This window comes from Dendrobates tinctorius, unplaced genomic scaffold (genome assembly GCF_039654945.1).
Source record: "Dendrobates tinctorius isolate UK_male_01 unplaced genomic scaffold, ASM3965494v1 ptg000084l, whole genome shotgun sequence".
Lineage (NCBI taxonomy): Eukaryota > Metazoa > Chordata > Amphibia > Anura > Dendrobatidae > Dendrobates > Dendrobates tinctorius.
The window spans coordinates 29663081-29807259 of NW_027361752.1; positions in this window are offsets into that span (position 1 = coordinate 29663081).

The following is a 144179-nucleotide window of genomic DNA, read 5'->3' on the forward strand; positions in this document are numbered from 1 at the left end:
TTTCAGTGCGTAACTTGTATTATGAAGTTAATTAAGGTTGACCAGCTTAAGTAAGAAGAATTGATGCTTTTGGCATTCAAATGAGCACTGTAGGTGTGTTTCCAGTCCTCCTCTCAGTGAAGACTTTTATTCCCCATTGACTTACATTGGGTTTCGTGTTTCGGGACGACCCCGACTTTTCCCTATAATCAGCCGATCTTGCTCGACCCGACTTTTGGAAAAGTCGGGTTTCACGAAACGAAACTCGACCATAAAAAACCAAAAGTCGCTCAACTCTAATGGTGACACATTTTTAATTTGATATTTAAGCATTTTTTCCTTATTGTACTTACTAATTTGCTCCTGCTCCTCCCGAGATCTGTCCGAATAACCTGGGAACATCTGTGAACAGATTCTTCTCCATGCCGCCTCCTTGTGTGCCCGGTCCGCATAGTGGAGATCTCTCTGGTCCCATAGCTCTGGCCTCTCTTGGACCAGAACTATGAGCATTTCGACATTTATATGCGTTGACAAGCTGGAGGAATCCACGGAGGCGTTCTTCCTTGTTTTTTTGTACTGGGTGCCAGTGTAATTTACATGCTTCCTGACAATGCCTGGTGCAATTTCCTGTCAACTGGAGAAGTCTTGCGATTTTATTGCAAGTCACACTTGTGTTCTGATTTTTTATCGCACCCATAGACTTGCCTTGGTGAGTCCGATCCGATAATCGGTGACAATTGCAGCATGCTGCGATTGTCTCGGCCCGAGGAAAATGGCCGAGGAAAAATCGGATGATGGGAGCTGCCCCATAGCTTTTTTTATCCCATTGCACTCGTCCGTTTTTTGTTGCTAGTGTGACTCCGGCCTTATATTCATTCTCAGGTCATTTTCTAGAGGACCTGATATCAATAATGCTAAAGCTGGAGAAGGACATGACAACTCATATTAAATTTTGGCCTATCTCTTTAATACTGATATGGCCTCACACAAATCCCCCTCTTCTTGATTCATGAAAGTGAATTGGTTTTGCAAATGGAACTTGATGTTAGAGTTACACTGTAATGCTGTTGTCCTGTGCAAAATCTAGATCAATCCAAGTCTGCTGTTTTCAGCCAACATCGCTAGTGAACCTAAGCTACTGCTTCACTTACTAATTTTAAAAAGTAGAGGATTCAGCATAAGTTTGAGGTATACACAGATTATTACCGTTTCTGCATACAGATCTTCAGCCTTTTGTAATTCACAACCTTACCTTTTTTGCCTGTCTCAAATTTTGTCTGCTATTCCAAGAAAGTCCTGGGAGCCAATTGAACAAAACATTTTTAAGATTGCACAATTGTTGCAAAATGGGAAGTTGTGCAAAAATTTTGCAACTTTTGGATTTTTCATGCCAGTTTCAAGCCGCTTTGATGAAATGAGTTAAGCTGGGAAGAAACAGGGAAAGACAGGGAGTGGCAATGCCAGCTAATCCAATTAATTAGAAATAATGGTATTTTGTATGCCAGAAATGTTACTCCGAACCCTGACTGAAATAGCATTTCTGGTAATGCGCACTGAGAAGCATGTCACATAGAAGATGCCTTGAATTCATTAAGTGGCCTGCGCCTCTTATTGAATTTGATTACGAAGGATAATTATTTGCGCTATGGTTCAATATGCAATGATAATGAATCAAAGAGGGGAAGGGAAGGGGAGGATTGTTTAGCTTGATCAAAAATTCAAGCAATACTCAGTTTAAAAACAGTGTAATCAAGGTAGAGACATGCAATGCTGTGATAGTCAGACCAGCAGATAAGTAGTCTTTAATATTAGAAACTCATAACGTGATTGGTTAATCTCATTAATATAACATAAACGACTGTAAGATGAGCACATTAACCCACATATATTCACATAAATTCCTGTTCAGTGAGTCTGCTAAGAAGATATACAATCACCAATAAAATGTGCATGGAAAGTCTCCAGGATAAAGTTCCTAGTAAGAGGTTATCGTGTCTTAATGCTGGAGTGGCGGTACCATATCCTTAGATTCTTGGAAAACGTGGTTTGGTATCACAGATGGCTCTTTGGGAGAAGAGATGAAATGCAGCAAAAAAGTTGGAGCACTGTCTCAGCCAGTGACATAAGCTCAGTGCCGTTCTTCTGGCAGTCTGTAGAGTAAAGCTTCAGTTCTAACAGGACTTGCGTGACATGCGCGGTCATGTGATGGTGACGTGGTGAAGGCTACCATGATGCACAAAGAAGACTTAGAATCCAATGCATTTTGGAAATCAATTTCTTTTCCTTCTTCAGGGATGGTCCTTTATTTGCAAGTGATGTGTTAAATCAGTGTCCCCCAACTCTGGTCCTCAAGAGCCACCAGCAGGTCATGTTTTCAGGATTTCCTTAGTATTGCACAGGTGTTGAATTTACTGAACAGGAATTTATGTATATACATGTGGGTTTATGTGCTCATTTTATAGCCTTTTATGCATTATTAATGGGATTAAGAGGTATATGATATCCAAACCACGTTGCAAGTTTTTACTACTAACGACAACTTAGCTGCAGGTCTAATTATCACAACCCTGCAAGTCTCTACTTTGGTTATACTGTTTTTACGCTGAGCATTGCTGGCATTTTTGATCACACTAAGCAATCCTCCCTCCCCTTCCCCTCCTTGAATCATTATAATTGTATATTGAACCATAGCGCAAATAATTTTCCTTCTTAATGAAACTTTTCCCTGACTTCTGTGGGTGTTGGTCCTATTTTGCAGCTGGATCATAATGCATATATAAAACGCCACTAATATGTATTATATATATACATAAATATATATATATATATATATATACAGTGGGGAAAAAAAGTATTTAGTCAGTCAGCAATAGTGCAAGTTCCACCACTTAAAAAGATGAGAGGCGTCTCTAATTTACATCATAGGTAGACCTCAACTATGGGAGACAAACTGAGAAAAAAAATCCAGAAAATCACATTGTCTGTTTTTTTTTCATTTGATTTGCATATTATGGTGGAAAATAAGTATTTGGTCAGAAACAAGCAAACAAGATTTCTGGCTCTCACAGACCTATAACTTCTTCTTTAAGAGTCTCCTCTTTCCTCCACTCATTACCTGTAGTAATGGCACCTGTTTAAACTTGTTATCAGTATAAAAAGACACCTGTGCACACCCTCAAACAGTCTGACTCCAAACTCCACTATGGTGAAGACCAAAGAGCTGTCAAAGGACACCAGAAACAAAATTGTAGCCCTGCACCAGGCTGGGAAGACTGAATCTACAATAGCCAACCAGCTTGGAGTGAAGAAATCAACTGTGGGAGCAATAATTAGAAAATGGAAGACATACAAGACCACTGATAATCTCCCTCGATCTGGTGCTCCACGCAAAATCCCACCCCGTGGGGTCAGAATGATCACAAGAACGGTGAGCAAAAATCCCAGAACCACGTGGGGGGACCTAGTGAATGAACTGCAGAGAGCTGGGACCAATGTAACAAGGCCTACCATAAGTAACACACTACGCCACCGTGGACTCAGATCCTGCAGTGCCAGACGTGTCCCACTGCTTAAGCCTGTACATATCCGGGCCCGTCTGAAGTTTGATAGAGAGCATTTGGATGATCCAGAGGAGTTTTGGGAGAATGTCCTATGGTCTGATGAAACCAAACTGGAACTGTTTGGTAGAAACACAACTTGTCGTGTTTGGAGGAAAAAGAATACTGAGTTGCATCCATCAAACACCATACCTACTGTAAAGCATGGTGGTGGAAACATCATGCTTTGGGGCTGTTTCTCTGCAAAGGGGCCAGGACGACTGATCCAGGTACATGAAAGAATGAATGGGGCCATGTATCGTGAGATTTTGAGTGCAAACCTCCTTCCATCAGCAAGGGCATTGCAGATGAAACGTGGCTGGGTCTTTCAACATGACAATGATCCAAAGCACACCGCCAGGGCAACGAAGGAGTGGCTTCGTAAGAAGCATTTCAAGGTCCTGGAGTGGCCTAGCCAGTCTCCAGATCTCAACCCTATAGAAAACCTTTGGAGGGAGTTGAAAGTCCGTGTTGCCAAGCGAAAAGCCAAAAACATCACTGCTCTAGAGGAGATCTGCATGGAGGAATGGGCCAACATACCAACAACAGTGTGTGGCAACCTTGTGAAGACTTACAGAAAACATTTGACCTCTGTCATTGCCAACAAAGGATATATCACAAAGTATTGAGATGAAATTTTGTTTCTGACCAAATACTTATTTTCCACCATAATATGCAAATCAAATGAAAAAAAACAGACAATGTGATTTTCTGGATTTTTTTTTCTCAGTTTGTCTCCCATAGTTGAGGTCTACCTATGATGTAAATTACAGACGCCTCTCATCTTTTTAAGTGGTGGAACTTGCACTATTGCTGACTGACTAAATACTTTTTTGCCCCACTGTATATACAGTATATATATATATATATATATATATATACACACAATCATATTGAATTTGGAACATTCTACTCCAATGAGCCCTTCATTAGGCCAATCTTAAAGAAGCACTCCCGTCAGAGTTTATATCCTCTTAATATATTGCAGTCATCATATTATATAGCAATTTGTAAATACAATAGCTCATCTTACCCTTTTTTTCAGTTATTTCTTCTATTTTCTATTAAGAAAAGATTACAATTTAACTAGCTGAATACTTCTAAGCTCTATGAAGCAACAGGAAGTCAATTTTCCTTGCATGACTCATAATTCACTACAAAAGTCCCTGCCTGGGAGGGAGAAGAAGGAGCAGCTGGGTCAAAAGTTGAAGAAAGAAATAATTTTTGTAGGGAAGAGATACTTCCTGCATCTATATAGAGCAGATAAACTAGAAAAATCTACTGGGTAGAAAGGCAAAATTAGCAATTGTAAGTACACAGTGCTGTATAATATGATGACTGCAATATATTAAGTGAATAAGAACTTTGATGGAAGTGCTTCTTTACTGAATTCGTCCTTCAATTTCTTTACTAACAGAAATCCTGTGCTTGAACTTAAAAGACCATTAAAGTTATAGTCCAGAATTTAAAAGCTCCAATTACTTCATTTTTTTATAAAGTGGTTAAAGGTGCTGGAGATGTCCCGGATAAGACTGTTATGACCCTGGTAATCCAATCCTAGAGCCTCATCACTCTTGGACATTTTTGTTATATTTAAGGAACTTTTCAGTACAGTACGCATATAACAATCTAAATATATAATTTTGCTATGGCTTGAAAGGGTTAAAGTACAATCAGTGCTAAAAATCCTTCTATACAATAATGACATAAAAAAATCAATTCTGTGTCAATTTTTTTTTGTGATAGCAAAGTATCCTTTTACTCTCATAAGAGATAACTCTTCTTTATTGTGTGATAAATTGTGCTATTTTTTGGTTTATTCAGTTTGATATGCTTTCAAGGCCTCATTATGCTTAAAGATGACATAGCCTCTGCTAACAGCAGCTGCAGTACATTAGTCTAATGGATTGAAATTATGGCTTGCCTTAGAAATAGTCTATTACATGTCAAAACCCAATGTAAACCCTACTGTGAGATGTCTTGACACTATTAAAAGTGATAAAATGCAATGTGTTGGAGATGACTTGAAGTCCAGCTCAATGCTTTACTGTTGCACTCATTTAAGGTGTCTTGATTGACTCAATATTAGAAAATTAAGGAGAAGTTAAACATGGCACCTCTAATTACCTTTGCTTAAAGCATCATTTAGACACTATCCTCTTATGTGAGATAACATTAAACTTTAATTATTTTGCAAAATAGAGTATTATCGCTAGACTTCAAATTAGGCTTCCTAATCCTTGTTATAATTTGTTGAAATTCTAACGTTCTTAGGTTTTTTTGTCCATTGTTGAAGGGTCTGAACTTACAATTAAATGTAAACACATTTATGAACCATCAATCAGAAATGCAAAAGGCCACATCAATGCATCAAGGTCTATTCTTCACTCTTGTCTTGAATAGAGGACAACATATTAGCAAAATAATGACCATGTCACTTGACATTGACAAATCAGAGGTGAATACAGGTCTAGAGAATAACACATTAGGGGCATTGGAGGGGGGGAAAGAGGGTCTAATTGATGAACCACTCACACATGTAATTAATATGTCAGAAAATGCATTTTCAGGACACCTCTTTATTTGAGGTGAGCTAGCTTATGTAGCCAATTGATATACAGCATATAAATGCAAGAAATTAAAAACTATCATTGAAATATGTGTGTGTTTTTTAAGACATTGGAACACCAAAAATTATTTTTCTAAATACATATCACTAAAATTAAAAAAACAAACATTTATATAAGTTGTATGTGCATTTTACAAAAGACCTGACTCTCCGCAGGTGTCAGTTCTGAGTTTTCTCATTAAGGAGTCAGGACTAGAGATGAGCAAACCTTTGAAGTTTCAGTACGGCAAACTTTCCGATGTTCTCCGAACTTATCCAAACCCCATTGAATTCAAGGTGTGGCAAAACCAAAGCCATAAACAACACTTTGGGGGGGGGGGCAAAGCTGAAAAAAGTTCAAATTAGGGACCGACAACAAGAAAAATAGCATAAATTGGCTCAGAGTACTAATAGTTGTAGCAGCGCCGGTCATAACCGCCGCCGTCCCCCTAGCTCCGGGCCCCTCCGCGGCTAGTTCTTACCTGCTCCGTCGCGCGCTGCCGCTTCCTCCCTCCTCCGGTCCACGCACGCCTCCTTCCTCCTCCTGCTCTCGCACGCCCAGCCTTCCTGGTCTCCCAACGGCGACGACCCCGCACATGCGCACTAGGGCGCGGCCGTCGGGTAGTTTAACCCTGCGGTGGGCGGCGGCCGATTAGTGGCCAGCCTATCGCCCACCGGCAAGGGATATATCAGGCGTCTCCCACAAGGGGAGGACGCCTGATTATTGTGTGTCCATTCCTGCTGTAATTTGGCCGCCTATAGGTTCCTATAGGTTTCTTGTCTTCCTTTACGTTTTCCAGCCTTGCTGTCTCTTCCCCTGGTGTTTGCCCTGTCTTCCTGCCCGTCATCTGTCTGCCTACTCCTAGTGCCACCACCCTTGTCTCCCCGGTTCCCTGTCTCTGTTCCGTCCTGCAGTGTCCATTCTGTTCTTGCCCAGCATTCTGCCCGCAGTCCTCCATCCTCCTGCACAGAGTTCCGGTCCTTGGTAAGCCTCGCCAGCCGCTTGCCTTCTCCAGTCCCTCGAGCCGCCACTCTCGGTTCCAGCAGTCGCGGTTCTGTTCTCTGCGGTCCTGCCCCTAACGATCCCTGTACAAGGGTCGGTCATCACCTGGTGCGCTCGACCCAGGGGCTCCGGATCCACGATCCAGAGGGTCCACTCTCGGACGTTATCTCTCCCTGAACGTCACAATAGTATAATTGCACAGCATGGATGCATTAGACAGGGCCAGGGACAGGGCTTGGACCAGCATTTCTAACTTAAACTTTGATCAGTAACAGGTGGATGAGTGTCAGGTGTAGGCCTGGTGCTATGAGAGCCCTGCAAAATTCAGGCAACACACGTGAAGAAGACCCAACTTGGAGACCAAACATTTACAAAAATTAGGGTAAGACACCAGAACAAGTGGTGTCAATTAAAACACAGTAGAAATTTTATAATGGTGTAGCAGTCAGGCATAGGCCATGCAAGAAACAGAGTCTGGTCCAGCATTTACAGCTTTGAAATTAATTTGAAATTAAGTGAATTAGGGACCAGTGTAGGCCTGCTGTGCTTGGAGCGCTGCCAAATTCAGGCAACACATATGAAGGAGAACCAACTTTGAGTAAAAAAATGTATTGGCACACAGAACTAAAGTGGTATCAATTTTTCCAGAATAGAAATAGTATATTGGTGCATTGAGACCTCTTCCACTACAGGCAGCCCACCAGATAGAGGCCTAGTTTGGAGTTGTGCTGGTGACAAAGATAGGGAGATCAGTAGCCTGTCCAGTAACAGAAATTGTAAGTTTTCTTTGAATAGGATGAGCCGGTGTTTGTTCAGTAGAGCTTTCAGTAACATTACTACCTACCCCACGTACACCGCAAACACCGCACCTTTTCTTCCTTCCACCTAACCTCACTTTTTACCACTCATATTGGATGTACCCTTCCACATTTTTTAACTAGCTGTTTCACAACCCTACACTCTGACCTGTCAGTCACCTGTCACTAAATTAACAATCAGCATTTATTTGTTGAGAAAGTGTGGTTGGACCACAGAATTAGCGCAAAAAATGTATATGCTGAAATGTGTACTAGTGGTTGGACCACACAATTAGCACAAAAGATTGATATGCTGAAATGTGGACTGCTGAAGGGACCACACAAGTAGCACAAAGGAATTGCATGCTGAAAATGTGGACTGGTGGCTGGACCACACAATTAGCACAAAGGATTTATATGCTAAAATATGGACTGATGGCTTGACCACGCAATTAGCAAAAAGGATTGATATGCTGAAATGGTGACTGGTCGCTGTTCTAAAGAATCAGCAGCACTATTGATTTATATGTAGAAGTGGCAACTTGTGGCTGCACCACAGAATCAGCAGCACTGTGATTTTATATGCTGAAATGGCAACTTGTGGCTGCACCATATGAGGGGCTGCTGATAAGTATTTAGCATACAGGATAAGTTAACTTTTAGCACCAGCACTAGCACAGGAGCGACCTCTCTGCACTGTGACACTAAAAAAAGGAGCCAGCAAAACAAGATGTCCACTTTTTATATGACCAGGGACATATGACATTGGCAACCAATCACAGAAGACCTTGTGTCATGACATTGTGGATGGTTTCTGTGCCCTGTTTGGTTGCAAGAATCAACACATAAAGTTAAGAGAAGAAAAAAAAACAACAAAAAAAGCGCAACCTCCTCACATGCTCCTTTAACCTAGACACACCTCCTCCCCTCATCAAACATGCCCCCCCACCCTCCTTTCATCATGCATCATTAAAGCAAGGGCGACCGGGGTGGTAGTCCTGACCGAGTTCACCCACAAAACACAGTTCACAGAAACCCTGGCCCCTTGCACATAAAACACAGGATGGACACAGCTTCGCTCACAGGTTACCTCTTCTTCCCAGCTACTGCAGTCTAGGCAATCAGAGTCCAGGGTAGCAAGAGTAATCTAACAGGGATAACTTTTATTTTTGTACAATAAACGAGGTAGAGGAAAAGTAATTGAAGAAAATATGATAGAATTTTCCTGCTGTTTCCCTACTCTTAGCCATCACAGTATCAGTCACAATAGCAGCCACAGTCCACAATCAGAGGTAGTGACGACTCACTCGCCGGAATCTGTATGCTTATAATCCCTTCGATGGGGCATTCGCACAGTCCTGTGCCCACCTCACTGTCCGTGGGTCCCAAGACAGCAGAATCTGTCCCCTCCTGGGGTTCTGGCAATGTCCCGGTCGTAGTTGAATATCTCCTCTGGGCAGAGATGCCTGAGGAACTGCTGCAGTAGCAGCTTTCTGCCGCCTTTTTCCTGGCTGCTGGTCCCGCCCACATTTTAACTCTTTGATATCCCTAACTCTAACACACATAGGAACATTATAATGGCACAACAATAGGGCATGGCAAACAAAGCACATACAATGGGGGAATACAGGACACTGACAATAAAGCGTATCAACAGCACGTGCATTACAGTATATTACAAGTTAACACAGATACACAAGGCAATAAAAATACAGACATTGCTACTAAACGGGTACACCATCCGGGTACCGCACTTAGTGCATGGGACCACCACGAAGGAGAGAGAGAGAGCAATGGTGTTCTCCACCACCTCCTTGCACCCCTTTCTCCTAAAACATGGCCTTCTCTGGCCATGACAACTTCTGTGTAATTAGCAGCAACACATAAAAATTTTTTGGTGACTTTGGTGACATAGAAACTTCAGTGCGAACATTAGCGGGAGAGTCCCAGTTTCTCTCTTTGTATGGGCCCACGTGGCCCTGGCCCCATTGTTCCTGAGACCATCAGGACAACAACAGAAAACAACGCTTAATACTGGCAGTCAATAAAAGAGTCCTTCATAGTGGCCCGATGGCCATTTAAAGCGAATGGGTCCTGTTCAGGCCTGGCAGCTTCCCCCTCCCTCCATTCAGTTGACCCTGGGCCTTTAAACAATGGTGGGTTGCAAATAAACGGGGCCAATCCAGTGGTAAAATAGGGCACAGCTCAAGGACACACAGTTCCATAGCAGCTGCACCCAAAGATCACCACAATAAACCCCCGTAGGATTTTGGTCCCATGATCCAGCAGGGGAAGCACCAATGGGTGCAAACAAAGCTGGGAGGAGGGGAAAAGAACTAGGCATGGCAGTCAGCTGGCGGCCACATCAGATGCCATTGTCCTTCGGCACCATCCTGGGCTCCTTCCCCCTTCAGAGCCACAGAACAGTCCCTGTTATAAATATGTCTTTTCTGCAACCAGCACCAAAACCATTCCTTAAAGGGGTTGCTCAGTCCGCACACAGCCACTGACTTGAGTAATGGGCCGCATTCGAACCCTGCACATAAACATGAGATGAGGACCACTGGAGGTGGAGTCCCCACTGTTCCTCTGGCTCTTCACTCACTCCAGTGATTGTCCCACAGCTCCTGGAGCATCATGCAATGGGCTTGCACCCCAATCAGAGGTCATCCACACAGCCACTGCATATGGCCCTTGGGGCCACTGTTCCTCAACAAAGGCAACGCTGTCCCCCTCCTGCAGAGGACAGCAGGAAATCAGGGATCCAGCATTTACATATACCTTTGCGCCAGATTCAGCCTCCAGGATAAAGCTGTATCCTCTGACACGGTCAAGATGCCAGACCACACCGCTGGTCATCTGGCCAGCTGCAGCTCCCCTGCCAGGGTGCTGTAATTCTCTGATAATGCAGCACTTTCACCGCTTCTTTTCCCATATGACCTCATGAATCCATTGGACCTCTACAGATGCAGGTGCACGAGGTTACTCCACTCCCATACCACGGGTGTCAGCCGGAATGGATATGTCCTGTGGAGTGGAAGCACAGGGGCCATCTCTGCTGAGGACAAAGGTGGAAGTGGCTGACGGGTTGGCTCAGGGGAAGATGACGAGGCCATGGGAAGCAGGTGGGCAGACAGTGAGGTGGTGAGACTGCCGGGGTGGGGGGGTCTTTACTCACTACCATGTCCGACGACAGTCCTCCAACACGACCGCCCGGGTTGGTTAGCACGACCGCCATGATTCTTTGCAGGGCCACCTCAAAAGTCCTCCGCACTCTTTTGGGCTCCCATCGGGACATTGCCAGCTCTTCATCCTCCTCGACCCACACCAGTGGCTGACGCTTCTGCCAGAACAACAGCCGCTCCTCCAGTTCCTCCAATCACCAGGCCTTGAAGCACAGGCCAGACTCTGCCCGGGCCTTGTACCACCTCCAATCCTGATGGCCGATGCCACCACAGTATGACAGGCTGCGCCTTTCCATGTTAACAGGTAATGGAATCTTGTTGACAAGCATGCTGTCTGAATTTTCGGGTTCCACTTATTCTTGGCTGGACCACACTTCTATGTTCCACCCATTCCCTTGGGCTCTGCTGCATGGGCAGGGACTCTTTCTTTGCCCGCACCCATTTAGAGCGGACATTCTTCTTAAAGGGACGTGGCTTTCTTCCTTTTAGCACCAAAATGCTTCTTTGACGCCCATGACAGGCAGCCTTATCCTTACTTTTCATGCCAACAGCTACCATCTTTTCGGCAGCGGTCAGTGCCATCTTGCAATCCCTGTCAGCAGCTGTCTGCCATTCTGTCATGACGGGCAACAAGACGTAAGTCACAGGTTCACAATAACAAGTCCCAGGCACTTCTTCTTCACAAGTCCCAAGTTCAAAATCGCAAGTCTCAGGCATTTCTTCCATTACACCCAGTGTTGCATGGTTGTGGGGTCCATCCTGCCGACTATGCCAAATGTAACAAAGGCGACTGGGGTGGTAGTCCTGACCGAGTTCACCCACAAAACACAGATCACAGACACCCCGGCCCCTTGCACATGAAACACAGAATGGACGCAGCTTCCCTCATGGGTTACCTCTTCTTCCCAGCTACTGCGGACAGGCAATCACAGTCCTGGGTCGCAGGAGTAATCCAACAGGGATAACTTTTATTTTTGTTCAATAAATGAGGTAGAGGAAAGGAAATTGAAAAAATATGATAGAAATGTCTTGCTCTTTCCCTACTCTTAGGTGCGGCCATCTCAGTATCAGCCACAATAACAGCCACAGTCCACAATCAGAGGTAGTGACGACTCACTCGCCAGAATTTGGATGCTAATAATCCCTTTGGGGGGCACTTGCACAGTCCTGTGCCCACCTCACTGTCCATGGGTCCCGACACAGCAGAATCTGTCCTTTCCTGGAGTTCTGTCAATGTCCCGGTCGTGATTGCGTGTCTCCTGTGGGCAGAGGTGCCAGAGGAACTGCAGCAGCAGCTTCCTGCCACCTTTTTCCTGGCTGCTAGTCTAGCCCACATTTTACCTCTTTGATATCCCTAACTCTAACACATATAGGAACATTATAATGGCACAACATTAGGGTATGGCAAACACAGCACAAACAATGGGGGAATAGAGGATACTGACAATAAAGCATAACAACAGCACATGCATTACAGTATATTACAAGTTAACACAGATACACGACACAATAAAAATACAGACATTACTACTAAACTGGTACACCTTTCGGGTACCACACCAAGTGCACAGGATCACCACGAAGGAGAGAGGGAGAGCAATGGGGTTCTCCGCCACCTCCTTTCAACACCACTATCATAGTCAAAGTAATATCAAAAGCTTAGTGGAAACGCAGTGATTTACGGAACTGTGACCGACTTTTTCCGACTTTGAGTAAAAATGCTCATGAAGGCAAACACGAACCTGAATGTGCTACGTTCATGCCGAATTTGAGATTGGCACATATTTTTAGAACAGATTCATTCATTTCTAATCTTAAGATTTGCTGTGCTGGAGCGTCATTGCTTGGGTACCACAAAGCACATTGATAACATCATGTCACTTTGGCAAATCAATCAAGGATCTCAGAATGTCAGAAAATTTTTACCACCCGTGAACACGGCCAGAGTGCACTTAACTGAACCATGAATCAGGGTTGCATGAAATGGCTTGCTCATGTCTAGTTATAATCTATGCAATATCACTATATATCATAAAATACACAGTATTATAGTATAAGGAACAGAAATGTGCCATAAACTTTATTGAGTCTCTGAACCTTAGCAAGAATGTGGTAAATTATAGAAAAATAATATATTGAACATGTAAAAAGTGCTACCTATCTGAAAATAAAATAGTTTGAGAGCTTGTTCTCATGTAACATAGATGTCCCTGACATTTTTGAATTAATGTTTTGGTTTGATAAGGGTATAACTTTTGGCATCTGTGCAAATTTTTAAATGGGACAAAGGGTCTCCTTATGTAAATTTCAGACTAGAGATTGAAAGACCAGAGATCCTTTGGACCCACTACATCAAGCAGGCTGTGGATATCCTTCACCTAGCTGTGCTGGTAGGCAAAGTTATACAAATAGGTAAGCCTGTTGGATGGATATCCTGCATCAAAATCATATTTTACCTTATATGTTGAGAATGAATGAATTTGCCTAATTTGCCTTAATTGAAATGTATTAGATGCACACAAATTCTGTCAGGTAAACTATTCCAAAATGAATCTGTCCAGAAAAAGTAAAAAAATGCTTATAAGCACCTTTCCGTACCTCTCTGATTGTTTTTTTCTTTCCTCTCAATTTCTCTTTCCAAGCCTCTTGTTCTACCGGTCTGCCTACTCTATCATGTGACTTCGCTGTCCCCCATGTGAAAGACAAACAAAAAGAGAGAGGTTGGAGAAGTAGTGGGAGTGCCGTCTATTTTCTGATAGTCACAAGAATTGACTTATGAGAAATTCAAAAATGACTTTGGTTTGTTGCATACTGATTGCTTATTCTACATGTATGTTCATGAAATCTGAAATACGGATTATTTCTAATGGGTCTCAGCCTCTGTTGACTTATATAAGCAAGGAATATGGCTCCATTAAATCACTTTGCTTGTTGGCTATATGCTAGAAATAAATATTTCATGTATTTGTTCAACTTAGTCTTGAACTACCAGATACCTAATTAAAATCACTGGACTGTTCTAGTCATTAGCCTGAAGTTTTTTCATATTGTTCATCTAAACGTGAATCTTCCTAATTAACAAAGAAAAAAAAAATTAACCGGTGAAGATTTCGCTCCTAGACATTATTTACAAAGAATCAATTCATGTCCCATCTGATGCTATCATGACAAAAAAAACATAATAATAACACAGCGTATGCTGAGAACTTGCCGTACAGCAATTTATCATCTTTATTTTGGTTTTCTCCTGAAATGACACAATTGCCATACTTAGTCACAAAATAATGCTGAAAGAAAGATACAAAATTCTGATTAAATGTCAAAAAGCTAAGAGGTCTGCAGCAGACAGGCTAGTAAACCGCGGGCACCAGAGAGCTGCTGAGGGCAGGATGGAGGAATATATTGTGCGATGATATGAACTGCACTTAATGAGCCATTCATACAACAACTTATAAAAGTCTGTGCTGCCAGACAGTTCATATAGCAATTCTGCCCTTGTGGATGAACTGAATAAATCTTCAAAGATTGTGTAATCACTATCAACAGATTTCTTTTCTTAGATTATTTCCCCATTCACCTATAACACAATAGTTATTTATTTTATTATTCACAAGTTTTATGCCAGCTTTTTAGAACATATACTTTTCATAACTGTGAGAAAATTATTTTGGTATTATTGTCAGCCAGCATTTCCTTATTCTCTGCAAAAAAATATGTTAAAAAAGGGATATTAATTAATATGATGACCAAATATATCATCAGATTTTTTTTATTTTACATGAGTAGACGACAGCCATCCCACACGAGCTACTGTAACAGCAGAATAATTAGGAAACTAAGCAGAGACAAGTGAAGCTGCTGAAATTGGAGTTAAAGAGAACCTGACCCCCTATACATGTGCAGTCTTTATTCTTGGGCAGCATGACTCAGGTACTAGCTGCATGAAAACAGCCAGGTATGTCTGAATCCAAAAAGCTGCGATGTTTCAGAGAAAAACATACTTTTAAGGCTGCTGCGGACCAGGACTCCGATATAGACTAGTCATGCAGGCCGGTCACTGTCTGCTTCTCCCCACCTGCTACCTGGGATTGGCAGGTCTCTGCCTTTGTGTGCATATATGTGGAGACCTGTTTCTCAAGGGAAGTAAGCGGTGTGAAGCCATAATGGACACAACTACCCCATTAGTCTATAGCAGTGTCTTGATCCCCGGTGGCTCTTAAAGTATGTTTTTCTCTGAAGCGCCGCAGTGTTTCAGAGTCCAACATACAGTGGCATGTAAAAGTATGTGCACCCCTGGTCAAACTTACTGTTATTGTGAACAGTTAAGCAAGTTGAAGATGAAATAATCTCTTAAAGGCCTAAAGTTAATGACACAAAGCTAGGAGGGATAGCTAATACTAGAGAAGAGAGAGAGAGGATTCAAAAAGATATAAATAAACTGGAGCAGTGGGCAGCAACTAACAGAATGGTTTTTAACAGGGAAAAATGCAAAGTACTATATCTGGGCAATAAAAATGAAAAAAGCATATACAGAATGGGAGGAATAGGGCTAAGCAACAGCACATGTGAAAAAGACTTGGGTAAACTAATAGATCACAGACTGAATATGAGTCAAAAGTGTGATGCAGCAACAAAAAAGGCAAATGCAATTCTAGGATGTATTAACAGAAGCATACAGTCTAGATCACGTGAAGTCATTATTTCCCTCTACTCCTCTTTGGTCAGACCTCATCTGGAATATTGTGTCCAGTTTTTGGCACCACATTTTAAAAAAGACATCAACAAACTGGAGCAAGTTCAGAAAAGAGCGACCAGAATGGTGACGGGTCTGGAAACCCTGTCTGCTATGAATGAGTCACCGTAGGAGGCAAAAACAGAAATACTAAGTCCAGAAAACCAGATAAGTTGGCAGCTATTGGATTGCAGACCCCTGAACCTAACAACAACAACTAGCAGTAGCCGTGGGGGGTTCCTACGGTGCCCTAGACCCCTCGATCACAGCTGGAGAACTACATAGCCTAAAGACAGAAAGGGAAATCTAAACTGCCCCAGAGCAGACCCCAAAGCAATAGGCAGCCCCCAACATATAATGACGGTGAAGCAAGATGAAAAAACACTCACACAGATAGAAAGATAGGCTGAGCAAATGATGGGGCCCAAGCTAACTAAGTAGGACAGAATAGAAAAGCTGCTGTCTGCAATCCGCCAAAACCCTCTCAAAAACAAGAGCCAACAGACTGATAGGGAAAAAAGCCCTGAAGATGCTAGGCTTCAAAAAGACTATATCAGTACTCAGGTATTATCTGAAGACAGAGCAAAAAGGAATTCAGCTCACCCAGCAGGGAAAGGCAGAAATCCAGAAAAACAAGGCAAAACAAAACCAAAACACAAATGCAAAAAGTAGAGCAGAAAACTTAGCTTTTGAGGAGCAGGAATCAGACAGGTCTCCAAGAATCCCTCAGACTAATCACCCGCAAGGCAGAAGGGCGTCGGCTGCCTTATATCCAGTCAGCAATCCCAGTCACCCAGTCATCATCATTCTGCTCAGGTGCTTTGTAATCAGCCTCACTACCTTCCTTCACCAGAAGAGGGAGTTCATCAGACCTCAATGGGGAAGGGGAAAATGAACTCACAACACCTGTCTTATGAGGAAAGGTTGCAGGATTTGGGAATGTTTAGTTTGCAAAAGAGAAGACTGAGGGGAGACTTAATAGCTGTCTACAAATATCTAAAGGGCTGTCACATTGTAGAAGGATCATCTTTATTCTCATTTTCACAAGGAAAGACTAGAAGCAATGGGATGAAACTGAATGGGAGGAGACACGGATTAGATATTAGAAAAAACTTTTTGACAGAGTGATCAATGAGTGGAACAGGCTGCCACGAGAAGTGGTGAATTCTCCTTCAATGGAAGTCTTCAAACAGAGGCTGGACAGACATCTGACTGGGATGATTTAGCAAATCCTGCTTTGAGCAGGGGGTTGGACCAGATGGCCCAGGAGGTCCCTTCCAACTCTACGATTCTATGATTCTAAAGATGACACATTCCCTTTGCATTTTAGGTAAAAATTAAAAAATATATTGTCTTTTTTTCATTTTAAAAATGGCAAAAAGGAAAATGGGCCGATGCAAAAGTTTGGGCACACTTGTAGATTTGAGTGCTCGGTGAACTTTGACCAAGGTTTCAGACCTTAATTAGCTTGTTTATTGTTATGGCTTGGTCACTATCATAATAATATAATAATAATCTTTATTTTTATATAGCACTAATATATTCCGCAGCGCTTTACAGTTTGCATACATTATCATCACTGTCCCAGATGGGGCTCACAATCTAAATTCACAGTCAGTAGGTCTTTAGAAAGTGGGAGGAAACCCACGCAAACATGAGGAGATACATACAAACTCCTTGCAGATGTTGTCCTTGATCGAACCCAGGACTCCAGCGCTGCAAGGCTCCAGTGCTAACCACTGAGCCACCATGCTGCCCATAATTAGGAAAGGCCAGTTGACGCTAAGTTCTTTATAATAATCCAGCCTCCTCTAACCTTGTGTCAAAAACAGCAGTCATGGGTTCCTCTAAGCAGCTGCCTAGCACTAAGAAATGGAAGTTAACAGGAACAGTGGAGGTCAAGATAAGGTCTGGAGGGCTAAGCAAAATTCCCGAGAGAGCTGCTTGTAGGATTGCTAGAGAGGCAAAGCAGAACACCCACTTGACTGATAAAGAAACATTTAGCAAACTCTGGAGTTGTGTTACATTGTACTGTTCTTAGACACCTGCACAAATATGGCCTTCATGGAAGAAAGCCTCTGCTGCATCCTTACCATAAAGTTCAGTATCAGAAATATGCAAAAGAACATCCAAATAAGCCTAACCCATTTTGGAAACAAGTCCTGTGAACTAATTATGTTAAGAAAGAACTCTTGAGCCACAATTATCAAATGTCTGTATGAAGAAAAAAGGGCACAGCATTTCAGTAAAAGAATATCTCACCAACCATTAAGCATGGGGATGGATCAATCAGGGTTTGGGGTTGTGTTGCAGCCAATGGCACAGTGAACATTTCACAGGTAGAGGTAAGTATGGATTCAATAACATTTCAACAAATTATTGATGCAAACATAACACCATCTGTAAAAAAAAAAAAAGTTGTAAAAAAGAATGGCTTCTGCAAATGGATAATGATCCTAAACACCCATCAAAATCAAAAATAGACTATTGCAAAATGTGCAAGCTGAATGTTTTACAATAGCCGTCACAGTCCGAAGATCCAATCATCATAGAAAATTTGTGGCTAGACTTCAAAATAGCAGTGCGTGTAAGACAACCCAAGAAATCTCACAGAACTGGAAGAATTTTCCAAGGAAGAATGTATGAAAATCAATCAAACAAGAATTGAAAGACCCTTGTCTGGCTGCAAAAAACGTGTACAAGCTGTGATACTTGAAAAAGAGGATGCAACTAGGTACTAACCAAGCAGGGTGTCCAAACGTTTGCTTTGGCCCAGTTTACTTTTTATAATTTTTAAAATGTAAAAGAAGAAAACATTTTTATTTGTTTTGCTCAAAGTACACAGGAAATGTGTCATCTGTAACTTTAGGCCTTTTAGAAATCCGTTTATCTTCAACTTGCTTAACTGTTCGCAATAAAAGTAATTTTAACCAGGGATGACCAAACTTTTACATGCTATTTTCATACAGCCAGTGTCTGAGATATGCTGCCCACAGTTTGGGCAGCATGCATCAAATGTCAGGTTATCTTTAAAGCAAAGTTATTTATTGCAAAATTAATGTTGCCTATTATGCACTGAGTTCACTCTGGAATGCAGAGCATAATAGTAGAATAAAAATAATATATACTGCTGCTTATCTGTTGTTACCACAGTCCCCTGTGTAGTCCCTCATGCAGCTCTCTGTCCTCTTCTTTCTTTGTGGATCAAGATGCCTTCTTCAGTTCATTAGACATCTTCACTCTGCAGAGGGGCCTCCGGCACTGAGTAGACCTCTGATGCTGAGTCAGCAAAAGAAGATGCAAACTTAGTGCAGGGAGGGCCAGATGGGAGTCTATGGAAGCAAGACACGCAGTGAGTATTTTTTTATCACACCTTTACTTGCCCACTTCAAATCATCAAAATGGTATATGGTCATCATTTTTCTGAATTCTCATTTAGCAACTCCGCAAAAAAATTGTATTCAAGATAAACTGATTTTTTTTGCAAAATTTGAGGCAAATTGAATTCAAACCAATGTGATATGTTACTTGTAATATTCAGTGTGCAGAGAGATGGAGTTAAGAGGAGATGAGGTGACCTGTCATCACAATTTATTGGCAAGGTAATTATGTTTTATTTATCTATACATTAAATTCAGCACAAGCTGAAAGGGATCTTGGTAACCAGAACGTGTTAATTCTAGTCAATTTATAGCCAATTGTAGGGGATCAGTGAAAGAACTGTTTTCGCTATATAGAGTAACATCGAAAATATAAATATGCAATTCAAACAATAGCCAATCTACCCAGGTGAAAATGATAGAACAGAAAAATTTAATTTACACACTGTGTAGTAAGTCAATTTTATAATTTAAGTTCATGTGGATGATTTGGAATGCTGAAAAAACCCTCTGAATTTTATGGAGATAAAACCATACGGGATGAGCAAGTATACTCATTAGGATTCGGTACTCAGCGAGTAATGCGGTACTCGCATCCTGGCGAGTATTTCACTACTCGCCTCGTAATATTCGGCACAGCCCGCACAGTCCCCGCACAGCCTAGCACAGTCCCGGAACTCCCCGCACAGCCCAGCACAGTCCCCACACAGTCCCCACACAGCCCAGCACAGTCCCGCACAGGCCAGCACAGTCCCACACAGCCCTGCATAGTCCCCACACAGTACCTGCAAAGCCCAGCACAGTCCCACACAGTACCTGCACAGCCCAGCACAGTCCCGCACAGTACCTGCACAGTCCCACAGAGTCCCACGCAGCCCAGCACAGTCCCACACAGTACCTGCAAAGCCCAACACAGTCCCGCACAGTGCATGCACAGTCCTGCACAGTCTCGCACAGGCCAGCACAGTCCTGCACAGCCCGGCACAGTCTTCGCACAGTCTTCGCACAGGCCAGCACAGCCCGGCACAGTCTTCGTACAGGCCAGCAAAATCCCACACAGCCCGACACAGTCTTCCCACAGGCCAGCACAGTCCCGAAAAGCCCAGCACGGTTTTTGCACAGTCCCCACCCAGCCCAGCACACACACACACAGACCATTAATCACATTTCCCATAGACTTACATTGGACTCGCTACTCGTTACGAGTACCCGAGTATTAGGAGGTACTCATAACGAGTACAGAGAGTCCGAATACTTCACTACTCGCTCAACCCTAAAAGCCATTATTAATTACAGAATGTTGCATTAGTTTAAATATTCAGGCCCTGATTCATGAAGATTGACAATTTTCATGCAGGGGCATGTTGTAGTCAGCCATGCCCGATTCATGTGCCGAGTGAATCAGACACATCTGATAAGTGGAATGTTCCTCCTTGTGCCATGCATCAAATTTTATTCTAGCCAGAGATTGCATTAAGGTTTCCATCATAAGGAAATCAACAACTTATTATGATTGTGACAAGCAGTGGCATCACACCCCATCCCATATGACATCTGCCCATATTGACACAGCTGGGTGAAACTGATATAAAAAAACAGAAGTTGCAAAATTTCTTGCACAACTCCCCATTGCACAAAACATTCTTCCGACTTAAAAACAATTTATGCCAAAAAAATGTGGTAATCACTTTGACGAAAAAAGGCCTCAGTTTTATTGAATTCTTATGATAAAATAAAACCACATAGATAACGATATCTTAATATGTTTAGAATAGCCATAAAATGGACAATTAGGTCAAGCAATATAAAAATAGAGACACAGCAGGAAATACATTTCTGAGTAGAGCATTAGAAACACATTTCTAAAGATTAGCCAAAATAATAAGAGGGCAGAAGAAAAATAAAGCGAAAGAAAATATAAAACAAGCCCAAATGAGATAGTGTCAAATAAATAACTAGTCTTTATACCCATAATAAAATGGAGTGGAAATTTACTTCTAAAAGTAAAATATCACTTATAATTTTTCTAAGTAATAAAAACAAATAATAATACATGCCCTTTAATATTTTTTATTTTCTAATTGCAAACCTTTTCATTCAAATGACTGGACATGAATTCTGCGGCTGCCAAATAACCTTAGCTGTTATAAGAATTTAGAGGTTTTATTAATCCCCCTCACCCACCAAATCTGTTTCCCCTTCATGACAAAGACAAAGTTTACTATTCTGCTCAGTGTCACTTTATGTGGTAATAACTCTTGAATATTTCAAAATACTTCAAAGGATCCCAATGATTCTGAGACTATTTTTTGTGACGTACTGTGCTTCATGATAGTAGTAAAATTTGTTTTATATGACTTGCTTTTATTGTGAACAAAATCAGAAATTTTGTGAAAATTTTTTAAAAATTAGCAATGTTCAAATTTTAATATGTATGCCCTTAAACCTGAGTTTTGTCACACAAAACAGTTAAATAATATCTTACGTCAGCACTTTTTTTGAAATGTGATTTTTTATTTTTACTAGGAAGATAGAAGGGTCAAAATTGAACTGCAATTTCTAATTTTTCCAAGAAAATTTACAAAACCATTTTTTAGTGACCACATCACATTTGAAGTGTTTTGAGAGGCCTATATGACTGAATTTACCCCAGTTTGACACCATTTTAAAACTGCACCTCTCAAGATGCTCAAAACAATATTCAAGAAATGTATTAATCCCTTAACGACTAATGACGGATCTATCCATCATTGGACGCCTCCCCCTGTTTGGTGCAGGCCCCGGCAATGAGCCCACACCTTTTCCGGCAGAGGACAGCTGATCTGATCAGCTGACATGTGCCGCTAACAGCTGCGGGAGTAAATGCGATCTTTTCGCAGCTGTTAACATGCATTTCTGGCAATCGTGCCGGAAATCCACCTATTGGTGACCCCCGTCACTGATGGGTTCGCATGACTCGGTGGTTGGGTGTTTGGCGCTCTTACAAGTGAGATATTCTGCTACATACAAAAGTTCAAATCATCCCCCTTTCACCCCATTCAAAATAAAACAATAACAAAAAATCAAACATAGACATATTTGGTATCACCGCACTCAGAATCGCCCAATCTATAAATAAAAAAGGATTAACCTGATTGCTAAATGGCATAATGAGAAAAAAGTAAAAATGCCAGAATTGTGATTTTTTTTGGTCTCTGTGACATTCCATTAAAATTACGATAAGGGGTGATCAAAAGATCATATTTGCACCAAAACGGTATCATTAAAAATGTCAGCTCGGCATGCAAAAAATAAGCCCTTACCCAACACCCAAATTCATGAAAAATCGAGATACTACAGGTCTCAGAAAATTCAGACACAAACCAGACAGGCCTAAATGCATCTGCACTAATACAGGGTGCAGCGGACCCAGCTTCGGTATTAAGGTCTTAATATCAACCAATACCTTACATATATTGATATGTTTTTTGTGCACTTTTTATATTTCTTTCAGGGTGCAGTTGGGCCCAAATGGTTCTGCAAACTTGTGGCCTCTGTTCACACGGGATGCATTCCTAGTTGGCACTGGGCAGCCCCCCTATATGGTGTTACTAAGAGGTTGTGAGCCAGAAGCCCTGCATTCCCTGTGTGAACACTGCCACATGCAGATTATTTCTTCTGCACTGGTGTTCCATACGGCCAATCCCTGATTGTGGGCTGGCTGTTTCATTTGGTAGTTATGCACCTGTGCAGCTGCCATTTTACTTGGGTTCGCTGCACCCTGTATTAGTGCAGATGCATTTAGGCCTGTCTGGTTTGTGTCTGATTTTTTTGGAGGATTTTTTCCTCTTTTTGAGGGTCTCAGAAAATGGTGCAATTTTTTTATTTTTTTAACAAAGTTTGGAATTTTTTTCACCACTTAGATAACAAACAACCTAGACATGTTTGATGTCTGTGAACTCGGAATGACCTGGAGAATCATGATGGCAGGTCAATTTTAGCTATTTAGTTAAAGTAATAAAAAAGCAAAACAAAAAACAACTGTCGGATTGCACCTTTTTTTTAATTTCACTGCACTTTGAATTTTTTTCCTGGTTTTCCAGTACACGATATGTTAAAACCAATGGTGTTGTTCAAAAGTATAACTCATCCAGCAAAAATCAAGCCTTCACATGGCCACATTGACAGAAAAATAAAAAAGTTATGGCTCTGGGAAGAAGGGTGGCAAAAAACAAAACGCAAAGCCAAAAATACTTCCAGTCATGAAGGGGTTAAACCTTTAGATATTTCACAGGAACTAAAGCAATGTGGAAGGAAATATAAACAGTTAACTTTTTTTCACAAAAAGTTTACTTTAGATCCACTTTTTTATTTACACGAAGATAACAAGAGAAAATGGACCCAAAAATATGTTGTGCAATTTCTGCTTAGCACGCTAATGCCTAATTTGTGGAGGAAAACTACTCTTTGGGTGCATGGCAGGCTCGGAAGGGAAGGTGCACCTTTTGACTTTTTTAACGAAAAATTGTATGGAATCGAGAGTGGGACACCATGTTGCACTTGAAAAGCCTCTGATGTGCCTAAACAGTGAAAAGTCCCCTCAAGGAAATTATCTAGATATGTGTTGAGTTCATTTGAACCCCAGGTGCTTTCCAAAAATGTATAATGTTGAGCCATGAAAATAAAAAATCTAATTTTTTCCACAAAAATTTTCTTTTAGGCAAACACTTTTTATTTTCACAAGGTTAACAGGAGAAAGAAGCACCCAAGATTTGTTGTGAAATTTCACCTGACTACTCTGATACCCCATATGTGGGGAAATGCTACTGTTTGGGCGTATGGCAACACTCAGAATAAAAGGAGCCCTGTTTGACTCTTTGAATGCTAAACTGGTTGGAATCATTAGCGAATGCCATGTCATGTCTGGAGAGCCCTTGTTGTGCCTAAACAGTGTTCCCCAAAAGAGTGATGTCATTTTGGAAACTAGACCCCTCAAGGAATGTAACTAGATGTGTAGTGAGCACCTTGAAACCTGGGTGCTTCACAAAAGTTTATAATGTAGAGCCATAAAAATAAAAAAATTCCTGAAATCATTAGTGGATGTCTTGTCACATTTGGAGAGTCCCTGATGTGCCTAAACAGTGAACCCTGTTGTGAGTTCATTTTCCCCTTCACCGTTGAGGTCTGATGAACTCCCTCTTCTGGTGAAGGAGGGTAGTGAGGCTGATTGCCAGGCACCTGGGCAGGATGATGATGACTGGGTGACGGGAGTAACTGACTGGATATTTGAGTATGTTTTATTTCCGCTGATCAGGATGATTGGGTTTCATTTTTGCCCTTGGCCGAATTTGCTTTAAATAATAGAGCTAGTTCTGCCACTTTGATGTCACCTATTTTTTGTAACTTTGGGTTTCATCCTCGATTTTCTTCAGCGCAGGTGGAGCCTTCTGCCTGCCCAGGTGTTGACACTGTGGTGGAGAGAATGCACCAGATCTGGGACCAAGTGGTGGATAAAGTTATCTCTCTCCCAGGAAAAGGCCCAGTGGTTTTCCAACCGACATAGGACCGTTGGTCCCCAGTTTAAGGTTGGTGATATGGTTTGGTTATCATCAAAAAATATCGCTAAGAAGGTGGCTTCTCCTAAGTTTAAGCCTAGATTTATTGGACCTTACAAGATTTTGGAGATTATTAATCCGGTCTCTTTTCGTTTGGCTCTTCCTGTTACATTTAAAATCCATAATGTGTTTCATAAGTCCTTGTTGAAGAGGTTTGTTGAACCAGTAGTTCCTGGGGTGGCACCTCTGGACCCTGTATTGGTTGAAGGTAACATGGAATATGAGGTAGAGAAGATACTGGATTCCCGTCTGGCTAGACGGAGACTCCAGTATTTGGTTAAGTGGAAGGGTTATGGTCAGGAGGATAATTCCTGGGTCTCTGCCTCTCATATTCATGCCAAAAGATTGGTGAGTGCCTTTCATCGGGCTCACCTTGATCGCCCTGGTGGCGTGGATGAGGGTTCGGTGACCCCTCCTCAAGGGGGAGGTACTGTTGTGAGTTCATTTTCCCCTTCACCGTTGAGGTCTGATGAACTCCCTCTTCATTTTGGAAACTAGACCCCTCAAGGTATGTAACTAGATGTGTAGTGAGCACCTTGAACCCTGGGTGCTTCACAAAAGTTTATAATGTAGAGACATAAAAATAAAAATAAAAAAATTCCTGAAATCATTAGCGGATGTCTTGTCACATTTGGAGAGTCCCTGATGTGCCTAAACAGTGAACCCTGTTGTGAGTTCATTTTCCCCTTCACCGTTGAGGTCTGATGAACTCCCTCTTCTGGTGAAGGAGGGTAGTGAGGCTGATTGCCAGGCACCTGGGCAGGATGATGATGACTGGGTGACGGGAGTTACTGACTGGATATAAGGCAACAGACACCCTTCTGCCTTGCTGGTGATCTCTCTGAGGGATTCTAGGAGACCAGTCTGATTCCTGCTCCTCAAAAGCTAAGTTTTCTGCTCTACTTTTTGCATTTGTGTTTGGTTTTGTTTTGCATTGTTTTCCTTGATTTCTGCCATTCCCTGCTGGGGTGAGCTGAATTCCTTTTTGCTCTTTCTTCAGAAAATACCTGAGTGCTGATCTAGTCTTTTTGAGGCCTAGCGTCTTCAGGGCTTTCTTCCCTATCAGCTGTTGGCTCTTGTTTTGATAGGGTTTTGGCGGATTACAGACAGCAGCTTTTCTATTCTGTCCTATCTAGTTAGCTTGGGCCCCATCATTTGCTCAGCCTATCTTTCTATCTGTGTGAGTGTTTTTTCATCTTGCTTCACCGTCATTATATGTTGGGGGCTGCCTATTGCTTTGGGATCTGCTCTGGGGCAGTTTAGATTTCCCTTTCTGTCTTTAGGCTATGTAATTCTCCGGCTGTGATCGAGGGGTCTAGGGCACCGTAGGAACCCCCCACGTTGTTGATAGGTTCAGGGTCTGCAATCCGATAGCTGCCAACTTTTCTGGTTTTCTGGACTTAGCTAGTATTTCTGTTTTTGCCCTGTTTTTGCCTCCTACGGTGACTCATTCATAACAGAACCCCCCACAAGTGATCATATTTTGGAAACTAGACCTCTCATGGAATGTATCTAAATGTGTGGTGAGCAGCTTGAACACCAGGTGCTTCACAGAAGTTTATAATATTGAGTTATGAAAAAATAAAATCACATTTTTCCCCACAAAAATGTTTTTTACACAATTTTTTTGCACAAAGATAATAGGAGGAATTGCACCATAAAATGTATTTTTCAATTTCTCCTGACTGCACCGATATCCAATATGTGGGGGAAAATAAAATTTGGAGCGCACGGCAGGGCTCAGAGGGGAAAGAGAACCATTTGACTTTTTGAATGCAAAATTGACTGGAGTCATTAGCAAATGCCATGGCGAGTTTGGAGAGTCCCTGATGTGCCTAAACACTGAAAACATCCCACAAGTGATGCCATTATGGAAATTAGACCCCTCATGAAAGGTGCTTCATAGAAGATTATAACTGAGTTGTGAAAATAAAAAATCAAATTTTTCCCAGAAAAATGTTCTTTTACCCCCAATTTTTTCATTTTTACAAGGGTACCAGGATAAATTACCCTTACAATTTTTTTTCAGTTTACTCTGAGTATATTGACAGCTTATTTGTGGTCAAAAACTACTTTTGAGGCACAGTTCAAAGCTCAGAAGAAAAAAGTGCCATATTGGAGTTCAGATTTTCCTGGAATAGTTTGAAGGTGCCATGTCACATTGGCAGAGCCCCTGAGCCGCCAGAATAGTGGAAACCTCCCATAAGTTACATCATTTTACAAAGTATACCACTCAATGAATTCATCTAGCGGTGCAATGAGCATGTTGACAACACATGTGCTTCACGGAAATGTATACCATTGAGCGGTGAAGAAAGAATAATTACATTTTTATAGCTAAAATGTTGTTCAAGCCCCAATTTTTAATTGTTATTATGGTTAATAGGAAAAAAGTGACCTCTGTTGTTGTGCAATTTCTCCTGAGTACAGCAATACCCTAAATGTAATTGAGAACTGTTTTTAAAGGCACAATACAAAATTCAGAATGGAAGGAGGACCATAATTTAGTGCAGGGGTTACTGTTATGGATTGAGGGTGCCATAAAACACTGGGAGAGCCTCTGAGGTGTCATAACAGCAGAACTTCCCATAAGTGAGCCAATTTAACAAAGTACTCCTCTCAATGAATTCATTTAAAAGTACAGTAGTCATATTTACACCAGGGGTGCATCACTGAATTTTATACCATTGGGCAGTGAAGAAGAGTTAATTACATTCATACCACAAAAATTCTGTTTTAGCCCAAGATTTTACATTTTCAAAATTAGGTAAATTTGGCCCAAAATTATTCACACATATTCTACTGAATGTGGAAATACCCCATATGTGGCTGTATAGTACTGCTTAGCCACACGGCAAGACTCAGGAGGGATGGACTTCTGGAGCACAGAGTTTCTTAGAATAGTTTGCGTACTCTATATACAGAGCCCCAAAGAGCTAGAGAAGCAGAATACTCCCTCAAATGACTATATCGGAAATTATACCTTTTTGGGAATTCTTCTACAAGGGTTGTGATGATTTTGACTCCATTTGTGTTTTCCAGAAACAAGAAGTAGTGGATGTTGCCAAGTGAAAATTGCAAGTCTGCTATTGTAGTGATCATACATTGTAGTGCCCAGTATATTGTAGTGCCCAGTACTTTATACCCAGCTCATGCTTCTGGAAACATGCACACATAAATTACACATGACCTCACCACTACAGAAATGCCAAACATGTGGAGGCTAAATGTGGTTCAGGTACACTGTGGGGTTCAGAAAGGAGGGGCAGTTGGATTTGGCAGTGCAGAATTTGCTGGATTTCTTTTGAGGGTGAGGTGCCATAGTGCGTTTCCAGAGCCTTTGTACTACCCATAACATAGAAGCCTCCAATATTTCCATTAGCAGATGATGGACCTGAGTGGGGACTTGCTTTTTGGTGGATTCAGTTGAAGATTTTATTGGGAACATTTTACACCTAGTTTGGGATCACATTTATCCTGCGCTCTACACTGAGCACTTATATTAGTATTTCCTTCTAAACACACTGGGGATACATACATACTGAGGCAGCAGAGTAATTTTGGACACTGTCTGGTCTCTGTTCAGGGGTGTCCTTCTTTCTAGAGGTGCACAAACCTGTGGCCGACGGCACTTTTATGAACGCCTAAAAAGACGGACACTGCCAGAGTACAGGCCAGACTGCATCCACAGAGTCTCTATCTGCCTCATTATAGGGAATCTTCCACTGGGAGTATCGTCTGAATCACGTATTTCAGAGATTTACACGGAAACCCCGGTGTAAGCACTCAGCCTAGAGTGCAGGATACATGTATGCCGAGTCTTACTGCATTCTTTGGGAGGCAGAATAAACAAATCAACAGCAGGTTAAGAATGGTTTTTATTTATTTTTTAATGCCGTTCTTCGGGTTTGTACGTTTACTGGAATTATCTGTTTTTTTGTGTGACTACAAACACTAAAAGACATTTTTTATATAAAAAACTAGCTTTTGCATCTTCATACTTTGAAAGCTATGATCTTTCCATATTTTTGCCTACAGTGTCACATGAGGGCTTGTTTTGTGTGGATCGAGTTTCCATTTTCATTAGTACAATGCGTACTGTTTGCCACATGGGGTTTTTTTGCCTTCCTCTGGATCAACATGTTAGGGCAAGTTAGGATAGGATATGGGTTGAACTAGATGGACTTAAAGTCTTCCTTCAACCTTAATAACTATGTTACTAAGTTACAATGTAATTTTAGGCACATAACATTTTTTGATCGCTTTCTTTTCCAATTTTTGGGAGGCAGAATCAACAAAAACCAGCAATTCAGGAAACGTTTTTTGTGTTTCTTTTTTCATGCCATTTCACATGTGGTAAAATTGATAAGGCAGCTTTATTCTTTGGGTTAGTTCCATTACAGCAATACCCCATTGATATAGATTTTTATGTTTTGCCGCTTTTACAAAATAAAAAATAATTATTTTTGCATCGCTTTATACTGAGATCTATAACTTTTGTTTTTTTCCGCTGATGGAGCTGTATGGACTTTTTTTGCTGGACAAGATGATGTTTTTCAGTGATACAATATTTATTTTTTTAACATTTGTCTTTTTGATTGTGTTTTAATTCCACTTTTTGTTTGACGGTATGATGAAAAAGCATAGGTTTTGCCTAGTTTTTTATTGATTTTTTTAGTGTTCACTGAAGGGGTTAACTTGTGGGACAGATTTATAAGTCGGGTCGTTATGGACTTGGTTATACTAAATTTGTGTACTTTTTTGCTTATTTTTTATTAATATATTTATTTATGGGTACAATATATTTTTGTTTTTTTTTTAGAATGTTTTTAACTATTTTTTTCACTTATGGGACTTTCCCTTTCACAGCTCTGATCGCAGTTAGGGCTCTTTCACACAACCTAATATTTCCAGTATTGGAAAAACAAGTACCATATCTGTTGTGAATTCTCTTTCTGGGCTCCCTCTGGTGGTTACTGAAGGTAGTGGAGCTGGTAAGATTGACAGAGGTGTTGTAAGTTCTCTTTCCGGGCTCACTCTGGTGGTTACTGGAGGTACTGAAGCTGGTCAGATTGACAGAGGCTTGCCACCTGATAATGATGATGACGATTGGAGATCTGGGATTTCTGACTAGTGTATTTAAGACAGCTGACTTCCTTCAATCCCTGGTGATTTTCTTCCTGTGCCTTCTGAGGTCTGATGTCTCTTGCTCTGTTCCTGCATGGTTCAGCTAAGTGGTTCATTTGCTAATCTTTTTGCATTTGATCTGGTTTTGTCTATCTCTGCTTTGTGCTGGTCAGCTTGCTCCTGTTGGGGCTGTGCTGAATCACCGCCCATATGTTACTGCTTGTGTCAGTTTGCTCTGTCCCCTGTTACTTTGGTCTCTTTTTGCTTTGCTTTCAGTATATACCAGAGTGCTGATATAGTGGGGGGCAAAGTCGTGTGACTTCAGTGTTTTTGTGCATCAGACGTGTTGGATTTTTCAGGGTTTTTGCGTAATTGCAGACAGTGTCTTTCCTGTCCTGTCTAGTCAGTTTGGGCCCCATCATTTGCTCAGTCTATTTTCCTGCCTGCGTTTGTGTTTTCATCTTGTCTCACCAACAATATATGTTTGGAGGCTGTCTATTCCTTTGGGGTCTGCTCTGGGGCAGTTTAGATTTCACCTTTCTCGCTTTAGGCTGAGTTAGTTCTCCAGCTGTGCCGAGGCGTCTAGGGCTTTGTAGGTACACTCCATGGCTACTGCTAGTTGTGTGGATAGGATCAGGGGTCTGCAATCCACTTAGATACCAACCTCTCTGGTTTTCTGGTGGCTAAGCCTGGCCCTGTTATCCTCCACGGTGACCCATTCATAACACAGATCTAACCGTGCCTGTGTGTTTGTGCGCTACATACATGTGGTATCCATGTACCATCCGTGTTCCACATCAGCGTGACTCATACTGGCACCTGAAAAGAGTGGAACAGTTTGTGTTGTTCCCAGGTGCCAGATGCTGAAGACAACTGGGCTCAGCATGACCAGGCTATAATGATGGGAGTTGTATTAAGCACCTTATGTCTACATCTTGTGTAAAATAAATAATTAAACAAAAAATGGTGTGGGCTCCTACATAATTTTCAGAACCAGCGAAAGGGAAATCTCAAGGCTGGGGGCTGAAATTAATAATCTGGGAAAGGGGACAATATCCCCAAAAGTTCCCAGGTTATTAATAACAGCTTCCATCTGTTTGCTTAGCCTTTACTGACTAGATTAAGACTGACTCCAGAAAAAAATTGGGGCCTATAAATTCTAAACAGCAATGACTGAACAGACAGCTGTGGGCTGATATTTTCAACCTGTGAAAGGCCCAGGGATATTGGCCCCCTCCCAGACAAGCAACATCAACCCTCAGCTGCCCCAGAATTGGCATATCCATACGATGTGCCAAATATTACCCTTAGTCTCATTCTTCCCACTTGCCCTGGTGCAGTGGCTAATGGGGTAATAAGAATGAGGTTCATGTCAGCTGTTTTATGGCTGCTTATATCAACCCATGGTGTTGTGAGTTCATTTTCCCCTCCGTCACTGAGGCCTGGTGAACTCCCTGTTCTAGTGAAGGAAGGTAGTGAGCCTGATTATCAGGCACCTGGGACTAATGAAGACGATTGGCTGAGTGGAGTCACTGACTGGATTTAAGGCAGCCTACGCCCTTTCTGCCCTGCGGGTGACTTCTCTGTGGACTCTTGGACACCAGTCTGATTCCTGCTCTCCTAAAGTTAAGTTTTCTGTTTTGCCTTTTTGCATTTAAGATTTGTTTTTGTTTTTCTTGCTTTTTGGATTCTGCCACTCCCTGCTGGAGTGTGCAGTGTTCCGTTAGCTCTGTCTTCTGAAAGTACCTGACTGCTGATTTAGTTTTTGAAGCTTAGTTGCTTCAGGGCCATTTTTATATCAGCTTGTTGGCTTTTGTCTCTGATAGGGTTTTGGCAGATTGCAGACAGCAGCCTTCCTATCCGTTCCTATCTAGGTAGTTTTTGGGCCCCGTCTTTGCTCAGCCTGTCTTTCTGTCTTTGTAAGTGTTTTCATCTTGCTTCACCGTCATTATATGTGGGGGGCTGCCTATTGCTTTGGGGTCTGCTCTGGGGCAGTTAGATTTCCCCCTTTCCTTCTTTAGGCCTATGTATCTCTCCGGCTGTGATCGAGGGGTCTAGGTCATCGTAGGAACCTTCCACGGCTACTGCTAGTTGTGTTGATAGGTTCAGGGGTCTGCAATCTGATAGTTGCCAACTTCTCTGGTTTTCTGGACTTAGCTAGCATTTCTGTTTTTGCCTCCTACGGTGACTCAATCATAACACCATGGGTTAGTAAATAGAGACATCTATAAGATGCCCCACTATTAACGCCATAGTCATATTGTAAAAAAATGCACAGAAAGAATAAAGTCCTTTAATTAAAAAATTACACAGACTCCTTTACTTGAAATGAACACACTCTGCCCTCTTTTTCCCATTTATTAGTGTAAAATTGCAGTAATAAAAAAACATATTCCATACCCGTCCGATGAAAATCTAATTGTCCCACAAAGAACTCCAGCTCTGCTACATTTGAATTATAAGGCTTATCAGTGGCATGGTGCAACTGCTCAGCCATGAATCCAGGACACACTGAACTGAACTTGGGATGCAGTGTCAGTGACGAGCAGACTAGTTACCACTTTGTGATCAATAAGTTAATAATTAATTGCATCACCTTATAGGATGCCCTAAACAGCAAATTCACTGCTCAAATGGGACAGCAGCCACCCAGCACATTTGAGAATCGCCAGAAAGTATCCATACGTCCAAGATCGAGAACTATTTCCCAACCTGAAATTATGGATCTGTCTAAGGTTATGGAGGGGTTAAAGCAAGCACAAGGAGAATATAGGAAGCAATTGTCTAAATAGGTTTTTTGATTTATGTGGTAGCGTAATTGTTATGCTTTCTGATCTGTGGAAAGGTCATTGTGCAAGGAGGGAGAGGTGGTAATCTGAAATCATCACCTATTGTGATCATGTGTTAAGCATGCATAGATGTTACCACTAATTGTAATTTCACTTGTTCAGAAATGATCTGTACATAACATTAAGTTTTAGGACGAGTTTCCAATGACTGATTATTCTAGTAACACTCATTTCCCAATAAGTGAGCAGGGTAAACCGGCTGCCGATGACCCTACAAACAAGCAAAAACCTTGTTTGTTGCTTGAAATCATCTTTTAGCTTGTTTAAAAGATCTGTGTTCTCATCAGCACATCATGTGGTGTAAATAGGACCAGTGCTGCCGAGAATAATGGAATCCTCTGGGCACAGAACAGTCTTTTACAGGCTACAAAGAATCAACAATCAACAAACACATATGTCAGCAATAGTTGAATATTGTTAGTAAACTTGTAAAAGTCTAGCCTTAGTCTGTAGCAAAGCTCAGTGAATTGAATGAAAAGTTTGTCATTTAATTTTTACAAGTGAAAATAAAACTTAAAAAAACATAAAATTCTTTAAAAAAATTGATTCAAGCCTTAAGTCATTCTCAAATGACACATTCCCTTTAATACCTTTTTTCATCAGATGTAAGAGCATGTACTGAATGATTCACACAGTAAAAAAATAACATTCACAGCATATATAAAATAATTTAGCGGAAGAGCCTTAATAGTTTGTACTTTTTTCCCCAAGGACTAACTCATTTCACATGTCTGAGTTTACTTTTTCTTTTCCTCAAATTATTGTTCCTGGTTTTTTTTTCTTTTTTCTTTTTTTTCATTTATTCCAATAGCATATTATTTATTAAATAAAAATAAGAGAAAATTACATAAATGAATATGTATTAAATTGAAAACCTTTAATTTGAAGAATAATATCTAACAGTAATTAACAAATGATATGAGTCTTTTCCTGCTGACCTTGTAGTGATTTCTGCCAATTACTAACATATTCAAATGGTTGATTCACCTTTAATTCCTATGTTCAGCTCTTTTGTGATGCAAGGGCCATTAAATGACAAAACCAATGAATTTATGGTTATTAGTACTCTTGACCCGTTATTATATGTTTGATAATGTACTCTTTTATTAATTTATTCCCAACTCTGCACATACACTGTTTCCAATGAATAGCGGATACAACTGATCATTAATCAGGAAGAAATTGTGAAGAAATTGTGAAGAAATGTGAAAAATGTTATTAATCTTGGTGATTTTGAAACATTTATAAACATTTTACTGAGATTATAATAAATGTCTAAAATAAAAAAGGACAACCACAACAAACTCAGGCTGTATGATAGCACTGAGCTGACGATAGTCCCATTTAGACCTCTTTCACACATCAGTTTTTTTCCAATCAGTCGCAATCCGTCAAAGTGTGAAAAAACGGACCCTGTGCAGACTGGGAAAAAATTGATGCGACGGAGAGAGAGAGAATTATTTATATGTGCCAGAATGGAAAATTAAGCTGTAGGGGTTAAATTAAAGGAATAGAAATTATTCCGGGCATGCTCAGTTTTAACAATGGAATCTGTCACTGGATTCCGCCTTTTTACGGACAGCGACGAATCCTGCGCCCATAGGCTTCCATTATAGCCAAAGACGGAAGGCGCTGTATCCATCACATTTCGACTTTTCGACATAAACAAAAAATGTTCCTATGTCCATTGTCTCTGTCCGATGGACATAGAATTTCCGACGGATGAAACATGTGGCCATCCGTCACAATCCATCACTAATACAAGTCTATGAGAAAAAAACGGATCCAGCATGAACAAACGCTATTTCCATTTTTTTCAAAAAATGACAGATTGTGACTGATGGCAAAAAACTGATGTGTGAAAGAGGCCTTATATCACAATTACAGTCAAAAGATAGTCATGCTTTAAAACGTGTGAAACCTTCAAAATGTTCCATATTTCTAAATAAATTTGCTCTTAAACTACATTTATTTTTTTTAAAAAGTGCTAAAAATAAAGAGAACCAAATAAAACAAATCAGTTACAAATATTAAACTTCAAATGTTTCATTATTAGATTTGTATGTGTGGTAAAAGTATGAGAACCTTTACTTTTAGCTTCTGACGTTACCCACTTTGAACTGCAAAAAAAAACATCTAAAAGTTTTTGGTAAAGCTTAATTAGTAAAATAAAATAAAAACACCAACGCTTTTTTACCAATTAAAAAAGTTCTAATTGTTAAAATAAAGCTGGACCAGCTAAAGGCACAATTTGCCACTGTGCTTGTGATACTATAAGAATGCAAAAAACTTGTAAAGCCTTGCGCTACGGTACCGATATGAATCTATTCATCAAAATTGCAAAACTGACCTCGAGATATGTGGCAAAAATGATCTTGCTCCACTTTGAAGTTGAGATGTATTTCTACGTAGTAAAGTTCTTGAATTCAATCAATGGTGGTAGGTGGTGATCACTAGTTCATAATAGATGTCCAGGAGCACATGGTTCTTCATATAATGCCCCCCAGCAAGTGAGGTTTATTGAGTTACATAGGTTGAAAAAAGAGCCAAGTTCTTCAAGTTTAACCTTTCTCCAACAATTGTGCATTTTGTCACTAAACTAACTATAATCCGCAATTTTATGTGTTAACCCGATATGTTGTTGTAGTTCTTATTCCATTAAGTCAAAGATGCAAATTAAGAAAATTCTGTTTCAGTCTATATATTGAGCAAACCTATGCGAGAGAGAAATTAGAATTATAACCGTAGTTTACATCACACTATCTGTATTAGTATACAAGCTCCAAAATTGTGGAGCCAGAGTAATTTAGTGTACCGGCCAGTCAGACTGATCCACTAAGAAAACACTGCCCTGGATGTCTACAATCCTGCGCGTTTGAAATGATATCCTTTGAAACACATAGGATTGCAGACACATAGTGTTTTATTTTATGTTTTTTTGGAAAGCACACAGCTGGGGATGTCACTACAACATAGGGCAGTGTCTTCTTAGTATATAGCCTGGATCAGCCTGACTGCCGGTGGGCTGAATTACTCTGGCACCACGATCTTGGAGCGTTTTTACTAATACAGATAGTGTGGTGTAAATTACAGCTAGAAATCTAATTTCTAATTTTTTATCAAAGTTCTAGCTGAGAAGTGTAAGAAACTTGCTAATGGCTATAGTAAGTGATTAATTGCATAATTTTTTCCAATCAAATATTAAGTTGAAGTTGCCAACAATTTTGTCTATCCCATTTTGGGGGTTTTGTGTGAATTATGTGTAATTTGCCATTTTTTAAATCTGCTGTTTTGTGTCATTCCAATAAAGACAAAGAAAATAAACATGTGTATAACAAAACATGTGTAATTGCAAAAATTGTATGGGTTCGTTCAATCTGTGATTTGATTTGTAAAGATCGTCAAATATAAAAAATGCCCAGAGCCATTTCAGAGATACTGAAGACTCTGTGACAAAGGTAGGCACGCAAGAGAAAAAAGCAGAGGACATTCTGACTATTATAGACTAAGAACTAGTGCTCTTTATCAGAGCATATGAAAGGACATGACCTGTTCATTGGTCTAGGTCAGGAGGGCCAGCAATAAGAGCAAGCTTCAAGTTGTGCTCCTGAATCACCCTTTGGTAGTAGCTTTTTTTTTTGTGCCACTAACACCATCATCAATGTCCTCCTCCTCTGCTGCATGTCATACTCCAATCATACCTCCTTTTTCACCATCAAAATATCAGATATTAATCACAGATTATGTGTTTAGAGGAAGCAGCACTAATTTCCAATTTATCAATTGGTTTGCCAAACTCACAACTTGTCAAGCTGCTTGTCAAGAGTAATTTTCCAGGGAACATTTTCCTCATGGCCTTTACATAAAGAGATAAAATATGATTTCTCAACATCTAGGCATCTGGTATGACTTTTTTCAGCAGTCTATAACCTGTATGGCCTGTAAGCCCACAATAAGATTTAGATAGGTCAAGCGATGGCTCTTTTGCCAGTTTCCAAAAAGGAGTCCAAATTTGCTTGCTTCCAGGACAAGCTCTGTTACCTACCTTGTGAAGCTTTCACCAAGCAAATGTATATACTACTTTCCACCACCTAATTTTTTCCAATTCTAATTGAGAGGCCATTACTTCTTCAAATTCAAAACAGTAGAATACACCTGTTTTGTCTCCCAATTTAAAGAGATAATTTTTATACTACTTATGAAAACCTATCACTTCTCCATTTAACAGAGTGCAAAGGTCTCTATAGTCCTCAAGCAGGTATAATTGTTTCACCCAACCATGTTACAGTGCTTCAGCTTCTTCCGTTTTCAAAGTCTGTTCACAAGCAAAATCAATGCATCCATCTTCCACTCCCAAAAAAGACAATTATTAGTTGTCTAAAAACTATATTCCTGCAGTTTGTTGCTTCATGTACCCAACAGATTGTCAAATAGTCATTGGCTGTGTTTGCATTACTGACCATAAAACATGTTCAATTGAAGGAAACTCATAATGTACTTCACATATTTGCAGGTAATTACAGGCTTTTTACTTATGTGATCTATGCAAATTTATTTTCCACAAATCGAATTTTTGGAAAAAGTATGGTGAAGCCAACAATTTTGAATTTCAGAAGAACCCCTGATCTCTAGCTGTTATTAATATTTTCCAAAATATAGTGACATTATTGATACATTATCACGGTGTATTTAACATGATTCTCCCCCACCATCAGCCAAAAAAATAAACTTAACAAGGATTTGTAAAAAACATTGTAATGCTATTCAAACCCATATTTTATAATTATTTCTATCTGTATGCCCTTTTAATTCCTTTGTTAGGCAAAACTTGATAACTCACCTCCGTACAATAACATTTATTATTTACTCTGTAAAGAGGTAGACTTTTGATGATATTTTTAAATGGAAATTTTGACATTTTCAGGGCCATAATCTTAAATTGTCCTTTACTAGAACCAGGTGGCAGCTGATTACATTGCCAACAGATGGAAATCCCTCTACAGAATTATATGCTTTTAGTTAAATGATTTTAAATCATTTCTGTGTATTTTGTTAAATGTGTCCTTTCTGTAGTTAAAAAAAACCCTAAACTTTTCTTCTTACTCACATATAGCCATTTATGTTTCACTCCTTGAGATAAAATGAATATTTGTTCTTGTTAATATCAATTTTTAAAAGTAGTTTTAAGTACAAGTTACTGTCCTATGTTATAGCTATTATGTTATAGATATAAAAATATTGATCTGGATAGTTAACCATTTCTTTATAATTATAAATTAAAAAAGATAAGGCTAGGCTCATGTCATATACAGTTGAAACCAAAAGTTTACATACCCTATATAAAAAGACACATCTGCAGGTTTTTCTCAATATCTGACATGAAATCAGAATAAACCTTTCCTGTTTTAGGTCAATTAGGATTACATAATTATTAATATTTGCCAAATGCCAGAATAATGAGAGAATTTTTAGAATTTTTTTTTACTTACTGCAAAGTCAAAAGTTTATATACTTTTAAATAGAATTTGGTAGCATTGCCCTTAAACTGAATGACTTGGGTCAAGCGTTTGGGATATATCCTTCCACAAGCTTTTCACAACAGTTGGTCAGAATTTGGACCCATTCCTCCAAACAAATCTGTTGTAACTAATTCAAGTTTGTAGGTTGCCTTGTTTGCACCTGCATTTTCAATGAGATTGAGATCAGGGCTTTGTGACGGCCAATGCAAAACAGTGACTTTTTTATCCTTAACACTAGAAGTCCCAGAAATTTTGAGCTCCCCCTGAAGTCCCGAAAGAGGGTCAAATGACCCTTAGTCCAAACTGATGACTCTGATGGCTCTAATTAGCATCCTTTCATTTGTAAATGTGGCCATTGTCTGAGGAATCTGCAGGGGTGAGTAGAGCTGAATTCATCCTCAAAACACTGTGTGAAACACAGGTCAAGAAACTTTGCATTTTGAGGGAACTGACAATTTGTATAAACCACACATTTTGTTTTGAAGCACACATGAAGTGTTTTGGGAGAGATGTGACCTTTTGCTGCTGATCCGTGATGTTGTGCTGCATTATCCAGGTCATTTTGCCAAATGTACATATAGTTTGCAAAACATACAATCTGTTTCAATTTTTCAAGTTTTTCTAAAAGAATTTAGTTATGCTTTTCTTTTAAAAAAAGATGTGAAAGAAGTGGATTAAAAATGACAGACAAAAAACAAAACAAATTAATTGTGTTGATCCACCTCAACAAAGGTCTTGTAAAAGAGCAAAAGAATGTAAGCTGCTCCTGAGTGTGTCTGCCCATCCCCAGCTGCATTGTATTGTGGGGGATATGCATAAGGTTGCTAACACCTTAGCAAATTTGCATTTAGCCTTTTGTGCTGTGGGGGATAAATAGGTGACTGTTTCACCTATTTTGTTCACAAGGAAGAAAATGCATAGAAGGCTCACCACTCAACTGGCATTAGAACTGATCCTGAGCAACACCAACACCTTGTGACTCAGATGGAGTCACACAAGAAAGACATGCCACTCACACACACACACATGCAGCCCCCACTGCAGCCTATTGTAAATATGTGTGGAATTGTTTTATTCCTTGTATTTTTTATTATTTTTATATCAAAAATAAAAAGCATGGAGACAAATAACAGTTGTTCTTTTGTATATTTTTCACACTGACATTTCAGTCCTCTTGACTTAGACACAAATGCTTCTGGTCATTACTCACAGCTGTACCTTGCTCTAAAATTTCTAATTCTCTATTTAAAATATATAAAAAATGATTCATTGTTTCAGTGCTTTTTTGCTCAAATAAAACTAAACTAAATACAATATGTATAGTCTTTATATTATCAAATACAATAAACTGAATAGAACTAACTAGAAACTAAAAGGCTAAACTCAATGGAAAACAACAACCTCCTGTGGTGCGACAGTAGTGGCCTTAATTACAGAACAAAAGACGGTGATTATAGGATGTTAGATAAAATCCTTCAGGTCATTCGACCCGTCTCTGGGTTCCAAAGGTAGAAATGTTAAATGACCCCTCTCTGGGACTTCTAGTGTTAAGCTCCTCATTTACCATTTTGACAGTATGCTTTAAGTCATTGTTTATTTTGAAGACCCATTTCCGCCCAAGCTATAACTTCCTGGCTGATGTTTTGAGATGTTGCTTCAGTATTTCCACATAGTCTTCTTTTCTCATGAGGCCATCTATTTTGTAAAGTGCACCAGTCACTCCTGCAGCAAAACAACCCACAACATGATGCTGCCACCCCCATATTTCAGAGATAGGATGGTGTTCTTAGACTTCCAAGCTTCTCCCTTTTGCCTCCAAACATACCTATGGTCATAATGCACAAAATTTAAATTTTAGTTTCAGCAGACCACAGAACATGTCTCCAAAAATTAAGGTCTATGTTCCTGTGTTCAATTTCAAATATTAATCTGGCTTTTTTTATGTTTCTTTTGGAGAAATGGCTTATTCCTGGCAGAGAGGCCTATCAGCCAATACTGATACAGTACTCGTTTAACTATGGATATTGAAACAATCTTACCAGCTTTCGCCATCATCTTCACAAGGTCTTTTGCTTTTGTGTTGATATGCACATGTTGGACCAAAGCACGTTCATCTCTGGGACAGAGAACCTGCCTCCTTCCTGAGCAGTATGATGGCTGAACATTCCCATTTTGTTTGTACTTGTGTATAATTGTATGTACAGATGAAGAAGAGACCTTTCAGGTGTCTTGAAATTGTACCCAAGGATGAGCCAGACTTGTACAAGTCCACAATTCTCTTCTTGATATCTTGGCTGATTCTTGAGTCTTTCCCATAATGCTACACAAAGAAGCAGTGTATTTCAGGTGTGCATTAGAATAAATCCAGAGGTGTGTCTCTAACTAACTAAAATGTGGCCAAAAAGCTTCCAAACACATGATATCTTCATATGAGCAGTCCACAATTGTTTAAAGACATAATAATCTTAGTGTATGTAAACTTTTGACTTTTCAGTAAGTAATAAAAATGCCTTTAAACATCCTCTCTCTCACACATTATTCTGGCATTTGGCAAAAATAATAATTATGGTAATCCTAACTGGCCTAAAATGTGAAAAGTTTATTCTGATTTCATGTCAGATATTGAGAAAAACCTGCATACATGTCTTTTTATATAGTTTATGTAAACTTCTGGTTTCAACTGTATGGGAGTCATAGTCTATGGAAACATTTGAAATGGTCCGCCAAACATTTTTCCCCATATCCTATGTGTACAGTACATAGCTGTATGCCCAAACCCATTATATAATTTTTTTGGCATACAATAGCACTTTTCAATATAGCTGAGTCAACGATACACCATCATATGCCTTCCAAAAATTGCATGTATGGATCTCCTCTGCAGAAGGCAGTACTGTATATCCTCACGTTGGAACCATTCCAAGGAATCTTCCACGTCAACCACACTGGCAGCAAACCACCATCAGGGATGCATATTGGTGACATATTCCTTTCAGAGTTGTGCCTTCTTGCTCAACTCCTTGAGGTGCATTTAATCGCTCATAACCCACTTTGATGCTACACTTTTAATAACACAATTAGATAGCGCACCTGTTTTTCCCCTCTTTCTTCCCAAGACTTTTTACTCTCATTTTCATTGCATTTTTGAGTGCATTTTTTACATGCATTTTTATCGCTTTTCACCTGCAGACTTTCCGCATCTAATACAAGTCTTTTAGGAAAAAACACACTTAAAATTCAGCAACAGTAATTAACATGTTGTGGTTTAAAAACATTCACATTGGTCAGTTTATGCTGAGTAAAAAAGCACAGTGTGCGTGTGATGTTGTAACTCCAATCCATTTTGCAGGACCTGTAAATACGCAGCATCAAAAACTCAACAAAAACCTTATCATGGGCACACAGCCTTAAGTTTTTCTTTTCAAAGATAGAATTGTATTAAAAGCAGTGAAAAGTTTTTGTAAATGTATGTCACTAAGCATGTACAGTATATATAGCAACTATGTAAGACATTTTATATTCTCCTATTTCTCCTAAAAGAAATGCTTCCAGGAAAGCTCACATGCATTACACCTCATGCATTACAGCATGCTCTAATTTGTTCCTCATTATAATTATATCAGATGAAATTAGAGATTTTTCCATTTTCATTAGCAACTCAACTCAAGTTTCATATTGAGCTTATTGACTTTTCTGACATTTTCTCTTTTACTTGACCTCAAACTTTTTCTTAGTTTGATATTTCAATGGGCATTAAGCAAAGCAGTTTATCATTAACCCCTTCACCCACTGGGACCATTTTCCTATTTTTTGTTTCCGTTTTTCCATACCCTTCTTCCCAGAGCCATAATTTTATTATTTTTCCATCAATAAGTGAGGGCTTGTTTTTGCAGAAGGAGTAGTACTTTTGAACAACACTATTTATTTTACCATATAATATACAGTGGGTGCAGAAAATATTTAGACCACTTTAAATTTTTCATTCTTTGATTCATTGCAGCCATTTTTAAATTCAAAAAAGTTCATTTTTTTCTCATTAATGTACACTCTGCTCTTGATCTTGACTGAAAAAAAACAGAAATGTAGAAATTTTTGCAAATTTATTAAAAAAGAAAAACTGAAATATGACATGGTCATAAGTATTCAGACCCTTTGCTCAGTATTGAGTAGAAGCACCCTTTTGAGCTAGTACAGCCATGCATCTTTTTGAGAATGATGCAACAAGTTTTTCACACCTGGATTTGTAGATCCTCTGCCATTCTTCCTTGCAGATCCTCTCCAATTCCATCAGGTTGGATGTGAACATTGGTGGACAGCCATTTCAGGTCTCTCTAAAGATGCTCAATAGGGTTTAGGTCAGGGCTCTGACTTTGCCAGTCGAGAATGAACACAGATTTGTTCTGAAGCCATTCCTTTGTTATTTTAGCAGTGTGCTTAGGGTCATTGTCTTGTTGGAAGCTGAACCTTTGGCCAAGTCTGAGGTCCAGAGCACTCTGGAAGAGGTTTTCATCCAGGATATCTATGTACTTGGCCACATTTATGTTTCCTTTAATTGAAACCAGTCATCCTGTCTTTACAGATGAAAAACATCCCTATAGCATGATGCTACCACCATCATGTTTCACTGTTGGGATTGTATTGGGCAGGTGATGAACAGTGCCTGGTTTTCCTCACACAAACCGCTTAGAATTATTACCAAAAAGTTTTATCTTCATCTCATCAGATCAGAGAATCTTATTTCTCATAGTTTGGGAGTCCTTCATGTGTTTTTTAGCAAACTCTGTGGGCTTTCATATGTCTGGTCTCCACTGAAGGTGTAGAACCATCTCAAGGAGGATCACAAGGAAATGGACCACATGTGACTTAAATATGAGTGTCTGAGCAAAGGGTCTGAATACTTATGGCCATGTGATATTTCAGATTTTCTCTTTTAATACATTTGCAAAAAATTCTACATTTCTGTTTTTCTTCAGTCAAGATGGGGTGCAGAGTGTACATTAACCCCTTGACCCCCAAGGGTGGTTTGCACATTCATGACCGGGCCAATTTTTACAATTCTGACCACTGTCCCTTTATGAGGTAATAACTCAGGAACGCTTCCATGGATCCTGGTGATTCTGACATTGTTTTCTCATAACATATTGTACTTCATGCTAGTGGTAAAATTTCATTCATATAACTTGTGGTTATTTGTGAAAAAAGCAGAAATTTGGGGAAAATTTTGTAATTTTCCAACTTTGAATTTTTATGCCCTTAAATCACAGAGATACGGCGCAAAAAAACTTAATAAGTAACATTTCCCACATGTTTACTTTACATCAGCACAATTATGGAACCCCAATTTTTTTTTCTTAGGAAGTTATAAGGGTTAAAAGTTGACCAGCGATTTCTCATTTTTGCAATACCATTTTATTTTTACGGACCACATCACATTTGAAGCCACTTTGAGGGGTCTATATGATAGAAAATACCCAAAAGTGACACCATTCTAAAAACTGCACCCCTTAAGGTGCTCAAAACCACATTTAAGAAGATTGTTAACCCTTCAGGTGCTTCACAGGAATTTTTTGAATATTTAAAAAAAAATGAACATTTAACTTTTTTTCACAAAAAAAATACTTCAGGTTCAATTTTTTTTATTTTACCAAGGGTAACAGGAGAAGTTGGACTGCAAAAGTTATTGTGCAGTTTGTCCAGAGTACGCTGATACCTGATATGTGGGGGGAACCACTGTTTCGACGCATGGCAGAGCTCAGAAGGGAAGGAGCGCCGTTTGACTTTTTCAATGCAAAATTGGCTAGAATTCAGATCGGATGCCATGACACGTTTGGAGAGCCCCTGATGTACCTAAGCAGTGGAAACCCCCACAAATGACCCCATTTTGGAAACTAGACCCCCAAGGAACTTATCTAGATATGTGGTGAGAACTTTGAACCAACAAGGGCTTCACAGAAGTTTATAACGTACTGCGGTACAATTAAAAAATCATATTTTTTCCACAAAAGTGATCTTTTCACACCCAATTTTTATTTTCCCAAGGGTAACAGAACCTTGAAAGTTATTGTGCAATTTGTCCTGAGTACGCTGATACCCCATATGTGGGTGTAAACGACTATTTGGGCGTATGGCAGAGCTCGGAAGGGAAGCAGCGCCATTTGACTTTTTTGGCTAGAATTGAGATCGGACACCATGTCGCGATTGGAAAACCCCTGATGCACCAAAACAGTGGAAACTCACCACAAATGACACCATTTTGGAAACTAGACCCCCCAAGGAACTTATCTAGATGTGTGGTGAGAACTTTGAACCCCCAAGGGCTTCACAGAAGTTTATAACGTACAGCGGTACAATTAAAAAAATCATATTTTTTCCACAAAAATGATCTTTTCACCCTCAATTCTTATTTTTCCAAGGGTAACAAGACCCTAAAAGTTATTGTGCAATTTGTCCTGAGTACGCTGATACCCCACATGTGGGGTTAAACCACTATTTGGGCTCATTGCAGAGCTCGGAAGGGAAGCAGCGCCATTTGACGTTTTTGGCTGGAATTGAGATCGGACACCACGTCGCGTTTGGAAAGCCCCTGATGTACCAAAACAGTGGAAACCCCCCACAAATGACACCATTTTGGAAACTAGACCCCCAAAGGAGCATATCTAGATGTGTGGTGAGCACTTTGAACCCCCCAGTGCTTTACAGAAGTTTATAATGCCCGGGCGTGAAAATAAAAAAATCGTATTTTTTCCACAAACATGAACTTTTAGTCACCAATTTTTTTATTTTCCCAAGCTTACCAAGAGAAATTAGACCCAAAAAGTTGTTGTCCAATTTGTCCTGAGTATGCTGATACCCCATATGTGGGAGAAAACTACTGTATGGGCACACGTCGGGGCTCAGAAGGGAAGTAGAGACGTTTTGGAAAGCAGACTTTGATGGAATGGTCTGCGGGTGTCATGTTGCTTTTGGAGAGCCTCTGATGTACCTAAACAGTGGAAACTCCCCCACAATTGGCCCCATTTTGGAAACTAGGCGCCCTAAGGAACTTATCTAGATGTGTGGTGAGCACTTTGAACCCCCCAGTGCTTCACAGAAGTTTATAATGACCCGGCATGAAAATAAAAAAAATCGTATTTTTTTCAACAAACATGATCTTTTAGTCCCCATTTTTTTTATTTTCCCAAGGGTATCAGGAGAAATTGGACCCCAAAAGTTGTTGTCCAATTTGTCCTGAGTACGCTGATACCCCAAATGTGGGAGAAAACTACTGTATGGGCACACGTCGGGGCTTGGAAGGGAAGTAGTGACGTTTTGGAATGCAGACTTTGATGGAATGCTCTGCGGGTGTCATGATGCCTTTGGAGAGCCTCGAATGTACCTAAACAGTGAAAACCCCCCATAAGTGACACATTTTGGAAACTAGACACCCTATGGAACTTATCTAGATGTGTGGTGAGCACTTTGAACCCCCCAGTGCTCCACAGAAGTTAATAACGCCGAGCGTGAAAATGAAAAAATTGTATTTTTTCCACAAACATGATCACTCAGTCCCCAATTTTTTTATTTTCCCAAGGGTAACAGGAGAAATTTGACCCCAAGAGTTGTTGTCCAATTTGTCCTGAGTATGCTGATACCTCATATGTGGGAGAAAACTACTGTATGGGCACACGTCGGGCTCGGAATGGAAGTAGTGACGTTTTGGAATGCAGACTTTGATGGAATGTTCTGCGGGTGTCATGTGCGTTTGGAAAGCCTCTGATGTACCTAATCTATTGAAACTCCCCACAAGTGACCCCATTTTGGAAACTAGACCCCCCACGGAACTTATCTAGATGTGTGGTGAGCACTTTGAACCCCCAAGTGCTTCACAGAAGTTTATAGCGCCCGGGCGTGAAAATAAAAAAAATATTTTTTTTCCACAAAAATGATATTTTTGCCCCCAATTTTTTATTTTCCTAAGGGTAACAGGAGAAATTGGACCCCAAAAGTTGTTTTGCAATTTGTCCTGAGTAAGCTGATACCCTATATGTGGGGATAAAACACTGTTTGGGGGCATGGCAGAGCTTGGAAGGGAAGGAGCACCATTTGACTTTTTCAACGCAGAATTGGCTGGAATTGAGATCAGACACCATGTTGAGTTTGGAGAGCACCTGATGTGCCCAAACAGTGGAAACCCCCCAATTCTAACTCCAACCCTAACCCCAACACACCCCTAACCCTAATCTCAGCCCTAACCCTAGCCCTAACCCTAGCCCTAACCCTAGCCCTAGCTATAACCCTAATAGGAAAATGGAAATTAATACTTTTTTTATGTTATTATTTTTCCCTAACTAAGGGGGTGATAATGGTGGGTTTGCTTTACTCTTTATGGCAATTTTTATATTTGGCAGCTGTCGCATGCTAAAAGACGCTTTTTATTGTAAAAATAGTTTTTGCATCACCACATATTGAGAGCTATAATTTTTCCATATTTTGACCCACTGAGTCATGTGAGGTCTTATTTTTTGCGGGACGACTTGACACTTTTATTGGTATCATGTTCGGGCACGTGACATCTTTTGATCGCTTTTTATTCCGATTTTTGGGCCGCAGAATGAACAAAAACCAGCGTTTCATGAATTTCTTTTGGGGGGTGCGCTTACACCGTTCTGCCTGCGGTAAAAATGATAAAGCGGTTTTATTCTTCTGGTCAGTACGGTTACAGCGATACCTCATTTAGGTCTTTTTTTATGTTTTGGCGCTTTTATGCAATGAAAACAATTTTATATAAAAAAATAATTATTTTTGCATCGCTTTATTCTGAGAGCTACAACTTTTTTATTTTTTCACTGATGATGCTGTATGGCAGCTCGTTTTTTGCAGGACAAGATGACATTTTCAGCGGTACCATGGCTATTTATATGCATCTTTTTGATCGCGCGTTATTGCACTTTTTGTTCGGCGGTATGATAATAAATCATTATTTTTTGCTTTGTTTTTTATTTTTATTTTTTAAGGGGTTCGCTAAAGGGGTAACTAATGGGACAGTTTTATAGGGCGGGTCGTTACGGACGCGGCGATACCAAATATGTGTACTTTTATTGTTTTTTTTTTATTTCCAAAAAATGAATTTATTAGGGAATATTTTTTTTTAAATTTATTTAGCGATTTTTTTTAAATTTTTTTTAAACTTTATTACATTGTCCCAGGTGGGCCATCACTGTCCTGTCACATCACAGATCACTGTGACAGATAAGCAATCTGTCACAGACAGTGTGCAGGTTTCCTCCTTGCCTGCGCTTTGCAGGCACTGAGGAAGTCAGCTCCCTGCAGGCCCCCGAAGGTCCCCTTCGCCATCTTGGATCCGGGGACCTGCAGGGAAAGAGCCCCCCGCAGCAGCGCTACACATTGCGCTGCTGTGGGGGCTTAGGGAAGCACAAAGGGAGCCCCCTCCCTGCCGATGCTTCCCTTTAACCCCCGGTACACCGCGATCGTGTTTTATCGCGGTGTGCAAGGGGTTAACGTGTCTGGGTGGTCCGTGACCGCCCTTGACAAATTGTGCCGGGTGTCAGCTGTGATAATCAGCTGACACCCGGCCGCGATCAACGGCGCTCACCACCTGGGCGCCGCTGATCGCTGTGACGTACTATCCCGTCCCTGGGAATTAAGTCCCAGGGCACATGGACAGGAAAGTACGTCACATGACAGAAAGGGGTTAATGAGAAAAAAAATGAACTTTTTTGAATTTACCACATGACTGCAAAGAAACAAAGAGTGAATAATTTAATGGTGTCTGAACACTTTCTTTACCCACTGTACTGAAAAAACAGAAAAAATGGAGTGAAATTGCAAAAAAAGTGCCATTCCACAATTTTGTTTTTACTAAATGCTAAAACTGGCATGCCATTATGATTATCCAGGTCATTACAAGTTTGTAGACACCAAACATGTTTTTGTCACAACTCCTTCGCTCAGTGAATGATTGCTATACTGTTCTATGGAAACTGTCTTGCTGAGCTGTCTGTGTCTTGATTGACAGTTTGGTTGTCCAATACTGAGAGAGGCTTGCTGGGCTTTTGGTGCTTTGATTGACAGCTCTGCTGTCCAATCTGTGACTGGGGCGTGCCAGACTTTCTGCACGTCTTCAGTGTTCTGGTAATCGCATACCCACACACATGGTCAAAATTGTTGGTACCCCTCGTTTAATGACAGAAAAACCCACAATGGTCACAAAAATAACTTGAATCTGACATAAGTAAGAATAACTAAAATAATCTATGATAATGAACAAATGAAAGTAAGGCTGATTTCACACTTGCGTTTTTTTGAGCTGTTTTTTAGCGCAAAAAAAGCACGCGTTTTTTCCCCATATCTTTTACATGGGTGCGCATAGGTGCGCATACACATGCGTTTGTAGGCGTTTGTATGCGCATGCGTTTTTTTGTAGCGTGCGTTCGGGAGCACAAAATGCATCCTGTTGCATTTTTGGTGCGTCCGACTTGCCCCAAAAAACGCATGCACACGCAATGCGTTTTTTTACAGCAAAACACCCATTAAAGTCAATGGGAGCGAATGCGCACGTATGCGCAAAAAAGTTTTTTTTTTAAAACGCACCAAACCCCGCAAAAAACGCACACAAATGCATGATGCATTTTTTCATGCGTTTGTGTGCGCAAAAAATGCACAACAAAAAAACGCAAGTGTGAAAGTAGCCTGAGACATTGGTTTTTAACCATGCTTCCACAAAAGCTTTAAAAAATAAAACTCATGAAATAGGCCTGGACAGAAATGATGATACCCCTGAAAATAATGTGACAAAAGGGACATGTTAAATCAAGGTGTGTCCACTAATTAGCATCACAAGTGTCTACAATCTTGGAATCAGTGAGTGGCCTGTATAGAGGGCTACGGATACTCACTGTGCTGTTTGGGGACATGGTGTGTATCCCACTCAACATGGACCAGAGGAAGCGAAGGAAAGAGTTGTTTCACGGGATTAGAAAGAATTTTATAGACAAACATGTTAAAGGTAAAAATTATAAGAATATCTCCAAGCAGCTTGATGTTCCTGTGACTACAGTTGCACATATTATTCAGAAATTTAAGCTCCATGGGACTATAGCCAACTTCCCTGGACATGGGTGTAGGACGAAACTTGATGACAAATCAAAGAGATGAATAATACGAATGGTAACAAAAGAGCCCAGAAAAGCTTCTAAACAGATTAAAGGTGAACTTCAAGCTCAAGGAACATCAGCGTCAGATTGCACCATCCTTCATTGTATGAGCCAAAGTGGACTTCATGGGAGACGACCGAGGAGGACAACATTGTTGAAAAAAAATCATCTAAAAAGCTAGACTGGAATTTGCAAGACTACATGTTGACAAGCCACAAAGCTTCTGGGAGAATGTCCTATGGACAGATGAGACAAAAATGGAGCTTTTTGGCAAGGCACATCAGCTCTCTGCTCACAGACAGAAAAATGAAGCATATCAAGAAAATAACACTATCATAGAATCATAGAATTGTAGAGTTGGAAGGGACCTCCTGGGCCATCTGGTCCAACACCCTGCTCAAAGCAGGATTCGCTAAATCATCCCAGTCAGATGTCTGTCCAGCCTCTGTCTGAAGACTTCCATTGAAGGAGAACTCACCACTTCTCGTGGCAGCTTGTTCCACTCATTGATCACTCTAACTGTCAAAAAGTTTTTTCTAATATCTAATCTGTGTCTCCTCCCATTCAATTTCATCCCATTGCTTCTAGTCTTTCCTTGTGCAAATGAGAATAAAGTTGATCCTTCTACAATGTGACAGCCCTTGAGATATTTGTAGACAGCTATTAAGTCTCCTCTCTGTCTTCTCTTTTGCAAACTAAACATTCCCAAATCCTGCAACCTTTCCTCATAAGACAGGGTTTGCAGACCGGTCACCATTCTGGTTGCTCTTTTCTGAACTTGCTCCAGTTTGTTGATGTCTTTTTTAAAATGTGGTGACCAAAACTGGACACAATATTCCAGATGAGGTCTGACCTACCTGAAATATGGAGGAGGCTCTGTTATATTCTGGGGCTGCTTTGCTGCATATGGCACAGGGTGTCTAGAATTTGTGCAGACTACAATGAAATCTCAAGACTATCAAGGGATTCTAGAGAGAAATACACTGCCCAGTGTCAGAAAGCTTGGTATGAGTCACAGGTCATGGGTCTTGCAACAGGATAATGACCCAAAACACTCCCAAGAAATGGCTAAGAGGAAAACATTGGACTATTCTGAAGTGGCCTTTTATGAGCCTTGACTTAATCCTATTGAGCATCTTTGGAAAGAGCTGAAACATGCCGTCTGGAAAAGGCAACCTTCAAACACGAGACAACTGGAGCAGTTTGCTACTGAGGAGTAGGCCGAAATACCTGTCGAGAGGTGCAGAAGTCTCATTGACAGTTACAGGAATCATTTGATTGCAGTTATTGCCTCAAAAGGTTATGTGACAAAATATTGAGTTAAGGGTACCATAATTTCTGTCAAGGCCTATTTCATGAGTTTTATTTTTAAAAAAATTCTATGGAAGCAATGTCTGACATTCATTTGTTCATTATCATAGAATTTTTAGTTATTATTTTTGTCAGGTTCAAGTTATTTCTGTGACCATTGTTGGTTTTTCTGTAATTAAATGATGGGTACCAACAATTTTGACCACGTGTGTTTAACTGAGCTGTCTGCCCCTGATCCCTGCAAGATGTAGTTTGTGCTTACTGGTGAGTGCTAGCCTGATTCTGTTGCTCTGAGTTCTGATCTTTCGCTGTCTGATCCTTTGGACCATGTTCTGACTACCCCTTTGTCTTGCCCTTCGGCTTTTGCTCTGCTATCTTTTGGTATTGACCATGCAACGTCTGACTCTTCAACCTCACGGCCTGTCCGTGAATAGTGACTAGCGTCATATTACGTCTGGCCATACACTTTTATTTTCCTGAACAATGGACCTAGTTCGTGCACTCTGTGATCAGGTGATGAATCTGGGCCAGATGGTTCAGGATCTTGCTCGGAATCACCAGAGGCAAGAATCAGCCCTGTCTCAGCTACAGGGTCAGTTTAGTACTCTGGGTGGATCCCAAAGCGCTGCGCTATCATCAGTAGTTATGTCTCCTGGACTCTCTGATGTACAGTTGACCTTTCCTGAACAATTTGTATCACTTCCCAACAGGTTTTCAGGGGGGAAGGATCAATTTAGGGTATTTAAGGAGAGCTGTAAATTATTCTTTACGCTACAGCCCCACTCTTGTTGGGATGAATCCCAGCGGATGGGTATAGTTATGTCCCTATTGCAGGGAAGTCCTCAGACTTGGGCATTCTCTTTGTCCCCACTAGCCCCAGAACACTCTTTTGTTGATGCCTTTTTTGACGCTTTAGGGATGATTTATGATGAACCTGATAGGGTCCAGGTCGCAGAATCTAAGATCATGAACCTGACACTGAACATTATAGTTCATAGTTCCGGCTATTGTCATCTGAGGTTCTATGGAACGATGCTGCTCTCAAGTGTCAGTTTCACCGTGGCCTTATGTATACCCTTAAGGACCCTCTGGCTTTGCATTCTCTACCCTGTACTTTGGGGGAGGCCATGACTCAGGCCATTTGCATGGATCTCAGAATTCGGGAGAGAAGTGATGATCGACAAGGGGTTTCGGTCATCCATCAGTTTCCTTACCTGAGACGGTGCCTATGGAGATTGGAACCGCCAGCGCTCGGGTCATGGAGAGGAGACGTCGGCGTGATCTGGGACTCTGCTTCTACTGTGGTCACGCTGGACATTTTCTCAAGGATTGCTCGGTTCACCCTCAAGCAAATAAGCCATCGGGAAAACATCTAAATCTGTGTGATATTCGAGTAGGTCATCTATAATTCCAAGTACCCTTTTACTCCTCAGATAAAGTGCTGTTGAATGTGGAACTAAGTTTTCAAAACCTGTGGTTATCTGCACTTGCTTTGACTGACTGTGGGTCTGCAGTAAACTTTATTGATTCTGGACTGGTTCTAAAATTAAGATTAGTGACATTTAGATTGGAAAGACCTTTTCAGATTGTTGCTATTGACAAAACACCATTACTCTAGAATGTTGTCCAGCTGGTAATGGTGGAATTCACTCTAAAAGTGGCAACACTGCACTATGAATCCATCTCCTGTTTTGTCTCGGACATTGTTGAGCATTCCGATACGGCAAATATCGGGTATCGGCCAATATTCGTGGTATTGAAATTCTGATACTGAGTTCCGATACTTTTTGCATATCGAATACCGGAATCGGAAGTTCCCATAATGCTATGAGCCAGTTTGATTTGATTCAGCCAATGAGGAATCCTCAGAAGTGTGGACACATCCTGTTAGGCATGTAGGCATGTTAACTAATGGCATGGCTGTGATTTGCTGCTGAAATGATGTCATGATGCACTATAAAAGCCGCTGCCGCCATTAAGGGTTCACTCTGCTGTGAATTCAGTTAGGGACAGGCTGCTGTTCAAGACTCTGAGGGACAGTTAGAGACAGCGATTTGCTAAATAATATTGTGCTTTACCCAGTCTACTTTATCAATCACTGTAGCTTTCTTTTGCCTTGCAATGCTGTTCACAGCTGTCTGTCAGGTCTGTGTGAGTGCAGCTCACGCTGTAGTGTGTCCTGCAGCCACCTCTGGTTGTAGGCCGCTCAGCGTGCGTCACTGCCTCATACATATTTTTGCTTTATTGCTGCTCATTTTTCATTAATTCTCCTATTAGTGTGCATCCATCCGTATCCATATACATTGGTTGCAAACACTATAGGAGTAGACAGCGGAGCCTTTTTGCAGCCTTTCAGTGCTAGTGCCCAGTTCTCTGCACTGTTCACGGCTGTCTGTGAGGTCTCTGTGTGTGAGTGCAGCTCACATTGTAGTGTGTTCTGCAGCCACCTCTGGTTCTAGTCCGCTCAGCGTGCGTCACTGCCTCATACAGTGGGGCAAAAAAGTATTTAGTCAGTCAGCAATAGTGCAAGTTCCACCACTTAAAAAGATGAGAGGCGTCTGTAATTTACATCATAGGTAGACCTCAACTATGGGAGACAAACTGAGAAAAAAAAATCCAGAAAATCACATTGTCTGTTTTTTTTCATTTTATTTGCATATTATGGTGGAAAATAAGTATTTGGTCAGAAACAAGCAATCAAGATTTCTGGCTCTCACAGACCTGTAACTTCTTCTTTAAGAGTCTCCTCTTTCCTCCACTCATTACCTGTAGTAATGGCACCTGTTTAAACTTGTTATCAGTATAAAAAGACACCTGTGCACACCCTCAAACAGTCTGACTCCAAACTCCACTATGGTGAAGACCAAAGAGCTGTCAAAGGACACCAGAAACAAAATTGTAGCCCTGCACCAGGCTGGGAAGACTGAATCTGCAATAGCCAACCAGCTTGGAGTGAAGAAATCAACTGTGGGAGCAATAATTAGAAAATGGAAGACATACAAGACCACTGATAATCTCCCTCGATCTGGTGCTCCACGCAAAATCCCACCCCGTGGGGTCAGAATGATCACAAGAACGGTAAGCAAAAATCCCAGAACCACGTGGGGGGACCTAGTGAATGAACTGCAGAGAGCTGGGACCAATGTAACAAGGCCTACCATAAGTAACACACTACACCACCATGGACTCAGATCCTGCAGTGCCAGACGTGTCCCACTGCTTAAGCCTGTACATGTCCGGGCCCATCTGAAGTTTGCTAGAGAGCATTTGGATGATCCAGAGGAGTTTTGGGAGAATGTCCTATGGTCTGATGAAACCAAACTGGAACTGTTTGGTAGGAACACAACTTGTCGTGTTTGGAGGAAAAAGAATACTGAGTTGCATCCATCAAACACCATACCTACTGTAAAGCATGGTGGTGGAAACATCATGCTTTGGGGCTGTTTCTCTGCAAAGGGGCCAGGACGACTGATCCGGGTACATGAAAGAATGAATGGGGCCATGTATCGTGAGATTTTGAGTGCAAACCTCCTTCCATCAGCAAGGGCATTGAAGATGAAACGTGGCTGGGTCTTTCAACATGACAATGATCCAAAGCACACCACCAGGGCAACGAAGGAGTGGCTTCGTAAGAAGCATTTCAAGGTCCTGGAGTGGCCTAGCCAGTCTCCAGATCTCAACCCTATAGAAAACCTTTGGAGGGAGTTGAAAGTCCGTGTTGCCAAGCGAAAAGCCAAAAACATCACTGCTCTAGAGGAGATCTGCATGGAGGAATGGGCCAACATACCAACAACAGTGTGTGGCAACCTTGTGAAGACTTACAGAAAACGTTTGACCTCTGTCATTGCCAACAAAGGATATATCACAAAGTATTGAGATGAAATTTTGTTTCTGACCAAATACTTATTTTCCACCATAATATGCAAATAAAATGAAAAAAAAACAGACAATGTGATTTTCTGGATTTTTCTTTTTCTCAGTTTGTCTCCCATAGTTGAGGTCTACCTATGATGTAAATTACAGACGCCTCTCATCTTTTTAAGTGGTGGAACTTGCACTATTGCTGACTGACTAAATACTTTTTTGCCCCACTGTACATAGTCCTTTTTTGGTTTTATTGCAGCTCATTTTTCCTGATTTTTTTCTCCTATTAGTGTGCTTCCATCCGTATCCATCTACATTGGTTGGTTGCAAACACTATATAGGAGTAGATAGAGGAGCCTTTTTGCTGGCTTGTGCCCTGCAGCCAGATTAGTATTAGCCTATTTTTTGGAGCCTCATCTATTGCATTGTAGGTTACCTTCCTGCATTCTAATAGCTCCAAAAAGTTTGTGATACTATCGCTTTCACATCTTTGGTCACATCCTTTTATCCTTTTTGTTTTTTTGAAAAAAACATGTAAATAAAGTTCACCAAACACTCCACTTGACAGTTGTGCAGGCCACATTAGCTCATATTAAAGTGTAGTCCACACACTTTATAAAATTAGTGTTTCTTATACCTGTTAGCAGCTGTTCAGGAATAAGAACACTAAGCCCCCCTTTGTACTTTTCTGCCTATCTTTATCAGTCTACCAAGATGAAGAAGGCAGGGAGTAAGGCACATGGTCATGGGCGTGGAGTTTCAGCAGGGAGAGGACGTGGGGATTCTGTGCCTGCTGCGGGCACCAGTGACTCAGCATCCCCCAGTTTTACCAGGCAACAGTCCTTTATGCGCAGCTTTGTAGGACCTCGCCATACCCCACTGCTGCGGGAGGAACAAATTGAAGCCGTTGTCGGATGGATGGCAGCTAATACATCGACTTCAATGACTTCCACATCCTCTCAGGGCCAGAGCACTGAAGACAAACGATTTGTCTCTCCACCACCTGCCAAATTGCCCAGGCAGTCAGAGAGCCCTGGACAGGAGCCATCTCTATGTCTGTTCTCTGAATCTCTTGGTTTGGAAACAGGGGGCCAGCCAAGCAGCATTCTAGAATGTGAAGAACAGGGAGTATGCAGTGATGCGCAACTGCTTTGTCCCTCTGAATCTGAAGAGGCGGGTGGGCCAGTGCCTATGGTAAGCTCACCTCTGTACGCATCAGATGATGAGACTCAGGTGCCACTTTCTGGTGCGTACTGTGCTGGCGAGACTTCCTAGGAGAAGCAGGTTTTTGAAGAGGGGAGTGTAGATGATGAGGTCCTTGACCCATCATGGCGTGAGGAACAGGAAGGTGGTGGGAGCAGCTCTGAGGAAGAGATTCTCTGAATGGCCAAAACCGGTAGGAGAGGGAGGGGGCAGACTTGGTTGCCTGTAGCCTCCACTTCGGCACCTGTTAGGAGCATTCCTCTTCCAAAACCCAAAACGGGTGCTCCCAGGACTTGCAGTGCGTGGTCTTTTTTGACACAGCTGCAGATGACATTTGCTTTGTCAAATGCAAGCTGTGTAATCATAAAGTCAAAAGAGGGAAAAGTGTCAGCAACCTGAATACCACAAATATGTGGAAACATGTGCGGACCAAGCACGTGGTGGAGTTACAAAGACACACTGAAGACATAGGCCAACCTACAGCACCACCTACCACCTCTTCAGCTTGTGTTGTAGCCTCTTCCTCCAGCTCACACACAGCTGGTTCGGCTTCCTCACAGGATAGCCATGGAAGAACTTCTGGCACTGTTGTCCAGAGTCCCAGTGACATTCCACCCACAGCACCACGTTCCCGTTCATCCTCACACTCCCAGGCGACTCTACAGCCATCGGTAGCACAGGCGTGGGAGAAAAGGTGGCCATACTCGGCAAACCATCCCCGAGAACAGGATCTGAATGCTGGCATTGCCAAACTACTGGCCCTTGAAATGCTCTCATTCAGACTAGTGGAGACTGACACCTTTCGTAACTTCATAGTATTGGCAGTCCCACAATACAACGTGCCCAGCCGTTTTAATTTCAGCAGGCAAGCCGTCCCTGACATGCAAAAGCATGTGGAGGGAAAAATTAAACATGCGCTACTAAACGCCGTCAGTAGCAAGGTCCACCTGACCACCGATGCGTGGACCAGTAACCATGGACAGGGACAATACCTTTCCCTCACTGCCCATTGGGTCAATGTTGTGGAGCTGGGTACAGATCTTGAGAGTGGCGCTGTACGTGTTCTGCCAACTCCAAGGATTGCGGGAATCCAGTCTGTACACATTGACTCCTCCTCATACTCCAGTTCCTCAGAATCAGCGCTGCAGGAGCCTGTTACAACCAATATGAGCACAGCCGTGGCCAAACATCAACAGGCCATACTGAAATTAATTTCTTTGGGGAATCGAAGCCACACAGCGCAGGAGCTCTGGAATGCCATCAAGCAGGAGAGCTACATGTGGTTTCTGCCAGCGAATCTCCAGCCAGGCTTGGTAGTGTGTGACAATGGCCGAAATCTGGTGGCAGCTCTGGGCCTAGGCAACCTCACTCACCTCCCATATCTGGCACATGTGCTCAACTTGGTCAAGCAGAGCTTTCTGAGGGACTATCCGGATCTTGATGCACTGCTGCACAAGGTCTGCATAGAGTGCGCTCACTTGTAGCGTTCCAGCATGGCAAGATCGCACATTGCAGCTCTGCAGCGCCGATTCCGCCTTCCGGAACATCGCATCATATGTGACCTACCCACCAGGTGGAATTCAATGTTACATATGTTGGAGCGGTTGTGTGAGCAGCAGGCAGCAGTAATGGAGTACCAGCTGCATCAGGCGCAAACAAGTCGCACTGTGCGCCGGTCACACTTCAGCACCACTGAGTGGGCCTCTATGAAGGATATCTGCCACGCTTTGCGTGCCATCAATGATTCCACGCGGATGGCGAGTGCAGATGATGCACTAGTCAGCATGACTGTCCCCCTTATCTGCCTGCTTCAAAAAACACTGCAAGCACTAAGGGAGGAGGTTTTGGAAGAGGTGGAGGATGAGGAGTCAAAAATGCCATCTGCTTCTGGACAGTCTGCGCAACGTGGTTCCTCACAAAGGCCTAGGCAGGGGACACTTTGTGAGGAGGATGAAGAGGAGTCAATGGAGGAGAAAAACATCTCTCCAGAGGAGGGAGGTACACAATGCTCTAGTAGTGTTAAGCGGAGCTTAGGTCAAAAGAGGCTGAAATACCCGGGGCCCCTGCGGAGTACCCCGTCTTCTACGAGGGACCCCAGGGCCTTCAAGACTCACAGGACCCAGCTTGTCCGGATGACGGCAGTGAAATGAACTGACCAGCCGATCCGCATGTATGTCCGAGGCTGGTACCCAAGACCTCTCCTCCGGACCATACCGCCGCCAGTGTACCAAATACTGAAGAGAACGGCGCAGTACTCGAGAGTCCACCACCTTGGAGATTTCAAACTCTAAATCGCCATCCACCATGACTGGAGGTGGCATCGGCGTCGTGTTCACAGAGCCTACCACCTTTTTCAATAAAGCCCTGTGGAACACGTTGTGTATCTTGTATACCGCAGGAAGTTCCAACCGATAAGCAACCGGGTTAATGATGGCAGCAATCTTAAAAGGGCCAATAAACCTTGGACCCAATTTCAATGATGGAATTTTGAGTTTTATGTTTTTAGTAGCTAACCACACCCAATCACCCGCACACAGGTCCAGACCTGGCACGCATCTAGCGTCAGCCACACATTTGTACCTTGCACTCATGCTCAGCAATCGCTGTTTCACACTCCTCCAGACCGATGATAGTTGAACTCCTAACCGGTCCTCCTCTGGGACGCCCCCAGAGCCACCCTGACGCAAGGTACAAAATTGAGGATGGTGCCCATAAACACAAAAGAATGGAGACTCTCCCGATGATTCTTGGCGGTGATTATTTAACGCGAACTCGGCCAAGGGAAGGAATGTCGACCACTCCTCTTGGTTGTCAGACACAAAACATCGCAAATACTGCTCCAGATTTTGGTTCATGCGCCCAGTTTGACCATTTGACTGCGGATGAAACGCCGACGAATGGGACAACTTGATCCCCAATCGTGAGCAAAAAGCTTTCCAAAACTTTGCTACAAACTGGGTCCCCCTATCAGACACTATGTCCGACGGAACTCCGTGTAGTCTGACCACCTCCTGCACAAAAACCTAAGCCAACGTCTTCACGTTGGGCAAGGAAGGCAACGACTCAAAATGCGCCATCTTCTAAAATCGATCAACCACCACCAGGATGACCGTGTTCCCCGCCGAAGCAGGCAAGTCCGTGATAAAGTCCATGGAGATTTCTGTCCATGGCCTATTAGGTACCCCCAGAGGCTGTAGAGTGCCAGCAGAACGGGATCTGGGCGACTTGGCCCTGGCGCACGTGATGCAAGCTGCCACGTACGAGACCACGTCCTGCCGGATTTTTGGCCACCAGAAGCGGCGCGATACCAGTTCCAAGGTGCCCCTAACCCCTGGATGACCGGCCAGGACAGAGTCGTGGTGTTCCCCCAACACCTTAAGACGAAGATGAAGGGGTACGAATGACTTATTAGCGGGAAGTCCTGGCGGTACCTCCTCCTGGGCCTCGGCAATCTCCGCCTCTACCTCAGTCGTGAGAGCCGAAACCACTACACCTTCCTGGAGGATGGGTACCGGATCTTCCCGAGGTTCTCCCCCCAGAAAACACCTGGACAAGGCATCCGCCTTGGTGTTTTTAGCCCCAGGAAGGTAAGTCACCAGAAAGTTAAAACATGTAAAAAACAATGCCCAGCGAGCCTGCCTGGGAGGCAGACGCTTGGCCGACTCCAGATAGAGCAGGTTTTTATGGTCGGTGATGACTGTGACCTGGTGGGCCGCCCCCTCCAAGAAGTGTCGCCATTCCTCAAAAGCCAGTTTGATGGCCAACAACTCCCTGTTGCCGATGTCGTAATTCCGTTCGGCAGGCGACAGCTTCATGGAGAAGTAGGCGCATGGACGCATATTGCTCAAGGACGAGCCCTGTGACAGTACTGCCCCCACTCCCACCTCAGACGCATCGACCTCCACCGTAAAAGGTTTAGATACGTCCGGTTGCACCAGAATGGGGGCTGAAGCAAAATGGTTTTTCAGAAGCTCAAATGCACGCACTGCATCCTCAGACCAGATAGCGAGATTGGTACCTTTTTTTGTCATGTCCGTGAGCGGTTTGGCTATAGTAGAAAAATTCTTTATAAACTTCCTATAATAGTTGGCAAACCCAAGGAACCGCTGGAACGCTTTTAGATTATCAGGCCGTTCCCATCGCAGCACCGCTTGCACCTTCGCGGCGTCCATTTTAAACCCTGCGGCGGACACAATATATTCCAAAAAAGGCAACTCCTGAACAAAAAATATGCATTTTTCAAGCTTAGCATAGAGCTTATTCTCACGGAGCAACTGTAACACCTGCCTGACATGCTCTAAATGAGTATCCCGGTCGCTCGAATAAATGAGGATATCATCCAGGTACACAATCACAAATTTCCCCAGCACATGAGCGAATACATCATTTATGAAATGTTGGAAAACAGCAGGCGCGGTTGTCAACCCAAATGGCATAACTAGGCTTTCAGAGGCATCGGGTAGGGATCACGGACCGTAATCTGGTTTAACTCCCGGAAATCCAGACACGGGCGTAACCCCCCATCTTTTTTCTTAATGAAGAAAAACCCCGCTGCTACAGGTGAGGATGAAGGCCAGATGTGCCCTTTACTTAGACTCTCCGCGATGTAGTCTTTAAGAGCTTGTCTCTCCGGACCAGAAATACTAAACATCCTCACCTTTGGCAATTTGGCCCCGGGTTTTAACCTAATCACACAGTCATAGGTTCGATGTGGAGGTAGTTCTGAGCAACCCCTCTCAGAGAATATGTCCGCAAAATCCAGCAATGCCTCCGGAAGGCTGGACTTCACGGCGGACACACATGTGGCCAAGCAATTTTCCTGGCAGAAACCACTCCACTGGACTATGTCCTGGGTTCTCCAGTCAATCACCGGGTTGTGCTTGGACAACCATGGGAAACCCAGGACCATTTGTGCTGGGAGATTATTGAGTACCCTACATGTAACCCACTCAGAATGTAGGACCCCAATGTGGAGTTTAACCTCAGCTACAAACTCAGTAATCTCTCCCTGTGGGAGGGGAGCGGCATTAATTGTAACCACGCGAATAGGATGAGGGAGTTTTTCGATCTTAAAACCTGCCGTGCGTGCAAACTCCTCATCCATGAGATTGGTGGTGGAACCGCTATCCACAAACACTGATATTGGTAGCTCTCTGCACGAATAATAACCCTGGCAGGGAGCATACATTGAGATACCATCATGGAGGATATGCATACGCTCAGTTGGGCCTCCTCCATACCCTCTGAGCTTACCAGTTTTCCGCCGGTGCGACTTTCTTTGGTAGCACAGGACAAGCATTTACATAATGATCTCTTTTACCACAGTAAAAACATGCTCCATGCTTCCTGACCCCAGGAACGCGACGCTTAACATGTGATACCCCAGCGATTTGTATAGGTTCCGTGGGCTCACCTGCAGCAACCACACTTGCACCCCTGCTTTCCCCCAGGGGCAGCGTCTCCTGCGCCCCTTGACGCAAACGGTGATCAATACGAATAACCAAACTCATGGCAGACTCTAACGATGTAGGAGTCTCATACATCAGGAGAGCCTGTTTAACTCTTTCTGAAACCCCATGAATAAACTGACTCCGCAGCGCTGGGTCGTTCCACTGTGTGTCTACTGCCCAACGGCGAAATTCTGAACAATAGTCTTCCGCCATACATTCCCCCTGACGGATGGCGCGGATTTTAGATTCAGCCAGAGCCAATCTGTCGGGATCATCATAAATGAGCCCGAGTGCTGAAAAAACATTCTCAACCGAATGAAATGTAGCAGAGTCGGCTGGTAAGGAAAACGCCCATGCTTGAGGGTCCCCACTCAGTAATGATAACACCAGACCCACCCGCTGAGCCTCATTACCTGAGGAGACAGGGTGCATGCGAAAGTATAACTTGCAGGCCTCCCGAAAGATGACAAATTTGCTGCGTTCCCCAGAGAATCGTTCAGGCAGCGGAATCTTTGGCTCTGCACCTGCACCTGCAGAAGCCGCTTGCACATTAGCTACAACCCGGCCCTGCTGCTGAACTGCCCCCTACAACTCAGTGACCTGTAAGGACAGCGCCGCCAACTGGCGGTTTATGGAAGTCATGGAATCCATGGGCTACCAAAATGTTGTGGCCGATTATAATGTTATGCGGGGCTTAGGTCAAAAGAGGCTGAAATACCCGGGGCCCCTGCGGAGTCCCTCCAGCTAGGGAAAACCCTGTCTGACCCTCAACCCAGAGTTTTTGCTAATGGTGCAAATGCCTGAGCCTCCAACCTTTCCTTATCTCCTGCTCAGCCCTAAGCTGAACCCTCCACCCTCTACCCAGTGAGTCGTCAAACCACCAAAGCCCCCACAGTAATGACAAACAGGGAGAACTTAAACCGCATCGCGCCACATACACACAGGACAATACCGTAATGTGAACAGGGCAAAACAAAACACAAATATAGGAAGGCGAAAAGGTAACAACGGATCATACGCCACCAGATACGAATTTCTCTCTCCAACACCTCCTCTCCAGACCGGAACCACTTGGCATAAAACACAAGCTATAATCGGCGACGCCCATAGGCCAGCACAACTATTTAAAGACCGTGGGTGTGACCAAACATCCCACCTTGTTTCCAGCTAGATTAACCCCCGATAACCTGAGTAAAATCAAGCCGACACCACTGAGGCTATAGTGGACAGAGATGGAAATACCGCTGCCTGCCGGACGCTGTGGTGTGAATAGCGTCCGACATGACAAGTAGTTAGTATGTAGAACGAGGGTGGGGTGATGCAGAACAGGCAGAGATGACGCCTCAAGCAGGGGACAGCGTTTCTTGGGCAGTTGGGAGTCTGCAGCACATGGTTGATTTCATGCTGCAGTGCCTGAGAAACGACCGCCGCATCGTCCACATTCTCAACACGGCTGATTATTGGGTGTACACCCTCCTAGATCCTCGCTACCGGGACAGCTTACAAAGCCTCATAACACCGTTGAACCGAGAGCGTAAAATGCGGGAGTTCCAAGACACACTGGTGCATTCCTTCATGTTCTCCATTCCACTCGAGAGCAGTGCTGCTAGTGCTTTACAAAGCAGCTCTGTGCATCGAGGCAGTGAATGAAGCTCTGCACAAAGAGGGAGCAGAGGCAGCACCTCAGCACAAGGCAAGACCAGTATGGCCCAAATGTGGCAAAGTTTTGTGTGCCCGCCACAAATGTCTACACCATCACAGACAGCTCCAGTCAGCAGGAGGCAACGTTTCCGTCAGATGGTGACAGACTACGTGTCTTGCTCTGTCAGTGTACTCCCAAACGGCTCTTCCCCCTTCAAGTTTTGGGTCTCTAAGCTGGATACATCGCCAGAGCTTAGCCAGTATGCATTGGAGGTGCTGGCTTGCCCTGCTGCTAGTGTATTATCGGAATGCGTCTTTAGTGCCGCAGGTGGTGCACTAACAGACCGTCGCACGCGACTATCCTCCGATAACGTTGACCGACTTACTTTTCTGAAAATGAACAAGGCCTGGATCTTGCCGGAATTTGCCAGTCCTCTTCCAGAATAAATAATTGGTTGGCAACAGTATCCAGGTCAAATGTTGTGTTCATGTTTCCACCACCTGAACTGTAATCCCTGGGCTCCAACACCACCAGTTGTTGCTCAGAAGTGCCGTCTGCACAGAGAAAAACACTAGCTCCCGTGTTAGAGGGGTTCAGTAATGCCAGCTGCTCCCCTGCTGTGTGTCCGGCAAAGTCTCCTGCTGCCTCCACATTCAAACTACATCAGATATAAAACTTGCTCCAAGTAGGCCTCAGCCTACTCCATGATTGACCCTGGGCTCCAACACTGCCAGTTGCTGCTCAGAAGTGACGTCTGCATAGAGAAAAACACATGCTCCAGTGTTAGTGGGGTTCAGTAACGCCAGCTGCTCCCCTGCTGTGTGTCCGGCAATATCTCCTGCTCCCTTCACATTCAAACTACATCAGATTTTACACTTGCTCCAAGTAGGCCTCAGCCTACTCCATGATTGACCCTGGGCTCCAACATCGCCAGTTGTTGCTCAGAAGTGCCGTCTGCACAGAGAAAAACACTAGCTCCTGTGTTAGTGGGGTTCAGTAACGCCAGCTGCTCCCCTGCTGTGTGTCCGGCAATGTCTACTGCTGCCTCCACATTCGCACTACTACTGATTTCAAACTTGCTCCAATTAGGCCTCTGGCTCCACTCTGTCTCTAGTATTTACCCTGGCCTCCAACACCGCCAGTCCCACAACTAGTAGTGGGAATGTGGACAGAGCAGGAGACATTGCCGGACACACATCAGGGGATCAGCTGACTTTACTGAACCCCTGTAACACAGGAACAAGTGTTGATTGTGCAGACGGCACTTCTGAGCAGCAACTGGCGGTGTTGGAGGCCAGGGTAAATACTAGAGACTGAGTGGAGCCAGAGGCCTAATTGGAGCACGTTTAAAATCAGTAGTAGTCTACAACAGATATTAAACTTGATGAAATTAGGCCTCAGCCTACACCCTGATTGACCCTGGGCTCCAACATCGCCAGTTGCTGCTCAGAAGTGCCATCTGCACAGTCAACATATGCTCCAGTGTTATTGGGGTTCAGAAATGTCATCTGATCCCCAGCTGTGTGTCCGGCAGTTTCTCCTGCTCTGTCCACACTCACACAACTACAGATTTTAAACTTGCTCCAATTAGGCCTCTGTCTCCACTCTGTTTGTAGTATTTTCCCTGGGTTCCAGCACCGCCAGCTGTTTCCCGGCATTGTCTTTGGCACAGGTACTCCCTCCTGCCCAGCCTGGCTCCAGCATGCCTGCTGTTTCCAGGTAGTGTCAATGTCACTTTGCCACCAATACGTTGTCCTGTCGTGTTGTGGTCGTGTTAGCCGAGTCTATGGTGCCTGCAGTTTATGGGCTTCCTATGTGGGCTGCGGGATCTGGCAACAAAGGCTGGTTCCGTAGTGCCAATAGGACAAGCACCCCCTGTAGGACTGTGGGTTTTGATAACTGCAGCCGGCTCGTGGCCTTGCAACTTTGTTTTTCATGGGTACCTTCTGCTACCCATCCGGGTTCCAGCACCATCAGCAGGTTCTCAGCAGTGCCTTTGGTTGAGGTGCCTCCTTCTCGGTATCTGAGTTCCAGCAATGTCTGCTCGTCCTTGATAGTGCTTTCTAGCACAGGTACCTCCTGCTTAGTAACCGGGTTCCAGCACCGTCAGCTGGTCCTCAGTAGTGCCATTGGCTCTTGTTCCTTCTGCTGCCTCTCCGGGTTCCAGCACCATCAGCTGGTTCTCCGCAGTGTCTTTGGCACGGGTACTCCCTCCTGCCCAGCCTGGTTCCAGCACGCCTGCTGTTTCCGGGTAGTGTCAACGTCACTTTGCCACCAATACGTTGTCCTGTCGTGTTGCGGTCGGGTTAGGCGAGTCTATAGTGCCTGCAGTTTATGGACTTCCTATGTGGGCTGCGGGATCTGGCAACAAAGGCTGGTTCCGCAGTGCCAATAGGACCAGCTCTCCCTGTAGGACTGTGGGTTTTGGTAACTGTGGCCGGCTCGTGGCCTTGCAACTTTGTTTTTCATGGGTACCTTCTGCTACCCATCCAGGTTCCAGCACCGTCAGCTGGTTCTCGGCAGTGCCTTTGGCTTAGGTGCCTCCTTCTCGGTATCCGAGTTCCAGCAACGTCTGCTGGTCCTTGATAGTGCTTTCTAGCACAGGTACCTCCTGCTTAGTAACCAGGTTCCAGCACCGTCAGCTGGTCCTCAGTAGTGCCATTGGCTCTTGTTCCTTCTGCTGCCCCTCCGGGTTCCAGCACAGTCAGCTGGTCCTCGCTAGTTCCATAGGCTCTTGCAGCTTCTGCTACCCATCCGGGTTCCAGTACCGTCAGCTGGTTCTCGGCAGTTCCTCAGCCTTCTTGTACCTTCTGCTACATTTCCAAGTTCAAGCTTTTGGAAATGGTTTTTGGCTATCTCTCTGGATCTCCCTGACGACGACCCTGAAGACGACGACCCTGAAGACCACCCCAAAGAAGACGACGACCACGAAAATGAAGACCCTGAAGACGACGACCTGGAAGACCACCCCGAAGAAGACAAAAAAGATGACCCTGAAGAAGATGACCAAGAGGACAAAGAACATGAAGACAACCACCAAGAAGACTAAGCAGTGTATGGGGGTGAGTCCGTTCCTCCTCGTGGTGCCCCTGGAAAATGCCTGCTGCTGCAGGCCAAACTGAATGCGGACAAATCCTGTTGTAAATCTTTTGTGACAGGCAGAACGGAAGGTGTAATCTTCAAACTTTTATAGACAACAACTACAGGAATGACTCTCACAAATAAGAATATGATGAAGAAGAAGAATAGGAAGAAGATGAAGAAGTAGAATAAGAAGAAGAATAATAGTTGAATAAGAAGAATATGAAGAATGTACAAAAAAAGAAGAATAGGAAGAAGGTGAAGAAGAAGATGAATAAGGTGAAGAAGTTGATGAAAAAGATGCTGCTGCTGCTGAGGATCATGAAGGAGAAAGTGTGGGAGAAGTAAAAAAGAAGGTGAAGAGCATGGAAGTAGTGAAACATACATATCTGACAAAATATAAAAAAGCTTAACATAGTCAATATCTTTGTAACTCCGAACGTCTTAAAAAAAAATTAATTCCTGCTTTTCCATTTGATTGGGCTAAACCTCTATGCCTTTAAGGTCTCCTCCACCTCCCCCAATACATTCTACATTATACTTAGTTGTTTTTCTTCATGTAGAATTAACCTGCAAGGAAAGAAAGGTTTTTTTTTAATTCCGATATTTCTGTCCCATAGACTTGCATTGGTTTCCGGTATCGGAATCGGCGATATCTGATACTTTTTGGGTATCGGTCTGATCCAATCCGATCCGATAATTTACCTGATGGGTTGGTATTGGGGGTTTCCTTGGCTGCATATTCATAATCCTGTAATTGATTGGTGGCAAAAGGATATTGTTAAATGGGGCCCCAACTGTCATAAAAAGTGTTTTTTATTCTGTGCAAATTTGCTCCGCTAGTCTTCCGGCATACCTGAAGGAATTTGGAGATGTGTTCTCAGAAAAAGAGGCGGAGATACTCCTTCTCCATCGTCCTTATGATTGCATTATTGATCTTATTCCTAATTTCAAATTGCCTAGCGCTCACCTGTACAACATGTCAGGACTGGAACAGTCCACTATGAAAGAATAGGTCAAGGAAAGTTTATGGAAGGGTCATATCCATCCCTCCTCCTCACCTGTAGTGGCTAGATTCTTCTTTGTGAAAAAGAAAGATGGGGGCTCTGCCCTTGCCTCGATTTCTGTGAACTAAGCAAAATTACGGTTAGAAATACTTACCCATTTCCACTCATCTCCGACCTATATAATCATCTTACTGGGGCTAAATGGTTTTCTTAGCTTGACCTTAGAAGGGCATATAATCTGATAAGGATCCAGGAGGGTGATGAGTGGAAGACAGCGTTTCTTAACATCTGAGGGTTTATTTGAGAACCTTTTCATGCCTTTTGGTTTAACCAATACACCTGCTGTCTTTCAGAACTTTATGAATGACATTTTTTCTGATATCATTGGAAGGTTTATTGTGGTATACCTTGATGACATGCTAATCTTTTCATCTGATCTGTATTCGCACTATGAGCATGTTCGCTATGTTTTACAGAGACTCAGGGAAAATTCTTTGTCAAATTAGAAAAATGTACTTTCTCTGTTCAGGAAATATCATTCTTGGGGTTCATCATATCTGCTGAAGGGTTTAAGATGGATCCTGGGAAGGTGCAAGCTATAATTGATTGGGTTCAACCTCGCGACCTTGAAGCACTACAGCGGTTTTTAGGATTTTCCAATTATAATGGAAAATTTATTAGGGGCTTTTCACAGATTACTAAACCTCTTACTGATCTCACATGTAAGGGGGCGGATCTAAAAGTTTGGCCGTCAGATGCCATTGAAGCCTTTAATAGACTAAAGAGTGCTTCATGACCGCTCCAGTTTTGATTCAGTCTGATCTTCAGAAACCGTTTATCATACAGGTGGATGCCTCAGAGGTTGGGGTGGGGGCTGTTTGTCTCAAGGTCCAAAAAACCCTGACGAACTTAAGGCCAAGTGCATTTTTTCTAGGAAGTTTTCAGCTGCTGATTATGATGTTGGAAATTGTGAACTGCTTAATGTCAAGTTAGCATTTGAAGTATGGAGTCATTTTTAGAGGGAGCTACTCATCAGGTCGCGGTTGTGACTGATCACAAAAATTTAACCTATATTGAATCTGCTAAACATTTTACCCCTAGACAGACCAGGTGGCCCTTATTTTATTCTAGATTTAATTTTTCCTTCATGTTCAGGCCGGGGTCTAAGAATGTGAGGGCTGATGCCTTGTCACCCAGCCTTGATTCTGTTTCTCCTCCAGAGAAGCCCTCCTCCATTCTTCCTCAGGGTATAGTAATTTATATGATATCCTCAGAATTGGAAGCTGAGATTCACCAAGTCCAGTCTTTGGCTCATTCTGCTACTCCTGGATCTAAATTATTTGTGCCCGTACATCTCAGATTATGTCTGTTGCAAGAGTTTCATGACTCTATCTTGTGTGGTCACCCCCGGAGTCACTGCTACACAGAAAGCTGTTGTGAACTCTCTTAATCCGACTTTTGAGGCAAGGCTCCCTCTGGTGGATACTGCTGTGGTGGAGCTGGTCAACATGATGTTAACCCAACAGCTGCAGAAGACAATTGGAGGAGTGGGGGTAGTGACTGGGACTACATAGGTGAGCAGACTTCTCTCGGTGGCTGCCGGTGATACTCCTTTCTTTGTTTATTGAGGATTTCTGTCTCCTGCCTGATCCTGCATTTTTCAGCTAAGTGTCACTTGCTAAACTCTTTACATCTGATTTTGCCTTGTTGTCAGGGGTCAGCTTGCTCCCCCAGGGGCTGCTGGCTCCTGCCCTGTTTTTTTGTATCTTGTGTTTGTTTGCTCAGTCCCCTGCTGTATTAGCCTGTTGCTAGCTGCCAGTTCACCTGAGTGCTGATATAGTGGGGGCAAGGTTTGTGCAAGCCTCAGTATTTTTGTACATCAGTCGTGTTGGAATTGTTAGGGTTTTTGCGTGATTGCAGACATTCCCTTTTCTGTCCTGTCCTATCTAGTCAGTGTGGGCCCCATCATTTGCTCAGTCTAGTTTCTGTCTGTGTTTGTGCTTTATCTTGTCTCACCGACAATATATGTTTGGGGACTGTCTATTCCTTTGGGGATCTCCTCCAGGGCAGTTTAGATTTCACCTTTCTGTCTTTAGGCTTAGTCCTCCGGCTGTGACGGATTTGACCAAAAAAGGCGCTGATGTGGTGAATCGGCCTCCAGAGGCAGTATTGGCGTTTCAGGAGCTTAAGCAGAGATTCACTTTTGCTCCGGTTCTGCGGCAACCTGATGTTTCACTCCCATTTCAGGTGGAGGTAGATGCTTCTGAGATTGGTGCACAAGCTGTTTTGTCTCAAAGGGATCCGGTAACCTCTAAGATGAATCCCTGTTGTTTGCCATGAAGTGGGCATTTCAAGAGTGGAGACATTGGTTGGAGGGAGCTAGACATCAAGTTGTGGTCCTTACCGACCACAAGAATTTGATTTATCTTGAATCAGCCAAGCGCTTGAATCCTAGACAAGCTAGGTGGGCCTTGTTTTTCACATATTTTAATTTTGTGGTCACCTTTCTTCCTGGCACTAAGAATGTTAAGGCGGATGCCCTTTCTAGCAGTTTCTTTGCGGATTCTCTTGATGTGACTGAGCCTACTACCATTGTAGGTGAGGGTGTGGTTCTTTCCACCATTTCACCTGATTTGAGACTTGCCCTGGAGGAATTTCAGGAGGACAAACCTGAATGATGCCCTGTGGGGAAATTGTATGTCCCTGACCAGTGGAGGAAAAGAGTGATGGCTGAAATTCATTGCTCCGTGCTGGCTGGTCATCCAGGTATTTTTGGTACCAGAGAATTGGCGAGTCAGTCTTTTTGGTGGCCTGCCTTATCTCGTGATGTCAGGAATTTTGTGCAGTCCTGTGGGACTTGTTCCAAGTCCAAGTCCTGTTCTCATATCTCAATGGATTTTATTTCTGATCTCCCTGTCTCTCAGAGAATGACAGTTATCTGGGTGATTTGTGATAGATTTTCCAAGATGGTCCATCTTGTACCACTCTCGAAGTTGCCATCTTCTTCTGAGTTGGTGCCGCTGTTTTTACAACAGGTGGTTTGTTTGCACGGGATTCCTGAGAACATTGTGTCAGACAGAGGAGTCCAGTTTGTTTCCAGATTTTGGAGGGCCTTTTGTTCTAAACTGGGAATTCAGTTATCTTTCTCCTCTGCATTTCATCCTCAGACCAATGGACAAACTGAGAGAACAAACCAGACTTTGGAATCCTATTTGAGATGTTTCATATCTGCTGATCAGGATGACTGGGTCTCATTTCTGCCATTGGCCGAATTCGCTCTAAACAATAGAGCTAGTTCCGCCACTTTGATATCTCCGTTTTTCTGTATTTTTGGTTTTCATCCTCGATTTTCTTCGGGGCAGGTGGAGGCTTCTTCTTGCCCAAGTGTGGATTCTGTAGTGGACAGAATACAGCAGATTTGGGACCAAGTAGTGGACAAGTTGTTCCACTCTCAGGAAAAGGCCCAACGGTTTTCCAACCAGCATAGGACCTTTGGTCCCCGGTTCAAAGTGGGTGATATGGTTTGGTTGTCCTCAAAAAATATTCCGATGAAGGTTGCATCTCCAAAATTCAAGCCAAGGTTCATTGGACCTTTTAAGATTTTGGAAATCCTTAACCCCATTTCTTTCCGTTTGGCTCTTCCAGGTACATTCAAGATTCATAATGTTTTTCACAAATCATTGTTGAAAAGGTTTGTGGAGCCAGTAGTTCTTGTGGCGGTGCCCCCTCATCCTGTATTGGTTGAGGGTAATTTGGAGTATGAGGTAGAGAAAATATTGGACTCTCGTCTGGCTAGACGGAGACTCCGGTACTTGGTCAAGTGGAAAGGTTATGGCCAAGAGGATAATTCTTGGGTCTCTGCTTCCGATATTCATGCCGAGAGATTGGTTCGTGCTTTTCACCGGGCCCATCCTAATTGGCCTGGTGGTGTGGATGAGGGTTCGGTGACCCCTCCTCAAGGGGGTTTACTGTTGTGAACTCTCTTAATCCGACTTTTGAGGCAAGGCTCCCTCTGGTGGATACTGCTGTTGGTGGAGCTGGTTAACATGATGTTAACCCAACAGCTGCAGAATATAATTGGAGGAGTGAGGGTAGTGACAGGAACTACATAGGCGAGCGGACTTCTCTCGTGGCTGCCGGTGATACTCCTTTCTTTGTTTATTGAGGATTTCTGTCTCCTGCCTGATCCTGCATTTTTCAGCTAATTGTCATTTGCTAAACCCTTTGCATCTGATTTTGCCTTGTTGTCAGGGGTCAGCTTGCTCCCCCAGGAGCTGCTGGCTCCTGCCCTGTATTTTTGTAACTTGTGTTTGTTTGCTCAGTCCCCTGCTGTATTAGCCTGTTGTTAGCCGCCAGTTCACCTGAGTGCTGATATAGTGGGGGCGAGGTTTGTGCAAACCTCAGTATTTTTGTACATCAGTCGTGTTGGAATTGTTAGGGTTTTTGCGTCATTGCAGACAGTGCCTTTTCTGTCCTGTCCTATCTAGTCAGTGTGGGCCCCATCATTTGCGCACTCTATTTTCTGTCTGTGTTTGTGCTTCATCTTGTCTCATCGACAATATATGTTTGGGGGCTGTCTATTCCTTTGGGTCTCTGCTCCGGGGCAGTTTAGATTTCACCTTTCTGTCTTTAGGCTTAGTTAGTCCTCTGGCTGTGACGAAGCATCAAGGGCAACGTAGGAGTATGCCACGGGTACTGCAATCCGCTGAGCGACCAACCTCTCTGGTGATCTGGTGGCATAGCCTATTGCGCTCTCCTCCTCAGTGACCCATTCATAACAGAAAGCTATATGTAGACTTTTTTGTGGCCATCCATGTCTATCGACATTAAAAGTTTTGTATCCACTTGTGAGGTTTGCTCACGCGCTAAATTTTGTCATAACCGGCCGGGAATTGGCTCCATTGCCTATTCCAGAAAGACCATGGACTCATTTGCGCATGGATTTCATCACTAAATTTGCCTTTCCCTAGTGGGAAAACCGTTATTTGGGCGGTGGTGCTATACAAAAACTGGGGGATGTCTGGAGAGAGGTTCACAGGAATATTGAGGCAGCCCAGTGTCACTGGAAACGTTCAGGACGTCCCATATTCAGGGTTGGGGATAAAGTCTCTCTCTCTTCAAAAAATGTTAAATTTAAAGTGCCATCAGCCAAGTTGAGTCCTAAGTTTATTGGTCCATATGAGATTTTGGAAATAGTTAATCTTGCGGCTTTCAGATTAAGACTCCCTCCATCTTTTTGCATTACTAATGTATTTCATAAATCGCTGCTAAAAGAGTTTGTCCCTTTTGTTTTGGCGCCTTCATCTCCACCTCCATCGGTTTCTGTCAATGATAGTTTTGAGTTTGAAGTTCAAAAGATTGTTGATTCCCGGAAAGTCCATAATTCCCTCCAGTACCTCATTCATTGGAGAGGTTAAAGACCGGAAGAGACATCCCTGCTCGACCTGTCAATGCCGATCATCTGGTCAGGGCCTCCCATCATAGGTTTCCTGGGAGTCCGGTGGCCCCCCTAGAGGAGGGGGTACTGTCACGACTCCTCCACTCAGTGAATGATTACTATGCTGTTCTATGGAAACTCTCTTGCTGAGCTGTCTGTGTCTTGATTGACAGTTTGGTTGTCCAATACTGAAAGGGACTTGCTGGGCTTTTGTTGCTTTTGACAGCTCTGCTGTCCAATCTGTGACTGGGGTGTGCAGGATTTTCTGCAGGTGTTCAGTGTTCTGATAATCGCATACCTATTTAACTGAGCTGTCTGCCCCTGATCCCTGTCAGACATAGTTTGTGCTTATTGGAGAGTGTTAGTCTGATTCTGTTGCTCTGAGCTCTTATCTTTTTCTGCCTGACCCCTTGGACCATGTTCTCCTTACCCCATTGTCTTGTCCTTCGGCTTTTGCTCTGCTATCTCTTGTTGTTGACCCTGGACTGTTACCTGACTTACGCCTTTGTCTTTTCCCTTGGTTATCTACATTCTCTCTCGGTATTGTCCCCAGAATGTCTGACTCTTCTGCCTCATGGCCTGTCCATGAGTAGTGACTAGTGTCACAGTTTTATTTATATGGTGAAAAAGAAATCCAAAGTTTGTTTAAAAAAATGGCGCCATTATCTGAGATCCGTAGCATCTCCATTTATCTGGATCTTGAGCTGGGTGAGGGCTTACTTTTTGCACACTGAGCTGTCATTTTTTTTCATACCATTTTGGGATAGATAAGATGTTTTGATCGCCTGTTATTGCATTTTATTGCAATGTTGCACAGCCAAAAATCATAATTCTGTCGTTACCAATCGTATTATTTCTTTATAGATATTGATAGATGAAGAATTTCTGAATGCGGCGATACCAAATATGTGCATTTTTTAGTTTTATGTATTGTGTTTTGAATGGACCAAAAGGGGGGAAATATGAACATATACTGTATATTATTTAAATTTTTTTAAAAACATTTTTTTCTACTTCATACTACATTTGATCGCTTGTTTTACACATAGCAGAGCTCTAGAATATTGTGCCATAGAGAAAAACCACATAGCCAGCTAATGAATGCCTTCACGACTTCTGTATAATATTTATAATTTTTAAAGGTATTAAAGTAGCTTTACTGGCCTTCTGATCATTGTTCTTGGACTGCTCCACCGCTGGATTCTTTTACTCTATACAGTGAAGTAAAGGGAGCAGGAAGCATCCTAATGCAAGCCACCCAAAGGATAAGCGTGCTACAAATTATACATGCTTCTGGGTTTTAAAAACCATGAAGCAGTTAAAAGATGGGACATAAGATGGAACATGTGCACAGAAGTGTTGTTTTAACATTACTGTGCATGATGTCCCTTTTTAGGCTGAGTGCAGACGTACTTTTTGGCCCTGCGGAATTTTCCCGCGCAGAATGGAAGAAATCCGCAGGTCAAATGACCTGCATTTTTCCTGCGGATTTCTTCCATTTTTCATGTGGTTTTCTTGCGGTTTTTGTGCGGTTTTCCACTGCGGTTTTCCCCCTGCGGATTTGGTGACAGGGGAGATGGAAAACCGCACAAAAGAAGCAACTTGCTGCGGATTTTGTACCGCAGGAAAACCGCGCGGAAAAATCTGCAGCGTCTGCACAGCGGTTTTTTCATTGATTTTAAAGCTACTGTACATCACAATGCGGATATGCAACGTTTCTGCGCGGTAAAATCTGCTGCGGATCCGCTGCAAATCTGCATCGTGTGCACACAGCCTTAGGGTTTCTTTAACAGCACTGTTTCATGTGTATTTCATTCAGAACCTTACTGAAAATGATGTTGCATGCACATATTGAAATTTGTTAGTGAATGTGTAGAGAGTTAATTGAATAGCTCCATAAATACAGCATTTACTGGAACGTTTTTGTACAACTGCACTCAGAATCCCTGTAGTTGCAAAGATTAAAGGAGCACAGAACTCCAAAAAGCATACATGAAACCTTAGGAAGATCATATCCTATTGATAGAAAATTCTGACTCTGGACTCATAATAAGCAAATCTATTCAAAGCAAATCAAATTCACCTTGATTTTACCAAAAATTTTTGTTCAAATCCAGCAAAATAACAGCTTTCATTTTGCTGGATTTTTTTAAGCCAGAAAGGGGCAAGAAAAACATATTGTACACATATCAACATGGCTCTTACTCGGCCCTATGTGTATCTCCCCACTTAGACCTCTACACAGTTAGTTCCCACAAGTCAAATTTTTCATCTTCACTTTGCTCATTGGCTGTTCGGTGTTTACCCCGACTCATATTATGTTATGATAGGGCAACGTGCGTTATGATCCAATTGTGAGACCTCAGCGGTGGATGTTCCAATGAGCGCTGAAGATGGAAAAATGCATGAGAGAACACAAGTTGCACTGAAGATCAGCTGGGGAGCTGCGTGGAGGTTCAGTTGAGTATTTTATTATTAAACTTTAGTTTTTATTTGCTCGATGTCTGGAAAAAGTGCAGATAACAATGAGCCATATTTCAATAAATTCCATGTGAATCGTAATTCCAGCTCGATTTGAGAAATTTTGCCGAAATTAAATTCCAGCAGATTCAAGCACCTGTGCTCTGGCCCAATAAACAGTACAGCCTGCTTCAGTGCAACATAATGAACAGGAGCATTTACAGACAGTACTTCTTTATTAATGTCACATTGAGTCCGCAGTACATTAATATCTTTGTGTTCCGTAATTAGATTTCTTTATACCGCATACAGTATGTTTGACCTTGTAATGTAAATGGATTTACAAGGTACATAATGAGGAAGAACACATGCACTTACTTTATTTCTGTCCTAAGGATCTATAGTGCTTAATCTCACAGACAGGACGTAACGAATTATCTATGGATTATTGCTGAAATCCACCATCCAATGCCAGGAGCACCTGGCACAATGTAATCACAGACTGAAGACTATCACAATCTCTGTAATCCTTCTCTTACAGATGTGGGATTGTAAAGTAATAGCCGCAAGATTAAAATAAACAAGATTAAACGCGACGCCATGAATGGACAGCTCTAACACAATACGCTCTGTCTTTTCCAATATCAAGTACAATGCTTACATACCATTTTAACAACAGGTGTCAGCTGCCCATTGCAAACTAATGTATATTCTCTTTTATTTAGACAGAATTGGATTAAGATGCAAGTGAGTCTTTGCGACGCTCAGGCACAGGCATTGCATCTTTGTAATATCCCTCAGAAGATCAGATCAAGGGCTCATTCATGTATCGTCCATTGAGGAAAAGAGGCAAGGTGTAATTCATCATTTGTCCTATTGTGGCGCTGCAGGGATACTGAATATCCTATTTTGCACAAAGTTGTAAGGTGATCGCTGAGGGTCACAGCAGTTAGACACCTTATGATCAGCTTACTAATAACTGCTTCGTGACCGGAAGCTTTTTTTCCTTTCCTGACCAGCTACATTTTCCAACTTTAACCATGTTCCAGTTTAATAGCAAATTATTTTAATTTTCCTCTGCTAGTCTACATGCATTTTGTCTTGCGTTTCTTTTTGTCAGAACAGGATGAGCTTTCCAACTTTACTTAAAAAGAATAATAACAGAAGCAAAATTGGAGGAAAAAATGCACTTCCTTCCATTTACTATCCTTTTTTTAGAAACTACAAAGGCACGTGAAATGAAACATACTTTATCGTGTTCTCTTATTTCTACCGCTACTTTAAACAACAGCCACATCTTAGTCTTGTTTTTCATTAAGTGGGGTGCATAATAGGGCTTGGAATGATTGGAGTGCAGCAAATAAACATAAAACATCCCAGCGAAACTTATTTTCATTGATCCAATTTTTTTTTTCAGATAACAGTCAAAAAGGAGAAAAATATACATAAAACGTGTCTGTGACTAAGGAGCTGAGCAATGCCCCTTTACCTCACTGCCCCATGTGCAGCTGTAGAAGAATTAGTTGTACCAGGGTCCTCTCAACCCCTCTCTATTTCCTCCGCGTCACTTGCTGTAAGAGAACTTGCTGCAGTATGATTCTCCCTCTTCCTCCTCCTCCTTCTCACTGTTTTATGAATGGCTATCAGACATCTGGCACTAGCTGATGTAGAAGCCTCCCACCTGTACCCTGTAAATCTGTTCCATCAAGAGTTTTAGTGTGTACTAGGCAAATATGTAACTGATCAGCAGGAGATTTAGCACTTTGTTCCCTGTATGATTTTTACGACATTGATGTTCAGGAATATGCAGAAAATACTGAAAAATAAAAATCCTCGGGGGCAATTATATTTCTAGTTTCATTTAAAAAAAAAATTTCTAAGCTTAGTTTTTCAAGTGTTGGTCAATTTATTGACTTTAATGGCATTTCTCTAGAATGTTCTATCTTCTATAAAGGTTTGAACTAATGAAAATCTACCTTATTTCTAATGTTCCATTTCTTGCTTTGCCTACAACTTTAATTGTAATTGATTTCTACAATGAAAGGGAATCTGTCACCCCATTTTTGGCCTATAAGCTGCGGCCACAGCCATCAGGGGCTTATCTACAGCATTCTGTAATGCTGTAGATAAGCCCTCAATGTAACCTGAAAGATAAGAAAAATGAGTTATATACTCACCCGGGGTCCGGTCCGATGGGTGTCGCGGTCCGGTCCGGCGCCTCCCATCTTCCAGCGATGACGTCCTCCTTCTCACTTTTGCCTCGGCTCCTGTGCAGACATACTTTATCTGCCCTGTTGAGGGCAGAGTAAAGAACTGCAGTGCGCAGGCGCTGGACCTCTCTGACCTTTCCCGGTGCCTGCACACTGCAGTACTTGGCTCTGCCCTCAACAGGGCAGATAAAGTACGCCTGCACAAGAGCCGCGGCAGAATTAAGGAGGAGGACATCATCGCTAGAAGATGAGAGGCGCCGAACCGGACCGCGACAATCACCGCACCTGAACCCGCCCCCGGTGAGTATAATCTAACTTGTTTTTCTTATCTTTCAGGTTACATCGAGGGCTTATCTACAGCATTACAGAATGCTGTAGATAAGCCTCTGATGGCTGTGGCCGCAGCTTATAGGCCAAAATGCAGTGACAGATTCCCTTTAAAAAGGATTTCACTATAATTTGTAAATCAAGGGGCAAAAAATTGATGACAATACCCAAGAAAAAAAAAACAAATTGAGCATATACCCTATAGTAAGTAATTAAGTAAACAGTAATATAATTTGCAAATAGCATAGGGTAATTAGCTAATGCTTTTTAATCACAAAAGCATGAAAGCCATCCTACCATGACTAAGTGTACCCAGTCAGAACAGTCTCACCATAATGTTTCATTTCTTGCTTTCCCTTCAACTTTTAATTGTTATTGAATTCTCAAGTTATTTGGGAACAATACATTATAAGTCAAGGGGCAACAAATTGGAGACAAAACACGAATAACTGTTACAATGTTTGACATTCTTATCTTTCTGATTGTTTTGGGTCATGTTTTACTTTGAGTTGTAACCGTCTATACACTTTGACAATTTTGTCCATTTTTGCCTTCTTTTAATGCGCTTGAGGTCACACAATGGAATGTGCATTTCAGATTGTCCCCAAAAGATAAATTAAATCTCCATTTGCAGCATAAAATACAAGAACAAGCCGTGAAAAATTATCTTAAAAGCATAATGACATAATTCATATGACTTTTTCCATAAGTCATACATTAACAGGGTCCAATGCTTTCTTTCTGTATTAAAAAATCTGGAACATTAAAAAGTGACTCACCTTTGCTTAGAAATGCTGCAGGTAAATGCGTACAAAATACCATTAGCATGGCTTAGTAAATGGAATTATAAAATCCAAAAGACCAATAAAATTGCAGTGACAAAATAATGAAATAGCAAGCATCTTATATTTATATACATACAACTAGAACAGAAGTTCTGGCTTTTCTTTTAACCTATGGCTGAATGCACTTTAATAACTGAAAGCAACAGTATTAAATTGGTAGTTTCTTCACATAGAAGCACATTAGACAGACTATGCAGTGTATTTATAGGCAGAATTGCTTGCTAAACATGGCTTAGGTTCATATATTGTTTATTATAATATTGGAACAGCAGTGATCATATTAATAAATGGCAATTTTGAAATAGGGTGGGAAAAGATTAGAATAGTCTTTAGAAGTCGTAATGTTTCACCATACTTCTGCTAGATTTTGTTGGCAGAATGTTGCGGTCTTTCTTTCAGGGATATTCCTCTCAATTTTTTCTAATAAATTTAAGTAATTTTCTATGTAGATCACCATAGAGGTGCACATTTGGACTACTCGGAAAATTAGTTGAATGCTGGCTTAAGATGTGAACCTAAAATTGCACTATCAAATATGTGCCATTACATTTTCTCACTCATGAGTTATGAATTGACAGGTCTATATGCTGATGTATTTTTCAGGCTCCAGTGCATGCAGACTGTGCAATATCTTATTTCCTACACATACGACGTAGGCCTTGCACATGCATTTTGTGATCCATCTGATCTGGTACTGTATATACAGTACCTATGTACTATGTGTCATAGAAAAAAAATTAAAGTCCCTTAAGACCTCTCCAGGAAGGGGGCATTCACCCCCTCCTCTCTCACACATAATTGCTGTAGGACAAATAAATTACAAACCGCTTTGGGTAACAGAACCACCTGTTTAATGTATGGGAAGATAATAAATTAAGCATACAGTAGTTAGGAGGTGAGGAAACTAATTAAAACTCCATTTGAAGCAGAGGACCCCTGTAGGACCAAGCAGATGTCGCGTAGACTCATCCTGTGTGACCCGCAGGTCGGTAACTAAAATGACAAGACAAACAAGGGAACAACGGGGACACAGTTACAGCAGTAGGCCCTGCAATTGGGAATGGGGACGTGGAGACCTCCTGCACTCCCCTGAGGCAGTGCCCCTGAACACTCCTAACGTTCCCTAAACAGGCTTTTCACCTGTCGCCGACCAGGACATCTGAATCCCTCACTAGCCCTGCACCTATCCCTTATTAGGGACTGGTTAGTGTGGACACTGGTCCCACCGCTGTACTAATATAACATAGGAAAAACATCAAACAGGGAAAACACACAACTTAGCTATGCTCTGCTGCAATTGCTCCAAGCAACAGAGTACAGCACCAGGATACAGCTTCCACCTGAACAGCTGATACACCAAAGCTCTAGATGATCTGCAAAGCACTGCTCCCAATAGCTCCTCTCTCCTCCAAGGTTGGTTGAGGAATGAACAATATCACCAACAGTGATTCAGAGCACCTGACACCTTTTTATAGGAAGGAGGGGTAACACCTATTGGCTCATTTACACATGTAGTAACCGCAGCGGCCACCGGAGGCAACCCATTAGCAGCAACCAAGGTTGTAATAACCCCAGCGGCCACCAGGGGCAAAACTAACATTAAGCCAGAGGTTTGAATAAAAAAAATTATATGTGCGACAGATCTGCCACAATCCAAACTTGGATTGTGACAGTACCCCCTTCAATGAGGGGCCTCTGGACCCTCAAAACCGCACCTCACTGGAAAACCACCTACAGTGAGGACGCCCAGATCCAGAGTTCACCTCAGCGTTAAGGGGAAACATCAATTATCAAAATAATTTTCACATTGACAAATTAAAAAAAAATACATGTAACTCAAAAATTAGATGTAACCAATAGGTCATTATCTGATGATTGCTTCCCTTTAATAAACTACACAGTAGAAAGTTAATAAAAGTTAATAATAACATTTCCAACGTAATTTTGTTTTGGAGAATATAGTGTTTATTAGGCAATAATCCTATGCTAATAAAATAAAAAATGCCCAACAGTATATAACAAAAACACTATAAAATATGTAAATGTAAAAGTGCAATTTTTCTTTTATTATTTTCTGAATATAAAATATCATAAAGGAACAAATTACATTGCAGCAAATCTGCAAATAATGAAAACATAATACCCATCCTGGCAGAATAAGTCCACTTTAATTAAAGAAAAAAAATATTTTCATTTTACTCACATAAACTGCTTGCAGCTATTTGTCAAACACTTATATAATCACGTTGCCATGTGGTGTGCTAATAAAAAGCTACAACATGATTTTCTCAAGTTTATATTATCTCTAGTTTTTAGATATTCAGTAGTTCAAATCAAGGATATTGTTATGGTCCAATCTGGCTGGCAACTATCATGGGGGCAAGGTGTGGCTGTACAGAGGCCTCACAACCAAAAACCATGCAAAACTATGCGTCCGTTACAAATCAAATCAATTAACATTGAATTTTAAATAGTTAATTGGCAATAGTCAGATGTACACTTGCTTGCTTGGTTTCACTGCAAACCCTTCACAGCTGCGTTGTGTCATGTGCAGGAAGTTATTTAGGATTTTACCCCAAATCAGCTATCGGTATGGAATATCATTTTAAAATATGATGTCAGCTGGTATATTCCATGTTGTGAATCTCAAAAACGTATTTAGTATGTGTAATATGTGGTAGATAGTTTCTCAAAGTACAAGCTTAATCATGGCAATGATGGCACTGTCTTCAACAGATAGTCTATATATTCAAGGGTACAATGTAAACAGTACTTAGCTAAAAATACAATGGTAAATGCAAGTATATTTCAAAATAGAGAATGGATAGGACTTTTAATTCTCTAAACAGAGATACAGTTAGGTCCATATATATTTGGATAGAGACAGCATTTTTCTAATTTTGGTCCTTAATTTGGTTTTATCTGCTTAATTGAGAATGACATAACGAAGGGATTGCCCACACCTGTCCATGAAATAGCCTTGGAGTCAATTGTCCAATTACTTTTGGTCCCTTTAAAAACTGGGTGGCACATGTTAAGGAGCGGAAACTCCTAAACCCTTCATCCAATTTTAATGTGGATACCCTCAAACGAAAGCTGAAAGTCTGAACTTCAACTGCTTCTGAATTGTTTTGTTTAAAATTCATTGGGGTAACGTCTAGAACCAAAATTAGAAAAATGCTGTCTCTGTCAAAATATATATGAACAGGTTGGTCAAATTCATAACTCGCCGACTTTCGCTGAAGTCGGGTTTCATGAAACGAAACCCGGCCATAGCGTGAGGTCGGCCACAAGATCGGTGACCAGAGCACCAAATTCGCATTTCAAATGATGCTTCCAGCGCCCTTTTTCAGCCAGTGAAGGAGGACGCACACTGTGGGCAACGCGATGACATGGGCATCGGTCACCACCTTCTTTGAGAAGGGCATGCAAGTGATTGGCTTGCTTTGTGTGGCATCACAGGGGCTATAAAAGGGCGTGCATGCCGACCGCCATCTTACGTCTGCCGATATTAGCATTAGGGAGAGGTTGCAGCTGCTGATTCTGAATAAGGGAGAGCGTTAGGTAGGGAAGAAGAACAAAAAAAACTGCTTCTGCTGTTAGCGATTTCCACTGTACAACACAACAGTTTGTGTGCAGTGACAGGGGAGGCTCTATTTTTTGTGCATCAGCTCTGTTGGTTTTTAGGCTGCCTTATAATGCTCCCTGATAGCTGCATTGCTGTTTGCACACTGCTGTGCAAACTGCTTTTTTAAAAGCAAAAATACTTTTCTTCCTTTTTTCTGCACAGTTACCAAATGTTCATTTTTCCACACTTTTGTGTGCAGCAGTCCTGCTTATTAGGCTGCCTGATGACATACTTGGACTGAGAGCATCATTGTCAGCCTCCTAAAATCTCTAGGGAGATTCAAATTCTCCCCAATACTATATACATCTTGTACTTTGTCATACACCAGCCAATTTCAGCCTGTTAAATTGAGGTGTAATCTATATTGGGCCTGACATAATAGCTCAGCCTCCTAAAATCTCTAGGGAGATTCAAATTCTCCACAATACTATATACACCTTGTACTTTGTCATACACCAGCCAATTTCAGCCTGTTAAATTGAGGTGTAATCTATTTTGGGCCTGAGATAATAGTTCAGTCTCCTAAAATCTCTAGGGAGCTTCCAATTTTCCCCAATACTATATACACACCTTCTACTTTTGTCATACACCAGCCAATTTCAGCCTGTTAAATTAAGGTGTAATCTATATTGGGCCTGAGATAATAGTTCAGCCTCCTAAAATCTCTAGGGAGCTTCCTATTCTCCCCAATATTATATACACCTTGTACTTTGTCATACACTAGCCAATTTCAGCCTGTTAAATTGAGGTGTAATCTATAGTGGGCCTGAGATAATAGTTCAGCCTCCTAAAATCTCTAGGGAGATTCAAATTCTCCACAATACTATATACACCTTGTACTTTGTCATACACAAGCCAATTTCAGCCTGTTAAATTGAGGTGTAATCTATAGTGGGCCTGAGATAATAGCTCAGCCTCCTAAAATCTCTAGGGAGATTCAAATTCTCCACAATACTATATACACCTTGTACTTTGTCATACACCAGCCAATTTCACCCTGTTAAATAGAGGTGTAATCTATAGTGGGCCTGAGATAATAGTTCAGCCTCCTAAAATATCTAGGGAGATTTGTTATGATTGAGTCACTGTAGGAGGCAGACACAAAAATAGAAGCTACGTCCAAAAAACCAGAGAAGTTGGCAACTATCAGATTGCAGACCCCTGAACCTATCAACACAACTAGCAGTAGCCGTGGGGGGTTCCTACGGTGCCCTAGACCCCTCGATCACAGCCGGAGAGCTAAATAGCCTAAAGACAGAAAAGGAAATCTAAACTGCCCCAGAGCAGACCCCAAAGTAAAAGACAGCCCCCAACATATAATGACGGTGAAGCAAGATGAAAAAACACTCACACAGATAGAAAGATAGGCTGAGCAAACGATGGGGCCCAAGCTAACTAAACAGAACAGGAAAGGAAGGTTGCTGTCTGCAATCTGCTAAAACCCTATCAAAAACATAAGCCAACAAGCTGATATGGAAAAAGACCCTGAAGCAGCTAGGCTTCAAAAACTAAATCAGCACTCAGGTATTTTCAGAAGTCAGAGCTAAAGGAATTCAGCTCACCCCAGCAGGGAATGGCAGAAATCCAGAAAAACAAAGCAAAACAAAGTCAAAGCACAAATGCAAAAAGCCGAGCAGAAAACTTAGCTTTAGAAGAGCAGGAATTCAGACTGGTCTCCAAGGATCCCACAGAGAAATCACCCGCAGGGCAGAAGGGCGTTGGCGGCCTTATATCAAGTCAGTAACTCCACTCAGCCAGTCATCATCATTAGGCTCAGGTGTTTGATAATCAGGCTCACTACCTTTCTTTACCAGAAGAGGGAGTTCATCGGGCCTCAGTAGTGAAGGGGAAAATGAACTCACAACAGAGATTCAAATTCTCCTCAATAATATATACACCTTGTACTTTGTCATACACCAGCCAATTTCAACCTGTTAAATTGAGGTGTAATCTAAAGTGGGCCTGAGATAATAGTTCAGCCTCCTAAAATCTCTAGGGAGATTCAAATTTTCCACAATACTATATACACCTTGTACCTTGTTTTACAGTACCATATAGCTGGTGGTATTTTGGGTAAATTTTTCCAAAAATGAGGAAGTATGGTGGAAGAGGCCGTGGAAGTGGGCGGGGGTTGCCAGCTGGTAATGATGGTGTTGGTGGTGGATCTGCTGGTAGTGGCAAAAGCACAATAGCATCTAATGCAGGAGGTGTTGAGCCTGCGTCATCGTCTGGCTCCACAAAGCCTTGAAGGCTCCCTTTTCTGGGAATAGGTAAACCGCTTTTAAAGCCGGAACTTCAGGAACAAGTTTTGGCTTACATTGCTGACACAGCATCCAGCTCTATCGCCTCCTCTTCTGAACTTTCAGAAAATAAAAGCACTGAGTCGTCATTGGAGGCTCATGGCCAGGAACCACACCTTTCCTTGTGTCCTTCACTCCTACCAAAAGTAAAGGATGCGGCAGGCCACACTACAGATTACTCCATGGAGCTCTTTTCACATACCATGCCTGGGTTATCAAGTCAAATTGTGAATTACCCAGTCCAAGAAGAATCTGACATGGAGTGCACTGATGCACAGCCACTGCTAGATTTATCTGCTGGTACATTCACTCAGAGCACTACATTGTCCTCGCAGTGTACTGAGCCAGAATCTGACACTGATGAAACTCAGGTGCCCCTTCCCGCATACTATACCACCTTACATGGTGACACAGAGGACGGTGCACATGACATTGAAGAGGAGGTGATGGATGAGCCAGTTGTTGACCCAGATTGGCATCCATTGGGGGAAGTGGGTGCCGCTGCCAATAGCACAGAAGAGGAGGAGGAGGGTGGCAGCAGGCATCGACATCGCAACAGCTGTTATCTGCCAGGCCCGTAGCAGTCCAAAAACAGTTTACAAAAGCTCAAAGAGTTGCAGGACAGCTTGGCCAGACGGTCAAATTAGCACAGCGTGCAAGGCCTCAAAATGTCTTCCATAGTAGGAAGAGTGCAGTGTGGCACTTTTTTTAACAAAATCCTAATGATCAGGCAAAGGTTATCTGTAAGAAGTGTGCAAAGACCTTTAGCCGAGGGAAAAATCTGAGAAATTTGAATACCAGTTGCATGCTTAGACATTTAACCACCGTGCACTTGCAAGCGTGGACGGACTACCAAACCTCACTTGCCACATGTGCACCTGCTCCGAATGAAGGTAGTCAGCAACGCTACATCGCTTCCCCCACTGTTAGCCCACAGGTTAGCACACCACCAGCATCAAATGTTGAGGTGTCGTCGCAAGCCAAAGCAGTCAGGGAATCACAATGTTATTGCTAAGAAAGACTGAATCTAGGCCATCAGCAAGACCACCAACACCATCACCAACCCTCTCTCAGTCCACCATGTCCACCGCAAGTTCCACCATATGCAGCTCTCAAGTCCAGCTCACCCTACCAGAGACTCTGAGTAGGACAAGAAAGTACTCATCCTCTCATCCGCGTACACTGTGTTTGAACGCCCACATTGCCAAACTAATCTCGCTAGAGATGATGCCCTACAGGTTGGTTGAAAGCGAAGCTTTCCGCGAGCTCATGGCCTACGCAGTACCATGCTATGACCTATCAAGTCGGCACTTCTTTTCTCAGAAAGCCATCCCATCCCTCCACCTGCATGGGAAAGACCGCATTGTCCATGCACTCAAGTAATCAGTGAGTGGAAATGTGCACCTCACAACAGATGCATGGTCCAGTAGGCATAGCCATGGCCGTTACGTGTCAATCACTGCGCACTGGATTAATGTGGTGGATGCAGGCTCTACAGGGGACAGCGGCGGTGGGACAGTGCTGTGTTATGAATGGGTCACCGAGGAGAAAATAAACAAAACAAGCTAAGCCACAGAAAACCAGAGAAGTTGGTAACTATGCAGATTGCAGATCCCTGATCTTACCACACAACTAGCAGTAGCCGTGGAGCGTGCCTACGATGTTCCTAGACGTCTCATCATGGCCGGAGGACTACATAAGCCTAAAGCAAGAAAAGGGAAAACTAACTGCCCCAGAGCAGACCCCAAAGGAATAGATAGCCCCCATGCATGTATTGATGGTCAAACAAGATGAAGGCACAAACACAGGCAGGAAAATAGACTGAGCAAATGATGGGGCCCAAACTAACTAGACAGGAAAGGAAAGGCAAGTCACTGTCTGCAACCTGCAAAAAACCCTACAAAAATAATGTCCAACACTTCTGATAGCAAAATTAACCCTGAAGTCACTAGACTTCTCCCACTATATCAGCACTCTGGAACATTCTGAGACAGAGCAAAAAGAGACCGAATTAGTAAGGGACAAAAAGCCAATTGGCAAAACACTGATAAATAAGAGTGGAAACTCACCTCAGCCCCCAGCCGGGGCTGGCAGACCACACAAAAAACTGAATAGACCAGCAAAATCAAGTGTGAACATTAGCAGAAAAACTTAGCTTTAGATGACTGGAACAGAGCTGAAAACCAAGAGCTAACAAGCCAGAAGGAATCACCAGCAACTGAATAGGGCGTCAGCTGTCTTAAATCCAATCTGAGAATCCTGAGATCCAATCATCATCCTCATTCTCAGTTGGCAGATTTCCACAGATCAAACCAGCCGCACCACCTCCCGTCACCAACAGAGGGAGTCCAGAAGGGGAACTCACAACTGGTGAGAATGAACTCACAACAGTACCCCCCCTTGAGGAGGGGTCACTGAACTCTCATCCACGCCACCAGGCCGATCAGGATGGGCCCGGTGAAAAGCATGAACCAATCTATTGGTATGAATATCAGAGGCAGAGACCCAAGAATTATCCTCCTGACCATAACCCTTCCATTTGACCAAATACTGGAGTCTCCGTCTAACCAAACGAGAATCCAATATTTTCTCTACCTCATATTCCACATTGCCTTCAACCAACACAGGGTCAGGAGGTGCTGCCATAGGAACCACTGGCTCAACAAACCTCTTCAACAGAGATTTATGAAATACGTTATGGATCTTGAACGTAACTGGAAGAGCCAATTGAAATGAAACAGGATTAAGAATTTCCAAAATCTTATAAGGACAAATAAATCTTGGCTTAAATTTAGGAGATGCAACCTTCATAGGAATATTCTTAGACGACAACCAAACCATATCACCCACTTTAAACTGGGAACCAATGGTCCTATGCTGGTTGGAAAATCGCTGGGCCTTTTCCTGAGAAAGTGACAACTTATCCACCACTTGGTCCCATATCTGCTGCATTCTCTTAACCACAGTGTCCACACCTGGGCAGGACAAAGATTCCACTTGCCCTGAAGAGAACCGAGGATGAAACCCAAAATTACAGAAAAAGGGTGCCATCAAAGTGGCAGAACTAGCTCTATTGTTCAGCGCGAATTCGGCCAAGGGCAAAAATGAGACCCAATCATCCTGATCAGCAGATATAAAACATCTCAAATAAGACTCCAAGGTCTGGTTTGTTCTCTCAGTCTGTCCATTGGTCTGGGGATGAAACGCGGAGGAGAAGGATAACTGAATTCTCTGATTGGAACAAAAGGCTTTCCAGAATCTGGAAACAAACTGGACTCCTCTGTCGGACACAATGTTCTCAGGAATCCCATTTAACCGAACCACCTGTTGTAAAAACAAGGGCACCAACTCAGCAGAAGATGGCAACTTTGGGAGTGGGACAAGATGGACCATCTTTGAAAATCTATCACAAATCACCCAGATAACAGACATTCTCTGAGAGACAGGAAGATCAGAAATAAAATCCATTGAGATATGGGTCCATGGCCTCTTGGGCACCGGCAAGGGCATCAGCAACCCACTAGAACGAGAACAGGGTTTAGACCAAGAACAAGTCCCACAGGACTGTACAAAATTCCTGACGTCACGAGATAAGGCAGGCCACCAAAAGGACCGACTCACCAAATCTCTGGTACCAAAAATACCTGGATGACCAGCCAATGCGGAGCAATGAATTTCAGACATCACTCTCTTTCTCCACTGGTCAGGAGCATACAATTTTCCTACAGGGCTACGCTCAGGTTTATCCTCCTGAAATTCCTCCAGGGTGCGTCTCAAATCGGGCGAAATGGCAGAAAGAACTACCCCCTCTCCTAGGATGGTAGTAGGCTCAGTCACACTAAGAGAATCGGCAAAGAAACTCTTAGTAAGGGCATCTGCCTTAACATTCTTAGTGCCCGGAAGAAAAGAGACCACAAAATTAAAACGCGTGAAAAACAAGGCCCATCTAGCCTGTCTAGGATTCAAGCGTTTAGCCGACTCCAGATAAATCAAATTCTTGTGATCGGTGAGAACCACAACTTGATGTCTAGCTCCCTCCAACCAATGTCTCCACTCCTCAAATGCCCACTTCATGGACAACAATTCCCGATTCCCCACATCAGAGTTGTGTTCAGATGGGGAGAACTTTCGAGAAAAGAAGGCACAGGGACTCATCTTAGAAGTCACAGGGTCTTTTTGGGACAAAACAGCTCCTGCACCAATCTCAGAAGCATCTACCTCCACCTGAAATGGAAGTGAGACATCAGGTTGCCTTAAAACTGGAGCTGAAGTAAATCTCTACTTAAGCTTCTGAAATGCTGAGATAGCCTCAGGAGACCAATTCAGCACATCAGCGCACTTCTTGGTTAAATCAGTCAGTGGTTTGACAATACCAGAAAAATTACCTATAAATTTACGATAGAAATTAGCAAAACCCAAAAACTTCTGGTGGGCCTTCAAAGAAGTAGGCTGAACCCAATCATAAATGGCCTGTACCTTGGCTGGGTCCAATAGTCAATAGTCGATGGAGATAAGATAAATCCCAAAAATGAAATCCTCTGTACACCAAAGAGGCATTTCGATCCCTTAACAAACAGGGAATTCTCTCTCAAAATCCGGAACACAGTCCAGACGTGTTCCACATGAGAATCCCAATCACTAGAAAAGATCAAAATATCATCCAAATAGATGATCAAAAACTTATCCACAAAGTCACGGAAAATATCATTCATAAAGGACTGGAAGACAGAAGGGGCATTAGTGAGCCCAAAAGGCATCACCAGGTACTCAAAATTTCCCTCCGGAGTATTAACCGCGTCTTCCATTCATCCCCGTACTTGATGCGAATAAGATTATACACCCCCCTGAGGTCAAGCTTAGTAAACAAACAGGCACTCTTAACTCTGGAGAATAAATCAGACATCAGAGGTAACGGGTACTGATATTTAACCGTCATCTTGTTAAGGGAGCGATAATCAATACACGGTCTTAATGAACCATCTTTCTTGGCCACAAAAAAACCCAGCACCTATAGGTGACGAGGATGGTCTAATATGACCCTTCTCCAATGACTCCTTAATATAGGATCGCATAGCATCATGTTCGGGTACTGATAAGTTGAAAAGCCGACCCTTGGGATATTTACACCCAGTCATCAACTCAATTGCACAGTCATAACTCCTATCAGGAGGCAAAGACGCAGACTTGCTCTCACTAAATACATAAAAAAAATCGGCTAGATAATCAGGCATGTCATAAGAGTGAGGAGAGGTGGAGAAAACAGGAGTGTCCCTAATAACACACTGACAACCCCAACTCACCACAGACCCAGATTTCCAATCCAAAACTGGATTATGAGTTTGCAACCAAGGAAAACCCAGAACAATAGTATCATGCAAATTATGCAGCACCAAAAATGTACAATTTTCTTGGTGGTCTGGAGCAACCCGCGTCGTCACCTGGGTCCAAAACTGAGGTTTATTCTCCACCAAAGGAGTAGTTTCAATACCCCTCAAAGGAATAGGCGTCCGCAGAGGTGTCATGGTAAAGCCACAACGTTTAGCAAAGTCCAAATCCATCAGATTCAACGCTGCTCCTGAATCCACAAAAGCCTTCGTGGAAAATGTGGATAAGGAGAAGATCAGTGTAATTGCCAAAAGAAACTTAGGTTGTATACTGCCCACAGCAAATGTGTGTGCAAAACGTTTCTCTCATTTTGGGCAGACAGAAAAAATATGAGAGACGTCTCCACAGAAAAAACACAGCTTATTATGCCTTCTAAACTCCTGACGTTGTGCCTTAGACAAAACTCTATCACATTGCATAGGTTCAGACATTTGTCCAAAAGGTGGCAACTCCTCTCGTGTAGTTTTGCGTTCACGTAAACGCCGATCAATTTGAATGGCTTAAGACATAGAATCATTAAGACCAGAGGGAACTGGAAATCCCACCATAGTATCTTTTGCGGTTTCTGACAGACCCTTCCGACAGAGAGCTGCCAAGGCACCATCATTCCAGGTAGTAAGGACCACCCACTTTTGGAATTTTTGACAGTATAACTCTGCAGAATCATGAACCTGGTTCAACGCCAATAGGGCTTTCTCAGCTTGATCAATAGCATTAGGTTCATCATGCAACAATCCCAATGCTTGTAAAAATGCATCCACATTAGTCAGAATAGGATTTTCAGGTGTCAAAGAAAACGCCCAATCCTGGGGATCGCAGCGCAGCAAAGAGATGACAATTTTAACCTGCTGCCCAGAGCTCCCCGATGAATTAGGCTTCAAGGCAAGAAATAATTTACAATTATTCTTAAAATTCAAAAATTTAGACCGGTCCCCAAAAAACACATCAGGAGTAGGGATCCTTGGTTCAGCAGCATGAGAATGAGCGAGATAGGCGGAAATTCCCAGCACTTAAGCAGTGAGCTGCTCCACACGATCAGACAATTGCTTAATCTGAATTTAAAAAAAAAAAATCCGGCCCCAGAGAAAATGAGGAAAAAATATACATATAAAAAAAAATATATATATATTCTGACACTTTTTTTTTTCCTACAATTCTCTCCTGCTTTTGAGTACCCTAGAATCTGCGGTAAGGCTGGTGATTCTGTTATAAATGGGTCACCGAGGAGAAAAAAAGCAAAACAAGTTAAGCCACAGAAAACCAGAGAAGTTGGTAACTATGCAGATTGCAGATCCCTGATCTTACCACACAACTAGCAGTAGCCGTGGAGCATGCCTACGATGTTCCTAGATGCCTCGTCACGGCCGGAGGACTACATAAGCCTAAAGCAAGAAAAGGGAAAACTAACTGCCCCAGAGCAGACCCCAAAGGAATAGATAGCCCCCACACATGTATTGACGGTCAAACAAGATGAAGGCACAAACACAGGCAGGAAAATAGGCTGAGCAAATGATGGGGCCCAAACTAACTAGACAGGAAAGGAAAGGCAAGTCACTGTCTGCAACCTGCAAAAAACCCTACAAAAATAATGTCCAACACTTCTGATAGCAAAATTAACCCTGAAGTCACTAGACTTCTCCCACTATATCAGCACTCTGGAATATTCTGAGACAGAGCAAAAAGAGGCCGAACTAGTAAGGGGCAAAAAGCCAATTGGCAAAAAAATGATAAATAAGAGTGGAAACTCACCTCAGCCCCCAGCCGGGGCTGGCAGACTACACAAAAAACTGAATAGACCAACAAAATCAAGTGTGAACTTTAGCGGAAAAACTTAGCTTTAGATGACTGGTACATAGCTGAAAACAAAGAGCTGACAAGCCAGAAGGAATCACCAGCAACTGAATAGGGCGTCGGCTGTCTTAAATCCAATCTGAGAATCCTGAGATCCAATCATCTTCCTCATTCTCAGGTGGCAGATTTCCACCGATCAAACCAGCCGCACCACCTCCCATCACCACCAGAGGGAGTCCAGAAGGGGAACTCACAACTGGTGAGAATGAACTCACAACAGTGCTGCCTAGCCCACGGTATAGGAAACAGTTGACTGTAGGCGTTCGACCCTCCTCCTCCTCCATAAGCGAAAGCTCATCCACAGAGCGCAGTCGCACGAGCACTCCATCCGCCGCTGCCAGTGTTGTACATGAGGTGTCCCACTATCGAACAGCTAGTGGTAAGCGTCAGCAGGCTGTATTGAAGATGATGTGTTTAGGCGACAACAGACACACACCGCGGAGGTACTGGCCGACTACTTGCAGCGACAAACTGAGTCATGGCTGGGTAGTCTACATCTTGAGGCAGGCAAGGTAGTTAATGATAACAGCCAGAATTTTGTGGCAGCCATAGCCCTTTCAAAACTCAGACACATACCTTGCCTGGCTCACACCTTGAACCTGGTAGTGCAGTGCTTCCTCAATAATTATCCGGAGTAAACAGCCCTGCTCTATAAGGTGAGAAGACTGTGCTCGCCCATCCGCCGGTCGCCCGTACACTCCAGTCGTATGCAGAAGCTGCAGCGATTGCTCTACCTTCCCAAGCACCGCCTAATTATAGACGTTGCAACAAGGTGGAACTTCACCCTGCACATGGTTCAGAGGTTGTGTGAACAGATGCAGGCTGTAATGCATTTGTGGGAGGATACATGGACAGGCAGTTTGAGGGCAGACATGGATTTGTCTGGTGTGCAGTGGTCAAAGCTGAAATACCTCTGTAAAGTTCTTCAGTGTTTTGAGGAATGCACATGGCTGGTAAGCGCAGACGACGCCATCATAAGCATGAGCATCCCACTTATGCGTCTGCTCATGCAAACTTTGACGCACATTAAGGAGCAGACGTCTGCAGTTGAGGAGGAAGAGGAGGAGGGAAGCCTTGCTGACAGTCAACCATTGTCTGCTCAGGGAACTCTCCTGGACGAGGTGGAGGAGGAGGAGGATGATGGGGATGATTATTTAGGGGAGGAGGATGCTTCTCTGGGGCAAGAGAAAATGTTGGCGTGGCAAGGTCAGGTACAGGGTTTGTGCGTGACTGGAGGGATGTTGATTTGCCAGAAAGTGCTCCTCCACCCAGCATTCGTAGCGCATCATTGACACCTGGAACATTGGCCCACACGTGTGATTATTAGTGTTGAGCGATACCACCCGATACTGAAAAATATCGTATCGGAATGGATCGGCCGATCTAAAAAAAGTATCGGGTATCACCGATTCCGATCCCGGAAGTCCCATTCAAGTCAATGGAACAGAAATATCGGAATTAAAAAAAACCCTTTCTTTCCCTGTTGGTTAATTCTACATGGAGAAAAACAACTATTAATAATGTAGAATGTATTATGGGAGGTGTAGGAGACATTAAAGCCATAGAGCTTTAGCCCAATCAAATGGAATAGCAGGATTTTTTTTTTTTAAAGACGTTCGTAGTTACAAAGATATTGACTATGTTAAAGTCTTTAATTTTTTGTCAGATATGTATGTTTCACAGCTTCCATGCTCTTCACCTTCTTTTTTACTTCTCCCACACTTTCTCCTTCATCCTCTTCAGCAGCAGCAGTATCTTCTTCTTTTATTCTGCTTCTTTTATTGTTCTTCATATTCTACTTCTTTATCTTCTTCCTATTCTATTTCATCAAATTCTTATTTGTGTCAGGCATTCCTGTAGTTGTTATCTATAAAAGTTTGAAGATTACACCTTCCGTTCAGCCTGTCACAAAAGATTTACAACAGGATTTGGCCGCGTTCAGTTTGGCCTGCAGCAGCAGGCCTTTTCCAGGGGCACCATGAGGAGGAACGGACTCACCCCCATACACTGCTTAGTCGTCTTCTGCTTAAAAATTAGATAATATCATTCGCTCTGATTTTTAGTCTTATGCTTCATGTTCTTCAGCTTTTGGTTTTTATGCTTCTTGGTCTTCTCTCTCTTGTTGTTCTGCATCTTGGTGGTTGTCTTCCTGTTCTTTGTCCTGTTGGTCATCTTCTTCAGGGTCATCTTTTAGGTATTCTTCTGTGTGGTATTCAGGGTCGTCGTCTTCAGGGTCATTGTCAGGGAGATCCAGAGTGAGAATCAAATACCATTTCCACAAGCTTGAACTTGGAAAAGTAGCAGAAGGTACAAGAAGGCTGAGGAACTGCCGAGAACCAGCTGACGGTACTGGAACCCGGAGGGGCAGCAGACGTAACAAGAGCCAATGGCACAACCGTGGACCAGCTGATGTTGCTGGAACACGGTTACTAAGCAGGAGGTACCTGTGCTCCAAAGAACTACCAAGGACCAGCAGACGTTGCTGGAACTCGGATACCAAGAAGGAGGCACCTAGGCCAAAGGCACTGCCGAGAACCAGCTGACGGTGCTGGAACCCGGATGGGTAGCACAAGCTGCAAGAGCAAATGACACTAGCGAGGACCAGCTGACGGTGCTGGAACCCGGTGGGGCAGCAGAAGGAACAAGAGCCAATGGGAGAACCGTGGACCAGCTGACGGTGCTGTAACACGCTTTCTAAGCAGGAGGTACCTGTGCAACAAAGCACTACCAAGGATCAGGAGATGTTGCTGGACCTCGGATACCAAGAAGAAGGCACCTAGGCCAAAGGCTCTGCCGAGAAACAGCTGACGGTGCTGGAACCCGGATGGGTAGCAGAAGGTACCCAGGAAAAAAACAAAGTTGCAAGGCCGTGAGCCGGCCGCAGTTACCGAAACCCACAGTCCTACAGGGGGTGCTTGTTGCTTGTCCTATTGGCACTATGGAACCAGCCTTTATTACCAGAACCCGCAGCCCACATAGGAAGCACCAAAACTGCAGGCACCATAGACTCGGCTAACCCGACCGCAACACGACAGGACAACGTATTGGTGGCAAAGTGACGTTGACACTACCCGGAAACAGCAGGTGTGCTGGAACCAGGCTGGGCAGGAGGGAGTGCCCATGCCAAAGGCACTTCCGAGAACCAGCTGACGGTGCTGGAACCCGGATGGGTAGCATTAGCTACAAGAGTCAATGGAACTACCGAGAACCAGCTGACGGTGCTGTAACCCGGAGGGGCAGCAGAAGGAACAAGAGCCAATGGCACAACCGTGGACCAGCTGACGGTGCTGGAACACGGTTACTAAGCAGGAGGTACCTGTGCTCCAAAGCACTACCAAGGACCAGCAGACGTTGGTGGAACTCGGATACCGACAAGGAGGCACCTAGGCCAAAGGCTCTGCCGGGAACCAGCTGACGTTGCTGGAACCCGAATGGGTAGCAGAAGGTACCCATGATTAACAAAGTGTTGCGTCCGCGAGCAGGCCGCAGTTACCGAAACCCACAGTCTTACAGGGGGTGCTTTTCCTATTGGCACTATGGAACCAGCCTTTGTTACCAGAACCCGCAGTCCACATAGGAAGCACTGAAACTGCAGGCACCATAGACTCGGCTAACCCGACCGCAACACGACAGGACAACGTATCAGTGGCAAAGTGACGTTGACACTACCCGGAAACAGCAGGCGTGCTGTAACCAGGCTGGGCAGGAGGGTGTACCCGTGCCAAAGACACTGCCGAGAACCAGCTGATGGTGCTGGAACCCGGAGGGGCAGCAAAAGGAACAAGAGCCAATGGCACAACCGTGAACCAGCTGACGGTGCTGGAACACGGTTTCTAAGCAGGAGGTACCTGTGCCAAAAAGCACTACCAAGGACCAGCAGACGTTGCTGGAACTCGGATACCAAGACGGAGGCACCTAGGCCAAAGGCTCTGCCAAGAAACAGCTGACGGTGCTGGAACCCGGATGGGTAGCAGAAGGTACCCATGAAAAACAAAGTTGCAAGGCCGCGAGCCGGCCGCAGTTACCGAAACCCACAGTCCTACAGGGAGTGCTTGTCCTATTGGCACTATGGAATCAGCCTTTGTTACCAGAATCCGCAGCCCACATAGAAGCACTGAAACTGCAGGCACCATAGACTTGGCTAACCCGACCGCAACACGACAGGACAACGTATCAGTGGCAAAGTGACGTTGACACTACCCGGAAACAGCAGGCGTGCTGTAACCAGTCTGGGAAGGAGGGAGTACCCGTGCCAAAGACATTGCCGAGAACCAGCTGACGGTGCTGGAACCCAGAGGGGCAGCAAAAGGAACAAGAGCCAATGGCACAACCATGGACCAGCTGACGGTGCTGGAACACGGTTTCTAAGCAGGAGGTACCTGTGCTAAAAAGCACTACCAAGGACCAGCAGACGTTGCTGGAACTCGGATACCAAGAAGGAGGCACCTAGGCCAAAGGCTCTGCCGAGAAACAGCTGACGGTGCTGGAACCCGGCTGGGCAGGAGGGAGTACCCGTGGCAAACACACTTCTGAGCAGCAACATGCGATGTTGAAGCCCAGGGGTCAATCATGCAGCAGGCTGAGGCCAACTTGGAGCGGGATTTATATTGGTTGTACACAACTACTGATTGTAACCGTGTTCCACTTTGGCCTCTGGCTCTACTGTCTCTAGTATTTCCCATGGCCTCCAACCACGGCAGTTGCTGCTCTGCACAGTTGTCTGCACAATCCACACTTGTTCCTGAGTTACTGGGTCTCAGTCACGTCAGTTGATCCCCTGATGTGTGTCCGGCAAGGTGTCCTGCTCTGTCCACATTCCCACAACTATTAATGGGAATGGGGACAGAGCAGGAGACATTGCCGGACACACATCAGGGGATCAACTGACGTGACTGAGCCCCAGTAACACAGGAACAAGTGTGGATTGTGCAGACGGCACATCAGAGCAGCGACTGGCGGGGTTGGAGGCCAGGGGAAATACTAGAGACAGTACAGCCAGAGGCCTAAGTGGACCACGGTTAAAAGTCAGTAGTAGTGTGATGTTGGAGGCAGCAGGAGACTTTGCCATCTGCACAGCAGGGCAACAGCTGGCATTACTGAACCCCACAGACACAGGAGCGAGTGTTTCTATCTGTGCGGACGGCACTTCCAAGCTACAACTGGCTGTGTTGAAGCCCAGGATCAATGCTCCGAGCAGGCTGAGGCCTACTTGGAGCAGGTGGAAAATAACATGTAGTGTGATGTTGGAGGCAGCAGGAGACTTTGCCATCCGCACAGCAGGGGAACAGCTGGCGTTACTGAACCCCACAGACACAGGAGCGAGTGTTTCTATCTGTGCGGGTGCACTTCCAAGCTACAACTGGCTGTGTTGAAGCCCAGGATCAATGCTCCGAGCAGGCTGAGGCCTACTTGGAGCAAGTGGAAAATAACATGTAGTGTGATGTTGGAGGCAGCAGGAGACTTTGCCATCCGCACAGCAGGGGAACAGCTGGCGTTACTGAACCCCACAGACACAGGAGCTAGTGTGTGTTTCTCTGTTAAGACGGAACTTCTGAACACCAACTGGCATTGTTGGAGCCCAGGATGAGGCATGGAGTTGGCTGAGGCCAACTTGAAGTACGTTTTTTAGAGGTTGTAGACTACTACTGATTGTAACTTAGGCCTCTGGCTCCACTGTCTCTAGTATTTCCCCTGGCCTCCAACCCCGCCAGTGACAGCTCTGAAGTGGCGTCAGCACAATCCACACTTGTTCCTGTGTTACTTGGCCTCAGTTCCGTCAGTTGATCCCCCGATGTGTGTCCGGCAAGGTCTCCTGCTCTGTCCTCATTCACACTACTAGTAATGGGAATGTGGACAGAGCAGGAGACCTTTACGGACACACATCAGGGGATCAACTGACTTGACTGAGGCCAAGTAACACAGGAACAAGTGTGGATTGTGCAGACGCCACTTCAGAGCTGTCACTGGTGGGGTTGGAGGGCAGGGGAAATATTAGAGACAGTGGAGCCAGAGGCCTAAGTGGAGCAGGGTTAAAAATCAGTAGTAGTTTGAATGTGGATGGAGCAGGAGACTTTGCCGTCCACACAGCAGGGGAGCAGCTGACATTACTGAACCCCACTAACACAGTGTCATGTCGGACGCTGTTCACACCACAGCATCCGGCAGGCAGAGGTAGTTCCACCTCCAGCCACTATAGCCTCGGTGGCGCCGGCCTGATCTTCAGGCTCTCGGGGGTTAATCCTGCTGGAGACCAGGTTGGATGGTTAGTCACGCCCACGGTCTTTAAATAGTCATGCTGGCCTATGGGCGTCGCCGATTATAGCTTGTGTTTCATACCAAGTGGTTCCGGTCTGGAGTGGAGGTGTTCAAGAGAGAGAGATTCATATCTGGTGTCGTATGATCCGTCGTTACCCTTTCTCCTGCCCATATTTGTGTTTAGTTGTGCCCTGTTCACATTACTGTTTATTCCTGTGTGTGTGCGGCGCAGTGCAGTTTAAGTTCTCCCTGTCTGTCATTATTTGTGTGGGAGCTTTGGTGGTGACTTCTCACTGGGTGGAGGGTGGAGGGTTAAGTGCAGGGCTGAGCAGGAGATAAGGAAAGGTCGGAGGCTCAGGCATTTGCACCTTCAGCAAAAACCCTGGGTTGAGGGTCAGACAGGGTTTCCCCTAGTAAAGGGACACCACAGGGGCCCCGGGTATTTCAGCCTTAGTTGAACTAAGCCCCCGTGACATTATAATCGGCCCACATTTTTTCAGGAGTCCATGGATCCATTAGATTCCATAACCCGCCAGTTGGCGGCGCTGTCCATACAGGTCTCCGAGTTGAATGGGGCAGTTCAGCAGCAGGGCCTGGTAGTAGCAAAGGTGCAAACGGCATCTGCAGGTATCGGTGCAGAGCCGAAGTTTCCGCTGCCAGAACGATTTTCAGGCGATCGCAGCAAATTTGTCGTATTTCGGGAGGCCTGCAAATTATACTTCCGCATGCGGCCAATATCCTCAGGTAATGAGGCCCAGCGAGTAGGGCTGGTGTTGTCATTACTGAGTGGTGACCCCCAAGCATGGGCATTTTCCTTACCACCTGACTCTGCTACATTTCATTCGGTCGATAATGTTTTTTCTGCCCTCGGGCTCATTTACGATGACCCTGACTGACTGGCTCTAGCGGAATCTAAAATCCGCGCCCTCCGCCAGGGGGAGCGCTTGGCAGAAGACTATTGTTCGGAATTTCGCCGCTGGGCTGTAGACACACAGTGGAATGACCCAGCACTGCGGAGCCAGTTTATTCATGGGGTATCAGGGAGGGTGAAACAAGCCCTCCTGATGTATGAGACTCCGGCATCATTGGAGTCTGCCATGAGTTTGGTGATACGTATTGAGCGCCGTTTTCGTCAGGGGGCACAGGAGACGATACCTCTGGGGGAAAACAGAGGTGCAGGTGTGGTTGAAGTAGATGAGTCCCCTGAACCTATGCAGATTGCTGGCGTGGCACAGGTTCAGCCTCGCGCTCCGGGAGTCCGGAAGTCCGGAGCATGTTTCTACTGTGGTAAAGGTGGTCATTATGTTAACGTTTGCCCGGTACTACCTAAGAGGGTCACACCGGCGGAAAACTGTTAAGCTCAGAGGGTATGGAGGAGACCCAACTGAGCGTATGCATATCCTCCATGATGGTATCTCAATGTATGCTCCCTGCCAAGGTTATTGTCGCCGGCAGAGAGCTACCTATATCAGTGTTTGTGGATAGCGGTTCCGCCACCAATCTCATAGATGAGGAGTTTGCACACACCGCCGGGTTTAAGATTGAAAAACTTCCTCACCCCATACAGGTGGTGACCATTAATGCTGTTCCCCTCCCTCAAGGGGAGATTACTGAGTTTGTGGCAGAGGTGAAACTCCACATTGGGGTCCTACATTCTGAGTCGGTTACATGTAGGGTCCTCCGTAATCTCCCAGCTCAAATGGTCCTGGGTTTTCCATGGCTGTCCAGGCACAACCCGGTAATTGATTGGAAAACTCAGGACATAGTACAATGGAGTGGTTTCTGCCAAGACAATTGCTTGGCCACATGTGTGTCCGCCGTGACGCCCAGCCTGCCGGAGGCTTTGCAGGATTTCGCGGATGTTTTCTCTGAGAAGGGTTGCTCAGAACTGCCTCCACATAGAGCCTATGACTGTGCTATTAGGTTAAAACCCGGGGCCAAATTACCTAAGGCCAGGATGTTTAATATTTCTGGTCCTGAGAGACAAGCTCTGAAAGACTACATCGCGGAGAGTCTGAGCAAAGGTCACATCCGGCCTTCGTCCTCGCCTGTAGCCGCGGGGTTTTTCTTCATTAAGAAGAAAGATGGGGGGTTACGCCCGTGTCTGGATTTCCGAGAGTTAAACCAGATTACTATCCGTGATCCCTACCCAATGCCGTTGATCCCGGATTTGTTCAACCAGGTAGCGGGGGCAAAATGGTTTTCCAAGCTGGACCTCAGGGGGGCGTATAACCTCATAAGGGTCCGTCAGGGGGATGAGTGGAAGACGGCGTTTAACACTCCTGAGGGTCATTTTGAGAGTCTGGTTATGCCGTTTGGGTTGACCACCGCGCCTGCCGTTTTCCAACATTTTATTAATGATGTCTTTGCTCATGTCCTAGGGAGATTTGTGATTGTATACCTGGATGATATCCTCATTTATTCTAGCGATCGGGACACTCATTTGCAGCATGTTAGGCAGGTGTTACAGTTGCTCCGGGAGAACCAGCTCTATGCTAAGCTGGAAAAATGTTTATTTTTTGTCCAGGAGTTGCCCTTTTTGGGATATATTGTGTCCGCAGCTGGTTTTAAAATGGACACCGCTAAGGTGCAAGCGGTGTTGCAATGGGAGAGGCCGGAGAGTCTGAAAGCACTCCAGCGGTTCCTTGGGTTTGCGAATTATTATAGGAAATTTATAAAACACTTTTCGACTGTCGCCAAACCGCTCACGGACATGACAAAAAAGGGTGCCGATCTGGCGAACTGGCCTGAGGTGGCTATACTTGCATTTGAGCGTCTGAAGAATAGTTTTGCTTCAGCCCCCATTCTGGTGCAACCAGACATGTCTAAACCTTTTGTGGTAGAGGTTGATGCGTCGTAGGCGGGAGTGGGGGCAGTACTGTCTCAAGGCTCGTCCTTGAGCGAGATGCATCCATGCGCCTACTTCTCCAAGAAGTTGTCGCCGGCCGAACGGAATTATGATATCGGCAACAGGGAGTTGTTGGCCATCAAACTGGCTTTTGAGGAATGGCGACACTTCTTGGAGGGGGCGGCTCACCAGGTCACAGTTATCACCGACCATAAGAATCTGCTCTACCTGGAGTCGGCCAAGCGTCTCTCTCCTAGGCAGGCTCGCTGGGCATTGTTTTTTACTCGTTTCAATTTTCTTGTGACTTACCGTCCCGGGGCTAAAAACACCAAGGCGGATGCTTTGTCTAGGTGTTTTCCGGGGGGAGAACCTCGGGAAGAGCCGGTACCCATCCTCCAGAAAGGGGTAGTGGTCTCGGCTCTCACGACTGAGGTAGAGGCGGAGATTGCCGAGGCCCAAGAGGAGGTACCACCAGGACTTCCCGCCAACAAATCATTTGTACCCCTGCATCTTCGGCCTAAGGTGTTGAAGGAACACCACGATTCGGTACTGGCTGGTCACCCAGGGGTGAAGGGCACCTTAGAGCTGGTATCGCGTCGTTTCTGGTGGCCCAAAATCCGGCAGGACGTGGTCTCGTACGTGGCAGCTTGCATCACGTGCGCTAGGGCTAAGTCACCCCGAACCCGTCATGCTGGCACGCTACAGCCTCTGGGGGTACCCAATAGGCCATGGACAGAAATCTCCATGGATTTTATCACTAACTTGCCAGCCTCGGCAGGGAACACGGTCATCCTGGTGGTGGTTGACCGTTTTTCAAAGATGGCGCATTTTGTGGCGTTGTCCTCTTTGCCCAATGCTAAGACGTTGGCTCAGGTATTTGTGAAGGAGGTGGTCAGACTCCACGGAGTACCGTCTGACATAGTATCTGATAGGGGTACGCAATTTGTGGCGAGGTTTTGGAAAGCTTTTTGCTCAAGGTTGGGGATCAAGTTGTCACATTCATCGGCGTTTCATCCACAGTCTAATGGACAAACTGAGCGCATGAACCAAAATCTAGAACAGTATTTACGATGCTTTGTGTCCGACAACCAGGAGGAGTGGTCTACTTTCCTTCCTCTGGCCGAATTCGCATTAAATAATCACCGCCAAGAGTCATCAGGAGAGTCTCCATTCTTTTGTGTGTACGGTCAACATCCTCAGTTTTGTACCTTACGTCAGGGTGACTCCGGGGGTGTCCCGGAGGAGGATCAGCTAGGAGCCCAATTGTCATCAGTCTGGAGGCGGGTGAAACAGCGTTTGTTGAGCATGAGTGCCAGGTACAAACGGGTGGCTGACAGTAGACGCGTGCCAGGTCCGGACCTGTGTGTGGGTGAATGGGTGTGGTTAGCTACGAAGAACATAAAACTCAAAATCCCTTCTTTAAAACTGGGTCCAAGGTTTATTGGGCCTTTTAGGATTTCTGCCATCATTAACCCAGTGGCTTATCGGTTGGAACTTCCCGCAGTGTACAAGATACACAACGTGTTTCACAGGGCTTTATTGAAAAAGGTGGTAGGCTCTGTGGACTCAACGCCGATGCCACCTCCAGTCATGGTGGATGGCGAGTTAGAGTTCGAGGTCGCCAAGGTAGTGGACTCTCGAGTAGTACGCCGTACTCTTCAGTATTTGGTGCACTGGCGGGGGTATGGTCCAGAGGAGAGGTCTTGGGTTCCAGCCTCAGACATACATGCGGATCGGCTGGTTAGTTCTTTTCACCGTCGTCATCCGGACAAGCCGGGTCCTATGAGTCTTGAGGGCCCTGGGGTCCCTCGTAGAAGACGGGGTACTGTCATGTCGGACGCTGTTCACACCACAGCATCCGGCAGGCAGAGGTAGTTCCACCTCCAGCCACTATAGCCTCGGTGGCGCCGGCCTGATCTTCAGGCTCTCGGGGGTTAATCCTGCTGGAGACCAGGTTGGATGGTTAGTCACGCCCACGGTCTTTAAATAGTCATGCTGGCCTATGGGCGTCGCCGATTATAGCTTTTGTTTCATACCAAGTGGTTCCGGTCTGGAGTGGAGGTGTTCAAGAGAGAGAGATTCATATCTGGTGTCGTATGATCCGTCGTTACCCTTTCTCCTGCCCATATTTGTGTTTAGTTGTGCCCTGTTCACATTACTGTTTATTCCTGTGTGTGTGCGGCGCAGTGCAGTTTAAGTTCTCCCTGTCTGTCATTATTTGTGTGGGAGCTTTGGTGGTGACTTCTCACTGGGTGGAGGGTGGAGGGTTAAGTGCAGGGCTGAGCAGGAGATAAGGAAAGGTCGGAGGCTCAGGCATTTGCACCTTCAGCAAAAACCCTGGGTTGAGGGTCAGACAGGGTTTCCCCTAGTAAAGGGACACCACAGGGGCCCCGGGTATTTCAGCCTTAGTTGAACTAAGCCCCCGTGACACACAGGAGCGAGTGTTTCTATCTGTGGGGACGGCACTTCCAGGCTACAACTGGCTGTGTTGTAGCCCAGGATCAATGCTCCGAGCAGGCTGAGGCCTACTTGGAGCGAGGAGAAAAAGCGTTGTAGTGTGAGTTTGGAGGCAGCTGGAGACTTTGCCGTCCACACAGCAGGGGAACAGCTGGAGTTACTGAACCTCACTAACAGAGGAGCGAGTGTTTCTATCTGTGCGGATGGCACTTCCAGGCTACAACTGGCTGTGTTGTAGCCCAGGATCAATGCTCCGAGCAGGCTGAGGCCTACTTGGAGAGAGGAGAAAAAGCGTTGTAGTGTGAGTTTGGAGGCAGCTGGAGACTTTGCCATCCACACAGCAGGGGAACAGCTGGCGTTACTGAACCCCACAGACACAGGAGCGAGTGTTTCTATCTGTGCGGACGGCACTTCCAGGCTACAACTGGCTGTGTTGTAGCCCAGGATCAATGCTCCGAGCAGGCTGAGGCCTACTTGGAGCGAGGAGAAAAAGCGTTGTAGTGTGAGTTTGGAGGCAGCTGGAGACTTTGCCGTCCACACAGCAGGGGAACAGCTGGCGTTACTAAACCCCACAGACACAGGAGCGAGTGTTTCTATCTGTGCGGACAGCACTTCCAGGCTACAACTGGCTGTGTTGAAGCCCAGGATCAATGCTCCGAGCAGGCTGAGGCCTATTGGAGCAGGTGGAAAATAACATGTAGTGTGATGTTGGAGGCAGCAGGAGACTTTGCCATCCGCACAGCAGGGGAACAGCTGGCGTTACTGAACCCCACAGACACAGGAGCGAGTGTTTCTAGCTGTGCGGGTGCACTTCCAAGCTACAACTGGCTGTGTTGAAGCCCAGGATAAATGCTCCGAGCAGGCTGAGGCCTACTTGGAGCAAGTGGAAAATAACATGTAGTGTGATGTTGGAGGCAGCAGGAGACTTTGCCATCCGCACAGCAGGGGAACAGCTGGCGTTACTGAACCCCACAGACACAGGAGCTAGTGTGTGTTTCTCTGTTAAGACGGAACTTCTGAACACCAACTGGCATTGTTGGAGCCCAGGATGAGGCATGGAGTTGGCTGAGGCCAACTTGAAGTACGTTTTTTAGAGGTTGTAGACTACTACTGATTGTAACCGTGCTCCACTTAGGCCTCTGGCTCCACTGTCTCTAGTATTTCCCCTGGCCTCCAACCCCGCCAGTGACAGCTCTGAAGTGGCGTCAGCACAATCCACACTTGTTCCTGTGTTACTTGGCCTCAGTCCCATCAGTTGATCCCCCGATGTGTGTCCGGCAAGGTCTCCTGCTCTGTCCTCATTCACACTACTAGTAATGGGAATGTGGACAGAGCAGGAGACCTTTACGGACACAAATCAGGGGATCAACTGACGTGACAGAGGCCAAGTAACACAGGAACAAGTGTGGATTGTGCAGACGCCACTTCAGAGCTGTCACTGGTGGGGTTGGAGGGCAGGGGAAATATTAGAGACAGTGGAGCCAGAGGCCTAAGTGGAGCAGGGTTAAAAATCAGTAGAAGTTTGAATGTGGATGGAGCAGGAGACTTTGAGGTCCACACAGCAGGGGAGCAGCTGGCATTACTGAACCCCACTAACACAGGAGCGAGTGTTTCTATCTGTGGGGACGGCACTTCCAGGCTACAACTGGCTGTGTTGTAGCCCAGGATCAATGCTCTGAGCAGGCTGAGGCCTACTTGGAGCGAGGAGAAAAAGCGTTGTAGTGTGAGTTTGGAGGCAGCTGGAGACTTTGCCGTCCACACAGCAGGGGAACAGCTGGCGTTACTGAACCCCACTAACAGAGGAACGAGTGTTTCTATCTGTGCGGATGGCACTTCCAGGCTACAACTGGCTGTGTTGTAGCCCAGGATCAATGCTCCGAGCATGCTGAGGCCTACTTGGAGCGAGGAGAAAAAGCGTTGTAGTGTGAGTTTGGAGGCAGCTGGAGACTTTGCCGTCCACACAGCAGTGGAACAGCTGGCGTTACTGAACCCCACAGACACAGGAGCGAGTGTTTCTATCTGTGCGGACGGCACTTCCAGGCTACAACTGGCTGTGTTGTAGCCCAGGATCAATGCTCCGAGCAGGCTGAGGCCTACTTGGAGCGAGGAGAAAAAGCGTTGTAGTGTGAGTTTGGAGGCAGCTGGAGACTTTGCCGTCCACACAGCAGGGGAAGAGCTGGCGTTACTGAACCCCACTAACACAGGAGCGAGTGTTTCTATCTGTGTGGATGGCACTTCCAGGCTACAACTGGCTGTGTTGTTGCCCAGGATGAAGCATGCAGCAGGCGGAGGACAACTTGCAGCTGGTTTTATAGAGGTTGTAGACTACTACTGATTGTCACCATGCTCCACTATGGACTCCGGCTCCACTGTCTCTAGTATTTCCCCTGGCCAACAACCCCGCCAGTTACAGCAGTGAAGTGGCGTCTGCACAATCCACACTTGTTCCTGTGTAACTGTGGCTCAGTCCCGTCTGTTGATCCCCTGATGTGTGTCTGGCAAGCTCTCCTGCTCAGTCCTCATTCACACTGCTAGTAATGTGAATGTGGACAGAGCAGGAGACCTTGCCGGACACACATCAGGGGATCAACTGACGGGACTGTGTTGTGAGTTCATTTTCCCCTTCACCATTGAGGTCTGGTGAACTCCCTCTTCTGGTGAAGGAAGGTAGTGAGGCTGATTACCAAGCACCTGAGCTGGGAGAGGATGACTGGGCGACGGGGATCTCTGACTTGATATAAGGCAGTCGACGCCCTTCTGCCTCGCTGGTGATTTCTCTGTGGAATTCGAGGAGACCAGTCTGATTCCTGCTCCTCAAAAGCCAAGTTTTCTGCTTTGCCTTTTTGCATTTGTGTTTTGGTTTTAGTTTGCCTTGCTTTTCTGGATTCTGCCATTCCCTGCTGGGGTGAGCTGAATTCCTTTTTGTCGGTTTCCTCTGTCTTCAGAAAATACCTGAGTACTGACATAGTCTTTTTGAAGCCTAGCGTCTTCAGGGCCTTTTTCCCTGTCAGTCTGTTGGCTCTTATTTTGATAGGGTTTTTCGCGGATTGCAGACAGCAGCCTTCCTATCCTGTCCTATCTAGTTAGCTTGGGCCCCATCATTTGCTCAGTCTATCTTTCTGTCTGTGTTAGTGTTTTTTCTTCTTGCTTCACCGTCATTATGTGTTGGGGGCTGCCTATTGCTTTGGGGTCTGCTCTGGGGCAGTTTAGATTTCCCTTTCTGTTTTTAGGCTAGGCAGTTCTCCGGCTGTGATCGAGGGGTTTAGGGCATCGTAGGAACCCCCCACGGCTACTGCTAGTTGTTGTTGATAGGTTCAGGGGTCTGCAATCCGATAGCTGCCAACTTCTCTGGTTTTCTGGACTTAGCTAGCATTTCTGTTTTTGCCTCCTACGGTGACTCATTCATAACAGAATCACCAGCCTTACGCAGATCCTAAGGTACTCAATAGCAGGAAAGAATTAAAAAAAAAAAAGTGTGTATATTTTTTCCTCTATATCTCTGAGGCCGTAGGGGGAATTTTTTTTTCTCTCAATGGAGATAAAGCAATTGTCTGATCGTGTGGAGCAGCTCGCTGCAGAAGTGCAGGGAAATTCCGCCTACCTTGCTCATTCACATGCTGCTGAACCAAAGATCCCTACTCCTGATGTGTTTTTTGGGGATCGGTCTAAATTTTTGAATTTCAAATTTAATTGTAAATTATTTTTTGCCTTGAAGCCTAACTCGTCAGGGAGCTCCGCGCAGCAGGTTAAAATTGTCATCTCTTTGCTGCGTGGCGATCCCCAGGATTTTCTTTGAAACCCGATGATCCTAGTCTGACTAATGTGAACGCATTTTTTCAAGCCTAGGGGTTGCTGTATGACGAACCTAATGCTATTGATCAGGCTGAAAAGACCCTGTTGGCATTGAGCCAGGGTCGAGATTCTGCAGAATTGTACTGTCAAAAATTCTGAAAGTGGGCGGTCCTTACTGCCTGGAATGATAATGCCTTGGCAGCTCTCTTTCGGAAGGGTTTGTCAGAAGCCGTAAAAGATACTATGGTGGGATTTCCTGTTCCCTCTGGTCTGGACGATTCTATGTCATTAGCCATTCAGGTTCATCGGCGTTTACGTGAACGCAGGACTGCACAAAAGGTGTGGCCACCTGTTGAACAAGTGTCTGAACCTATGCAATGTGATAGAGTTTTGTCCAGGGAGCAACGTCAGGAGTTCAGAAAGCGTAATAAGCTGTGATTTTTTTGTGGAGATGCCTCGCATATTACTTCTGTCTGTCCTAAACGAGAGAAACGTTTTGCACACACATTTTCTGTGGGTGGTGTTTAACCTAAATTTCTTCTGGCAATTACTCTGATCTGCTCCCTGTCCACATTTTCTGCCAAGGCTTTTGTGGATTCGGGAGCAGCCCTGAACCTAATGGACTTGGATTTTGCTAAACGTTGTGGATTTCCTATGACACCTCTGCGGACGCCTATCCCTTTGAGGGGGATTGATGCTACTCCTTTGGCGAAAAATAAACCTCAGTTTTGGACCCAGGTGGTAATGCGGGTCGCCCCAAACCATCAAGAAAATTGCAGATTTTTGGTGTTGCATAATTTGCATGATACCATTGTTCTGGGGTTTCCCTGGTTGCAAATTCATAATCCAGTTTTGGACTGGAAATCTGTGTCTGTGGTGAGTTGGGGTTGTCGGTGTGCCCTTAGTGAGGCTCCGGTTTTTTCCACCTCTTCTCAGTCGCATGATGTTCCTGACTATTTGGCGGATTTTTATGATGCATTTAGTGAGAATGAGTCTGCGTCTTTGCCTCCTCATAGGAGTTATGACTGTGCAATTGAACTGAGCCCGGGGTGTAAATTTCCCAAGGGTCGGCTCTTCAATTTATCTGTACCTGAGTACGAGGCTATGCGATCCTATATTAAGGAGGCGTTGGAGAAGGGTCATATTAGACCATCCTCGTCGCCATTAGGTGCTGGGTTTTTTTTCGTGGCCAAAAAGGATGGTTCATTAAGGCCTTGTATTGATTATCGTGCCCTCAACAAAATTACTATTAAATATCAGTATCCGTTACCCCTGATTTCGGATCTATTCTCCAGAGTTAAAGGTGCTTGCTGGTTTACCAAGCTTGACCTCAGGGGGCGTATAATCTTATCCGCATTAAGCATGGGGATGAATGGAAGACGACGTTTAATACTCCAGAGGGACATTTTGAGTATCTGGTGATGCCTTTTGGGCTCACTAATGCCCCTTCTGTCTTCCAGTGCTTCATGAACGACATTTTCCGAGACTTTGTGGATAAATTTTTGATTATCTATCTGGATGATATTTTGATCTTCTCCAAGGATTGGGATTCTCATGTGGAACATGTTCGGACTGTGTTCCGGATCTTGAGGGAGAATTCCCTGTATGTCAAAGGATCAAAATGCCTTTTTGGGGTACAGAGGATTTCATTTTTGGGATTTATTTTTTCTCCGTCTTCTATTGAAATGGATCCGGCCAAGGTACAGGCCATTTATGATTGGGTTCAGCCCACTTTTTTGAAGGCCCTTCAGAAGTTTTTGGGTTTTGCTAATTTTTATCGGAAATTTATAGCAAAATTTTCTAGTATTGCCAAGCCATTGACTGATCTGACTAAGAAGGGTGCTGATGTGTTGAATTGGTCTCTGGAGGCTGTTTCTTCCTTTCAGGAGCTGAAGCAAAGATTCACTTCTGCCCCGGTTTTGCGGCAACCTGATGTCTCACTCCCATTCCAGGTAGAGGTGGACGCTTCTGAGATTGGTGCAGGAGCTGTTTTGTCCCAAAAGGATCCTGTAACATCTAAAATGAATCCCTGTGCTTTCTTTTTCCGAAAGTTCTCCCCATCTGAACGTAACTATGATGTGGGGAATCGGGAACTGTTGGCCATGAAATGGGCATTTGAGGAGTGGAGACATTGGTTGGAGGGAGCTAAACATCAAGTCGTGGTCCTCACTGACCACAAGAATTTGATTTACCTGGAGTCGGCCAAACGCTTGAACCCTAGACAGGCTAGATGGGCCTTGTATTTTACACGTTTTGATTTTGTGGTCTCTTTTCTTCCTGGCATTAAGAATTTCAAGGCTGACGCTCTTTCTAGGAGCTTCTTTGCTGATTCTCCTGTGGTGACCAAGCCTGCAACCATCTTAGGCGAAGGGGTAGTTCTTTCTGCCATCTCACCCGATTTGAGACGTGCTGTGGAAGAGTTCCAGGAGGACAAACCTTAGCGTTGTCCCAGTGGAAAGTTGTATGTTCCTGACCAGTGGAAGAAGAGAGTGATGTCTGAAGTTCATTGCTCTGCATTGGCTGGTCATCCAGGTATTTTTGGTACTAGAGATCTGGTGAGTCAGTCTTTTTGGTGGCCCGCCTTGTTTTGTGATGTCAGGAATTTTGTGCAGTCCTGTGGGACTTGCTCCCGGTCTAAACCTTGTTCTCGCTCTAGTGGGTTGTTGATGCCTTTGCCGGTCCCCAGGAGGCCATGGACCCATATTTCAATGGATTTAATCTCTGATATGCCTGTCTCTCAGAGAATGACTGTTATTTGGATGATTTGTGATAGGTTCTCTAAGATGGTTCATCTTGTACCACTCCCTAAGTTGCCATCTTCTTCTGAGTTGGTGCCCCTGTTTTTGCAACAGGTGGTTCGCTTGCACGGGATTCCTGAGAACATTGTATCTGACAGAGGAGTTCAGTTTGTGTCTAGATTTTGGAGGACGTTCTGTTCCAAGCTGGGCATTCAGTTGTCCTTCTCCTCTGTGTTTCACCCTCAGACCAATGGGCAGACGGAGAGAACAAACCAGACCTTGGAGTCGTATTTGAGATGTTTTATTTCCGCTGATCAGGATGATTGGGTTTCATTTTTGCCCTTGGCCGAATTTGCTTTAAATAATAGAGCTAGTTCTGCCACTTTGATGTCACGTTTTTTTTGTAACTTTGGGTTTCATCCTCGATTTTCTTCAGGGCAGGTGGAGCCTTCTGCCCGCCCAGGTGTTGACACTGTGGTGGAGAGAATGCACCAGATCTGGGACCAAGTGGTGGATAAGTTATCTCTCTCCCAGGAAAAGGCCCAGCGGTTTTCCAACCGACATATGACCGTTGGTCCCCAGTTTAAGGTGGGTGATATGGTTTGGTTATCATCAAAAAATTTCGCTATGAAGGTAGCTTCTCCTAAGTTTAAGCCTAGATTTATTGGGCCTTATAAGATTTTGGAGATCATTAATCCGGTCTCTTTTCAGTTGGCTCTTCCTGTCACATTTAAAATCCATAATGTGTTTCATAAGTCCTTGTTGAAGAGGTTTGTTGAACCAGTAGCTCCTGGGGTAGCACCTCCGGACCCTGTATTGGTTGAAGGTAACATGGAATATGAGGTAGAGAAGATACTGGATTCCCATCTGGCTAGACGGAGACTCCAGTATTTGGTTAAGTGGAAGGGTTATGGTCAGGAGGATAATTCCTGGGTCTCTGCCTCTGATATTCCTGCCAAAAGATTGGTGCGTGCCTTTCATCGGGCTCACCGTAATCGCCCTGGTGGCGTGGAAGAGGGTTCGGTGACCCCTCCTCAAGGGGGAGGTACTGTTATGAGTTAATTTTCCCCTTCACCATTGAGGTCTGATGAACTCCCTCTTCTGATGAAGGAAGGTAGTGAGGCTGATTACCAAGCACCTGAGCTGGGAGAGGATGACTGGGCGACGGGGATCTCTGACTGGATATAAGGCCGCCGGCACCATTCTGCCTCGCTGGTGATTTCTCTGTGGAATTCTAGGAGACCAGTCTGATTCCTGCTCCTCAAAAGCTAAGTTTTCTGCTTTGCCTTTTTGCATTTGTGTTTTGGTTTTAGTTTGCCTTGCTTTTCTGGATTCTGCCATTCCCTGCTTCAGAAAATACCTGAGTACTGACATAGTCTTTTTGAAGCCTAGCGTCTTCAGGGCCTTTTTCCCTGTCAGTCTGTTGGCTCTTATTTTGATAGGGTTTTTCGCGGATTGCAGACAGCAGCCTTCCTATCCTGTCCTATCTAGTTAGCTTGGGCCCCATCATTTGCTCAGTCTATCTTTCTATCTGTGTTAGTGTTTTTTCTTCTTGCTTCACCATCATTATATGTTGGGGGCTGCCTATTGCTTTGGGGTCTGCTCTGGGGCAGTTTAGATTTCCCTTTCTGTCTTTAGGCTAGGCAGTTCTCCGGCTGTGATAGAGGGGTCTAGGGCATCGTAGGAACCCCCCACGGCTACTGCTAGTTGTTGTTGATAGGTTCAGGTGTCTGCAATCCGATAGCTGCCAACTTCTCTGGTTTTCTGGACTTAGCTAGCATTTCTGTTTTTGCCTCCTACAGTGACTCATTCATAACAGGACTGAGCCACAGTAACTCAGGAACAAGTGTGGATTGTGCAGACGCCACTTCACAGCTGTAACTGGCGTGGTTTTTGGCCAGGGGAAATACTAGAAACAGTGGAGCCAGAGGCCTAAGATGACCAAAGTTACAAATCTGTAGTAGTTTGCATGTGGATGGAGCAGGAGACATTGCCATCTACACAGCAGGTGAACAGCTGGCATTACTGAACCCCACTGACACAGGAGCGAGTGTGTTTTTCTCTGTGATGACGGCACTTCTGAACACCAACTGGCGTTGTTGGAGCCCAGGATGAGGCATGGAGCAGGCTGAGGCCTGATGGTGTTGGCATGTGGAGGCAGCAGGAGACTTTGCCGTCTACACAGCAGGGGAACAGCTGGCATTACTGAACCCCACTGACACAGGAGCTAGTGTGTTTTTCTCTGTGAAGACGGCACTTCTGAACACCAACTGGCATTGTTGGAGCCCAGGATGAGGCATGAAGCAGGCTGAGGCCTGATGGTGTTGGCATGTGGAGGCAGCAGGAGACTTTGCCGTCTACACAGCAGAGGAACAGCTGGCATTACTGAACCCCACAGACACAGTAGCGAGTGTGTTTTTCTCTGTGAAGACGGCACTTCCGAACACCAACTGGCGTTGTTAAAGCCCAGGATGAGGCATGGAGCAGGCTGAGGCCTGATGGTGTTGGCATGTGGAGGCAGCAGGAGACTTTGCCGTCTACACAGCAGGGGAACAGCTGGCATTACTGAACCCCACTGACACAGGAGCTAGTGTGTTTTTCTCTGTGAAGACGGCACTTCTGAACACCAACTGTCGTTGTTGGAGCCCAGAATGAGGCATGGAGCAGGCTGAGGCCTGATGGTGTTGGCATGTGGAGGCAGCAGGAGACTTTGCCGTCTACACAGCAGAGGAACAGCTGGCATTACTGAACCCCACAGACACAGTAGCGAGTGTGTTTTTCTCTGTGAAGACGGCACTTCTGAACACCAACTGGCGTTGTTAAAGCCCAGGATGAGGCATGGAGCAGGCTGAGGCCTGATGGTGTTGGCATGTGGAGGCAGCAGGAGACTTTGCCATCTACACAGCAGGGGAACAGCTGGCATTACTGAACCCCAGTGACACAGGAGCTAATGTGTTTTTCTCTGTGAAGACGGCACTTCCGAACACCAACTGGCGTTGTTGGAGCCCAGGATGAGGCATGGAGCAGGCTGAGGCCTGATGGTGTTGGCATGTGGAGGCAGCAGGAGACTTTGCCGTCTACACAGCAGGGGAACAGCTGGCATTACTGAACCCCACAGACACAGTAGCGAGTGTGTTTTTCTCTGTGAAGACGGCACTTCTGAACACCAACTGGCATTGTTGGAGCCCAGGATGAGGCATGGAGCAGGCTGAGGCCTGATGGTGTTGGCATGTGGAGGCAGCAGGAGACTTTGCTGTCTACACAGCAGGGGAACAGCTGGCATTACTGAACCCCACTGACACAGGAGCTAGTCTGTTTTTCTCTGTGAAGATGGCACTTCTGAACACCAACTGGCGTTGTTGGAGCCCAGGATGAGGCATAGAGCAGGCTGAGGCCTTATGGTGTTGGCATGTGGAGGCAGCAGGAGACTTTGCCGTCTACACAGCAGGGGAACAGCTGGCATTACTGAACCCCACTAACACAGGAGCTTGTGTGGTTTTCTCTGTGAAGACGGCACTTCTGAACACCAACTGGCGTTGTTGGAGCCTAGGATGAGGCATGGAGCTGGCTGAGGCCAACTTGCAGCACGTTTTATAGAGGTAGTAGACTACATCTGATTGTAACCGTGCTCCGCTATGGCCTCCGTCTCCACTGTCTCTAATATTTCCCCTAGCCTCCAACCCCGCCAGTGACAGCTCTGAAGTGGCGTCTGCACAATCCACACTTGTTCCTGTGTTACTTGGGCGCAGTCCCGTCTGTTGATCCCCTGATGTGTGTCCGGCAAGGTCTCCTGCTCTGTCCTCATTCACACTACTAGTAATGGGAATGTGGAAAGAGCAGGAGACCTTGCCGGACACACATCAGGGGATCAACTGACGTGACTGAGGCCAAGTAACACTGGAACAAGTGTGGATTATGCAGACGCCACTTAAGAGCTGTCACTGGCGGGGTTTGAGGCCAGGGGAAATACTAGAGACAGTGGAACCAGAGGCCTAAGTGGAGCAGGTAAAAAATCAGTAGTAGTTTGAATGTGGATGGAGCAGGAGACTTTGCCGTCCACACAGCAGGGGAGCAGCTGGCGTTACTGAACCCCACTAACACAGGAGCAAGTGTTTTTCTCTGTGAAGACGGCACTTCTGAACACCAACTGGCATTGTTGGAGCGACAACTGGCTGTGTTGAAGCCCAGGGATTATAGTTCAGGTGGTAGAAGCATGAACACAACAGGAGACCTGGATACAGTTGCCAACCAATTATTTAGTCGGGAAGAGGACTGGCAAATTCTGGGGAGATCCAGGCCTTGTTCATTTTCAGAAAAGTAAGCCGGTCGACGTTATCGGAAGAAAGTCGCGTGCGACGGTCTGTTAGTACACCACCTGCAGCACTAAAGACGCATTCCGATAATACACTGGCAGCAGGGCAAGCCAGCACCTCCAATGCATACTGGCTAAGCTCTGGCCATGTATCCAGCTTAGAGACCCAAAACTTGAAGGGGGAAGAGCCATCTGGGAGTACACTCACAGGGCAAGACATGTAGTCTGTCACCATCTGACGGAAACGTTGCCTCCTGCTGACTGGAGCCATCAGTGATGGTGTAGACAATTGTGGCGGACACACAAAAACTTTGCCACATTTGGGCCATAGTGGTCTTGCCTTGTGCTGAGGCGCTGCCTCTGCTCCCTCTTTGTGCCGAGTTTCCTCCACTGGCTCGACGCACAGAGGTGCTTTGTAAAGCACTAGCACCACTGCTGTCGGGTGGAATGGAAAACATGATGGACTGCACCAGTGTGTCTTGGTACTCCCGCAGTTTACGCTCCCGGTTCAACGTTGGTATGAGGGTTTGCAAGTTGTCCAGATAGCGAGGATCTAGGAGGCTGTACACTCAATAATCAGCCATGTAGAGAATGTGGGCAATGCGGCGGTCATTTCTCAGGCACTGCAGTATGAAGTCAACCATGTGCTGCAGACTCCCAACTGCCAATGAACCGCTGTCCCCTGCTTGAGGCGTGATCTCTGCCTGCTCTGCATCACCCCACCCTCGCTGTACATACTGACTAGAGCTTTGTGTACCTAACTCCTGTGGAGAAATGTCTTCCTCCTCCATCGACTCCTCCTCATCCTCCTCACAAAGTGTCCCCTGCCTAGGCCTTTGTGAGGAAGCACGTAGCGCAGACTGTCCAGAAGCAGATGGCATTTGGGACTCCTCATCTTCCACCTCTTCCAAAACCTCATCCCTTAGTGCTTGCAGTGTTTTTTGAAGCATGAAGATAAGGGGGACAGTCATGCTGACTAGTGCATCATCTGCACTCGCCATCCGCGTGGAATCATCGAAGGCATGCAAAACGAAGCAGATGTCCTTCATAGAGGCCCACTCAGTGGTGCTGAAGTGTGACCGGCGCACATTGCGACTTGTTTGCGCCTGATGAAGCTGGTACTCCATGACTGCTGCCTGCTGCTCACACAACCGCTCCAACATATGTAACGTTGAATTCCACCTGGTGGGTAGGTCACATATGATGCGATGTTCCGGAAGGCGTAATCGGCGCTGCAGAGCAGCAAGGCGCGATCTTGCCGTGCTGGAACGACGCAAGTGAGCGCACTCTATGCGGACCTTGTGCAGCAGTGCATCAAGATCCGGATAGTCCCTCAGAAAGCTCTGCACGACCAAGTTGAGCACTTGTGCCAGACATGGGATGTGAGTGAGGTTGCCTAGGCCAAGACCTGCCACCAGATTTCGGCCATTGTCACACACTACCAAGCCCGGCTGGAGATTCGCTGGCAGAAACCACATGTCGCTCTCCTGCTTGATGGCATTCCAGAGCTCCTGCGCTGTGTGGCTTCGATTCCCCAATGAAATTAATTTCAGTACGGCCTGTTGACGTTTGGCCACGGCTGTGCTGTCGTAACAGGCTCCTGCTTCGCTGTTTCAGAGGAACTGGAGTAGGAGGAGGAGTCAATATGTACAGGCTGGATTCCTGCGATCCGTGGAGTTGGCAGAACACGTAGTGCGCCACTCTCCAGATCTATACCCGGCTCCACAACATTGACCCAATGGGCAGTGAGGGAAAGGTATCGTCTCTGTCCATGGTTACTGGTCCACGCATCAGTGGTCAGGTGGACCTTGCTACTGACGGCGTTTAGTAGCGCATGTTTTATGTTTGCCTCCACATGTTTCTGCAGGGCAGGGATGGCTCGCCTGCTGAAATAAAAGTGGCTGGGCACGGTGCATTGTGGGACTGCCAATGCCATGAAGTCCCGGAAGGTGTCAGTCTCCACCAGCCTGAATGACAGCATTTCAAGGGCCAGTAGTTTTGCAATGCCAGCATTCAGAGCCTGTGCTCGGGGATGGTTTGCCGAGTATGGCCGCCTTTTCTCCCATGCCTGTGCTACCGATGGCTGCCGAGTGGCCTGGGAGTGTGAGGATGACTTGGAACGTGGTGCTGTGGGTGGAATGTCACAGGGTCTCCGGACAACAGTGCCAGAGGTTCTTCCTTGGCGATCCTGTGAGGAAGCCGAACCAGCTGTGTGTGAGCTGGAGGAAGAGGCCCCAACACGAGCTGAAGAGGTGGTAGGTGGTGCTGTACGTTGGCCTACATCTTCAGTGTGTCTATGTAACTCCAGCTCGTGCTTGGTCCGCACATGTTTCCACATATTAGTGGTATTGAGGTTGCTGGTTTTTCCCTCTTTTGACTCTCTGATGATACAACTTGCATTTGACAAAGCAAATGTCATCTGCAACTTTGTCAAAAAAGGACCACGCACTGCAAGTCTTGGGAGCGCCCTTTTTGCCTTTTGAAAGTGGAATGCTCCTAACGGGTGCCGAAGTGGAGGCTACAGGCAACCAAGTCTGCCCCCTCCCTCTCCCTCCGGTTTTGGCCATTCGGGGAATCTCTTCCTCAGAGCTGCTCCCACTACCTTCCTGTTCCTCACGCCATGATGGGTCAAGGACCTTATCATCTACACTCCAATCTTCAAACACCTGCTTCTCCTGGGTTGTCTCGCCAGCACCGTACGCACCAGAAAGTGGTAACTGAGTCTCGTCATCATCTGATGCGTACTGAGGTGTGCTAACCATAGGCACTGGCCCACCCGCCTCTTCAGATTCAGAGGGAGAAAGAAGTTGCGCATCACTGCATAATCCCTCTTCTTCACATTCTGGAATGCTGCTTGGCTGTCCCCCTCTTTCCAAACCAACAGATTCCGAGAACAGAAGTGGAGACTGTGATGGCTCCTGTCCAGGGCTCTCTGACTTCCTGGGCACTTTGGCAGGTGGTGAAGAGACAGATGATTGCTCTTCGGTGCTCTGGCCCTGAGAGGATGTGGAAGTAATCGAAGTCGATGCGTTAGCTGCCATCCATCCGACAACGGCTTCAATTTGTTCCTCCCGCAGCAGTGGGGTACGGTGAGGTCCTGCGCATAAAGGACTGTTGCCTGCTAAAAGTGGGGGATACTGACTCATTGGTGCCAACAGCAGGCACAGAATCCCCATGTCCTCTCCCTGTAGAATCCCCACGTCCTCTCCCTGCTGAAACTCCACACCCACGGCCACGTGCCTTACTCCCTGCCTTCTTCATCTTGCTAGACTGAGAAAGATAGGCAGAAAAGTACAAAGGGGGGCCTTAGTGTGCTTATTCCTGAACAGCTGGTTACAGGTATAAGAAACACTAATTTTATGAAGTATGTGTGTCGACTACACTTTAATGGGAGCTAATGTGGCCTACACAACTTTCAAATGTAGTGTTTGGCGAACTTTGTTGTTTTTTTGGGGGGGAAAAAAACTAAAAGGATGTGACCAAAGATTTGAAAGTCAGAGTATCACCAACTTTCTGGAGCTATCACAATGCAGGCAGGTAGCCTACAATGCAAAAGATGAGGCTCCAAAAAAATTGGGTAATACTAATCTGGCTGCAGCTGAAGGGCACAAGCCAGAAAAAAGGCTCCTCTATCTACTCCTATATAGTGTTTGCAACCAACCAATGTAGATGGATATGGATGGATGCACACTAATAGGAGAAGAAAAAATGAGCTGCAATTAAAGAAAAATATGTGTGAGGCAGTGACGCACGCTGAGCAGCCTACAACCAGACGTAGCTGCAGGACACACTGCTCAGCGTGAGCTGCACTCACACACAGTCAGAGACCTCTCAGACAGCCGTGAACAGTGCAGCTAAGTGGGCACTAGCACTGAAAGGCTGCAGAAAGGCTCCGCTGTCTACTACTAGTGTTTGCAACCAACGTATATGGATACGGATGGAAGCACACTAGATAGAATTTTTTAAAAATATGCAGCTCAAAATGAAAAATATGTATGAGGCAGCAGTGAGGCACGCTGGGCGGCCTATAACCAGATGTGGCTGCAGGACCCACTCCACAGCATGAGCTGCACTCACACAGCCCTTGCAGACAGCTGTGAACACTGCAGCTAGGGAAAAGCAAGCAACAGTGGTGGTTTATGTAGCCTGGGTAAAGCACAATATTGTTTTGAGAATCGCTATTTCTAACTGTCCCTCACAGTCTTCAACAGCAGCCTGTCCCTAACTGAATTCACAGCAGAGTGACCAGAAATGGCGGCGGCAGTGGCTTTCATAGTGCATCATGATATCATTTTAGCAGCCAATCACAGCCATGCCAATAGTTAACATGCCTACATGCCTAACAGGATGTGCCCACACTTCTGAGGATTCCCATTGGCTGAATCAAAGCGAGCGGGCTGATAGCATTATGGGAACTTCCGATTCCGGTATCCGATATGAAAAAAGTATCGGAAGTCAGTATCGGAATTCCGATACAGCTAATATCGGCCGATACTTGCGGTATCGGAAAGCTCAACACTAGTGATTATGCCTTGCAAATCCTAAAAAGGGACCCCCACATTGCCAAAATGATGAACGATGATGACTACTGGTTGGCCAGCATCCTGGATCCACGCTATAAAGGCAAATTCCAAAACATCATGCTACAGGAGAACCTAGAGCTAATATGGGCTAACAAACAAGCAACTCTGGTAAACCGTTTGTTTGAGGCATTCCTAGCAACCAGCGGCGGTGATGGCTCTCCCACGAGCCATAGGGGGCAACATGGAAGAAGTGTTCGTGGTGCACACAGCCGAAGTGGCGTTGGACACAGGGGTTTCATGACCATGTTGTGGACTGATTTTTCCAGTACCGCTCACACGACTTGTAATACTGCATCGATTGAAAGTGACAGGAGACAGCAGTTGTCACCTATGGTTACAAACTACTTCTCCTCCCATATCGATGTTCTCCCTCACAGGTCATTCCCCTTTGACTATTGGGCCTGTAAACTGGACACCTGGCCTGAATTGGCACAATATGCCTTACAGGAGTTCGCTTGCCCTGCTGCTAGTGTGCTCTCCGAAAGAGTCTTCAGTGCTGCTGGATCAATCCTAACAGAAAAAAGGACCCGTCTGTCGACCCAAAATGTTGATGATCTAACCTTCATTAAAATGAACCATGCATGATTTTTAAAGGGTTTTGTCCCACCTTCCCCTGCTGACACATAGGTTGGCAGAAAAATGTCTCGCTTTTGTCCTCCTCTTCCTCGGACTTTTCCCATTCCTCCATTTTCAGCTGCTGAATGTCCAACATCAACATATGCCACTTTTTCAACCTCCCTCACTGGGCTGCCTCCCTCCCAGGGCCAGGTTCACCGCCTGGCGCATGCACCCGTGCAGGTGCCGTTGCCCTGGACAGGTGGGTGGGCCGACTCTTGGGCGACGGCACTGGTACAGGGTCCCTCATAGTACAATAAAGTGTCTCTGACAGTGGGGGTGCACACCTGCCATCAGACACACCGGCGTACTATGAGGGGCCCTTTGCCAGTACCGCCGCCCATGAGTGGGCCCTCCCTGCTTGCTCAGGGCCCCAGCACTTGCAATACTTACCTCTCCCTGCTCCACCGCTGTGTAGTCTTAGCTGTTAAATCCTTCACTGGGACTGCCAATACAAATTTGGTGAATTGATAGATGATGGTTAAGACGTAGCTATGCCCTGTCCTGCTGGGTTCTATCTTCAGATGATCAATGGCTTCCATTTGTTATGGACGTCCACTCACAATGAGATGCAGTGGTGGTTTATCATCAGCTTTCACGGTTTTCCTACTCACAGATGTGTGATATTCCTAGCCACATTTTTAAATGTGTCCTCTCATGCCAATCCAGTAGCATTGCCTACGGCCTGTGGCTTCTGTCTTTTGCACTCCAATGTTACCTGACAGATCATGATAGTCAGTGAGGACAATGTCTACATCTCGCCCTGTGATCACAATTTGATGGAGATGAGTAACGGTGATGGGATCCATGGGACTGCGATACAGCAAACCTTTCTTCACAAATAACTTTTTTCGCTGTCTCCACAGACAAAGTAATTGAGGGTCAGCAGCGCCTCTGAGAATTCTCCCAGGAGTTTTTCCCGTGATTAGTAATTCCAAAATTTCTGCAATCACTCGACTTTCCGTCTGTACTTGTATCCATCTCGTTTCTTCTTGCGGAGAGTCTGGACTGTCTTACTGAGACTGAAATATATATGAAGATTGAAAAATACCCCAACAGTGTATACTGGTGTACGCTTCTAATACATTACCCTTTTTTTACCTTTTAGATTCTTGTCTAATCCATACTGAGGCTGTGAGTGTCTTTGTCGGACTCCGGAAATATACACGGAGATTTTTAATGTTTAAACTATGCTATATATACCTGGTATCCAGTGATACTGTACCCTTTCTCAACTTTCTACAATCTTGTCGAATCCATACTGGGCCTGAGACCGTCTGAGTCTGCCTCCTGATTAGAGATGAGCGGTGTTCGAGTCAACCTGCTCGCCAAGTTCAAATTCGAGCTGTTTTGGGCGGTGTTCGAGCCGTTCGTCGAACTCGAACACTTTGCTTAAAATTCGGCTGTTCGAGGTTCCGTTCGAGAACGGTTCGTTCATCAAAAGCGCAATTTTATTTTCACATTAATAATGGTTTTCAATCTTAATAGACAGTTTCATGGCATAGTAGCAGTGTCTGGCAGCCAGAGGTGTAGTGCACCTGTCAAGGAGCTACACCGCGTGTGTTTCTAATAATTTTTTACCGCATCTTGTCCAGAAAATCCTTTTGGGCCTTGTAGCACTGTCTGCTACTCAGTAGAGGAGCCTACCCGTGAAACTAGCTATGCCGCCTGTTTATGAAAGAACCAGTTTTTGACTGCATTTAGCCCAGTTAATACTTTCGGCCTAGTAACTGTGTCTGCTACTCAGCAGAGAAGCCCATCCGTGAACCAAGCTGTACCGCCTGTTTATGTAAGAACCATTTTTTAACTCCATTTAGCCCAGTGAATACTTTGGGAACTGTGTTGTGTGGTGGTTTAACTGCTAGAGAGATCCTTCGTTGCTCCCCAGCATGACATCACACTCCCTAGGAGGAAGGTAATGCCACTGTGGCGACCGTACTCCTGGGGACGCCACAAGTGCACTGATGCCCAGCCACTGCTAGATAATTCTGCTTGTACATTGACCCAGACCACTACATTCCCCTTGCACTCTACACAGCCAGAATCTGACTCTGATGAAACTCAGGTTCCCCTTCCCGCATACTATACCACCTTACACGGTGACAAAGAGGAAGATGCAGATGAAAGTGCAGGTTCCTTGAGCAGGTGGGGGGCATACTCATGGGCGACAGCACTAGCACAGGGCCCCTCATAGTATGCAAAAGTATCTCTGCCGGTGCCGGTGGGGGGGCCCACCCGCCGTCTGTCACCCCGCCGTACTATGAGGTGCCCTGTGCCAGTGCCGCTGCCAACAAGTGGGCCCCCTGCTTACTCAGGATCACAGCACTTGCAAAGTTGAAATACTTACCTCTCCCTGCTCCACCGCCGTGACGTCTTCCGCATTTCCTGACAGTAACATTCTGGTCAGAGAGTGCGATGACATCACATCTGTACACCCTCTGCCTAAACAGTCCAAGTGCAGAGAGATGAAAGATGGGGATGATGAGGAGTCCAGACTAGTACAGGGATTCCCTAGCGAGGAGACTTATTTAATTGTTTTAAAGTTTGGGAGAAATTTTTGGGGAGCACTATACTCTGGAGAATGATATATGGGGCCCACCATACACTGGAGCATTCCAAAGGTGGACATCAGACACTGGAGCAGCATTTATAGGGCCCATTATACACTGGAGCATTAGAAATGGGGCCCATTATATATGGAGCATTATTTAGGCCCATAAGACAGTGGAGCTTCATCCATGGGGATCAACATATACTGTAGCATTATGTGGAGCTCATCATATACTGTATGGAACATTATATGGTACCTATGATTATGTATGGAGAAATATATAGGCCTCATTACTCTGTAAAGCGCACTATGCGGTGGCCATAACACTGTATGGAGTAATATACTGTCCGTTTTTGGAGCTATTGGAGAATTTAAAATGGATATCAGTCATGTGATGTAAGAAGTGAAGTATTTTTCATTGTACTATACCGCTATTTCTCTGCCGTATCAGAGGATCATGAATTGTGGCATGTGTTAAAGGAGCCCAATAACACTCTTTGGCCGTGGGCCCACGAAAATCTGGAGCCAGCCCTACCCCTCCCACAACTTTAGCCAAATAACCCCCAGTTTTGAATGCCTTACTATTATTATAAAGTAAATTAAGGTTGACAAGCTTAAGTAATAAGAATTGATGTTTTTGGCATTAAAATGGGCACTGTAGGTGTGTTTCCTGTCCTCCACTCTCTGCCGACTTTTCTTCCCCATTGACTTTCATTGGCTTTGGTGTTTCAGTCAGCCTTCGACTTTTCACGATAATCGGCCGATTTCGTTCGACTCGACTTTTGCGAAAGTCGGGTTTCATGAAACCAGTCTCGACCCGAAAAAAGGCAAAGCCTCTCATCTCTAGTTGTCATCCATCATGTCTCCATGGCTTGAGCTTGTTATGTACAGGAATAACTACTCTGTAGCAACTCACATTGGACCAGCAAAAGCACAGACACAGAGGCACATTGCACAAGCCACTACTGCTAAGCAAGTCCATAAGGGCAGGGATTTTCTTCACCCACACTCGAAAGGGAGGGGACTTTACAGAGCTCTTCCAAGACTGTTGTCACAGGATAGCTGGAGTCTGGTAACATGGACAACGTAGAGTTAGGTAAACAAGAGTAAATCCAAACCTAGCAACATTCAGTATGGAAGTTTGAAATTTGTGAAATAAGTTAACATCCAAAAATATTATAATATTGATGAAGTCAAAAACAATGTTGAAAGGTAATATTGTGCAAGAAAGTTTGTGGATACAGCTTACTCCGTCAAATATATGTATTATATTGAGTCTGGTTCCTGGGCAACTTCCTCCACTGTGCATGGATAAGGTTTGTGAAGTATCAAGCAGCTTTTTTAAGAGATAAAAAAGGTTTTTCAAACCAGCAAAGAAAGTTAAAAGCAAAAAATTATTTATTGCGACTTTATTTGTAGCATGAACATTGAAAAATACTGATGCATTTCAAGTCTGACTGATTCGTAATCATAGAAAAAATGTTGAAATGACACAATCTCAGAAATACAGGACATATGAAGATAATTGCAATTTTAAAGTCTGTGTTGTGACAAAAACAATTTTACCGGGCGAAGAAAATACAGAGATAATTCATATTGTTGAAAAAATAAAACCAGTAAAACAATAAAAATATATGTATTAAAAACTTGTAATTTAAAACCAATTAAACCTCAGGTTTTTACCGCTCTTGATCAAAATGTTGTGGAGAGGAATATTTTTCTGTTTTTCTACCAGTAACTAATTCATGCTTACAGTGTCAGGACATTCCAACCGCAGTACAGTTATAGGTAGAAGTGGTGGCACTGGAGTGACGGACAATTTATCAGAAGCATTTGTGGCTTTGTGGCCATTTAATAAAATTCTGCCCAGCTAATTTAATTTGACAATGACCTAATTTTATCTGAAACTGAAAAATACAATTGTTTGTTCGTCTTGTTTTCCTTTTAAGTCATTATCTAAATAGGAATATAACTTTTTCCATTATTTTTCAATATTTTAAACACTTAGTTGACAATATAACTTCTTTTACATACAAATATGTCTACATTTTATTATTACCTTTTCTGTGCTAGCTTTGAACAGTATATTGTGTATGCAGCAGAAAATCTAGAATCCTTCCCGATACAGATTGCATCAAAGGCGACCTTGAAACTAAAAATCCTGCTGGGTAGGCTGACGATGGCTCATTTAAGTACCAGCTAACTCATTGTACTTTATACCAATTGAAGTTTCATAATGCATGAGGCATTCCTGGATTGTAACCAGTAAAAAATATATATGCATATATATATATATATCCCCGCTGAAGTGAAGGTTGGCATAAAACAATCATTGAGAAAGGAACAGATAGGTATTACTTAAAACCCATAAAATGTCTTTATTATGTTATGCTTTACCGCTTTATCTTTTTTATTTTATTGCTCCCTGTAAATTTTAGAGCTCGACCAAATACCTACAGCAGAAGGTTTCAATATAACATACGTCTCCCTATAAAAACAAATGGCTCAATGATACTTTAATGGTCTGCTCCAGGAAACAAATATGTAAAAAAAAAAGAAATGTTATAAAGCATTGGCAAAAAGAAGTTAAGTTGGTAGAAAATTGAGCAATACTTATAGAAGAAGAAAACATATATTGTTTTTTTCTAAAACAATTGTTCATAAGCAATCAAAGTGTTTTTTCTCTCTATTTCTCTCAAGTGAAATACAATTTTGGCAGTCCTCCTAGAAGAAATAATGGTAGTTGCGCTTGTGATTGTCGTAAATAAAAAAAAAAAGAGAAGAAAAATAAAGCTGGAAGAATTCTGTACTGAAGAGCTACATTTTACATAAAACATATATTGATTATTTCCACTTGTGAAAGCTGACGGTAGAAGGTATTCAGGAAAAAAAAATTAACAGTGATATGTGCAATTTCCCCCCCCCCCCCCGTGCTCGTTTCCTTTCAGAAGATCGTAACGAAGTCAGGCAAGCGGGCAAGCGCGCAAATTGAGGTACGGCCAAATTATACAAAGGAATGGAATCAAAGTAAATACATGGGTATGTGGGCAGTCTTGGAAAAGGATTGAAGTGAATAAAAAGCTCTAAAATAAATATGCTAAGCACATGAATGTAAAAATAAAAAAGTAAAACAAAAATAAAAAAAAAGGTGTTGGTGAAATTAGGCTTTCTTTGAAAAGAGCTGGCAGTGCTATATTCATCAGCAGCTGCAAATAGGAGATTTTCTTTCTCAGACTTGCTATCCCCCTGAAGCTTCTTATTCCTATTCTTTTTAGATTCACTCTGGGATCCAGCTACCAAGCAACGGAGCTGTTAAGTACCTAATCTCTTTTCACTTGTCAGTTCTGGTGGTGGCCTACGGTTCTTCGTCTCAGCTAAGAAGCACTGATTGAAATAGAGGTCCCGGACGCAACTCAAAAGAATAAACCTATTGAGATTGCAAATTACTTTCTTAACTATTGCGCTCTTCTCAAACAAACGCAGCCTTAAAAGACACATACCTTTGTACGTGCGACATAAACAAATGTGCAAATAAAGAAAAGACTTCTTCGTGCATGTTGTGTATGATGACTTGGCCATAAAAGATCCACTCAGCTTGAAACGGTTTTGCAGGCATGCCCTACTTACCACATCAATGCGTCAGAAATACTCTATATTGCATCCATTTAAATCATAGCCAACTGAAACCCAATTTTTCCATTTTAGTGTAGTTTATTAAGTTAAAAAAAGAATATATTTCTTTAGCGAATAAGGGTTGTTTTAAGATTTATTGTGCCAATCACGAAAATAAAAAAACTTTGCAATATATATGGTAAAACAAATTAGTTCCTTTCTCCTCTTGGACTGATTATTAATTTTCAAAACTCTCGATTCCCTGCTAAAATCTATTTTCAGTGAAGACAAATTTTTCAATTACTAAGATAGAATCTTATTTGTAGCAACTGTTATCTTTTTATTTAGCAGAGGAAGGGTGAGGAGGGAGGAGCTAGAAGCAGAGCTCCTCCTTCCCACTTCCCATCTACTAGTCATGTCTGCCCTCTCCTATCGCTGTATCTCTGTAATGTAAATTCTGTCTTCACTGAATACAGATTTTACCTATAAATCGAAAATTTTGAGAAAGAACGATCAGTCCTGGTGGTGAAAGAAGTAAATTTATCTGATATGTTATATTACAAAGGTGATTTTTATTTTCATAAGTACTATTGATTTATGGAATAAAAATTAAAGTTATGGTCACTCTTTAAATTATTATTCAAACATGTTCATCTTTGAATTGCAATTAGGAGAACACATCTTTATTGATAAGTAACATATTTTGAATTTATTTTCTTAATTGTCCTATAACCAGGAATGAAACAAATAGCATACCAGTATTTGATATGAAATTCAGCTCAGGAATTGCTCGGGTGACCTCCGAGTATTTTGGCGTGCTCAGAGATTTAGTTTTCCTCGTCTTATCTGCATAATTTGCGACTTGTAGACAGGCTGAATATATGTGGGAATTCCCTAACAAACAGGCATTCCACACATGTATTCAGCCTGTCTACAAGTCACAAATCATGCAGATAAGACGTTGAAAACTAAATCTCCAAGCACGTCAAAATACTCGGAGGACACCCGAGCAACGAGTATACTCGCTCATCACTACTCTCTGTCCCTGTGCTCCCTCTTCTTGTCTAGTTCTTGAAGGTTATTATTGCATTTACTCTCCCTATTGTTAAAAATATGTATTGTTCATTTTAGCTAATGGGTTCCATATCTATTTTGCAAGCACCTCTTATAGTTTTGTCCTTGCCACCAGCAGTGTGTGCTATCATCCTTCTCCTGTTAGCAATGGCCGACCAGTACTGTATGTTCTTGTGTGCAGTGAGCGTCCGCTGCAGACAAGAGAGGTGTTACAGCACGCCTGTATTGATACTTTGTGTGTTCGCAGTTCCTAAAGTGTAAATGTGTGCAGGGGTAGGAATTCAAATCAGACAGTGCTTCAAAGTGAGCACCATCAATCAATATAAGGGTTTAACCCCTTAGTGACCGAGCCAATTTTGATCTTAAAGATGAAGCCAAATTTTACAATTCTGACCACTGTCACTTTATGAGGTTATAACTCTGGAACGCTTTAATGGATCCCACTGGTTCTGAAACTGTTTTTTTTGTGGCATATTGTACTTCATAATTGCGATAAAGTTTATTTGATATGACTTGCTTCTATTTGTAAAAGAAAACTGAAATTTGTCAGAAATTTAGAAAATTTTGCAATTTTCAAACTTTTAATTTTTATGCCCTTAAATCAGAGAGATATGTCACACAAAATAGGTAATAAATAACATTTCCCACATGTCTACTTTACATCAGCACAATTTTTGAAACATAATTTTTTAGTTAGGAAGTTAGAATGGTTAAAAGTTGACAAGCAATTTCTCTTTTTTTCCAATAAAATTTACAAAACCATTTTTTTAGGGACCACATCACATTTAAAGTGACTTTGAGGGGGCTTAAATAACAGAAAATACCAAAAAGTGACCCCGTTCTAAAAACTGCTCCCCTCAAGGTGCTTGAAAGCACATTAAAGAAGTTTATTAACCCCTCAGTTGCTTTACAGGAACTAAAGCAATGTGGAAGGAAAAAATTAACACAAAAAAATAATTTAAACCCAAACTTTTTATTATCACAAAGGTAACAGGAGACAATGGAACCAAAAATGTGTTGTGTTAATTCTCCTGAGCATGCTGATACCTTATTTGTGGGGGAAATATACTGTTAGGGTGTACTTCAGAGCTTGGTGGGGAAAGAGCGTCATTTGACTTTTTGAATGTAAAATTTGCTGGAATAAATAGCGGATTCTATGTCGCATTTGGAGAGCCCCTGATGTGCCTAAACAGTAGAAATCCCCCACAAGTGATACCAATTTGGAAACCACACACCTCATGGATTTTATAGTGTTAATAGTGATATAGTGAGCATTTTGAATCCACAGATACAACAGAATTTGATAACATTAGGTTGTAATATTGAATATGTAGTCATTAGTTTTGAGCTCAAGGGCTCGCTAATCCAGTTTGCATCGGGTGGTCGGATATGCATTGAATATTGTGGGTGCTTAGGTGACATGCCCAAGCCAATTCCCCACATGCTTAGCAGTGGTTAAACACCCCCCAAAAAAGCAGGGATCCATGATACTCCACACAGAACAGAGTACCCAATGCTAACTCTAGTAGCAGGCACTTGCGCTCAACACTATCCATCATATTGTCACAGTTTTCTCACTGAATAAAAGCAATCACATGATCGGAGGCCAGAAAATCTGATCCTGATCCTGTTCTCTGGGATGTCAGCTGCACCAAGTAGCTGAGACCCCAGACATTTTCTGACTCTGGCAGGGAACAACAGTCATATTCCCAATTGACGTTTTAAAACCACAGTTGTCATGATCCCAGTGCGGGTTGGACTCGCACGCTTTGGGTTAATGTCTGGAACCAGTGCTGGTGGACCTGCACTTCTGGGGTTAAATGTTATGATCTCAGTGCAGGCTCTTACCTGCACACCTGGGGCTTATTATTGTGGTCTCTCCTTGTTTCTGGGAAAGCTTTTTATAGCCTCAGGAAGCTCCAATCCCCATCAGTTATACTTTCGCCCTTGCAGAGTGTGTTGACTCCTGAGTGTGTTTGTGCTGTGTTCTTGTTTGCCTGATACTTTGGTTTCGACTCGGTCTGTTCTCTGGATACTGCTTGTTGGATTTTGCTCGGTACCTTCTATGTCTGCTTGGCTTTGACCGCTGCCTGGCCCCGACTATCCGTTCTGTCTCATCCCTGGTACTTTACTGCTATCTCTGTGTATGACCCCCGTTTGTCTGACCTGAGGATTCCTATAGTTGTGTCCTGCTGATCTCTGGCAGCAGGATGCTAAGCCCTGCCCCTTGCAGTCACATGACCGTAGGTCTTTCACTGCTTACTAATTTCAGGGTCTCCAGGTCCTGTTTGCCTGAGCTTCCCGGCCGTATCTGACCCCGGGCCCCCCTGCAGTGTGGGTGAGTCCCTGCTCAGTGGTGGCTGCACACCGGCGCTGCCAGGACTGTGACATTATAACTGACCATTATGCTTTAGGGTTTTTTTTGTGGAGAGAATTATGGATACCTTACAGTCTCTGGCTGAACAGATGAAAAATCTGAGTCAGAAGTTTCAGGGTTTGTCTCTGGAGCAAACCAAGAGAGCAAAAGGAATTTGACCCTAAAAATTAACTTTTATTCCAATATTAAAAACCTGGATAGTACCAATGTAGGGAGCAGGGTACATAACATTTTGGACATACAAATTGTGCAATATATCAGGGCACTACACTCACCCTAATAAGCCCTAGTGCATCCCTTCCTTGCCGCGGAGGTTGGCACCCTAATATATGCGATATGGCGCCCCCGCTCAACGTCGGTGACCCTAATAGCACCCTGTACAACCCTAGTCGACGAAGAGGATACACACAAAAAAAAAAAAACAAACACACACAAATCCTGAAAAAAATGACCCCTAGTGGAGAGACCATGTACTGTCTCTAGGAGTACACCTAATCTTAACACAGAGTGGAGGGTATATATCCACCCTAATATCTCGTAGTAAAAAATGCTTATGGTTGCAGCTCAATTAGAACCTTATCTCGCAAGAAAAAAATGCCAAATGCTGCATAGGTGACAGACTGTAGCTTTCTAAAAAAAGCGTTTACACATAGCAACAATGCATAGATTAAATCCAACAGGAGTTCATCAGGAAAACATATTTGCTGATCTAGCGTGTCCAAGGGACATAATAGTCCTCAAAAATCACAATAGACACAATAATCTCTTTTATAAACAAGTATGGCAAAAAACACCATTAAATTAATTCATGGGATGACCCAATTACCCAATAAACAAATTGCCATCCATCAGTCTGTCAGCATAAAAATTCAAAAAATACTTATCAGCCATCAGATGATAACGAGCCCAGCCCGACGCGTTTCCCCCTCTTAGATGTTGAGGCAAAAGAGCGCAAGGGGTCTCATCACCCCAGCCGAATGATCATTCGGCTGGGGTGATGAGACCCCTTGCGCTCTTTTGCCCCTGATGAACCCTCAACATCTAAGAGGGGGAAACGCGTTGGGCTGGGCTCGTTATCATCTGATGGCTGATAAGTATTTTTTGAATTTTTATGCTGACAGACTGATGGATGGCAATTTGTTTATTGGGTAATTGGGTCATCCCATGAATGAATTTAATGGTGTTTTTTGCCATACTTGTTTATAAAAGAGATTATTGTGTCTATTGTGATTTTTGAGGACTATTATGTCCCTTGGACACGCTAGATCAGCAAATATGTTTTCCTGATGAACTCCTGTTGAATTTAATCTATGCATTGTTGCTATGTGTAAACGCTTTTTTTAGAAAGCTACAGTCTGTCACCTATGCAGCATTTGGCATTTTTTTCTTACGAGATAAGGTTCTAATTGAGCTGCAACCATAAGCATTTTTTACTACGAGATATTAGGGTGGATATATACCCTCCACTCTGTGTTAAGATTAGGTGTACTCCTAGAGACAGTACATGGTCTCTCCACTAGGGGTCATTTTTTTCAGGATTTGTGTGTGTTTGTTTTTTTTTTTTTTGTGTATCCTCTTCGTCGACTAGGGTTGTACAGGGTGCTATTAGGGTCACCGACGTTGAGCGGGGGCGCCATATCGCATATATTAGGGTGCCAACCTCCGCGGCAAGGAAGGGATGCACTAGGGCTTATTAGGGTGAGTGTAGTGCCCTGATATATTGCACAATTTGTATGTCCAAAATATTATGTACCCTGCTCCCTACATTGTTACTATCCAGGTTTTTAATATTGGAATAAAAGTTAATTTTTAGGGTCAAATTCCTTTTGCTTTCTTGGTTTTTTCAGAATATTTGATCCAATAATCTTTTGAGGTTTTTTTATCTCTGGAGCAGCAAGCTCTTGCTCATTCTCAGCAGCAGGTTTCTTTGACAGTGCAGGGGGTTTTATCTGCTGGGTCTCTGGGGGCTGGGGCGAGTGATGTTGTTCTGGTGTCCCCGGAACCACTGGTTAAACTGCCTGACTTCTTTTCTGGGAACAAAAAGGAGTTCAGGATCTTCATGGAGGGTTGCAAACTTTTTTTAGTTTGAGACCACGTTCCTCTGGGGACGAAAGCCGGAAGGTAGGGGTCAGCATGTCCTTATTAAGAGGGTCCCCACAAGCTTGGGCTTTTTCCCTTCCTCCCACTGCCCCTAAGAGAGTGTCGGTGAATGCATTTTTTTGAGGCCCTCGGGCACATATATGATGAGCCGGACAGAGTACGATTGGCAGAGGACATGGTGATGAGTGTCTGTCAGGGGAAACACTCGGCTGAGTGGTTTTGTACTGAATTCCGCCGCTGGGCCGCAGAGGTCTCTTGGGACGATGCTGCGCTTCGAGGACTCTTTTGCCGAGGCTTGTCCGAGCTGCTGCAGGATGCCTTGGCATTACATTCCCCACCTAACTCTCTCGAGGACACCATGACCAAGGCCGTCCAGATGGACCGCAGTGTTATGAATGAGTCACCGTAGGAGGCAAAAGCAGAAATACAAGCTAAGTCCTGAAAACCAGAGAAGTTGGCAACTATCAGATTGCAGACCCCTGAACCTATCAACACAACTAGCAGTAGCCGTGGGGGGTTCCTACGATGCCCTAGACCCCTCGTTCACAGCCGGTGAAATACATAGGCCTAAAGAAAGAAAGGGGAAATCTAAACTGCCCCAGAGCAGACCCCAAAGCAATAGGCAGCCCCCAACATATAATGACGGTGAAGCAAGATGAAAATACTAACACAGACAGAAAGGTAGACTGAGCAAAGACGGGGCCCCAAAACTACCTAGATAGGAAAGGACAGGAAGGCTGCTGTCTGCAATCTGCCAAAACCCTATCAAAGACATAAGCCAACCAGCTGGTATGAAAAAGGCCCTGAAGCAGCTAGGCTTCAAAAACTGAATCAGCACTCAGGTATTTTCAGAAGACAGAGCTAAATGAATTCAGCACACCCCAGCAGGGAATGGCAGAAATCCAGAAAAACAAAGCAAAAACAAAGTCAAAGAACAAAAGCAAAAGGCCGAGCAGCAAAACTTAGCTTTGGAGGAGCAGGAATTCAGACTGATCTCCAAGGATCCCACAGAGAAATCACCCGCAGGGCAGAAGGGCGTCGGCAGCCTTATATCCAGTCCATAACTCCACTCAGCCAGTCCTCATCATCAGCCTCAGGTGTTTGACAATCAGGCTCACTACCTTTCTTTACCAGAAAAGGGAGTTCCTCGGGCCTCAGTAATGAAGGGGAAAATGAACTCACAACAGTACCTCCCCCTTGAGGAGGGGTCACCGAACCCTCAACTACGCCACCAGGGCGATCAGGGTGAGCCCGATGAAAGGCATGCACCAATCGTTTGGCATGAATATCAGAGGCGAGAGACCCAGGAATTATCCTCCTGACCATAACCCTTCCACTTAACCAAATACTGGAGTCTCCGTCTAGCCAGACGGGAATCCAGTACTTTCTCTACCTCATACTCCATGTTACCTTCAACCAATACAGGGTCTGGAGGTGCCACCCCCGGAACAACTGGTTCAACAAACCTCTTCAACAAAGATTTATGGAACACATTATGGATTTTAAATGTGACAGGAAGAGCCAAACGAAAAGAGACCGGATTAATAATCTCCAAAATCTTGTAAGGTCCAATAAATCTAGGCTTAAACTTAGGAGAAGCCACCTTCAAAGCAATATTTTTTGATGATAACCACACCATATCACCAACCTTAAACTGGGGACCAATGGTCCTATGTCGGTTGGAAAACCGCTGGGCCTTCTCCTGGGAGAGAGATAACTTATCCACCACTTGGTCCCAGATCTGGTGCATTCTCTCCACCACAGTGTCAACACCTGGGCAGGCAGAGGGCTCCACCTGCCCTGAAGAAAATCGAGGATGAAACCCAAAGTTACAAAAAAAAGGTGACATCAAAGTGGCAGAACTAGCTCTATTATTCAAAGCAAATTCGGCCAAGGGCAAAAATGAAACCCAATCATCCTGATCAGCAGAAATAAAACATCTCAAATATGACTCCAAGGTCTGGTTTGTTCACTCTGTCTGCCCATTGGTCTGAGGGTGAAAAGCAGAGGAGAAGGACAACTGAATTCCCAGCCTGGAACAGAAAGTTCTCCAAAATCTAGACACAAACTGGACTCCTCTGTCAGATACAATGTTCTCAGGAATCCCGTGCAAACGAACCACCTGTTGTAAAAACAGGGGCACCAACTCAGAGGAAGACGGCAACTTAGGGAGTGGTACAAGATGAACCATCTTAGAAAACCTATCACAAATCACCCAAATAACAGTCATCCTCTGAGAGACAGGCATATCAGAGATGAAATCCATTGAAATATGGGTCCATGGCATCTTGGGGACAGGCAAAGGCATCAACAACCCACTAGAGCGAGAACACGATTTAGACCGGGAGCACGTCCCACAGGACTGCACAAAATTCCTGACATCACGAGACAAGGAGGGCCACCAAAAAAACCGACTCACCAGATCTCTAGTACCAAAAATACCTGGATGACCAGCCAAAGTAGAGCAATGAACTTCAGACATCACTCTCTTCTTCCACTGGTCAGGAACATACAACTTTCCACTGGGACAACACTCAGGTTTGTCCTCCTGGAACTCTTCCAGAGCACGTCTCAAATCGGGCGAGATGGCAGAAAGAACTACCCCTTCGCCTAAGATGGTAGCAGGCTTGGTCACCACAGGAGAATCAGCAAGGAAGCTCCTAGGGAGGGCGTCTGCCTTGACATTCTTTGTTCCAGGAAGAAAAGAAACCACAAAATCAAAACGTGTAAAAAACAAGGCCCACCTAGCCTGTCTAGGGTTCAAGCGCTTAGCCGACTCTAGGTAAATCAAATTCTTGTGGTCAGTGAGGACCACGACTTGATGCTTAGCTCCCTCCAACCAATGTCTCCACTCCTCAAATGCCCATTTCATGGCCAACAGTTCCCTATTCCCCACATGATAGTTACGCTCAGATGGAGAGAACTTTCGGGAAAAGAAAGCGCAGGGATTCATTTTAGATGTTACAGGATCCTTTTGGGACAAAACAGCTCCTGCACCAATCTCAGAAGCATCCACCTCTACCTGGAATGGAAGTGAGACATCAGGTTGCCGCAAAACCGGGGCGGAGGTGAATCTTCGCTTCAACTCCTGAAAGGAAGAAACAGCCTCCGGAGACCAATTTAACACATCAGCACCCTTTTTAGTCAAATCAGTCAATGGCTTGGCAATACTAGAAAATTTTGCTATAAATTTCCGATAAAAATTAGCAAAACCCAAAAACTTCTGGAGGGCCTTCAAAGAAGTGGGCTGAACCCAATCGTGAATGGCCTGTAACTTGGCCGGGTCCATTTCAATAGTTGACGGGGACAAAATAAATCCCAAAAAAGAAATCCTCTGTACTCCAAAAAGGCATTTAGATCCCTTGACATACAGGGAATTCTCCCTCAAGATCCGGAACACAGTCCGAATATGTTCCAAATGAGAATCCCAATCCTTGGAGAAGATCAAAATATCATCCAGATAGATAATCAAAAATTTATCGACAAAATCTCAGAAAATATCGTTCATGATGCACTGGAAGACAGAAGGGGCATTAGTGAGCCCAAAAGGCATCACCAGGTACTCAAAATGTCCCTCCGGAGTATTAAATGCCGTCTTCCATTCATCCCCATGCTTAATGCGAATAAGATTATACGCCCCCCTGAGGTCAAGCTTGGTAAACCAGCAAGCACCTTTAACTCTGGAGAATAGATCAGAAATCAGGGGTAACGGATACTGATATTTAACAGTAATTTTGTTGAGGGCACGATAATCAATACAAGGTCTTAATGATCCATCCTTTTTGGCTACAAAAAAATACCGGCACCCAAGGGTGACGAGGATGGTCTAATATGACCCTTCTCCAACCCCTCCTTAATATAGGATCGCATAGCCTCGTGCTCGGGTACAGATAAATTGAAGAGCCGACCCTTGGGAAATTTACACACCGGGCTCAGTTCAATTGCACAGTCATAACTCCTATGAGGAGGCAGAGACGCAGACTCATTCTCACTAAATACATCATAAAAGTCCGCCAAATAATCAGGAACATCATGCGACTGAGGAGAGGTGGAAAACACCGGAGCCTCACTAAAGGCACACCGACAACCCCAACTCACCACAGACACAGATTTCCAATCCAAAACTGGATTATGAATCTGTAACCAGGGAAACCCCAGAACAACAGTATCATGCAGATTATGCAACACCAAAAATCTGCAATTTTCTTGATGGTCTGGGGCGACCCGCATTACCACCTGGGTCCAAAACTGGGGTTTATTTTTAGCCAAAGGAGTAGCATCAATTCCCCTCAAAGGGATAGGCGTCTGCAGAGGTGTCATTGGAAATCCACAACGTTTAGCAAAATCCAAGTCCATTAGGTTTAGGGCTGCTCCCGAATCCACAAACGCCTTGGCGGAAAATGTGGACAGGGAGCAGATCAGAGTAATAGCCAGAAGAAACTTAGGTTGAACACCCCCAACAGAAAACGTGTATGCAAAGCGTTTCTCTCGTTTGGGACAGACAGAAATAATATGCGAGGCATCTCCACAGAAAAAACACAACTTATTATGCTTTCATGATCTCCTGACGCTGCTCTCTGGAAAAAAACTCTATCACATTGCATAGGTTCAGACATTTGTTCAACAGGTGGCAACAACTCTCGTACAGCTTTGCGTTCGCGCAAACGCCGATAAACCTGAATGGCTAATGACATAGAATCGTCAAGACCAGAGGGAACAGGAAATCCCACCATAGTATCTTTTACGGCTTCTGACAACCCCTTCCGAAAGAGAGCAGCCAAGGCATTATCATTCCAGGTAGTAAGTACTGCCCACTTTCGGAATTTTTGACAGTACAATTCTGCAGAATCACGACCCTGGCTCAATGCCAGCAGGGTCTTTTCGGCCTGATCAATGGCATTAGGTTCATCATACAACAACCCCAAAGCTTGAAAGAATGCGTTCACATTAGTCAGAATAGGATCATCTGGTTTCAAAGAAAATGCCCAATCCTGGGGATTGCCACGCAGCAAAGAGATGACAATTTTAACCTGCTGCGCGAAGCTCCCTGACGAGTTAGGCTTCAAGGCAAAAAATAATTTACAATTATTTTTGAAATTCAAAAATTTAGACCGATCCCCAAAAAATACATCAGGTGTAGGAATCTTTGGTTCAGCAGCATGTGAATGAGCAAGGTAGGCGGAAATTCCCCGCACTTCCGCAGCGAGCTGCTCCACACGATCAGACAATTGATTTATCTCCATTGAGAGAAAAAAAAATTCCCCCTACGGCCTCAGAGATATAGAGGAAAAAATATACACTTTTTTTTTTTCTTTTTTTTTTTTACAATTCTTTCCTGCTATTGAGTACCCTAGAATCTGCGGTATGGCGGGTGATTCTGTTATGAATGAGTCACCGTAGGAGGCAAAAGCAGAAATACAAGCTAAGTCCAGAAAACCAGAGAAGTTGGCAACTATCAGATTGCAGACCACTGAACCTATCAACACAACTAGCAGTAGCCGTGGGGGGTTCCTACGATGCCCTAGACCCCCTCGTTCACAGCCGGAGAAATACATAGGCCTAAAGAAAGAAAGGGGAAATCTAAACTGCCCCAGAGCAGACCCCAAAGCAATAGGCAGCCCCCAACATATAATGACGGTGAAGCAAGATGAAAATACTAACACAGACAGAAAGATAGACTGAGCAAAGACGGGGCCCCAAAACTACCTAGATAGGAAAGGACAGGAAGGCTGCTGTCTGCAATCTGCCAAAACCCTATCAAAGACATAAGCCAACCAGCTGATATGAAAAAGGCCCTGAAGCAGCTAGGCTTCAAAAACTGAATCAGCACTCAGGTATTTTCAGAAGACAGAGCTAAATGAATTCAGCACACCCCAGCAGGGAATGGCAGAAATCCAGAAAAACAAAGCAAAAACAAAGTCAAAGAACAAAAGCAAAAGGCCGAGCAGCAAACTTAGCTTTGGAGGAGCAGGAATTCAGACTGGTCTCCAAGGATCCCACAGAGAAATCACCCGCAGGGCAGAAGGGCGTCGGCAGCCTTATATCCAGTCCGTAACTCCACTCAGCAAGTCCTCATCATCAGCCTCAGGTGTTTGACAATCAGGCTCACTACCTTTCTTTACCAGAAGAGGGAGTTCCTCGGGCCTCAGTAATGAAGGGGAAAATGAACTCACAACACCGCAGGTTGCAGGCCAGGTGGGTGATGCAGGTGGAGACTCCATTGTTCCCCAGTGGAAAAGAGACTGTCTCTGAGCTCATGGATGTAGGCGTTCTCTCCCTGAAGGATAAGGAGAGAAAATGCCATAGGGAAAAGCAGTTATGCTTCTACTCCGGTAAAATGGGACATTGGAAAAGGGAGTGTCCTGATTGCCCATCCTCGACCCGGTCAGCAGGAAGCAACTAGGTCTGGGTAGTCAGCAGGGAGACTACTCAGACCCCCAGATACCCGTTTCCTCGTTTTCTAAGGTTTTGCTTCATGTGGAACTGTTAGTGGACAGTTGTTCTTTTTCATCTACAGCCTTCATGGACTGCGGATCATTCATAAATCTTATTGACTCCCAATTGGTCACATGCTGCAAGATAGGGACAGCTAGGCTCAAGGATCTGATCAAGGTGGTGGCCATTGACTCCTCCCCCCTCACTAAAGAGGGAATTCTCTTTATGTCTGATTTGTTTTCGCTCAGAGTGGGTGCTACTCATGTGGAAAGCTTAAGTTGTTTGGTTCTGGACAATCTACCAGCAGGGTTGGTGTTGGGCATGCCCTGGTTACAACGCCATAACCCAGTTATTAACTGGAAAACGGGGGAGATTGTTCAATGGGGGTTTAATGATTCTAAGTTATGTGATAAATCTGCACTATTGGTTGAACCTGTTAAATCTGTGTCTGTGTCATCTGTCGAGCTGGAAGGTAATCTGGAGTACTTGAAACTTCGAAGATGTATTCTCTGAAAGCGAGGCCGAGACGTTGCCGCCACATAGACCCTTTGACTGCGCTATCGAACTAGTCCCAGGGGCTAAATTGCCTAAAGCCTGTCTGTTTAATTTATCTGGCCCTGAGTGCTTAGCTATGAAGGATTACATTGCTGAGAGTCTTCGCTAGGGACACATACGCCCCTCAGTCTCACCTGTGGCGGCAGGTTTTTTTTTGTAAAGAAAAAAGATGGCGGTTTACGTCCCTGTCTCGATTTTCATGAGCTTAAAAAGATTGCTGTACGGAATGCATAACCCCTTCCGTTGATTCCAGATTTGTGTAACCAACTATCAGGGGCAAAATGGTTCTCTAAACTGGATCTTCGGGGGCGCATATAATTTGATACGGGTTCAGGAGGGGGATAAATGGAAAACGGCGTTCCTCACGTCCGAGGGACTGTTTGAAAATTTAGTCATGCCGTTTGGTCTTACCAATGCCCCCGCCATATTTCAAAATTTCATCAACGTTGTATTCTCGGATCTCATTGTTCGCTTTGCTGTTATCTACTTAGATGATATTTTGATATACTCCTCTGACAGTCATTCTCATCTGAAACATGTACGAACCGTTCTCCAAAGATTGAGGGAAAATCATCTGTCTGCCAAATTGGAGAAATGTGTGTTTTTTGTTCAGGAATTGTCTTTTTTGGGATTAATTGTGTTCTGTGAGGGTTTTCGCATGGACCCCAAGAAGGTGCAGGCCATTGCGGACTGGGTGCAACCCCGAGATCTTAAGGGTCTTCAGTGCTTCTTGGGGTTTGCCAATTATTACCGCAAATTTATTTGGAGGTTTTCACAGGTGGTCAAACCACTCACAGATCTTACATGCAAAGGAGCGGATGTGAGAAATTGGTCCTCGCTCGCAAAAGATGCCTTTGCGACTCTGAAAAAATGCTTTATGTCTGCTCCTGTGTTAGTACAGCCAGATCCATCCAAACCATTTGTTGTGGAAGTGGACGCCTCCGAGGTGGGGGTGGGGCAGTGTTCTCCCAAGGGCCTGCCACCCTAACCAACCTCAGGCCATGTGCTTTCTTTTCCAGGAAGTTCTCTGCTGCTGAAAGAAATTACGATGTAGGCAATAGAGAGCTTCTTGTGGTCAAATTGGTTTTTGAAGAATGGAGACACTTTTTGGAGGGGGCCAGTCACCTGGTTACTGTGATCACCGATCACAAAAATTTGTCATGCATTGAGTCTGCTAAAAGACTAATGCCCAGACAGGCCCGTTGGTTGATTTTTTTTCCCCTTTTCAGTTTACTATTACATTTTGTCCAGGGTCAAAGAATGTCAAGGCTGATGCCTTATCTCGCAGTTTTCATCCTGTGTCTTCCCCTGAGCCACCGTCCTCCATTCTTCACCCTGGGGTTGTGTGAGCAGGGATCTCATCTGAATTGGAACGGGAGATTGAGGGGGCCCAGTCACTGGCTCCTGTGGCCAAGCCAGGGGGCAAGTTGTTTGTCCCAGAGCAACTTCGCCTTTAACTCTTGCAGGAGTTCCATGAATCCAAGCTGAGCACTCACCCTGGTATATCAGCCACGCATCTGGCTGTGGCTAGGATCTTTTGGTGGCCTACCCTTGGTTCTGACATAATAAAATTAATTTCTGGTTGTGGGGTCTGCACTCATTCTAAAAGCTCTCATAGCCGGTCGGCGGGGGAGCTGATGCCCTTGGCAGTTCCCGAAAGACCATGGACCCACCTGTCCATGGATTTTGTTACCAATCTTCCTTCATCCAGGGGTAATATGGTGGTATGGGTAGTGGTGGACAGATTTTCAAAGCAGGCTCAGTTTGTACCCCTGTCCGCACTACCTTCAGCTGAGACTTTATCCAGATTGTTTGTGCAGCATGTGGTCCGGTTGCATGGGGTACCCCTGAATGTGGTGTCTGATCATGGTGTGCAGTTTGTGGCTATGTTTTGGCATGCTTTCTGCAAAAAATTAGGGATGTCTCTGTCCTTTTCGTCTGCATACCATCTTGAGAGCAAAGGTCAGGTGGAACGCACTAATCAGTCTCTGGAACAGATCCTCAGATGTCTGACTTCTGCTAGACAGAATGACTGGTGTGATGTACTGCCATTGGCTGAATTTGCTTTCAATAGTCAGGTGAGTCAATCCACGGGTATGTCTCCTTTCTTGATCAACTATGGGTTCAGTCCTCATTTTGGTGAGTTTTCTCGTCTGGATTCGGGGTGAGGGCTCTGCTCAGCTACTAAAAAATACGTGGGCAGAAGTCCAGAGGAATATATCTAGGTCTCAAGGCAGGTATAAGTTTTTCACGGACAGGAAATGAACACCTGGTCCCACGTTTCAGGTTGGAAAGTTTGGCTCTCCACGCAAAACATTAAGTTGAAGATTCCTTCAGCCAAGTTGGGCCCCAAATTCATAGGCCCGTACAAGATTGTGGAAAAAATCAATCCAGTGGCTTACAGGCTGTGCCTTCCACCCTCTTTCAAGATCCCTAATGTCTTCCATAGATCTCTACTGAAACCTTTTGAAGCAGTCCGGGGAGAGTCTGAGTCCGCTGCTCCACCGGTTTTGGTTGAGGGACATGTGGAATATGAGATTGATCATATCGTAGATTCCAGGTTGGTACGGCGGTCAGTACAGTACCTGGTTCATTGGAAAGGGTATGGGCCAGAGGACAGGTCCTGGGTGCCGGCCCGGTTGATGCATGCGGATCGCCTGGTTCGGGCTTTCCATGTTCGGTACCCGGGCAAGCCTGGGGGTCCAGAGGCCCCCCGTTGAGAGGGGGGTACTGTAATGATCCCAGTGTGGGTTGGACCAGCACGCTTGGGGTTAATGTCTGGAACCAGTGCTGGTGGACCTTCACTTCTGGGGTTAAATGTTATGCTCTCAGTGCAGGCTCTTACCTGCACACCTGGGGCTTATTATTGTGGCCTCTCCTTGGTTCTGGGAAAGCTTTTTATAGCCTCAGGAAGGTCCAATCCCAGTCAGTTATACTTTCACCCTTTTGCAGAGTGTGTTGAGCCCTGAGTGTGTTTGTGCTGTGTTCTTGTTGCCTGATACTTTGGTTTCGACTCGGTCTGTTCTCTGGATACTGCTTGTTGGATTCTGCTTGGTACCTTCTATGTCTGTTTGGCTTTGACCGTTGCCTGGCCCTGACTATCCATTCTGTCTCATCCCTGGTACTTTACTGCTATCTCTGTGTATGACCCCCATTTGTCTGACCTGAGGATTCCTATAGTTGTGTCCTGCCGATCTCTGGCAGCAGGACGCTAAGCCCCACTCCTTGCAGTCACATGACCCTAGGTCCTTCACTGCTTGCTAACTTCAACGTCTCCAGGTCCTGTTTGCCTGAGCTTCCTGGCCGTATCTGACCCCGGGTCCCGCTGCAGTGTGGGTGAGTCCCTGCTCAGCAGTGGCTGCACGCCGGCGCTACCAGGACCATGACAGCAGTGAGGTAATAAGTACAATTATCAACTGCCATTTTAATGCGTATCAGTGGTAATAAGTGTAATAATAATAATGACAATAATAATAATAATAGTAATAATATTAGGAAATACCTCCATCTAGAAATGTAGTATACTTTTTTTGTTTCGCTATTTCGCTCACCCTAACATAAAGGGCAGGGTATTACAGTTGCTTAAATATTCATGATTGTGACCACTCTTAAACTGACAGTTAGTTAGTTGTTAGTGGTGGTAACTATGGATACCTAAGCTACTACAATGACCTACACATGGAATAAGTGGCAATGTGAATCAGGAGTACTATACTACACTTCTAATTGGAGGTATTTGCTAATATTGTTAATATTACATCTACTACATATTGGGATAAGTTTATGGAGATAAAAATGTTAAGGATAAAATAAAACATAATATTGAATAGGAGGCAAAGTAGTCTTTCTGAGGCTAGTTTCACACTAGCATTCTAGGGCGCAGCGCAGGGCTGCAGCTAAGCCCCGCCCCTGGCCGCGCCCCCTCCGGTCAGTTCCTCCTCTGATCGCATGAGGCAGCATGTGATCAGCGTATCCTGTATTTAGCACTGGATACGCTGATCGAGCGCTGACCATGCGCTGGTCTGAGTTTGCTGGCGTTGCGCCCTTTTGGCGCTGCACCCAGAGCACAAAAAGCGCTGTGTTGCATTTTTGGGCTCTGGGCGCAGCGCTAAAAGGGCGCAGCACCAGCAAAATCAGACCAGCGCACGGTCAGCGCACGATCAGCGTATCCAACGCTAAATATAGGATACACTGATCGCATGCAGCCTCATGCGATCAGAGGAGAAGTTGACCGGAGGGGGCACTGCCGGAGGCAGGGCTTAGCGGCGGCCCTGCGCTGCACCCAGGAACGCTAGTGTGAAACTAGCCTTAGCTACCTACATCACCACTTAGTGTCTTTTGTGTAAGACATGTGGCACAATGCCATCTTCATCAGAGGGGGTTTTGTTTGGCCACATTTTGGTCCACCGCAGAGTGGTGTCATTTTTATTCAAGCGCAAAATAAAAGCAATTTTTATTAAGGGAAACGTTTTGCGGCACACTTAGTTACAGGCACAAAGAGAGTAATCTTTTAACTGATGGGCACATTGGAGACCATGTTTTTCATCGAGAGGCACAGTGTGGATATTTTTTATACAGAAGCAGAGCGTGGGATTCATTTATTTAGGGCACAAAGTGGGTTTTATTATTATTCATGAGCACAGAGTACAGTGCAGGACATATTTTTTTCAGGAGCACAATGTGGACATTTTTTATATGTGGGCATACAATGGATTTTTCTTCATAATGGAGCACAGTGAGTATGTTTTTTTTCTTAGGAGCATAGTGTGGGGGTTATTTATTTAGATGCTCAATGAGGGTATTATTATTTTTAATCGGGATAAGGTATGTGCGAGACATATTTTTTTCAAGGGCACAGTGTAATCATTTTTTATTTAGAGTCACTGGGTAGGGCTTTTTTATTCAGATGCACAGAGTGGGGCATTTTTTTTCAAAGACAGTGATATCATTTTATTTCGCAATACTTCCAGTTTATAGAAGAATCTTTTTTGCACTTCAGATCCTGAAACTGTTGTTAGAATTTGAATCCTACTCCTGAACCTATGTCTCTCCTCCTCAGCATCCACATCCTATTAGATATTAGAAGGCTGATTTGTGGATGGAAGTTTTTATTTAAGACAGATAGACTAATGGTAAAAAAAAGAACAGAAGACAATGGTGAATAAGTTCCTTTTCTTATTATTGCCCCTATTTAAGCAAGGTGCCGACGGATGTGTATTCTCTCATCTGGGAGAATCGAGTCAATTATGCAAATCACACTGTAATCAGAGTGTGAGCCTAGCATTAGTGATGGGCGAGTAGCATTGTTGCTCGGCTGTCCCCGGGCATGCTCGGGTGTCCTCCTACTATTTTGGCGTGCTCGGAGATTTAGATTTTGTCATCTGATCTGCATGATTTGTGACTTGTAGACAGGCTGAATACATGTGGGAATTCCCTAACAAACAGGCATTCCACACATGTATTCTAGCTGTCTAGCAGTCGCAAATCATGCAGCTGAGGTGACGAAAACTGAATCTCCGAGCACGCCAAAATACTCGGAGACTACTCGAGCAACGAGGATACTCGCTCATCACTACATAGCATGCTCCAATTCTCTACTATGAGGAGAAGATGATTCTGCTAAATTTTGTGAGGCCAGTGAAAATCGGACTGCACTCACATGTCAACTCTGAGTGCACTCCAATGTTTTCCACAAACTCATTGACTTGCATGGCCGCATGCAAACCAAATATCAGATCAAACTTGGGCATGCTGCAATTTTTTTCAACAGAATGGTTCGATCTGATGAAAAAATCAGACACGTGCACGTCCCCATAAACTAACATTGGCCCGCGTGTGATCCAATGTTCTGTTGGATCACACTTGGACCAAAAATATGGCCATACACGAGCGCACTATAATATAGGGCATTTTTCCTTCAAAGAGCTAAAACAGATTAAAATGTAACCCTACATCACTTGTGGCAGGGCTAAGGGTCGTGTAATCGATGGGAGATATGTGTCTCATAAATGGCTTGTCTCTATAATGTAAGGCAGAAGTAAAGCATAACAGATATTGTTATTGTTTTGTTTGAAGGACCTGTGGTGAGGTCACAGTCAGGTGACCAGTCAGCTGCTGGGAACGTGGGTGTGGCTACAGCCTTATAATGTGGCCTGCTCCTGAACCAAGGAGTTGTGTGTGGGGAGGACTAAACCTCCCATGTGTGCTGAGACTCCTGCTCTGAGTCTACAACTACGGACATTGTGTTATTTTGCCTGAGCTAAAAGGCTATTTGTTTGCTGTTACGTTGCCTTGTGCGTTTATGCCGTGAATAAACTGCAAGCACTGTGGAAGAACCTGTCTCACATTTGTC